Source organism: Mya arenaria, chromosome 3 (assembly GCF_026914265.1).
Source record: "Mya arenaria isolate MELC-2E11 chromosome 3, ASM2691426v1".
Taxonomy (NCBI): Eukaryota; Metazoa; Mollusca; class Bivalvia; order Myida; family Myidae; genus Mya; species Mya arenaria.
The window spans coordinates 57,490,094-57,634,272 of NC_069124.1; the positions used below are offsets into that span (position 1 = coordinate 57,490,094).

General features: G+C 37.0%; 8 protein-coding genes and 1 pseudogene across 11 annotated transcripts; 5 read left to right on the forward strand and 4 right to left on the reverse strand.

Annotated features, from left to right (window-relative positions):
* Positions 1-1,055: 1,055 nt before the first annotated feature.
* Positions 1,056-23,667, forward strand: LOC128228910 (uncharacterized). 3 transcript variants are annotated; one of them, XM_052940454.1, is made up of 9 exons: positions 1,056-1,156; positions 2,608-2,698; positions 3,122-3,207; positions 11,555-11,679; positions 12,157-12,306; positions 13,660-13,789; positions 16,493-16,614; positions 16,976-17,935; positions 18,155-23,667. In XM_052940454.1, exons 2-9 carry the CDS (start codon positions 2,633-2,635, stop codon positions 18,349-18,351), a joined length of 1,836 nt encoding a protein of 611 aa, XP_052796414.1. In that variant the 5' UTR covers positions 1,056-1,156; positions 2,608-2,632; the 3' UTR covers positions 18,352-23,667. The 3 variants fall into 3 exon arrangements, with proteins under 3 accessions (XP_052796414.1, XP_052796416.1, XP_052796415.1); XM_052940456.1 differs by lacking the exon at positions 1,056-1,156 and adding an exon at positions 1,990-2,020; XM_052940455.1 differs by lacking the exon at positions 1,056-1,156 and having other exon boundaries at positions 2,375-2,698.
* Positions 23,668-27,168: 3,501 nt separating this feature from the next.
* LOC128228658 (mitochondrial ornithine transporter 1-like) lies at positions 27,169-31,973 on the reverse strand. Of its 2 annotated transcripts, none has more exons than XM_052940095.1 (6): positions 31,747-31,973; positions 30,751-30,906; positions 30,052-30,463; positions 29,530-29,702; positions 28,454-28,615; positions 27,169-28,066 (listed from the first exon to the last, which is right to left on the reverse strand). In XM_052940095.1, the coding sequence occupies exons 2-6, from the start codon at positions 30,890-30,892 to the stop codon at positions 27,939-27,941; spliced, it is 1,017 nt and encodes a 338-aa protein (XP_052796055.1). In that variant the 5' UTR covers positions 30,893-30,906; positions 31,747-31,973; the 3' UTR covers positions 27,169-27,938. The 2 variants fall into 2 exon arrangements, with proteins under 2 accessions (XP_052796055.1, XP_052796056.1); XM_052940096.1 differs by having other exon boundaries at positions 31,914-31,932.
* A 155-nt stretch (positions 31,974-32,128) lies between these two features.
* On the forward strand, positions 32,129-38,814 carry LOC128228659 (60S ribosomal protein L9-like). The gene is made up of 5 exons (XM_052940097.1): positions 32,129-32,233; positions 32,431-32,481; positions 36,083-36,288; positions 37,018-37,231; positions 38,667-38,814. The coding sequence occupies exons 2-5, from the start codon at positions 32,436-32,438 to the stop codon at positions 38,768-38,770; spliced, it is 570 nt and encodes a 189-aa protein (XP_052796057.1). The 5' UTR covers positions 32,129-32,233; positions 32,431-32,435; the 3' UTR covers positions 38,771-38,814.
* LOC128228660 (uncharacterized) lies at positions 32,489-35,164 on the reverse strand. The gene is made up of 3 exons (XM_052940098.1): positions 35,124-35,164; positions 34,041-34,113; positions 32,489-33,949 (listed from the first exon to the last, which is right to left on the reverse strand). Exons 1-3 carry the CDS (start codon positions 35,160-35,162, stop codon positions 33,738-33,740), a joined length of 324 nt encoding a protein of 107 aa, XP_052796058.1. The 5' UTR covers positions 35,163-35,164; the 3' UTR covers positions 32,489-33,737.
* Positions 38,815-44,664: 5,850 nt separating the features above from the next.
* LOC128228294 (protein YIPF6-like) lies at positions 44,665-49,073 on the reverse strand. The gene is made up of 7 exons (XM_052939522.1): positions 48,982-49,073; positions 47,758-47,859; positions 47,340-47,418; positions 46,983-47,025; positions 46,567-46,698; positions 46,101-46,261; positions 44,665-45,433 (listed from the first exon to the last, which is right to left on the reverse strand). Exons 1-7 carry the CDS (start codon positions 49,009-49,011, stop codon positions 45,315-45,317), a joined length of 666 nt encoding a protein of 221 aa, XP_052795482.1. The 5' UTR covers positions 49,012-49,073; the 3' UTR covers positions 44,665-45,314.
* Positions 49,074-49,107: 34 nt separating this feature from the next.
* LOC128226832 (coiled-coil domain-containing protein 134-like) lies at positions 49,108-56,000 on the forward strand. The gene is made up of 7 exons (XM_052936903.1): positions 49,108-49,199; positions 50,160-50,326; positions 51,598-51,722; positions 52,068-52,152; positions 52,690-52,868; positions 53,854-53,928; positions 54,606-56,000. Exons 2-7 carry the CDS (start codon positions 50,161-50,163, stop codon positions 54,747-54,749), a joined length of 774 nt encoding a protein of 257 aa, XP_052792863.1. The 5' UTR covers positions 49,108-49,199; position 50,160; the 3' UTR covers positions 54,750-56,000.
* Positions 56,001-59,014: 3,014 nt separating this feature from the next.
* On the reverse strand, positions 59,015-80,560 carry LOC128226146 (proton channel OtopLc-like; annotated as a pseudogene).
* A 12,177-nt stretch (positions 80,561-92,737) lies between these two features.
* On the forward strand, positions 92,738-96,686 carry LOC128225636 (tripartite motif-containing protein 2-like). Its single transcript, XM_052935536.1, has 2 exons — positions 92,738-93,341; positions 93,797-96,686. The coding sequence occupies exons 1-2, from the start codon at positions 93,156-93,158 to the stop codon at positions 94,871-94,873; spliced, it is 1,263 nt and encodes a 420-aa protein (XP_052791496.1). The 5' UTR covers positions 92,738-93,155; the 3' UTR covers positions 94,874-96,686.
* Positions 96,687-101,568: 4,882 nt separating this feature from the next.
* LOC128229018 (uncharacterized) lies at positions 101,569-102,811 on the forward strand. Its single transcript, XM_052940646.1, has 2 exons — positions 101,569-101,967; positions 102,204-102,811. Exons 1-2 carry the CDS (start codon positions 101,577-101,579, stop codon positions 102,605-102,607), a joined length of 795 nt encoding a protein of 264 aa, XP_052796606.1. The 5' UTR covers positions 101,569-101,576; the 3' UTR covers positions 102,608-102,811.
* The last annotated feature ends 41,368 nt before the right edge of the window (positions 102,812-144,179 follow it).

The window sequence follows — 144,179 nt, forward strand, 5'->3', positions numbered from 1 at the left end:
TAATTAAAGCTGCTCTCTCACAGATTTACCGTTTTGACAACTTTTTTATTCTTTGTCTTGTAATGAGGCAATTATTGCGTAAATATCTGCAAACCAGTGATTAAAGATTACTGACAAAAGATCAGATCGCAAATTTTCATATTTCCGTTCGAAAATTAATGTTTAATGGCTAAAACCATTACTAACGGGCTAAGAAAAATGCATAAAATCTGGATCATAGTGCAGCTTTAAACTGCGCATAAATGGACATGCTTGGTGAACTCAGTAAAACGTATTGAATCTATCAAACCTTGCCCTCGTATCATATATTTCACTAATATTAATTCGAATGATGCGGTAATTCCATCACAAAAAAAGGCATATCTGATATTCCTTCGGTTATGATGGTTACCGAAACATTCCAGTTGACTGGACATTCGAAAACTAAATTTGGCTAAATAAAATGTAACGTTAGCCCTATACAAAGTATGCGGGTTGATGTTGTCAAATCGACAGCATATATATATAATTATGCATTTTATAACAATTGATTAAATGTCACAAAGTGGTAAATAGTGTTATATATATATATATATATATATGCTTGGCAATCCTGTTATATAGATGGATAAGTATTTTTCGAATTTTTTTGTGCATATTATACAGTATAAAATATATAATATTCTAAGGACTTGTGATGCAGAATAATATAAATGATCGTGTTTACAATAACATATGACCGTCAAATAAGAACACACCAAATGCAATATGAAATAGATTTTCAAAGTGTTAAATAATATATTGCATCATACAAGTCATATATGGGAGTAGGATTTCTTATTGGTCCCATATTATATATAAAATACATTATCTAGTCAAACATGATTAATGGCTTCATTGCCTTATTTTTGACGCGAATATCAACTCTTTTAGAAATTGGAAGGGAAACTGCTGTCAACAAAGACTAGACTGGTACCCTATGTTACTTTTTGGTAAAGAGGAAAGAAAAATTAGGGTACCACTCTTACAAAATTAGTGTACTATACGGTAGTGTTTTTTTCTTATCTTGCAGTAAACAAGCTTCTCGTCAAAAATGTCTTTGCACATGTAAATTTAATAGCTGATTCTGCGTGAGGTTTAATTTTCCTTATCATTTGATTCTTGTCAGACGCTTTAGGTGAGCATATATTTTCTTTTTTTATATGAGATTTGTTTGCAATTTCTCTTCCAGCTGAAACTTCACTAAGTATTCTACACAAGTTTTATGCAGATGTAGTCAGGGTTGAACAGACGCTCACTAATTAAATCACGGTGGATTGAGGTCGGAGACTAATATAAACAATTCATATGAATTCAATGTACAATTGACGAATTTGCACGCGAAACCACACACTGATTTCTAGGGCTTCATGTACCCCAACACCAGTCACCATACATAAAAGAAAGTTTCACCTGTGTACTAATCATTAGCACGGACACCATACCTGCATAGAAGAAAGTTTCACCTGTGTACTAAACATTAGCATGGACACCATACATAGCACGGATGCCATACATAAAAGAAAGTTTCACCTGTGTACTAAACATTAGCATGGACACCATACATAGAAGAAAGTTTCACCTGTGTACTAAACATTAGCACGGACACCATACATAGAAGAAAGTTTCACCTGTGTACTAAACACTAGCACGGACACCATACATAGAAGAAAGTTTCACCTGTGTACTAAACATTAGCACGGACACCATAATGATGTTTAATGATGTTTAGTTTAGACTAAACATCATTTAAAAAAAGCCTGGAGTTTAGACTAAACATCATTTAAAAAAAAGCCCGGAGTTTGGACTAAACATCATTTAAAAAAAAGCCTGGAGTTTAGACTAAACATCATTTAAAAAAAAGCCTGGAGTTTGGACTAAACATCATTAAAAAAAAAAGCCTGGACGGCATTTTAGAATGACTACCTGTTATAATGACCTTCATTCTTTTGATGCATGCATCAGTGGTCGAAATTAGCGCCAGCCTGCAAGCCTTGCACTGGTAAACCGTCTTTTGGGCTTGCTGAAATTCAGAATTTTATATAACGGGTCTAGTTCAAAAATTTGATACCAAGCAGTAGTATAAGAATTCAGGCTTGTTCTACATAAGTCTAATTTCGATGACAACATTTTTTTGTTGCAGTAAATCTAACTTCACCATCTTGCAATTTAACTTTGTACACATCTGTTATGTCTTGAATGTTAGAAGTGCTTTCTTTGAATGTTTGGGTTCAGAACAGAAATTTATATTGTTATAAGTGTGTGCTAGGGCTGAGGGGGGTGGGGGGTTAGGGGTAAGATTGAAAAATATTTTACGCTAATAATGATTTTATCAATAAAGCATCAAAAACAATTATAGAGCTGAAGTATAGGTAAGTTTATGACACAATCTTAAAGTCAGATGTTTTGCAATAAGTACACAATAATGCATGTAGAACATGACTGTATTTCAATTTGGAAGAAAATATTAAACAGAACCCGAAATCATTGTGTATATTGATATATTAAAACTAGACATGCTTGTATAAATTGACAATACCAACCAAAGCAATTTAAAAATGGAATTTGAGTTTTACCATATATTTTCAGAAAAGGTTACTGGTAGAAACCAATCATGGCTGTGCGCATGTTTAACACGTATTCCGTATTTGTCGGTCACATTCATCCGGACACTAAAAGGGTATGTTGAACTTCATTAGACATTACAAATTGTTAACACATGTATTGCTACTTTCTCTAAGCAACCGTTTCTATGTTTTACCAAATTGTTTAGAAACTTTTCAGTTAGAATATTTGCCATAGTTTGACACACTATCAAAATGTCACTCTGTCTCTGGTGTTTTGGGGAAGGTTGCCTAAAACAAGTACTATATTAGGGGTCTAAAAAAATCCTTAAAATTGCACTTAAATGAAGACTGCCTACATTGTTAAAATATTTGTAAAATTTAATTCTTATGTTTTTAACACTCAAAGACATTCATTTATACCAGTTCAGCATCTATTAATAATAAGTTGGTCTTTCAGTGATATCGAATGTTGTTGAGTTCCCTTCCATTTCAGTTGAATTCATGTCTAATAATATGAATGTTTGTTTTTTCAACAGCAACAACTTAAAGAACTTTTTGACGCCTGCGGCGAAATTATTGACATAGTGATCCTTAGTAAACCAGAGACACTATACAACTATGGGTATGTAAGAGAGAGGTACTATACAACTATGGGTATGTAAGAGGGAGGCACTATACAACTATGGGTATGTAAGCCAGAGACACTATACAACTATGGGTATGTAAGAGAGAGGTACTATACAACTATGGGTATGTAAGAGAGAGGCACTATACAACTATGGGTATGTAAGAGAGAGGTACTATACAACTATGGGTATGTAAGAGGGAGGCACTATACAACTATGGGTATGTAAGAGGGAGGCACTATACAACTATGGATATGTAAGCCAGAGACACTATACAACTATGGGTATGTAAGAGAGAGGTACTATACAACTATGGGTATGTAAGAGAGAGGCACTATACAACTATGGGTATGTAAGAGAGAGGTACTATACAACTATGGGTATGTAAGAGGGAGGCACTATACAACTATGGGTATGTAAGCCAGAGACACTATACAACTATGGGTATGTAAGCCAGAGACACTATACAACTATGGGTATGTAAGCTAGAGACACTATACAACTATGGGTATGTAAGAGAGAGGCACTATACAACTATGGGTATGTAAGAGAGAGGCACTATACAACTATGGGTATGTAAGAGAGAGGCACTATACAACTATGGGTATGTAAGAGAGAGGCACTATACAACTATGGGTATGTAAGCCAGAGACACTATACAACTATTGGTATGTAAGCTAGAGACACTATACAACTATGGGTATGTAAGAGAGAGGCACTATACAACTATGGGTATGTAAGAGAGAGGCACTATACAACTATGGGTATGTAAGAGAGAGGCACTATACAACTATGGGTATGTAAGCCAGGGGCACTATACAACTATGGGTATGTAAGCCAGGGACACTATACAACTATGGGTATGTAAGCCAGGGACACTATACAACTATGGGTATGTAAGAGAGAGGTACTATACAACTATGGGTATGTAAGCCAGGGACACTATACAACTATGGGTATGTAAGCCAGGGACACTATACAACTATGGGTATGTAAGCCAGGGACACTATACAGCTATGGGTATGTAAGCCAGGGACACTATACAACTATGGGTATGTAAGCCAGGGACACTATATGACTGTGGGTATGTAAGCCAGGGACACTATATGACTGTGGGTATGTAAGCCAGGGACACTATACAGCTATGGGTATGTAAGCCAGGGACACTATACAACTATGGGTATGTAAGCTAGAGACACTATATGACTGTGGGTATGTAAGCCAGAGACACTATACAACTATGGGTATGTAAGCCAGGGACACTATACAACTATGGGTATGTAAGAGAGAGGTACTATACAACTATGGGTATGTAAGCCAGGGACACTATACAACTATGGGTATGTAAGCCAGGGACACTATACAACTATGGGTATGTAAGCCAGGGACACTATACAACTATGGGTATGTAAGCCAGAGACACTATACAACTATGGGTATGTAAGCCAGAGACACTATACAACTATGGGTATGTAAGCCAGGGACACTATACAACTATGGGTATGTAAGCCAGGGACACTATACAACTATGGGTATGTAAGCCAGAGACACTATACAACTATGGGTATGTAAGCCAGAGACACTATACAACTATGGGTATGTAAGCCAGGGACACTATACAACTATGGGTATGTAAGCCAGGGACACTATACAACTATGGGTATGTAAGAGAGAGGTACTATACAACTATGGGTATGTAAGCCAGGGACACTATACAACTATGGGTATGTAAGCTAGAGACACTATACAACTATGGGTATGTAAGCCAGAGACACTATACAACTATGGGTATGTAAGCCAGGGACACTATACAACTATGGGTATGTAAGCCAGGGACACTATACAACTATGGGTATGTAAGCCAGAGACACTATACAACTATGGGTATGTAAGCCAGAGACACTATACAACTATGGGTATGTAAGAGAGAGACACTATACAACTATGGGTATGTAAGCCAGGGACACTATACAACTATGGGTATGTAAGAGAGAGACACTATACAACTATGGGTATGTAAGCCAGAGACACTATACAACTATGGGTATGTAAGCCAGAGACACTATACAACTATGGGTATGTAAGAGAGAGGCACTATACAACTATGGGTATGTAAGCCAGAGACACTATACAACTATGGGTATGTAAGCCAGAGACACTATACAACTGTGGGTATGTAAGCCAGAGACACTATACAACTATGGGTATGTAAGAGAGAGGCACTATACAACTGTGGGTATGTAAGCCAGGGACACTATACAACTATGGGTATGTAAGCCAGGGACACTATACAACTATGGGTATGTAAGCCAGGGGCACTATACAACTATGGGTATGTAAGCCAGGGACACTATACAACTATGGGTATGTAAGCTAGAGGTACTATACAACTATGGGTATGTAAGCTAGAGACACTATACAACTATGGGTATGTAAGCCAGGGACACTATACAACTATGGGTATGTAAGCCAGGGACACTATACAACTATGGGTATGTAAGCCAGGGACACTATACAACTATGGGTATGTAAGAGAGAGGTACTATACAACTATGGGTATGTAAGCTAGAGACACTATACAACTATGGGTATGTAAGAGAGAGGCACTATACAACTATGGGTATGTAAGCCAGGGGCACTATACAACTATGGGTATGTAAGAGAGAGGCACTATACAACTATGGGTATGTAAGAGAGAGGCACTATACAACTGTGGGTATGTAAGCTAGAGGCACTATACAACTATGGGTATGTAAGCCAGAGGCACTATACAACTATGGGTATGTAAGCCAGGGACACTATACAACTATGGGTATGTAAGCCAGGGACACTATACAACTATGGGTATGTAAGCCAGGGGCACTATACAACTATGGGTATGTAAGCCAGGGACACTATACAACTATGGGTATGTAAGCCAGGGACACTATACAACTATGGGTATGTAAGCCAGGGACACTATACAACTATGGGTATGTAAGCCAGAGGCACTATACAACTATGGGTATGTAAGCCAGGGACACTATACAACTATGGGTATGTAAGCCAGGGACACTATACAACTATGGGTATGTAAGCCAGGGACACTATACAACTATGGGTATGTAAGCCAGAGGCACTATACAACTATGGGTATGTAAGCCAGGGACACTATACAACTATGGGTATGTAAGCTAGAGACACTATACAACTATGGGTATGTAAGAGAGAGGCACTATACAACTATGGGTATGTAAGCCAGGGACACTATACAACTGTGGGTATGTAAGCCAGGGACACTATACAACTATGGGTATGTAAGCCAGGGACACTATACAGCTATGGGTATGTAAGCCAGGGACACTATACAACTATGGGTATGTAAGCCAGGGACACTATACAACTATGAGTATGTAAGCTAGAGACACTATACAACTATGGGTATGTAAGCCAGGGACACTATACAACTATGGGTATGTAAGCTAGAGACACTATACAACTATGGGTATGTAAGCCAGAGACACTATACAACTATGGGTATGTAAGCTAGAGACACTATACAACTATGGGTATGTAAGCCAGGGACACTATACAACTATGGGTATGTAAGCCAGGGACACTATACAACTATGGGTATGTAAGCCAGGGACACTATACAACTATGGGTATGTAAGCTAGAGACACTATACAACTATGGGTATGTAAGCCAGGGACACTATACAACTATGGGTATGTAAGCCAGGGACACTATACAACTATGGGTATGTAAGCCAGGGACACTATACAACTATGGGTATGTAAGCCAGGGACACTATACAACTATGGGTATGTAAGCCAGAGACACTATACAACTATGGGTATGTAAGCCAGGGACACTATACAACTATGGGTATGTAAGCTAGAGACACTATACAACTATGGGTATGTAAGCCAGGGACACTATACAACTATGGGTATGTAAGCTAGAGGCACTATACAACTATGGGTATGTAAGCCAGGGACACTATACAACTATGGGTATGTAAGCCAGGGACACTATACAACTATGGGTATGTAAGCCAGGGACACTATACAACTGTGGGTATGTAAGCCAGGGACACTATACAACTATGGGTATGTAAGCCAGGGACACTATACAGCTATGGGTATGTAAGCCAGGGACACTATACAACTATGGGTATGTAAGCCAGGGACACTATACAACTATGGGTATGTAAGCCAGGGACACTATACAACTATGGGTATGTAAGCCAGGGACACTATACAACTATGGGTATGTAAGCCAGGGGCACTATACAACTATGGGTATGTAAGCTAGAGGCACTATACAACTATGGGTATGTAAGCTAGAGGCACTATACAACTATGGGTATGTAAGCTAGAGGCACTATACAACTATGGGTATGTAAGCTAGAGGCACCATACAACTATGGGTATGTAAGAGAGGGACACTATACAACTATGGGTATGTAAGCCAGGGGCACTATACAACTATGGGTATGTAAGCTAGAGGCACTATACAACTATGGGTATGTAAGCTAGAGGCACTATACAACTATGGGTATGTAAGCTAGAGGCACTATACAACTATGGGTATGTAAGCCAGGGACACTATACAACTATGGGTATGTAAGCTAGAGGTACTATACAACTATGGGTATGTAAGCTAGAGGCACTATACAACTATGGGTATGTAAGCCAGGGACACTATACAACTATGGGTATGTAAGCCAGGGACACTATACAACTATGGGTATGTAAGCTAGAGGTACTATACAACTATGGGTATGTAAGAGAGAGACACTATACAACTATGGGTATGTAAGCCAGGGACACTATACAACTATGGGTATGTAAGCCAGGGACACTATACAACTATGGGTATGTAAGCCAGGGGCACTATACAACTATGGGTATGTAAGAGAGAGGTACTATACAACTATGGGTATGTAAGCCAGGGACACTATACAACTATGGGTATGTAAGCCAGGGGCACTATACAACTATGGGTATGTAAGAGAGAGGTACTATACAACTATGGGTATGTAAGCCAGGGGCACTATACAACTATGGGTATGTAAGCTAGAGGCACTATACAACTGTGGGTATGTAAGCCAGAGACACTATACAACTATGGGTATGTAAGAGAGAGGCACTATACAACTATGGGTATGTAAGAGAGAGGCACTATACAACTATGGGTATGTAAGCCAGGGGCACTATACAACTATGGGTATGTAAGCCAGGGACACTATACAACTATGGGTATGTAAGCCAGGGACACTATACAACTATGGGTATGTAAGCCAGGGACACTATACAACTATGGGTATGTAAGCCAGGGACACTTAATGACTATGGGTATGTAAGCCAGAGGCACTATACAACTATGGGTATGTAAGCCAGGGACACTATACAACTATGGGTATGTAAGAGAGAGGCACTATACAACTATGGGTATGTAAGAGAGAGGCACTATACAACTATGGGTATGTAAGCCAGGGGCACTATACAACTATGGGTATGTAAGCCAGGGACACTATACAACTATGGGTATGTAAGCCAGAGACACTATACAACTATGGGTATGTAAGCCAGGGACACTATACAACTATGGGTATGTAAGCCAGGGACACTATACAACTATGGGTATGTAAGCCAGGGACACTATACAACTATGGGTATGTAAGCTAGAGACACTATACAACTGTGGGTATGTAAGCCAGGGACACTATACAACTATGGGTATGTAAGCTAGAGACACTATACAACTATGGGTATGTAAGCCAGGGACACTTAATGACTATGGGTATGTAAGCCAGGGGCACTATACAACTATGGGTATGTAAGCCAGGGACACTATACAACTATGGGTATGTAAGCCAGGGACACTATACAACTATGGGTATGTAAGCCAGGGGCACTATACAACTATGGGTATGTAAGCCAGGGACACTATACAACTGTGGGTATGTAAGCCAGAGACACTATACAACTATGGGTATGTAAGCCAGGGACACTTAATGACTATGGGTATGTAAGCCAGAGGCACTATACAACTGTTGGACTGTAAGCCAGGGACACTATATAACTATGGGCCTGTTAGCCAGAGACACTATACAACTGTTGGCCTGTAAGCCAGAGGCACTATACAACTGTTGGCCTGTAAGCCATAGACAATATACAACTGTTGGCCTGTAAGCCAGAGACACTATACAACTGTTGGCCTGTAAGCCAGAGGCACTAAACAACTGTTGGCCTTTAAGCCAGAGACACTATACAACTGTTGGCCTGTAAGCCAGAGACACTATACAACTATTGGCCTGTAAGCCAGAGACGCTATACAACTGTTGGCCTGTAAACCAGAGGCACTATATGACTATGGGTATGTAAGCCAAAGGCACTATACAACTGTTGGCCTGTAAGCCAGAGACACGATATAACTGTGGGCCTGTAAGCAGGAGACACTGTATAACTCTGGAAGCCGAGACACTATATAACTATGGGCCTGTAAGCCAGAGGCACTATATAACTATGGGCCTGTAAGCCAGAGGCACTATACAACTATGGGCCTGTAAGCCAGGGACACTATATAACTATGGGCCTGTAAGCCAGGGACACTATATAACTATGGGTAAGTAAGCCAGAGACACTGTATAACTCTGGAAGCCAGAGACACTATACAAATGTTGGCCTGTAAGCCAGAGGCACTATATGACTATGGGTATGTAAGCCAGAGGCACTATACAACTGTTGGCCTGTAAGCCAGAGGCACTATATGACTGTGGGTATGTAAGCTAGAGACACTATATAACTATGGGCCTGTAAGCCAGAGACACTAACAACTGTTGGCCTGTAAGCCAGAGGCACTATATGACTGTGGGTATGTAAGCTAGAGACACTATTTGACTATGGTTATGTAAGCTAGAGACGCTATATGACTATGGGTATGTAAGCCAGATGCACTATACAACTGTTGGCCTGTAAGCCAGAGACACTATACAACTGTGGGTATGTAAGCCAGAGACACTATATAACTATTGGTATGTAAGCTAGGGACACTATATGACTATGAGTGTGTAAGCCAGAGACACTATACAACTATGATTGTGTAAGCCAGAGAGTGATCAATTTAAATTGCAAAATCTTGTTTCACAATCGTTGTAAAATTTACTAAATACAGTTGAACACGGCTATTCCGAAACCGTTTATCCCAAATTATCGCTATTTCGAAATTATTTTTCGGTCCAGATTTTACTCCTTCTTTGTTTAACTAAATTTTTGGTCTTTAATCCGAAATGGCTATTCCAAAAAAATCGCTATTCCAAATTAAAAGCTATGGTCCCGATTTGGTATTTCAACTATTTATCAATTCTTATGTTGAACTCGATCATGTCATAGTTTTTCACACCATACTGCGAATGCACTCGGGCATCGGCTTGAGGTGACAATGGAGCACAATTAGCGCCTGTTAAAGAATGACATTGAGCATGCGTATGTTACAAACATCGATGTCAGAAAATGAGCGATCCATTTGGGTGGTGTAGTGTGTATATAATTGCTGGTTAATAAAATCTGAATATTATTCTAAAACGTCTATCTCATCAGATTCTATCGCAGCATTGCTCTCGACCCACTACCGAACAATCGGGAGAAGGGCCCTATTACCAACCCGGTAGGATATCTGAATCGGTTATAAAAGGGAAGGGTGCTAAATGGCGCACAATTCGAAAAGCAACCAGGAGAAGTATGAAGCAATAAAAGAAGTTGAGGGTGGAATGAAATCGAAATAAAAAAAAATCCGAAGCATATGGCATACCGATGAGCACCCTTTCCACCTGGCTCAAACAAAAGGAGCACATAAAGTCCCTTTATCTCTCCGGTGGTATTGAACCTGTATGCAAAAACTCAAACCGAGTGTATCGCCTAGATAACGTGTAACCGACATTGGAGTTTTCACGACTTAGTATTATACGACATCTATAATTCGCGAACGCTGTCATTTGCGGAAAATTGTTAATCCGAAACATCTCTATTCTGAAGTAATCTGTTGGGTCCCTACGATTTCGGATTAACGGTGTTCAACTGTAAGTGGGATTTACTTGCACAGATTTTTCTTACAAATTGTTGAAATGATGGAATTTCTGTTGAACAAGTTATTGCAAATTACTATTTATTTTAATTTGCAATAACTTGTTCAACAGAAATTCCATCATTACAAAAAAACTGCAAGAAAAATGTATGGCCAATTTTTGATGCGTTAACTTGTGTTGTCATTAAAGTCAACCAATTTCAAGCTGTGACTGATAAAGGCAAGTTCATAACAATTATAACAGGAACATGTATAAATCTTTTTTTTCCAAGGTTTGTGCGGTACTCCACTCCTGAAGCAGTATTGCGTGCCGTTGGCGAGCTCAGTGGCTGGGTACTTAATAGTATTCCACTTGTCGTTGACATTTCCAAGGATACTGCAGATCGAATCTCCAGAGGTATATATGTGGAAATATTTATACATGCTTTATTCCTGGTTTACTCTTTGATGTTTGATAATGAAGCCGAAATTTACATACTTCAGGTATGTGATATGTCAGCAGATTAGCAGATTTTTCGAGTATCCAATAACTCCAAGGAGCAACAATAATAAATGGAAACAACAATTTTCTTCATTTGTTTTAAGTAATGACACTTGAATTTGCTTCCACATCAGGGTTTTTTTTAGCCTGATTCACCCACATTGCCACAATGGTTTCAGCCCTCCATCTGCCAAGTCAATCACATCCCTGAAAATGTATGGCCTTTAGGTGCAACTGCAGCAAGTGAAATAGTTTGCAGCCTGCATGTGAATTCATTCTGTGAACTCTTGGAAATAAAGTGTTATCATTGTGATTGTTGTCCTATGATATAGCATCTTTAGCTCTTTGTTTCAATTTATTTCCACTTGACTGATTGTGTCAGTGTATTTGCAGAGAAGTCTGGCATAGTTAGACCTAAAGAAAGAAGGCTGGGTAAGACAGAGCCCCCGAGGCAGTCGCAGGGCAGGTTGTTTGTGGAAGATACCATGTACCTGACCCGACTTCAAGAAGCATGCATCGCTCAGAATCTGGAGCATAACAACAGTAAGGACAATCAAGTTGACAGAGCCCTTGTTCTACTTTTGGGGAAAAGGGCTCTTTTAAGGAGTTTGGTAAAGTCAGGGAAATTAAGAACGAAAGTATCATTGTATGCATTTATAGGTTGACAAAAATATATACATGCATCGTTGTTGTTTTTCTCAACCTCTAAGACATACACTTTTTTCTGAACCATTCCCAATGCTAAGACATATATTTGTTTTCTGACCCCTTCCTAATGCTAAGACATATATACTTGTTTTCTGAGCCCTTCCTAATGCTAAGACATGTACTTGTTTTCTGACCCCTTACAAATGAGTTTTATGATTACCGGTATGCTAAGACATTTTTTTCTGACCCATTTAGATGATTCCCAATGCTAGGACATATACTTTTTTGTCTTTATTTTGTTTTAAGCATTCCTGTTCATTTCTAGACAAAATTTGAAGTCTCAATTTTAGTCATAATGAGGCATTCTCCCAATCAGAAAGGATACATTTAACATTGGGAAGGGGGCCAAATCTCAATCCAAAATTAGTCAGAAAAAAAATAATACTGTAACTACATGCATAGTACATAGAGATACATTCTGGATGCTTGTGACAATTTTCAGAATTAAGTGGCTGTTCAAAAAAGCTATTTCTGAGGTTAGTTTAGATCCAGTATGGTTTTGCTTGCAGTTTCTATATACTGCTAGTATTTTGTTGTCCATAATGACTGCGTACTTCAGATTAATAAAATAAGAAAACAACCAAGATTCAGTAAAAAAAATCACTTCTACTGCAACAGCAGCAGAGAAGTAAAAAAGGTAACAAAACTTGCATCAAAACAGAATTGATATTATATATATATATATATATATATATACACACACAAAAGAGTGGTTTTATTATTCAAATACAGTCATGTAGATTACTGTCGAGATTATTAATAGCTTGTTTTTTGACTCACTGTGACGGAGGTGTTTACACTAAAATGCAACTTGAACTGTATAGCAGCAGTCATCAAAATTAGACTTTTGTATCAACAAGCCCGAATTATTATACTATTGCTTGGCATCAAATTTTTTAACAAGCCCTGCTATATAAAATTCAGAATTTGAGCAAGCCTGAAAGACATTTTACCAGTGCAGGGCTTGCGGGCTTGTGCTAATTTCGACCACTGTAGCAGTAATCCATATAAAAATTAACGTACATCATTCATCTTTGCCGTAATCCTCCCAATTATCTTTGCTTAAAACCTTTTATCTATTGCTTTTATTGTTTTACAACAAACTTCTATTATTCTATAATTGACTTTTACCTATATACATTTTTATTGATATTGATTTACATGACCTGTTATATTTTCTTGTGCTAGCCGGCCAGATACAAACAGGGCGCTTCCTTGAATCCATAGAACGTCACCGTGCAGAGAGATTTCCTACAGTCTGGGGCACGATAGCTGATAACTCCGGCTTCAAAGACATTTCTCGTAGAATATTTGAGAAGTAAACTTTCTGGATTTTAGTCCATGAAAATGGTTACAGCCTTATCAGCCCATTGCAAAGTTGTATGATCAAAATGCAGACTGTTGTTTAAAGATTGAACTAATATAGCCTAATGCATGATTACTTTGATATCATGCAATAAACTTATGAAGTGAAAATCTGATTTGGAATTAAGTTCATTATATAATCACATTTATTTATCAGTGGTAAGAGATCAAATGATATTAACAAAATGCTATTTGGTTTTAAAATAAAAAACATTTTGTAATATATAGCATAAATTTTTTTTAACAGGCACATCTTGGCTTATGGAAAACAGCCAAAAAATAATCTAATCCTGAATAAGATTGTGTTCTTAAAATTCTAACCTTTTGTTGTTGTTGTTTTTGTTTTTTTTTGGGGGGGGGGGGGGGGTAAATATGTACTATGTACATGTACTTATATCAGCATGTGCATGAAGGAACAGGCCCAGGTTGTCACAGTCTGCATTTACTTCGTAACAGTTTTGCAATTTGACTGTTTTTTCGATATTTTTCAAATATTTAAATCGTTTCATTGTTTTGGACAGCTATGCCATCTAACTTTATCCGTGTTCTGAGAGAGCTTTTAGAAGAATGTAGAAAGATTAAAGTGGATGATGGCTTCCCTTCATTTTCCAAGAGATTGTCTAAGTATAATATTGGAAATGATATCAAATGTCATACAGCCCACCTTAATAATTAATATTAATAATAAATATGGAGAGAAAAAAATGAAAATGAAAATATAACATATAAAAGTTTGCAAGAATATTCACAAATGCATCAAAATTGTCCACACTCTAAAACTTTACCTTTGACAAAAATAAGCCTGCAATATCACTTGTGTACCTGCAAACTGCAGGTTGGATACTGTTATAACTTTATAACACATGTCAATGGTAGGCAAGTCCTGGATTTTAAAAATTAAGTTTTGCCAAGTTTAAACAGCTGCTTGACATTATGATTTCTTTACAGCCTCAGAATAGGCCTATTTTTATGACTCTCTTACAATTCTGTAGTTGTGTGTAATCAGCTACTGAATTCAAATTGCCAATATTTCTAAGGCTGTAATTACTTCCCTGTTTCTGTTCGCTTCTCTAACAGTCAGCCTACATCCTTACTTTGTCAGCTTTGCTCACAATAAATCTGCTTTGCATCTTTAAACTCTAGATATGCTTTTTATGCCCCCCGAAGGTGGGCATATTAAAATCGCACCGTCCGTCTGTCTGTCCGTCCGTCCGTCCGGCTCTATAACTTTCCCTTGTATGGACAGATTTTAAAATAACTTGCCACATGTGTTCCACATACCAAGACGACGTGTCACGTGCAAGACTCGTGTCCCTACCTCAAAGATCAAGGTCACACTTAGTGTTTATTCACAATGGAGTGCTGCATATAAGGACATAGAGTATAGGTTGTCGTGTCCGGGCTGTAACTTTCCCTTGTATGGACAGATTTTTAAATAACTTGCCATATGTGTTCCACATACCAAGACGACGTGTTGCGTGCAAGACCCGTGTCCCTACCTCAAAGGTCAAGGTCACACTTAGTGTTTATTCACAATGGAGTGCTGCATATAAGGACATAGAGTTTAGGTTGTCGTGTCAGGGCTGTTACTTTCCCTTGTATGGACAGATTTTAAAATCACTTGCTACATGTGTTCCACATAATTATGAAGACGACATGTCGTGTGCAAGACCCACGTCCCTACCTCTAAGGTGAAAGATACACTAAGTGTTTATTCACAAGGGAATTCTGAATATAAGGACATAACAGTGTAGGTTGTCAAGTATGGGTGGTATTTTTTATGTTCAGAGGCAATTTAAAATAACTTGCCATATGTATTTGACACATAAAGGCAAGATCAACTTTTCATGTACTGACCTTGTTCGTAGGTCAATGTCACATTCGGGGGCATTCGTCACATACTGTGACAGCTCTTGTTAACAAGAAGCTTTGACAGTGTATGACTTCTCCTTTATTTGTTAGACATTTTACTGGTATATTGAAAACTAATTTGTTTGTATTAATGTATGTGATTGTTACATACAAATGGTATTTGCATCATTAAACTCTAGATATGCTTTTTAACAAGAAGCTTTGACAGTGTATGACATATTCTTTATATGTTTCTGAATACATTTACCGGTATATTGAAAAATGATTTGATTTATCAATTCACATCATTGTTACATACAAATGGTATTTAGTGTCACACCATGTAAGTTAAATGTGATGAAATATATTTTAAAGATACTAACCTAGACATTGCAGTTTTGAAATTTTGTGAATGATTTTATAATTGAGTCAAGTCAATAGACAATACACAGTAATCAGTAATCTATAACAGTCATTAATATTAAGCTATTGACAAAGAAATGTCATCAAAATGTTAAAACAATGAATTGCTTGAATTAAATATACTGCTTAAATTCTTGAAGTGTTACTAATTTGTCTTCAATAGTATTGGTGTGTTCTGAAATGTATCAGAGCATACCAGGGTAGTTAAGAAAGAGTAACTAATAATCAAAAAAGTAAACCTTAAGCCCAGGCACCATCAGATTTCATTGTTCATTCCCATATTCAAGTTTGTTTATTTCCTGATATATATATATATATATATATATGCATAACTCTCTAGCCTTACAGCCAATTTGATTTAGGTAATGTTGTTATTTTGCAGGTGTATATCTGCTGGGGGAGTGGGCGGGGCTAGCTATGGGGAAGAGAGACAGGCGGAGTACATGTCCGCCCTTCAGACAATCATGGCGGAGATCAACTCTGTACTACAGCAATCAAATCCAGGTACAATAATACTTAAATAAGAAAAAAATGTTCTTTAACAAAAAATTATACAGTTACATAAATGATGTGTTTATAGTTATCACTGCCTTCAGTAAATGTTATTTAAAACTTATGATCGACTGTTAGCATTGACAAGGATAAATGACTGTTAAATTACTGGCAACACCCAAAAGTACCTCATAATACATGTTACAGTAATTTGTTCACATAATGTGAACAGATGTGGAAAAAGGAACTAGTATGATATCTCGATTCAATTCTGCAGCATAATATTGGCTTTTACAATACAAATAAAGAAAGCAAAAACCTTTTTAATACAGGCACAAATATACTTTGTATTTTTAATTTAATAATATTGCAGTTAAAACAGTGGGTGACAGTGATAACAGCAATCAGGCGAAGGACCACAATGATCAAATACCCAATCAGTGTGATAAAAACATAAAGACAGCCAATAATTCTCAAGAACCTGTAAAATGCATTGATGTGATTAGAGATGGTTTGGCAAAGTCTCAGTCTCCGGGAAGCGTCCAAGATCAAACAGTACCAAGGACAAAGAGTGCTTCTGAAATGGTTGGTGGAAGTGGAACTGTGTTTAAACCTGATGAAATAGGCCAAAGCAGACAGATTTCTGCCACTGGTTGCTCAGATTTGGAGAACAGTTATGCTAGGCAGAAGCTAAGAAGTGAAGAGGTTAAATCAGCATCTTTCTCTAGTGGAACCAGCAGTAATAGCCTCAGAATGACAAAGGAAACGCCTCACAAACATGTGGAAAATCAAGCTGTTATGACAAACATGGTATCCGAGGCTCTGGATGTAAGTGATCCTGCTATTGTGGACTTCCATGTGTCTCCTGTAAGAATCGACTCAGAAAGGGCAGATATTAGAGCCAGAGAAAAAGATCATCTCGAAAATCTGTTTGCGAAACTCAGTCCTAAGCAGCCATTAGATAAAACTAAGTGTACTTCATATGATAGTAATGTGCCTGTAAAAACAGAGTCAGGGTATTATGTTGGTATTCAGAATGGACAAACTGAGAGGTCTGATTCCCGCGGATCAACCACTTCAGAGGATTCTACAGAGGGTAACATTATTGCCGATTCAGGTGTGGAGTCTGACTTCTTGAGTAATAGAAGCAATCTAGGTGCTCGAAGCAAAGTTCCGGATGATTGTATCATGGCGTCCAGAGCATTTCAGGAGGAGCGTGTAGCTGGTGGAATGAGCCACGGTAGGCGGCGCTTTATGCCAGGGGGTGAATCTCAACAGTTACGGCCTGTTCCGCTGGAGATCAACATGAAGGGTGTAGAGTTGCCTATTCAATGTAAGTATATTTGTAGCTCACTTCTCCGTAGATCTTTAATTTTAAATTGTACTGAAAAACTAAGGCAGGATTTTTTATCACTGTTTTACTTCATTTATTCATAGAAAAAGATTATAGAATCTATTTTTCTCCTTTTATCGATAAACAACATAATGCAAGTACATGTAATTGACCAAAAGAAAAGCTGCAGCAACAGTTTAATATTGTCATAAATTGCAGTGTTGGGTAGAGGTCGAAGTGTTAACAGTGTAGCAGAAAAGACCTTCTCTCCGATTGTTGGATCTCAGGCAAAGAAAAATGACAGGGTGACAAGTGCTGGGCGAGGTTGGAACAACGCTGGGGCATCCAGTGGCCTGGGCTACCAGTGGGAGCTGACTAAGGGGACCACAGGGGTTGGAAGGGGAAACTTTGGGTGATAACAGCTGATTATTGATTAACATCAGTATCCTACATATACAAACAGAATCTCTGTACACTTTCACTACAGTGTTATTTGAACTTTGAGAAACCTTGCTGTTACAGAAATGCATGGTTGACTCACATGTCCGTCAATTTATAAAAAAAAAGAAAAATTGTTGACCGATTATCGATATGTTATAACACTGTAAGTTTTGTGTCAATTCCATGATCTCATGTTTTTTCTCTTTTTATACATGAACACGAAGTGACTTAGACATGTGTTAGTAATTTGCAAGTAAATGTTGTCTATTTTTATATACAATTAATATATGTAGAAATACAAAAGGGGTAAAAATACAGTATTGGTAGAAGCGTTGAACAAAGATGCAGAACAGCATACAATTACATGTGTACTTAATTGGTCAGGTATCTAGCCTTTAAATAGTGGATTAACTTTTATGGTGCTAAAGATAATTGCGCAATATGTTAAAGGTGCTCATTTTACAATTTTGCTTTCTAATAACTGTTACTTGTTAAAAATGTTGTGGTCCAAATATTATTATGGCATTATTGAAAATTTCTTTTTCTAAACTATTTTATAGAATTTAAAGTAAATATGTTGATTTTTTGTTACTCCAACAGATATTAAAGAAAAGAAAAAGCTTGAAGGAGCTTAACATGTTTTGTGAACATGGTGCATTGCCTCAAAATATGAATCTTTATGATCTTTTGTAAATAATTGATTTTTTTCTCTTCATTTTGTTTTTACTTTAAACTTTTCGTTGTTTAAATATTTTTTTATGTCTCGAAACGAAGGCTTATAAGAATAACAATGTGTGACTGTTTGTGGTCGAGTAAGTGGGCAATGATAGGCATTATGTGTAGGTTGACTTTTAGTTGCAACATAAGTGATTTACAGAACGTAATCATTTAATAATCATTGAAAAAATAAATCATGGACATTTGCCATATTCCTCTGGCACCTGTTACTATTGTATGTAATAAATTGTTGGCATTTGCCATATTTTTGCACTACCTGTTACTGTTGAATGTAATAAATTGTTGGCGTTTGCCATATTCCTCTGGCACCTGTTGAATGTAATAAATTGTTGGCATTTGCCATATTTTTGCACTACCTGTTACTGTTGTATGTAATAAATTGTTGGCATTTGCCATATTCCTCTGGCTCCTGTTACTGTTGTATGTAATAAATTGTTGGCGTTTGCCATATTCCTCTGGCTCCTGTTACTGTTGTATGTAATAAATTGTTGGCATTTGCCATATTCCTCTGGCTCCTGTTACTGTTGTATGTAATAAATTGTTGGCATTTGCCATATTCCTCTGGCACCTGTTGTATGTAATAAATTGTTGGCATTTGCCATATTCCTCTGGCACCTGTTAGTGTTGTATCTAATAAATTTACGGCATTTGCCATATTTTTGCAGTTCTTGCACCGTGTTAGTGTACCATAGTTTGGGTTTTTTTATTTTAATTTTTTAACTCTTTTTCTGTTTGTGTTCTTTTTCGATACTTTATCTTGTTTGTTTATAATTTTTAATTCGTTGATAAAATATTTGCTAAATATTTTTGACTTCCATATTTTTTGATAAATCAGTTGATAAACAGCCTTAACAAATAAGTGTGTCTCATAATTTAACACATAGATCTGTAAAGTGAAGTTCAATATTTCAATACTCTACCTAATTTCTTTTTTTGTCATTTTGAATTGTTACTATTTTCATGAAAGATTTAAAGGCCGATTGCAGCCTTGCAAAGAAGTAAAGGAAGTTGAATGTTTAAATGGGCCCCATATTGCTCTATTTACCACTAGTATCTTGGTTTTTATGTCATTGCCAGGTTTGTATGTAGTTTCGTTGCGCTCTGAAGTAGAGTTTGGACGGCTGATAAATTTTGTAATGAGATACTTTTTACTCAAATTTTTTTAATGGGGCAGCGGAAAAAAGAGGGGGCTGCCGTAACTTATATAACAGCCCAAACTTTAAATTGTTGTTAATAAATGTATATCGTGAATGATTTGCCCAGTAAGCTTATAGAGATAACGGCTCATGAATCAGTTCCTCCTGTAATTACTCGAGTATTTACAGCATCTGAAACAATTAAAAATCTATATATATATACATACTTTGTACAATTTGTTACAACTTATATGATACCGGTACTCCTTATATTCTTAAATGTACACATGTATATACCACTGTTGACTTCATGTATGTTAAAGTCAAAGACAAACTAATTTGTCAAGTATAGATTTCTTTTTTTGTCCTCTATAATTCTTGAAGGAATGCTCAATATTTTTGGCCTCCATATATTTTTAAAAGAGCCCTTTTAAATGATGTCACATTGATGTTACTATTCCTGTATATACTGGCATTTAATCGACCATACATGTTTAATTGCTTAGTTTAATTGCTACACATCAAACACAGCTTGCTAAAAATCAGTTAATAAACATCCTTAACAAATAAGTGTGTCTCACAATATACACATCTGGAAAGTGAAGTTCAATATTTCAATACTATACCTAATTTCCTTTTTGTCTTTTTGAAATTTTACTATTTTTCATGAAATATTTAAAGGTTGATAGTTTTTTTAGACAGAATTGCAAAGAAGTAAAGGAAGTTGGATGTTTAAATGGGCCCCATATTGCTCTATTTACCACCAGTATCTTGGTTTTTATGTCATTGCCAAGTTTGTAGGTAGTTTTGTTGCGGTCTGAAGCAGAGTTTGGGTGGCTGATGAATATTGTTAGTTGTTCTGAATAGTCTGTTTGGGGTCTTGTGCAGATTTTGATGGGGTAAAATATGTTATATTGTTTCTTAAACTTGTCTTTGCACATACTTTGTAAGAATCTTCTAAGGGTTATTCAATGACAATATAACCTAAAATACAATTGTTGCTGAGGCCAATGTAAATTAATTGCTAGATTTTCATCCAAAAATAGTTTTAAATGGGGGGAATGATATATATATTTTTTGTTTTCTTAAATGACTGTTGACTATGTGGTCATTCTCTTTCTTACTGCATAAGGGACTATATAGATATGTTTTAGACAAACCATGAACACGATTTGAACACATTGACACCATAGGTATGATTGAAACCTGTTCATGAACAGAACTGGACCGATACACAGATATAGACCCTAGTTTAACATTTTTATTTGAGTCAATAAAATTTAAGGGTCAGTGGAAAAAAGAAGGGGGCCAGCGGGGATGAATATCTAGCAATTAGTTTATAGTTGCCTTAGAGTTATACTAAAGTGTTCAGTGTGTCTGCCAATACATAATTATTAAATTCTATGAAAAAATAATGCATAACATAATGTCATGATTTTTTTCAAAAAAAAAATTGACATCTGTGAATTTACTGGTTTATGTGGAAATGTGAAAAAACCTTGTTGTTGTGTTTTGGGTTAATGCCAGAAAGCACCAAGGTAATTTCTTTCGTACACTTCTGTTGATGGGTTCCTTGAATGGTCTGACTCCACACATGACATTTGTTGGTCTTGAATGTACAGTTGTACATATTTTTGTAAGCAAACATTTCAAGTAGAACAGAACATAATTTTTTTTATATTGTTTCTTCTTTCTACAAATGTATTAAGAGTTATTCCAGCAAATTCGTAAATAAACAAAGTCCTCAAAAGCCATGTGGCTTTGTCATGTCCTTTTTGAAGCCAGATTGTTTCTGCTTTACATTTGTTTAGTTGATTTAGTATGCCATAGACTCATTTATATAAATATATGCATGTTCCCTGATTTGAATTCATATCAAAATATACATGTACTCATACATGAAGATTTAAAAAAAGAGTTCTACACCTGGACAGGTAACTCCTGAGTCATGATACATATAACTTGTATAGCAGCCCAAACTATAAATTGTTGTTAATAAACGTAAATCATAAATGATTTGCCCAGTAAGCTAATAGAGCTGTCTGATTATCATATCCTCTTGTAAATACTTGAGTATTTACAGTATCTGAAACAATCAAAATTTTATATATATACATACTTTGTACACTATGTTACGTTACTTACATTATTCTTGTTACATTCTTAAATGTATACATGTTTTGTTTATATCCACTGCAACGTATTATTGTTTGTGGGATTTAGAACTGTGTGTTCAAGTATGGCAGCAATTATGTTTATAATAATTATGTAAACTGGTGTGTATCATGTATCATAGCCATAGGTCTGTTTTTTTATGATGTCTAAGCTCTAGTGAGTCGGTTAGTGTCACAGAAAGTATGTCTAAAGATGCAGCTTTACAAAGCAGAATGTTCCCAAATTTATTGGGGCAATCGTTAATAGGTTATTGACCATTCAGAAATTTAAAGCAGGTTTATTGATCAGATGTTTTGTTGTGTTATGGGCTCCAATTGAAAGAGAAAATGTTTCCTTTTCATGTGCATTCATGGCTGATATGTCAATAAGTTGTTTAATAGTGGTGAAAGTTTCTTATAAGAAAGGTCACACATAACATACATTTAAATTGTTTTTAACAGTTTGAAAGCTTGCCAGTCTTTCAAAGATTAATCTTTAATTATCGTCATAGCCATGTTGTCGTAAAGGTTATGTCATGCAAGACTTAAATCTTGACCTTGACATGAAACTTTGTGCATGTGTGATGTTTGGAATATGGGAGAATGTAGCAAGTCCCCTTATTGGCAGAAATGATAAATTTCCTCTTTTCAGCTGATTTCCTCATATTTGGTCACAAAACATTGAATTTAAAGTTCTTGCATTTAATGTGATCAGTGTACAAACAGTAATTTCTTACAAAGGGATAGGGTTATTCCTTTGTTATTTTACTGGTTTCCTCTCTTAACAATTTAATTTTGTGTCGGCACCCCTGCCCAGGTTACAATATATCTCGAGTTATGCCCTTGACATGGACGAGCGTTAGTATCCCCTTGTTGTGCTTTTGTTTCCATCAGTACTGGTACTCGGCTCTTCCCTCAGTAACGGTACTCGGCTCTTCCCTCAGTAACGGTACTCGGCTCTTCCCTCAGTACTGATACTCTGCTCTTCCCTCAGTACCAGTACTTTGCTCTTCCCTCAGTACCGGTACACGGCTCTTCCCACAGTACCGGTCTCTCCATTGTAAGTACATGTAGTTCTTTCTCTTCAGTCTTGTACATGAACATGTTCCAGTATGATCAAAATGTATATTTTATGTCACTGCCACCATTGTGTTCTTATTGATAACCAAAATTCCTCACGGCAATGTTTTAAGAAAAAAACATGTACAAAATATACATTGAATTAGATTTAGCAGCAATTTTGCAAAATGTACCATATTGTTTAAAAAATAAATGTTATTCAGTTGAAACTTGTTGTTATGCATTTTGCCAATGACCGTGTGTTCAGTTGCTGAACTATTTGTGAATAATCTTTGCTTCAGAAAATATTTAAGGTATACAAATAGATCTCATAAAGGAGAAGTGCAGTACTCAAAAACCACAACTCTGGGTGTAGTTTTCTTTTAGTTATTGTCCTTTGTTAATTTTCATACTTACAGTGTGAAGGTATTGACTAAACTTCACATACAGATCAATCTCTTTGAGAAGTGTAGTGCACAGGAACCATAACTCTGGTTGCAGTATTTGTTTAGTTATTGCCCTTTGTTAATTTTCATTGCTGTACTTTGTCGTAACGTGAAGGCAGGGAATAGGACAGTCTGTTACTGCTCTTGTTTAACATTCTGATGTAGAGATTGCCCTCAAATCATGTGACAACTTTCAATTATTATTATCAACGAACATGACACAAACTATTGTATTAGCAAGGATTATGTCTCCCCCCATCAACTGGAAGACATCTTGTTTTTAGATTGACTATTCGAAGAATATGGAGAGCTATACTACTCACCCAAGCGTCGGCCTTGGCCTCACCCCATGGTTAAGGTTTTGCATGCAAGCACACATAGGTTAATATCTCAGCAACTACTTGAGGTATTGCATTGAGACTTTATACAATGGTACCCAACCATCCAACCTACTTAATTAACCAAGTTAGAAAACTCTAGTTTGCATTTAATGCAAAAAATAGGCCTTTATTCTTCGACTTAGAAATTCTGGTTAAGGTTTTGCGTGCAAGCACACATAGGTTAATATCTCAGCAACAACTTGAGGTATTGCATTGAGACTTGATACAATGGTACTCAACCATCCAACCTACTTAATTAACCAAGTTAGAAAACTCTAGTTTGCATTTTATTCCAATCATTGCCCTTTATTATTCAACTTAGAAATTCTGGTTAAGGTTTTGCGTGCAAGCACACATAGGTTAATATCTAAGCAACTACTTGAGGTATTGCATTGAAACTTTATACAATGGTACTCAACCATCCAACCTACTTAATTAACCAAGTTAGATAAGTCTAGTTAGCATTTAATTCAAATAATTGCCCTTTATTATTTAACTTACAAATTCTGGTTAAGGTTTTGCATGCAAGCACACATAGGTTAATATCTCAGCAACTACTAGAGGTATTGTATTGAGACTTTATACAATGGTACTCAACCATCCAACCTACTTAATAAATCAAGTAAGATAACTCTAGTTTGCATTTAATGCAAATAATAGGCCTTTATTATTCCCTTTTAAATTCTGGTTAAGGTTTTGCGTGTAAGCACACATAGGTTAATATCTCAGCAACTACTTGAGGTATTGCATTGAGACTTTATACAATGGTACTCAACCATTCAACCTACTTAATTAACCAAGTTAGATAACTCTAATTTGCATTAAATTCAAATAATGGCCCCTTTTTTTGACATAGAAATTCTGGTTAAGGTTTTGCATGTAACCACTTTTAAGTCAATACCTCAGCGAATACATCATGTATTGCATTGAAACTTTAAAACAGGCTCCCAACCATTTAACCTTCTTCTTTAATCAAGTAAGATAACTCTATATTTCATATTATATAATTTTTGCCCCTTTATTATGAGACTTAGACATTCTGGTTAAAGTCTTGCATGTTAGCACACATAGGATAATATCTCAGCAACTACTCGATTTATTTTGTCGAGACTTTATACTATGGTATTCAACCACCCAATGTAATTGAATAACCAAGTTAGATAACTGTATTTTGCAATTAATAGACCTTAATTATTACACTTAAAAATTCTGGTTAAAATTTTGCATGTAACCACACTTAATGTTAATATCTCAGCACATCATGTATTGCATTAAAATCTAATCTAACAGTGATCCATGCATGTTTCGCCAAAACTTTTCAATCTTTACACTGAAAAGCGGCGGAATAGTCAAGCACGCTGTCTCTGTGTCAGCTCTTGTTGCTTGAGTTGTCTGTATGTCTGTTTGTCACCAAATGTGTCTTTTCCATATCTCTTGAACCACTGGAAATATTTTGAAATAACCTGCCAAATATATTTACTATAATGAGATGATGTGTTGAGCGAAATAACAACCAGCTCGATTCAAGGTCATGGTCACACCTAGGTCAAAGGTCATATGACATTTCAAGTTGGCTCCATATCTCATTAACTGCTTGATAGATTTTGACCACATTGAGACGATGTGCACAGGACATGTTCCAACCAGCATGGTTTAAAGTCAAGGTCACACTTAAAGGTAGTATGACTATATTCCGTGTATTCATATCTCTTGAACTGCTTGAAAAATTTTGAAATAACTATATAACAAAATGAAAAATCCTGCTTATCAGTCAGTCTGATTTCAAGCTCAGCTTTCCATATACATGTAACATAAGGTGCATCACTTAAACAAGACAACCATGACATGAAGATACAGTCTACCAAGTCTCAATCATATTATTCAGACAGTTTCAGCAGCAGTGGGCTCTTTATGTGTATGTGCACAGTGGCTTGATGACAAAGGCTCATTAAAGTCACAATAAAAAAATTCAACTAGCCAAAATTATATTTTATACATACTTGAACATGTATATCATCAATATAATACATTGCCATAAACATAAAATGAGATTTGAAAAAAAAAAATACCCTACAGTATAGGGTATTTTTTTTTTTTCAAATCTCTGTATGTCCAGCTGTTTCTGTTTCAAGCGTTTTATTTTTTTCCAAACAGTGATTTAAACCTCCAAATCCACAAGACACATCACTAAATGGTATATAGTTAACCCTTTAATCACTGATAATACAGGATAGCAGATGACCTATATTTAGGTCAGTAGGTCAAAGTCAAGGTGACCTAGAACAGAAAACCTATTTCGTTTATATATAGCCACGAAACTTAATCATAAGGTCCCCAAACTCAGCAAGGTTGTTATCATGGCTAATAGATGACCTCTACTTATTTTTATGTCAATTGTTCTAATTCAAAATCCAAACACGCTTTTCTGCATAATATATCCCAAAACCTCCAGTCCACAAAGTAATGACTAATAAAAGTTATGTTACTTGGCAAAAGGCCAAAGTCGTAGTGACCTTAACTTGAAGTTTCAGGTCATTATGTTAAGAATGATTGATCCTACGGTCCTCAAACTTAAAAGGAATATTGATGGTGAATAGCTGATGACCCATATTTTTTACATGGATGATTAAGTTGAGAATCAATCCTGAAATCTGGATTGAGAGAACTTGATGGCTTCGAAAGACCTCAACAGGGGTCTAAGGCGCTTACCTAATTCCTTCATACTCAAACTAAATGTTAAGGAAAGGGATATTTGTTCACTTATCATTCCTGTGATTTTCAGGTCAGTAGGTCAAGGTCATAGTAAACCTCTTTCAAATTAAAACTGGTTAGTGGTATGTAATCCGGTATGAAAATCTCCTTGTAAATTGCAACAAAAAGTCTGATTTCAGTTTTATTTAGTTTTCCTGCCAATTAATAACTGAGAGAATGGAAGAAATCATCTAACAACACACCATGATAATTATGTATAAAGTAAGAAAAAAACAACATCAATGTCATGTAAAACTTTCTCAAAATTGAGATTCAATCAAAATGTAAACTGGTTATTACAAACTGTTATGTATATTGTTTATTCTAGCATCATAATTTTGACTAGGAATAAAATATTCATCCTTAAAAAAAAAGCATCAGACTTCCTAAAATTTGATTTAAAAAAAAAAGTTTGCTAAATAGCTTTACCTGAAACGTCAATATTAAAGCTTCAGCAACAAACAAACATTTCAATGAGTGTTTTGTTGCAACTTAACTTTTGTCAGGGGAAAGCCAACAGTGTTGAGTCAGTGCTGGTCAAAAATAATGCATTAAATGATACATGTAATTAAAAATCTTGTGATATATTTTTTTAAATCCATTAAGTTACAGGCATGGCAGGCTAAGTAATTCTGACCATTTTAACAATAAACACTGCACGACTAAAAATTTAATAATGATTCAACAGTTGTGTGAAGTATTTCGCTGATCCTGATCATACAGTGACTGGCACTGCATTCACACACTTTTCTTGATTCTACACTTCATACTGAAAACAACATGGACACAAATCATCACCTTAGTATCTCAATGCAAAACCCTTAACCTTCACATCAACATTAGCACTATTTCTAAGACAACACTCAGTCAGATCTGATAGTTATTCTGGAGCCCTATTTTTATGTGTATGTATCAGCAGCGTAACCCAGCCATTTTTTCGTGGTTTCGTATGCCAGGAAGAGAGCGCCGGTAGCTGGGAATGTTCTCAATACTGTTGGCCCAAGGCCCTTGTATAAAGCCTGTATACCTGAAACAGAAAAATCCTCAGTAAAGCTTATTATCATAAAATGTGTACAAACATCATTCTTAAATTTACTTTTAGGTAATAGTACGTTGTTAAACTTATGAAGTATTTAAATACATGTTACATATATGTATGTATTTTAATACTTTATAAGTTTAGTTTAAATACAATTACCTTTATCTCATCGTTATATTTAAAAAAAATCTTATATAAGAGGACCCATCGTAAGCTTCCCACGGGTGACCCATTAGGTAGATATAAGTGAAAACTATTGGCCGTGGGTTTCCGGCAATGAACAGAAACATGTGTAGGCTAAAAGTGTAGAAATAAAATAAATCATATAGTTTCGTTTCTTGTGTTTTAAAAATAAATTCTTTATCACGATCATACCTTCTTCCTTGTAGATCTGTTTTATGACACTTCTGAATGTGGGCTCCAGCATACCAGCAGTAGAGGCCACTTGTACGCGAGACTTGACCACGTCTGCGGGGAATATGGTCACCCACAGGCACACCCCACCCACACCGCCTGAAAGCACTGTACGGAATGCTCCTAAAACGGCAAAAGATAATGAATGATACTGTTGAATAAATTAATATAAATTGGTCAAGCTCCAGTACAATATGTTTATATAATTTTATCATATTTTCTTGCATAAAAATACATTTACAGTCCATATATGATGAAGAAAACAAAAGGGAAACAAAAACAGTGCAAAGTAACATTCTTTATGTAAATATATATATAATAAAGGAGATGCAAATGTATTGGGCCATAAGTTTATACAACATCAGCTACTTCTCTTTCCCAAACAGGGAAACAATATGTTAATGCCTTTATCAAAAGTTAAACAATTAAGAAGCATGTCCTATGTATTTCCATTAAATACATTTAATTGATGAAAGTTGCACAAAATGCAATCTGTGACTTTCTTTAAAGTTTGTTTGGTACTTCATAATTTAATTTCATGTAGTAAGAATTTTATCTACATCTAACTTTATCTTAAATGACATATAGTTTTAAATAAAAGATAAATAATCAAAGCACTGTAACAGAGTGAGAGTGGTCAAGTGGTATTGTTGTCCACCTCTCACATATGAGGATGTGGGTTTTAGTACTGCAAGGGTCAGAGTTGTCTAGCAGTATAGGGGTCCACCTCTCACCTAAAAGGTTATGGGTTTGAGCCCCACATAGGTCATAGTGGTCTAGTGGTACAGTTGACCACCACTCACCCAAGAAGTTTTGAGTTTAAGTCCCGGTTGTGGGTTTGATCTCCACAAGGAACAGAGTGGTATAGGTGTTCACCTATCATCCAGGTTGAGGGTTTCATTCTCTTCTCAGGAAACAGACTAGCATAATTCTATAGGCTATTTGTCACAACCTAGGGAAAACAAATAAGTATAAACTAAACTAAAAGACTATATATTATATGTTTAAAATCATATCTAAAGTTGATGTCCATTTACCTATTTCATCTTTGGTTTTGCCTGCTGGTGTGAGAAGATGTCGAGTGGCCTCGTATCCACCAAAGAAAAACACGTAGCCAGGGATCTCTCTCATAAATGTTGCCGTCAGTCCTTTAAACAGGCCCCGGATGCCCTCTTGTTGTAAGATTTCTTTTGTTAAACCGAACGGTCCTCTAAAAAATGTCATCTACTTTGTTTATCCATCATTGTTACAGTTTTCTTTTTTAAACAAGAAGGATTTGGCAGCAACAAATGATAATGTTCAATAAAACATTAATAACTAAATGCATTATGCCAAAACTAAGATTTTGAAAGTCATTTAAATTTATCACCATTGTACATACATGTACTTCCTTTGACATTATAATATGCAATAAAAATATGGGACCTGTTACAAAATGAGTCATGCAACAACTCCTGCATATGAAATCTACACTTGTATTTTCAACAAAAAATAATGATAAAATGCATTTATTATAAATTAATCTAATGATTTTTTCCCCCAGAAACCCATCTGCTCACATTTTCAGCCTTTCTAGTCCTCCCTCCAGCTTTCCCAGACTAGCCATCTCGCGCATTGCCTGTAGACGGCACTTAACCAGCTCCGTTGGGCACAGCGTGAATGAAGAGAAGAACGCTGCTGTACCTCCAGATAGGGCATTTTCAAGTGGATTTAAATGAGTCACGTGTTCCTTTCCTACAACCTTTGTCATAATCTTTTGGCATAATCCATAAAACATGAATAACACCGAGTTTTCTGATATATTTGCTGCTAATGCTGGCACAGTGCCAGCATACAAGCCTCGAGCAATACCATCCTGACGGTAAGTTTTCGCAAAACAGTCAAGAGCATTTTTGTATAAGGTAGGAAAGGTTTGCATTTTCACTTTGACAGTGTCCAGAGATTGTCCAACATAGACAGAGGCAGTGGCGCCTGAAATAATGTCAAGGATTATAAATTACAAAATGTATTATTCAATAATGAAAACTTCTGACTATTACAAGAGCTAGTCACTAATATTAACATGTACATATTGCAATTTCACATTGGATGAACACTAAGGCATATTTGCCTCTATATTTTTCTAAATACAATGTTAACTCTATTTAATCTAAAAGTACAACGATGTACTATAAATGTAACTGTAAAGCATTGGATAATAGTCTTTATTGAATATGGATAATTTCAATGATTATTGCAAGACTAGTATGCATTCATACCCGTTGTTCCACCAATGAAGTCGATTACACCATCAAGGGCCGGATTCCTATTAGTGACTGTGCGTTCTGACATTGGCAGGGCCTCCCCAAGGGGCACTGTTTCAACGACAAGCACCGGGGTGGTACCGGATGTTCTCGACATTTTAGGCCCTTGACCTATTATGTGTAGCAAATTAAAAACATCAATTAATCAATGTGTTTTCTCAATTAATCAATGTGTTTTCAATCATTTGAAGGGACTCGCTCATGAATGGATTGTTAAATGCGCTTTCTACGAAAAAATAATTTGATTATGAAATAAAGTATGGCAATTCATAAGGACTGTCAAAACGAAGACACTGACAGCTGGGATTCAACAAATCTTGATAAATCTCTAAAATATTGTCTTTGAAGACCACAATTTTTAATACCTTTAGTAACGCAATTCAGCAAATAATAGTAGCATGATTAGTTGATTAATATTATCATGTGATGTTACCAATGTATTTGATAAAGGTTGAAATATACATCATCTATTGAATGAGTCCATATTGCCGAGTGGTGAATGGGTCAGTTTTCAAAATAAAACTTCACCGTTCCACAGCTCCCCACTAAAACCAAAATATTTTTTTATACTTTAAATTTAACTGTATTTTTTTTCAGTATCAAAGAGTAAAATAATAATAAAACAAGTGTTTTCAGATGTCTTATCAGGAAAAATGATTTTGGTAAAAAAAACTGTCATTATCAAAATAAATAATTCATCATGATCATACTTCTATGAAATGTTATGATAAATCAATTTTTATAATATCAAATAATTATCACTGTTAACTAAAATATCAAATATTGGCAGTACTGTACCAGTATTCTGACAATACCAGATTTGTACTACAACATATTTTGTTTTATTGATGTTCCTATATTTGATACTTAAGTTAACAGTGATAATTATTTGATATTATAAAAATTGAGTTATCATTACAATTAAAAAAAATGTTAAGTAAAAATTCTTACAGTTCTGGAGTTCCTTGCCTCCAGTTACACAGTAAATTATTTCAAAGACAAAAACACACACACTATCTCATGAGATTCTAAACACTTGTACAGTAGACAGATAAATGAAACCACAGCTATTAATGTAGGTCCGTTTTAATATGCAATGAACTAAGTTCAGTAAAAACCAGTTCGTTGCAGCTCTGGATCCAAACACTGCTGGGCCTCTGTGCAAAGTGATATTAGATAATGAAAGCTGGGAACCAAAACTGAACCTTTGAGGTAAAGGTCACTGAACTTAAGCCAAAGTCTTTATAATTTAAAGAAGAGAAAATAATAAAAATAAGTTTTAATGATAATTGTTTTGTTCACAAATTTTATCAAAAGTTGCAAAAATAATTATATAAGTACAAGAAATTAAAAAACCCGGTTTATCATTTCAGATTAAAGGTTAATCGAGTAGTCAAAGTGAACTTCCTTTTCCGGTATAGCTTTGGCTGAAAAACAAGTGAGCAATGTTTACGTCTAACTGAATCACCTCTCATCATAATCCAAAAACATAGTTTAAATATAATATTGTTATTAAAAATTGACCTGAGCTTTTCCCGATTGGATCACAACGTATATTTGTCTTAATAGTTGTCTTAAACGACGTTTTTCACAGAGTTTGCTCGCTGTCACCAATGTTATTTTCTTGATTTTCAGGAGCCATGAAGACTCTGCTTACGACGCAGACTATTGATGTCCCTGAAGGCAGTGAGTAATTATGCGTTGCTACGTATTGTGCATGTTACCCTTGTAGGAGTACCGGTAGTGGTTCCGTGAATGTCTTGAACACTGAACAACTGTCATTATCAAAATAACTTTCCACCGATTTGCAGTTCGTAATTACTGAAATACCCAATAAATACTATTTTTATTTTAAAGATGTTATACGACAGTTACCATCATATATAATACACATTAGACAACGTCAAATACAATGTTCATGTTACACAATTATTTTTATGCAAAAGAGTTTCATTAATTTGTAGAAATTGTCTCAAATTTTGTATTCTTTTTTACGGCTACCAGACAAATCGGCCCCTTACCAAATCGGCCCCTAGCTCAAACGGTTACCTTTTCGGCCCCTTACCAAATCGGCCCCAGCACGTAGACGTTTCGGCCCCTGATTACCGAGACGTTTCGGCCCTTAATTTAATTTTATTTTTTTATTTCTAAATATAAGTAAAAAAACATGTTATTTTTATTTTAATTGACTAAATATAATGTATACATGCATACAAAGGTATAGATAAAAATAGATTTAAAGAAAATATCTGTACACTTGAAAACATGTAAAGATTTATTCACGAGATATTTTTATAAAACGAAATAGAATTGAAGAAGGAATGTTTAAACCTTTTTTTAAAAATATTCTTTAAATATTATACACAACTATGTTGCTAATAATATGACATGTCCATTGTCTAACATCAGTCTTGACACCTATCGGCCGCCGTAGATGGCACCAACATTTTTGAGGAACTCTTCGCAGGTGACCTCATGGGAATCGTATGAGTCCCACTCATCCATGATCCTGGCGTCGATGTCTTTGTAGCGCTCTCGACGCTGACGGCCAAGGGCTGCCTCCGACACCAGTTGCTGTGTTACATTCACCATTTTGGATTCCTCAGCAGCATAATCAGCAAAACGTAAAACTGCAGGGTTGACCGACCGGCAGAAAAGTTCAACCGGCGATGCCATCCTGAAATTACAGTCATAACACAATTAAAATTAAAACATACATGATTTTCTATTTTTAGTGAATGCTATTACCGGAAATGATACGGGGAATATAATAAATAAATATTTACAACAGTTTTGAATTTACCTTCGGTGTCATTGTTGGTTCGTATCGTCTGTCGGTACACAGACCACTCAGTGGTGCTCCAGAGGGAGCTCTCCATCCACTGATCTTCAACGTACGTGAAGAGTTCCTTCATCTGGTCCGAACTCCCCTCTGCCCGGTCTTAAAGCTTGATGAAGGCGCGCTCTATGTGTTGTCCCGGAAGAAATGGAAGGGCTAACAGCTTCCTGATAAGCTGGTGGGCTCCCTCTCTCCGCTCATAAGTTGCCTTTAGCCCCAGGTGCTGGACGTGGCGCAGAACAGCCTGGCACCAATGAAATGCGCATCCCTTCAGCTGGGTACCCGGGAAAACGGAGCGGAGGGCCTGCCATAGACCTGAAAGGAAACATTGTATGATATATATATAATGTGATATTCAATTTTACCATGATGAATTGTTATTTTTTTCATTTTGCTATATCCTTACCTGCTTCAAAATCCATCACAAAACCTTCGACTTTCGGCGCCTCTTCCATTATTTCTATCAGTTTCTGCAACACCTGCAGTTATCAAACATCATTATTAAATTGTATTATTGAAATGTACGTCAAAAATGTAACGTAAAATTTTATAAGAACTAGTATACAATACATCTTCTTATAACTACAATTTAATAATAAATAAACAGACACGTGGAAAGAAAGTTACATTTTATTTTTTATGAAATTCAGTAATTTATATTCAAATTAGGTAGAATGAAAAAAACTATTATTAATCTTATACTGAATACGTATGCAAAACCATACTGGCTTAATAGGTGTTTTTAGACAGACGGTATTATGGCGAATTGTCACATTCCACAGAGGTATCAGGCGTTGGAATTGTGACACTTTGTGTTTACAAGCTTATAAATATGTCTACAAGGTTTGTTCCGACTTTCCCAACCGCTAATTCTCACACTTACCGAATAATACCGATTATCTCTTCGCACCTCAAACAGAATATTATTTCACTATAATATTACAGATATATTGTTTTACTCTTTTTAAAATGCATATTTGTTGTAGAATATATGTAGAACTATCAAGTTGTCGAACAGAATATTATTTCACTCTTATTACGGATATATTGTTTTACTCTTTTTAAAATGCATATTTGTTGTAGAATATATGTAGAACTATCAAGTTGTCACTTGTTTGCAATTCATATTCATAAAACAAACATTATTCAGGTATAATATGAAAAGGTAGTGATATCAGTGTTATATACCGCAAGGTTCATGCTGTGTGGTACATACAATACAAAAGGAACAAGAGTATGTACATCGCGTATGTCCTATGGATATACAGAATTATGTTTAAACACTACCGTTTATGATACAATAAACAAAAAAAAGAAACATAGCAAAACTTTTATACTAGGGAATCACAAGTCAGACCAGTGTCAATGACAACAGCTTTGATATACCTTTGGCGGTACGTGCATTTTAATCTAAATTACATGAGTTATGGGAAAGTGTTATACATTTCTATACATTTTTGTGTCTTTAAAACATATTACTTGCACCTACCTGTATCGCAGACTCGATGCTGCCAACGGTCACATACATCGCAGGTGATGGCATGTTGCAGTGGCCTCACAACCTTATCACACTCAATACACAAATCAGAATCAGACATTATAATTTTCAATAAAAATCCATTTCATTACACAATAAAATAAAAGTAGCACAACAACGCGTTTATAATATCCAATGCACGAAAATTTAACAGTAACACAGCAACTCGTTTAAAACAAATGGTACCCACTTTTAGAAACAATTTAATATATATACTTACGTTGTTTATATTACTCAAATCTTCTTTAATCAACTGTAAATAACATTAACAAATTAAAGACAATTATTCATTCACACGTTTTTGAATGTCATTTTCACACCCACAACACTTACAGTTTGCCTTGCAAAGAACGCATGGTTCAAAGACAATTTTTCTTTGATGTCTTTAATGATCAATTAATAATTAACAATTATAACAAATAAACTTCCTTAGATTTTCTATAATTTTATATTAAAAATCATTAAAAATCGTTATTTAGTTTTTAATTATATTTTTTATATCAGTCATATCATTGTTTTTCATGCATATTTGTCTATTTGTAAATTTAAATATGTTATTTACAACTTATTTACAGATCTCATTTACATTTCTAAGACGACCTACAATGTTTTTCTTTATACTCAAGATAAAAAATAAAATGAAATTAAGGGGCCGAAATGTCTCTGTTAAAAATCACTAAGGGGCCGAAACGTCTCGAGTCATTTTAATTAAGGGGACGAAATGGCAGGGCCGAAACGTCTTAGGGGCCGATTTGGTAGTAGGCCGATTTGGTAAGGGGCCGATTTGTCTTGATCCCTTTTTTACAGGTTCGGACATTGAATGCTTATTTAGTCCATGATTTATTTTAGCAAAATGTCATTCAATGAAAAGTCCCATGTGAAATGTAAAACACAATCCTGTTTTACTTCAGTTGATGTCAAGGTTCGTGCCCGCAAGGTGATGGTCAAAGGACCTAGGGGCTCACTGTCCCGCACATTTAAACACCTGGCTGTTGACATCGAGATGGACGGCAAGCGAAAGATCAAGGTGGTCAAGTGGTTCGGTAAACGCAAGGAACTCGCCGCTGTCAACACTGTTTGCAGTCACATCATGAACATGTTCAAAGGTGTAACAAAGGTGAAAAACGTTATTCAATGTTGCTGTATTCTTAATTTTTAGTGTTTTGTTTATCTAAGCCTGTGATTATAATTTCCACAAGCCCATGAGTTCTGCACCAGTAACATGTTTCCCAGGGTTTGCTCAAATTCTGCTATTCATATTTCAGGCCAGGGCTTGTTAAAATATTTTATGCCAAGCATATGACTTTCTTTTAGGTAATGCTTGTATGACTGTTGGCATGCATTGAATAGTCAAGACATTCTGTCCATTCTGGGGGGAAAGACCTTAGACAAAATGGGGAAATCTGCATTGTAAAATTTGCTAAGTTGGAGAGATTTCAGGCCTTTCTTGTCAATTTTGCAAGAAAGTAATTCCAAAAATTAGGATTTTTAGTCATGTAATTGTAGAAATAAAAATTATCACTTTGGGCTACATTTCTCTGTGAAATTAGTGTATTTCACAATGTAAGTCACCGAAAAGTGCTGAAAGATACATAACATTTATATTTTTAAATAAATGTGCCAAATGAATTGTTCCCACTCCAAAACTCGACAACCAGCATGAGATTTATTTCTTGAAATATGGAAATAAAAACAGTGGCATTGGGAATGGAATGTCTGAGCCGTGAGATGGGCAGATAAAGGCCTGACAGTACAATAATTCAGAAAATTAGGTGATAAAAAGTTTTTTTGATTTTGTTTCTTTTCTGTCTTTTTAAAAGATAATAATGTTTCCATGTCTTTTCAGGGATTCCTGTACAAGATGCGATCTGTTTATGCCCATTTTCCCATCAATGTTCAAATTGGCGATGACAAAAAAACCATGGCCATTCGTAATTTCCTTGGCGAAAAGTATACCCGTCACGTCAGCATGTTGAGCGGAGTCACCGTTGACTTGGCCCCAGGCTTGAAGGACGAGTTCTACCTGCAGGGAAATGATATTGAACTTGTGTCCAGATCAGGTACATGTAACAGAATTATATTAGATGCAGTGATGGAAATTAAGATTCTTTCATACAAGCCCGAAGGTAAACATAACAAATCCAAGAAAACTTGGCCTGCTTTGATCTTACAGGCTTATGATAGTATTGATCTGTGTTGTTTACGGTGAAAAGAAATGCATTAAAACAAGTTTCATGCTTAAATGTTAGTGTAAAGCAATAGCCAATGCCTGGGGCCGTATTCATGAAACTTAAGTTTCTCTTTAAGAAATCTGTCTCAACTTAAGGAATTGCATTTATATTAAGTTCTTTTCATAAACATTGTTAAGAAGTAGTTGGTGAATTGTCGTTGTCTTAACTTTTTGCCCAATTTATGAAAGACTGACATTGGAAATTCTTAAGATATGGAGTTTTATGAATAGTACTTAGGAAAAAGGTGTGAAACTTATGAAAAAATGCCACGCTTAAGACCAATTCTTATCTTAAGAAGTTTTATGAATACTGCCCCTGATTCTTAAAGCCAAAAATCATTTTAAGCTCATCTACTGGTTTATGGAGGAACTTGTCAGAGCCTTGTTGATGTCCTTAATCTCGTATGCTTAGGTATTCAATATTTCACCCGTGGTTTAGCATCTATAGGCATCAGCTTTTGTCTCTTAAGGAGGAACCTTGCCATGCATTGTAGTTCTTGGTTTTGCATTTATTTTCATGACAGAATTTATCAGCTGTTTTTACAGCATCGGGGAAACCTGGATGCTGCAATATTTTTAGTAACCAGGGCAACAAGACTAGTAGAAGACTATTCAGTATTGTATTGCTATAAACATGGAGTGACTTGTTTGCATTACTTTTTTACAAAGATGACAGGAATTGGTCGTTTTCCTATACAAAGAGAAGCTCTGCATGATAAAGGAGTTCTTATTTGACCAAGTGATTAGGCCTAAAAAAAAATAATTGTTTGGTTAGGGTTACATCCTTTTCAAAAATAGGTAGGGTAGGTAGGCTTTTTTTTATTTTTTTTTTATTAGGCTTTATATAAGAATATCATTTTCATCATTGGAGAATAGTGTTAAAGCTATCTTCTGTATAAGCATTTAAGGTTTAAACTACATATTGAAAAGCAATAAAAAAAAAAACGAATTTTTTTTTTTTAGTTTTTTTTTTTTTAGTTTTTCATTTTTTCATTTTTTTTTTCACTCTGACTATAAAAACAGTAGGGTCGGCGCCTATTCCGTAGGTAGGGTCGGGTAACCCGAACCAAATGTATTTTTTTTTTAGGCCTTAGGCTATTTATCGAAGTAGTGCATTAAGTATTTCCAATGACATACAGTAACCTGTTAGTATTTGTAAACATACACAACTTCATTTTTGTCGGGTAGGAAGATTGTGGCATTTTTTCAAAGAGCTAAATGAAGAACAAAAAAAAGATTTTTATTTTCATCTTCTGTACTTTCAGCTGCTCTAATTCAGCAGTCGACCACAGTGAAGAGGAAGGATATCCGTAAGTTCCTGGACGGTATCTACGTCTCCGAGAAGACCACTGTGGTTGTGGATGAATAGACAATTGTTTGTGCAGTAAATTAATAAAGAAAAAAAACTCACAACTGTTGTTGTTCATGAAACAGGGTTCTCAATAAGTTTGAATTAAACTATCTGAAATAGTAAAGTAGCCGACAAGTGTCTTCTGGTACATGTACTTGAAATTCTCTCATTTTTCGAAATTTGAACCGACAATTTGGCCGACAGCCGGTTTATTTTGGGAACACTGGAGGGCATGTGGTCTAATTTAAAGTATGTGCTATAGCATGAGTGAATGTTGATGTCCACAGTATTGAATGGATTTCATTTTGTAAGGAAGTTCATTTTTAGCTGAGTTATTTGAGCCATTGTGTCAACTTGCTTTTAATGACTTGTTGTCTGTCAAATTCTTCCGAAACGGCTGGTTGTTTCCTTGCACAGATTTCTCCTAATGGTTAGTTCAGTGAACAGAATAAAGATTGCTACCATAGCTGAAAGTATTTGGATGCAGATGTTGGAGAAGATACACCCAGCCCCTATATCGCGACATGCACACTCCAAATCGATTGAATTGTAAAGCAGTATATTAATAGAAAATTAAGAGTATCCGGAACGTCAAATAGTATTAATGCACAAAATAATGCGCTTTTTAGAGTAGAACAAACATTTTTAATAATACTATGCTGTTTTGTGAATAAAGTGCAGTTTGAGATGAAGAAATGAAAAGAACGTGTGATTCTCCAAATTACATGTACATAATCATTTGACAATTGGTCGATGACCACCAGATTTGGCGTTGGTAGGTTCATGGTCATGGTTGATCAGTAGCCTTGTTGTTATCATTGTCATGGTCATTGTCAACAATCGTTGGAATTCTTTGCCCACACAATAACTTAATGACGTCCTAGATGTTGGTTAGTGTAGATCGATCTACTGTATGTCGAACATGATCTGCGCTGTGTATACCTGAAATATGTAATTTTGTAATAGTACAGTAATTCAGTGTTCACAAGGGATGTCCTAACTGTATCTATGCAGCATATGCGTTTTACGGAAAGGCAGCCAGGAGATGACATATTGGTCGTCCTATGGGTAGGATTTTAATCCGATTGGATATTTGGTATGCAGCAAAAGATAGATGTCCTCTTGTTAGTTAGTTCAAATTATGAATTATGGCACTGGGCTTGAAGGCGTTTTGTCGAGTAGTCGTGACATGGCACTGAGCTTTAAGGCGTTTTGTCGAGTAGTCGTGACATGGCACTGGGCTTGAAGGCGTTTTGTCGAGTAGCCGTGACATGGCACTGGGCTTGAAGGCGTTTTGTCGAGTAGTCGTGACATGGCACTGGGCTTGAAGGCATTTTATCGAGTTGCCGCGACATGGCACAAGAGGACTATTCATGCCTGTGTTCAATTCAGGTAACGGGATCATGTTGTGGCATGATTCTCGGGTAACATTGTACATAAGTTATAAAACGTTGGTGTTCTTGTTATGTTCAAGGGGTGACGTCGAGCTTCTGTCACGTTACAAAATGAACAATTTTTACCTGCGTTACCCCTAATATAGATCAAGGGTAAGAGCGTCTCTTACTGGTGCGGGAGGCATTCTGTTCAATTTCGAACTAGACTGGAAAGCCATCGAGTCGCGGGCCACTGCGTAACATGTTTTCCAAGAAATGGAACGGGTCTCCGGCAACTAAGGGACCGTTTCACTCGCCGCCATCTAAAGACTAGCAAACGTTACAGTAGGAGTTGGCTGTTCCAGTTCGCCATTTCAATTCTGCATTGTGCGATCATACATTTGCTCTGCGTTGTCTCAATTTAGTAAGCACAGATGTGCCTCATTTTTAAAATTCTGTGAGCTGTGTGGCTGGAAGTTCTGGAACGGACAAGCTTTTGCCTGTCGTATTTTTGAATTTATGCATATTAGTATTTTACAAATGCATCATAATATTTTTGGAGCACCTCGTATATCAGATGGCGAATCCCACAAATACACAAACACTATTCTGGGCCTAAAAAGATTGACCACTGAATGTTTGCAAACATAATGAACACCTTTTTTTCTCTCCTTATTTGGCTCGACTCTTCTACATGAACCAGTTATTGTAGGAAGTCACAGATAACTTTAATACAATAATACACCTTTTACTTGTATAAATGCAAAGAAAACATAAATGCAGTATATAGTATGCATTAAATTCATCTTCACAATTTGAAAATCATATAACCAGCAACCAGTCGAACAAGTCCAGAAATGCTTAACATCAGGACAGCAGATCCATCATCTAAGGTTGAGCCACATGTCCATATTCTTTGACCTCTGTTCCTCTCGCCATACACGTAAGTACAATCCCCAATGGTTGTCGAATGACAGGGTTCTTCTAAGACAATGGAGTGAGGACCGTGGAGCGGTTCTGCTTACTGTGTCGAGAAAGAAAGCCTTCACATCTATCTAGGTGCCCTCGCCTTTATTGCATAAAAGGAGGGATTGTCCAAAATATGTAAGCTATAGCGACGGACATTTATTTTGTCCTCGGCATACGTCCCATACTTAATTTCGTACCAAACATTATGTCATACAATTTTCTGACTGGACTGCATTCAGATGTTCGTTTCTTGTAAGCATGAACAATAATTGTCATCGTATTCACAGCGTGCTTTCTTTTTTTTTGTAATTGAATTGCTATCCATTTATAAAATCGAAAACAACAAATAACCTCATTAAAATCAATAGCTTTGTATCATGTTATGTTTATATATATGCATAATGATGTTAATTGGGTAATTTTTGTAAACCGGTTATTGCATTTTTGAAAATATTTTTAAATTTTGAACGATATTCAACAGATTTTCTGTTTCAAAGTTTATGCTAAAATTTGAGTAAGGTCGCAATTTGAGGATTCTCTTCCATCAGAAGATTGACAATGAAAAATCGTACGCACAGCATCATCCCTCTAGTGTACGAAAATGCAACTTTAGTCGCGTTAATTGGAAAATCGTGTGAGAAACACACATCGGCGTCATTTTAGTGACGTTGTTTTAAATGTTTTTAACCCGGAACGCTAAGTTATTTTTTATTAAGCAACGCAGAACCCAAAACGTATAAGAACAGTTCAATTAACATGATATTCCAGCGAAAAGCATAACCTGCAGTAAATGTATTTCAATCATTTTGATATTGTTTTTGTTTTCAAGGCGGGAATCCAAACTATCTGTGTAATGCTTTTATCACTGGTTCCCTAAGCCGTTTTAAAAGTGATCATTTCTCTTTCATTTACGCACACTTTTTAACCGTCCCGGGCGCTCTACCTAATTTCATTGCTTTTGCAGTTCCGACGCTCTTATTTGACTTGGCAGGTAAGGGAGCAAAAAAAATAACTGGACCACAAATTAGAACGACCACGGTGAAACTGACACAAGAAAACGCATGATGTGTCCTCGAATTTAAACACCTAGCCCACTTTACGCCACATGATTTCGTCTTCCATGTGTTAAATTGGCAATCATTCTTGATGCTGTCATTTTTGAGAAAGTCACAAAACAAATGTGGCGCACGGTGGGGTATTTTTTTTTTTAATTCGATTACCGTTTAAAAAGTGTATATGGAAGATGCATAGAAAAGTGAAATAAAAAATATGTTCACACATGTATACACCGTACATGTAGTACTAGTATGTAATAAATGATCAACCCGACTAGATCGCAGCTACATCCAAATCACCGTTATTGGTGAAAACAAATGTCGATAGGCGTTAATATAATGTTGGGTTCTAAACTTCTAACAGTATGTGTTGTTGTTTTGGCAGGGGCTTCCTTCATGCGGAACTGTGGTTGCCATGTCAACAGATACCCACATCCGGTACTGTGGTTGCCATGTCAGTGGATACCCTCATGCGGTACTGTGGTTGCCCTGGCAGGCGATACCCTCATGCTGAACTGTGGTTGCCATGACAACGGATACCCTAATGCGGAACTGTTGTTGACATGGCAGTGGATACCCTCATGCGGAACTGTGGTTGCCATGGCTGGGGCTTCCCTCATGCGGAACTGTGGTTGCTTTGGCAGGGGATACCCTCATGCTGAACTGTGGTTGCCTTGGCATGAGATACCCTCATGCTGAACTGTGGTTGCCATGACAACGGATACCTTCACGCGGAACTGTGGTTTCCATGGCAGTGGATACAGTTATGCTGAACTGTGGTTACCATAACAGGGGATACCCTCATGCTGAACTGTGGTAGCTTTGGCAGGGGATACCGTCATGCTGAAATGTGTTTGTCATAACAGGGGATATTATCATACTGAACTGTGGTAACCTTGAGAGGGGATACTCTCATGCTGAACTGTGGTTACCTTGAGAGGGGATACCCTCATGCTGAACTGTGGTTGCCATGGCAAGGGATATCCTCATGCGGAACTGTGGTTGCCATGTCAGTGGATACCCTCATGCGGACTGTGGTTGCCCTGGCAGGCGATACCCTCATGCTGAACTGTGGTTGCCATGACAACGGATATCATCATGCGGAACTGTGGTTGCCATGGCAGTGGATACCATCATGCGGAACTGTGGTTGCCATGGCTGGGGCTTCCCTCATGCGGAACTGTGGTTGCTTTGGCAGGGGATACCGTCATGCTGAACTGTGGTTGCCTTGGCAGGGGATACCCTCATGCGAAATTGTGGTTGCCTTTGCAGGGGATACCCTTATGCAGTACTTTGGTTGCCTTGGCAGGGGATACCCTTATGCTGAACTGTGGTTACCTTGAACCTTGAGGGGATATCCTTATGCGGATCTGTGGTTGCCTTGGCAGGGCATTACCTTATGCTGAACAGTGGTTGCCTTGGCAGGGGATACCCTCATACTGATCTGTGGTTGCCTTGGCAAGAGATACCCTTATGCGGAACTGTAGTTGCCATGGCAGGGGATACCGTCATGCGAAACTGTGGTTGCCTTGGCAGGGGATACCCTCATGCAGAGCTGTGGTTGCCTAGGCATGGGATACTCTCATGCGAAACTGTGGTTGCCTTGGCAGGGGATACCCTCAAGCAGAGCTGTGGTTGCCTAGGCAGGGGATACTCTCATGCCGAACTGTGGTTTACATGGCAGGAGATACCCTCATGCGTAACTGTTGTTGCCTTGGCAGGGGATACCCTCAGGCAGAGCTGTGGTTGCCTAGGCAGGGGATACTCACATGCGGAACTGTGGTTGCCTTGGCAGGAGACACCCTCATGCGTTACTGAGGTTGCCGTGGCAGGAGATACCCTCATGAGGAACTGTTGTTGCCTTGGCATGAGATACCCTCATGCTGCACTGTGTTTGCCTTGGCAGGAGATACCCTCATGCGTAACTGTGATTGCCTTGACAGGAGATACCCTCATGCATTACTGTGGTTGCCTTGACAGGAGATACCCTCATGTGGAACTGTGGTTGCCTTTGATGGGGATACCATTATGCTGAACTGTGGTTGCTTTGACAGGGGATACCCTCATGCGTAAATGTGGTTGCCTTGACAGGAGATACCCTCATGCGGAACTGTGGTTGCCTTTGAAGGGGATACCCTCATGCTAAACTGTGATTGCTTCGGCAGGGGATACCCTCATGTGGAACTTTGGTTGCCTTGACAGGAGATACCCTCATGCGGAACTGTGGTTGCCATGATTAAAATCGTTTTGTTAAAAGCTAATGGGCCATCTTTGAAACAGATGATTATAAGACAATGTAAGCGTTGCTAATAGTACTTAATGCTGGTAGGTAAAGGGGCATGATGTAGAAAATTTTAGCCTGAATTATAGAACTCGCCAGTCTAATGCTCATCAATTCAAACAATTTTAATGCTAAGTTTTGAATTTTGACGCCAACACAGAGGTTGTGGCAATATCCAAGTGCCTGGTTACCTTTTTTTCTTGAGATACAGCTCAAAAATGATGAACATTTATTTCTTTTTTTGTTTATTTCCCATTATGTTACAATAAAACAAATACTTAAATGACAGGTGACATGGAATACATGTATCCCAAAAAGCAAGCTCTACCTTAAGCCCAGAGTTCATATTTTTATAACAAATTATTTAAAAAAAACACCTTTATTATTTAAATAATTTATATAATTTTTTCCCCATATACGTACCTAGTATACTTCGCTATTTTTAGGTTTCTGTTTTGCAAATTACAAACGAATACAGTTTATTTAGTGCTACTTTACAATTATAGCCATATATTAGCTTATAAAGTTAGACATTCATTTTAATGCAGTTAATCTCATGTATACATGTACACCAGAGAGACTTTAAATCAATACATGTATTAAAGAACAAGTAATAACTACATAAATTGTTATTACCAAATCGGCATGCAGGTATATCACAGTGTGAACACAAAAGCTAACGATAATAATGTACTCATACTTTTATACGTCATTGAAATTCAGCAGGTTGGACTTAAAAAACAATAGCAATAGTGTAAGACATTTTCTGAGTTCAAATAAAAACAAATAAATAGCGCAAAGTATTTACAAATTATTGTTCATGAATTATGTACATGGATTTTACTACATTTATGACAAATGCATGGAAGACAGGGATGCAATTACTACGAATGAGTATGTGAAATAATTAACCAACTAATGACAAAATAGAAGAAAAATATAGGGTACATAGCCAGGGCTTTTCTATTTGGTGGTTGGCTTTCAGCTAAAAACGCTGTGGATGCTGAAAAAAGAAGAAGAGTAAAATAAAGTAATCTATAATACATTTTAACATGTGACAAAAGTTTTATAATAAACTACATTTTGGTTTGACATCAGACACCGTGTGCAGATAACCATGTCTGCTGATCAAACTATACTGCATTTACTCAAATAGAATTCTGGTCATTAGATGTGTAGCACATCAGGGCGGTCAATATGTTTCTATAAGGGTCACCATGACCTTGACCTTTGATCCTACAAAAGAAATTATCAAATGACAATAACAAATGCCCATACCAAGAATGTTGACTTAACACCGCGTGATTGAAAAGTTACCAATTGGAAATGAAAGTGTGACACAGAATATGATGTAGCTGACAAGTATGGACAAAGTAATCTCTAAGTGTCAGCCATACTTCGCAGGCATCACAATAAATCAAGTGGAACAGAATGGATCAGAAGTATGGATCTACGACAATAATCAAGGCACATACTCAATGATGAGTAATATGCTCTCTAAATATTCAACCCGAAAGTTTTTCAGTACATAATTTATATTCTAGTTGTAATCTACATTATTCAAATATTTTGATCCAATAAAGGCAGTCATAACAATTCTCACAGATAATCATTGTGTTTGAATAAAAACTCACATTAATAAAATAACACTTGCATACAAATTCAATTACCAAAAGTAGACCAGGCAAATCCAACAACAACAGCCACAAATCTGACGATGAAAAGGGGCGTTGTTTGTTCATCTATGATGAGAATACATCGGCACACGACAAGGGCAATGGCTAGCGGGCACACACAGTAACCTAATACACACACGCTCTGGAAAAATGAGCTGAAAAACAAAAAAACATCCGCATTTAAATTCAATACTAATACAACATTAAAGCAAGAACTATTACACTAACATAATACAAATTGACTGTTTTGGATTTATTCAAATCTAAGTGGATACATATAATTGACTTTTACCAGTAAAGGGCTTTTGTCTAGTTTTTTCATAATAAGAGTAAAATTTCTACTTGTTTTGAATAAAGACACATGAAGAGATTATTAAGCATTACTGTTTCCTTTTATTCTTAACTGCACTATCAAAGAAAAAGTGAGTATTTTTTATCACTGATGATACAATAAACATACATGTTTCCTCCTAGAAGTTTTGTGTTAAATGTGACGACAACAGCACCGACCCAGTAGATGAAGAACACCTCGGCAAACTGTGGTCCCCCTTCTCCAGGCTTGTCCAGGTCATCAGACCCGCTCTGTAGCATCCTGAGGATAAAGCAGGGTGGATAAAAAATTGGCCTTCTAAGGCATAGTTCATACTTAAAATAATAGTTCTAGAGACAAGTATGTACAATTTATTTGCTCATTAAAAACTTTGCACTTACAAATACTTTTGACATTCTTTTAAAATATATATATCTGAATTAATATACTTTGTAACATGAACAGCATTATTTTTTGCAAAAACTAGTGAAATTGAAAACGTGTTATAATCGCAGGCATTTTTTTTCTTATTACTAGAAAACAAAGAGAAAATCATCCAAACATACATTGCCATGAAGACACACAGAATCAAGGGTCCCCACAGGTCCCCTGTAATACACAATATATACTATTGACTTTAAATACATGCAAAGTATAATATTGTTATACCGGTACTTTTATATAATGTGAAAATAAATTGAAAGTAAAATTAATATTCATTTATCAACCGGTAAAACTGACTAACACAAACACTTCAACTTCTTTGTACAAGTGGTATTTCTCAGGCTAACGAGTTAAACAAGACTATTTGTAAAAAAGTCAAAACTGTTTCTGGTAGTGTAAACTGTCACCTTCAGAAATTATTGTTTCAACTACAGGTTACTTTGGGAAAATACTTATAAACATGACAGTGTAAATCTTACATTCTCTGAGCAGGGCTGTGCTAGTTTTTGGGTACAGGACATGGGAAAACTTCACTCCCACTGCCTTTAGATCTCGCATCTGAAAAATAACAAGCTGTAGTGATATGGTCTGCCACTGTCAAACAATCAATTATATTATTATTCTTACATATTTTTCAGAACATAATTATAAAAGGTGCTAATATGAAAAAACTATTAGTACCGATTTATTTCAAGTTTGCATCCTTTATTTGCTTTAATATTATTTTCTTTAAAGAAAAAGCCAAAAGCCTTAAATTGCTTTTCAGCAATATTTGAGAAAATATTGTAAACAGTCAAATTTTGATAAAGCATAGTATTTCTCATGCGCCTGACTTGCAGACTTGTGTTAAATTCCACTCCTGGTATTATAAGTGATGTGTATATTATTATAACTTACAATGGTGTCCTTTACGGGCTCATCTAGGGTAGATAACTCATCATCAGTGGTCTGAAGTCCAGGCACAGTAATGTCACCTTCCAGAGAGACCTCATTAAGGTCCTGAAGCAAAAAGGAAGTCACTTTATCTCCAAACTATAAAACATGTTAGACACAGTAATTGGATTTTTTTTTATCATGTTTGCTGGTAACACGAAACAATTGAACACTTAAAGGCTTCTTAAATATATGTTCATATTTTCAAATCTTATTCATATATGTCATTTTATTTTCTGATTGTTTTGCTGAAGAGACATTTATTTAAAGGAAAGGAATGGATGAGTACCCAGCCAAGAAGGCCATATCTATATCAGCATTGTTGACTTGTCTGCTGGCTTATGAAGTGGAAAAAAGTTTTGTTTCTCTCCATGTGCTTCTTCATAAATTACAAGAACAGGGACAGGGGCCAATTTGTTTTTCATATGACAAACCCCCCCAAAAAACAGTTTGTATATATATATGTTCCTATAGGTAATTAACTGTTGTGTACCCAGATCCAGAGTGTCTAGTACTCTACCTGTCCATGCCCTAGTCAAAGGTAATAATGTGTAGCATATATAAATTGAAACTACTGATACTCCGTTGTAAATACCAGGACTGATGTTGCACTTATAATCACTGTGTTTCTTTCACCACTCAATATTTAACATGAAGAATTGACACAATCAGTCTGCTATATCCAATCATAGTACTTTTAGCCGATATTTGGTTTTGTTCCCAATGCCAAAAAGTATAGGAGGTTCCAGATTTTGAAGAAAGTTCAATATATCCAATCATAGTACTTTTAGCCGATATTTGGTTTTGTTCCCAATGCCAAAAAGTATAGGAGGTTCCAGATTTTGAAGAAAGTTCAAAAACAAAAATTCTGAGGAAACGATTCACGTACAATTTCATATGAACAGAAGATGTTCTGTTTCAAAAAAACTGTAGTTATTTGTAAAGGAAGTTATAAATCATCATGCCCATATATAATGTATAATATTATATACCTTATTGTTTAAATCCAAATACATGATAACGACAATTTGGTACGAAATGAGTGGGGTACGAGTCTTTAAGAATAGTATTACAGTGTATTTTTGGAATTCTATGAATAAAACACTTAAATTATTTGAATCTTGAGTAAATTTGGGTTTTAGTGAACAGTTTTCAATACGTTACATATGAATAAAAGTCGTTTCTCACCGTTTCATCGTGAAATTCCACGTCAGACATGTTTTGTTGACATGGGTCTTTTTCACTCAAACGCTTTCATTAATCATTGGGAACTCCTCGGCCATTTTAATCGAAAACAACTAAAAATGGCCAAGGAGTTCCGAATGTTTCATTTATTCGCTTAAGCAAGCGCCTGTCTGTTGTTTACATGATCAACACGTGTCAAATGTCAGCCTGACAGTGTCCAGGTAATTATACGATTATTATAAAATATCAAACATAACAAAAGATAAAAAATGTCGCTTCATTGATTTATAGGAAAGGTGCTTTTTATGCTTTGGAACAAAAACGATGATATTTTTTTTTAAACTTCGTACACTGTACTGTTTGAAAAGTTGATATACATGTAGCTTAGCCTAAAAGGAGTTCTAAATTGCCTACATACATTGCGGAGGATCTAGGACATTCATGGCCTGTTGATTTTATAAAGGCTGTATATAAATGAGCAGTATGATCTCATAATCATATCAACCAAATAAGCTATTTATGCACCTTTGAAACCACGCCTCCCCCCCCCCCCCCAGGTCCGGGGGGTATGCCAGGAATAGCAGGGGAAAGGGGCCATGTTTTAACATTTAAGGTGGTCTCCCAGTGCCGAGTGAATGCGGTGGTTTTGTTTTTGCGCCGAAAATAGTGTGATATGGGCTTTATCTAGGATGTCCCCCGGGTGCGGGGGCATTTGGCTGGGATTTTACCAGCAGTGTGTTCCAATTTTACCTGGGATTAGCTGGACCGAAAGTCAAGTTCCCGCTATTCCCTGGACCTGGGGGGGGGGGGGGTCATGGTTTCAATCGACTGGTACATAAATAATCATGTTCCAATCATTTTTTGTCTTAAAAATGCACTGGTTTCCAAAAATTGGCTCATTTCAAGACAATTTTTTTTTAAATGGTCAGAATATTCAATCTGTGAGAGTGCAGCTTTAAACATTAGATTTAGAAATATAGCTAAAAAGATTTAAAGATTTTAACAAGTAGACAATATGGTGTACAGTAACCCATCATTAAGAAATAGCCTAATTTGAAACATGTATTATAACAGTCCCAGGTTTCAATCAGAAGCTGTACTGTATAATGGTACAGTTTTAGAATTTTGTGTACATGCAATTCAAACATAAAACCTTTTTTGTTATGTTTTCTTTAATAAAGAATGTTACGAACAGTGTGGTTATTGGATTTGGTATGTCTGGTGCTGTTGGTGACATATGGGTTTGCTGAAGGCACAGTGGAAGTAGAAGACCAAACCAACCCATCTTCTGGTGATGATGAAACTGTCACTGGAAAAGTGGACAACAAAATATCAGAATTTCAGAGATGTAAGTAATGGAATTTCTTGTATTGATTTATTGAGATAAGTGTGATACTGTAAACCCATTTGTGCTGAATTGGGTCATATTATGCTGCTTGAAATTTATTTCCAAAAGCATGAATATTGATGACACATAAAAAAAACATATTCATTTATAATCTAAGACTGATTACTATCTGGATCTGTATTCATAAAGCAACTTTCATGTAAGGTGAATTTTCAACTTAGTAGAAAATGTTGTTTTTTTCTTATATGATTTATTAAATTAACCAAACAGGTTTTGTACAACAAAAGTATGTAAGGAAAATATCCATGAAAATAGTCAAAACAATGAACCCGTATGATTAAATTTGATAAAAAGAAGAGGGGATTTAAAATTACCATTTTAAAAAGTGAGGAATTTTTGACTATGTCACTACTTAAAATACTTTATGAATCTGTATCAGTGTATGTCTGCTCCACATTGTTCCTTAATTAAAGGGACTAGACACCAGATTGTTAATGAATCTGCAAATACCGAATTTCCTCAAAACAAGCCTTGAATGGTCAATGCGAGCTAGCAGGATGCCGATAATGCATCATTTTACTTGATTAAAAGAATAAAGGTATCAATCATGTTGCTGTCATATCTGAGTTTCCCCCTTTAAAAATAGCGCATAATGGGTTCCCATTTAATATCATTTCTGTATATGAGCACAGATAATATACCCACCCTATTTTAAAACTTACTGAAATTTATGTGGTAGACAACCCCTGTAAATATCGAATCGGAAATATGTGCAAAAAGCTGCAAAAAATCTATGTGTTGTTAGCAATGTGATATGTAAGATATGACGTGTTGTACACAACAATGTCAATTTTATGTAAGTTTTTAACAAATGTCTTTTTTTCTTGCAATTGCATTATCTGACTGGTGTCTTGTCCCTTTAGATATAATGTGCAAAATGATAATTATAAACATGTGAAATTAACCTTTCTGGTAATCATTTACATTCGATTACAGGCAGTTTTAAATATCTAACATAGCAACATAATGTAGATTGCTGTATATAATTTCAAGTAACAGGACATGAATGAAAGCCTTATTTAATTGTAGGAGGTTGTTTGTATGGAAGTGAAAGTAATCCATTTGATTATACAATCCTATGCTATTATTTATTTACAGAATATAATCCCTTTTTTGTTTGATTGAATGGTTGAATGACTTGTTTATTACTTATTAATGATAATATTCATACTTTCTCTTAACAAGTTTAACAGCAACGTTTATGTTTTCAGATCTTGGTCTGTTTGAGCAGAACAGGGCCATCCAAGTGGATGCAGTGAAATCCATCGTCAAGTCAAACCTGAAATATGAAAATAAGTATAAGTTGACCAAAGCCATGATTGAACAGATTTTCCAGGTAAGACTTATTAACAACAATTGCATGTACCTCATTCTGTTATGAGCCAACCATTTGTCAACCTTAATCAATATATTTACCTGTTTTACAACAACTGCGCCTATTACAGAACCATTTTAACATTTTTTTAACATATTTTAACCTAAGAGTAAAAGTTTGAATTGTTATATTTCTTTAAAAAACTAATTCATTTGTAATAAAGTTAAGTTTACAATTCAAACTAAGATGCTTCTTTACTATGGCCTCTGATCTTATAGCTGTAACCTGTCTAAGTTGATAAAGAGCATTGAAATTGATGCAACTGTTGCATGTTTATTCTTACAAATAATGATTTTTCGACTTCAGGTGATTGGCGAAGCTAAGACCAACCTGACAGAGTGGGGCTTTGTACCTGGGGATGACTGGCCACAGGACAAAACAGTGCAGGAGGGTAGAACGAAGTTATAATTTAAAACTGGACAATGTAGTAACAACTAATATTTTACAGCAGTTTCAACAGTTTGGCAAGTGTTTGCGATTAAAGTTGCTAAATATATATGCTGGACCCAGCTGTTATCCAATGAGTTCAGGCACAATGCTGTCAGTAGGAATGTCAGTGTGTGATGTTCAGGAACCAGTTTGTCTCTAGCTAGACATGAACATATGGAGGGATGATTATGTTTGGCGTTTTCCAGCATAGGTGCTAGTCTGTATTGTAACTCTGGAGGCTCTACATAAGGACCTTGACCCTAGCTCACAGGTCAAGGTCATACTAAGAAATAGATCTCCATGCATTACACATATTTACATATGGTTTTTCTTATTTGAGGCTTTTTAGATAACTTTACAAAAATGATTCATTGAATCTTGCAAATGTAATGATATAATGCATACACCTGCATTTATTCTGGCTGACATATTGAATGTAGATTAACATTGGCTCTAGGAAAACTTTTACTTATATCTCCTAGCACTGTCTTACTTTCAGCTTCTTCAACGGTTCTGGAGAATGTGGCCATGTTTGGTGACTTGGTGTTGCGGCTTCCAGACATCACTCACTCTGTGTACGACAAGAACAAACAGTGGGAATTCCTGATTGGCTGGGCCACATGGTTCTGCCTTGAGTCCAAGGTCTATACAGGTCCACATGGAAAACTGCTCAACCTGGTAAGTACTAGGTACATGTAGTCTGGGGATAGGGATATCACACACTCATTTTGTCATGGTTTTCCTCAGTAAGTTATACTACTCAGGGGGGGGGGATATAGAAGAGTTGCATTTTCCTCTTTCTGTCACATTCTGGCGTGTCACATTGATGCAACAATTTCTATTGCATGTACCTCCAAAAGAATTACACTCATGAAACCTCATTTGAATGTTGGTCAGCACGGGCAGTTGTGCAACTGTTATAATTTATTTGACATTTCACTTGGTCTTGCAAAAGTTATGGCCCTTAGTAAGAGAAATGGTCTGAAAAATCTTATGTCTCATGTACCTCCAAGAGAGCTACACTTAAACTTATGAAACTCATACGAATGTTGGTCAGCACCAGCAGTTTTATTTGTCATTTCACTTGGTCTAATAATAGTTATGTCTCTTGACTTAGTTAAGAAAATGTCTGAAAAATCTGTTGCATGTAGCTCCAAAGTATTGTGCCTATTCACATGAAACTTCATAGGAATGTTGGTCAATATGGGAAATTGTGCACCTGTGATTTGTGTAACATTTCACTTATTCAAACAAATTACAGCCCTTTACTTGTAAGTAATGGTCTGAAAAACATTCAGACTGGCATTTCAATTACAGAATGCTGTTGAGCTTACATGTGTATGTTCATGTTGGTTATTCCGAACATAACATTTAACCAGTCCTGTGCCATGGTGGCATTTGGGGGTATACATCTCTTTTATGAAAGTTCTAGCTGTATTTCAAGTTCTTGTTGCCAAATAAGGAAGATGGGAATTATTTTAAAAGTATGTAATATTCAATTCCTGATACTGCATGCATACGCATAAGAATTGACAACCGTATTAATATTGAGCATTTGAATTTGCATTATTGTAGATTTTAAATCCTGTGAACACAAAGTAAAACTGATTTTTGTGCCATTCTAAGTTCTTAGTTTTACATAATGCATCTCATGTTCTTTCAGATGTCTCAAGAGATAGGGCTGATACCAAAGGAAAAGAACTTCATAAATCCATATAAGGAGGAAGAAGTATTAAGGGTATGCTTAACTAGGGATTCTTAGACTGTCTATTTTCGAATAAATAAGTTAAGGTATTATATTGTCATGACCTTGGTGTCGTTGTTGGCATCATTGTGCAAAACCTAAGCCATCACTAAAAAGCTGTTTGACAAGTGGTGGCATTTGCTTCATGTTGCTTTTGTTATAAGTCTATTTCCACATTACCTATTGCTGTGTCGTTTAGTTTCTAGAGTCGACCCCAGGAGCTGTTTCATCCAGAATCCTCCAAATTCCACAGAACTGCGCTGTTGAACATATTTCCTCTAAGGGCAGAAACCCTTTCTTGTTGAAATGGCCCACAGTACATTTGTTAAATGAAACTGTTCCCCTGGATGGGTTGAACCCATGACCTCTTGGTTGAGAGATGAATACCTAGGTGCAGAAACCTCTTCTAGAAATATTGTTGTAATCGCCCCCAGTATGTGTGTTCAATAGAAAATTCCCCTGGTTGGCTTGAACCCACGACCTCTTGTTTGAGAGGTGGATACCTAGGTGCAGAAACCCCTTCTAGAAATATTGTTGAAATGGCCCCGAGAACATGTGTCCAATGAAAGTGTTCCCCCTGTTTACACTTGAACCCACAGCTTCTTGGTTGAGATACCTACGTGTACATGTCTACCATTAAACTTACTCACCCTCTTGCTCTTTCTATTAAGAATGTGGAAGCAGAAGTCTTGGAGCAGATGATGAAAGAGAAGGAGAAGAAGGAAAAGGCAGACAAAATCAAACAGAAGTCAAAGGAGACCAAAGCCAAGAGAAAAGGGCCTCGGTTATCAGGGGGTGGGAAGACAGAGTTGTGATGTTTGGAATGTTTAGATCTCATAATCATATCAAGTAACAAGCATTACTGTAAGCATAGTATTTTATTTTTATATAATGAATGTGCGTAACATGCATTTTAAGCAATGGAGGTTGTGCTTATTTAAAGCAGACCAATATCATTGCTGTAAATGTAGTCTTAGAATATCAGAGCGTTTTATAAGGAGGTTTTCTTAATGACATTGTTTGGGAAAGAACATTTAAGTAGATGGATAATAAATTAAATAAGGAAAGATGAATGAAAATATCCTGCGCAGCCTGAATATGTTAACGTGTATCAGTGTTTATTACCCCTTTGCGCTTCATGCAAGGTGTAGATTCATGCAATGTGTGTTGTTAAAGAAAATTCTTGTTTAAATCCCTATAGTAGTTTTATTAAGAGGTAAGGCTCTCAACTCAATGTTATTGGCTTTGTAAAATTTAAAAAGTCTTTCTATGTCCTGATGAAATTATATGATGCTTCAGTGAAAGAGTTGCATGTATGTGTTTTTTGATGCATGCATATAATATTTAGTTGCAAATCATTTGGTGCATATATATTTTTCACTCATCATTCCAGGATAAATGTATATCTAGAATTTGTCAATGGCTTATATACATTTTCTGTTTTGTTGTCTGATTTTTTGTTTAAGAGTGTCTGATGAATCATGACAGTGCAGGTTTTAGACATGTTAGGCTATAATGATAATGCATGTTTGCAGAGTGAAAGAGGATCAGGATTGGATCTCACGTGCCTTAACTTGATGTGTTTGCTCAAAATAACTTTTCGATTATCAAATTCAGAAAATCAAATATTCCAAACTTATTTCATGTCAATTTATCAGGATTGACTAGTTTTTGAGTTGGTTTAAGAAACAGAATTTAAAACAAGATTATTAGAGAAATTCAAACACATATTGTTACACAAAAGTGCTGAAATGATTAAGACATGCATGCATTTCATTTGTGGTTTAGCTGAAATCCAATTACAGTTGTAGTCTGTTTCAGGCATGTTTACGACTGCTTTCATATCCTATTGAAAATCTCCTTGTTTATTTTTGAGCAAGTCATTCAATGTAAAAACAGTTGTCGTTTTATAAATTTCAATCATGAAATCATTGTATGCCGTAAAAACTCTCCATCTGAGAAACTTTGGATTCAAACCAATATTGAACCACAAACTTAATGATAACATTGTTATTGTATTTTTTATTTTGTAATACATGTATGTGCAATAAAACATGACAATGATTTATCTGTATATCTTTGGTAGATCCGGGGAGCGTTTGTAATGTTTCCAGGTAGACCATTCTCATTTACTCATTCTGTGAATTTAAAAAGTTGTTATATTGTCATAACCTTAATGTTAATATATGTAAATTGACCCAGGTCATGACAATGTCTCAACTTTTTTGTTGAGTATATATCTACACATGAAATTGTCATGCAAGACTTAAATACGAAACATCTTCAGAGATTTTTTAAAACGTTATACCATTTGAAGTTAAAACCTTTACTGATATTCCAATTACTTATTTGTTAAAAGATGCACCAACAATTGACAAGCTCTTTTGCATTAAAATTTGTTTTAAAGGAAAAAATATTTAAGGAAAACACTTATTAAAACCTAGTTTGACCAGCTGGCTGGTGTGTCTGTAAACAATTGATTGTTAGCATTATATTGTCTTTTGTCTTGTGTCTTGTTTATCTCTGGCGTTTCTTTCGATTTTTTTACCATACATATGTATATAGTATTGCCCATACAGTACTGGATATAGCCCTTTAAATTATCATAATTGTTATTGCTGTCAAGTGTTGAAGTACAGTCTAAGGGAGACCACCTAAATTCCACAAGTGTAGTTTTTCTTTTATTTTTCTCTCCCTTGCCTTTTGTGAAGAGGTGATAGTTACAGTAAAAGAGAGTCAACCTGTACCGACTGTGTGCAGCTGTTTTTATTCTCCTGTGCCATTGTGAACTATCAGTTTGTTGCCTAGTATCCATACAAACATGCTCTGAAATGAAAATGACCAAAAGGGCCATACCATTAGAGCATAGGTCCTCATGGGCCTCTTATTTATTTTTATGCCCCCTTTTGAAAAAAGTGGGGTATATTGTTTTGCACATGTCGGTCGGTCGGTCGGTCGGTCGGTCGGTCGGTCGGTCTGTCTGTCTGTCGGTCGGTCGGAATACCAAATGGTTTCCGATCAATAACTTGAGAACGCTTTGACCGAGGGACCTCATACTTGGTATGTGTATTGGTCATCACCAGCAGATGAACCCTATTGATTTTGAGGTCAGTGGGTCAAAGGTCAAGGTCAGTGTGACCTTTACATGAAAAACGGTTTCCGATCAATAACTTGAGAACGCTTTGACCCAGGAACCTCATACTTGGTAGGTGTATTGGTCATGACCAGCAGATGAACCCTATTGATTTTGAGGTCAGTGGGTCAAAGGTCAAGGTCAGTGTGACCTTAACATGAAAAACGGTTTCCGATCAATAACTTGAGAACGCTTTGACCCAGGGACCTCATACTAGGTAGGCTTATTGGTCATGACCAGCAGATGAACCCTATTGATTTTGAGGTCAGTGGGTCAAAGGTCAAGGTCAGTGTGACTGTAAGCTGAAAAAAGGTTTTCTGATTGTCCATATTTTATTTAAGTGTCCAAATCCTACTAACAATTTGGCTCCCAAGGGGGCATAAATGTTTCACTAACATCTCTTGTTTTATTTTATTTGAATTGAGTTGTTTTATTTATTTTCATGAACAGACATCAAACACCCACTGCCAGATATTCATTTGAACATTTTTTTTTTAAACCTAATAACATTCTACTCCGCATTATAAGTAGTTTTCGGCCAGATGAAGCATTTCCTGGCAGATTTTCAAATATAAATGAAGCACAGGTCTCTGATTTAAACTTCTAGGCCCGCTTCAATAAAGACTAAGGCTTAAATCGGAAATTTCGACTCCGTTTTTTACGTTAACTGCGTTTCAATATAAATACCGTTAGAACATTACACGTGTAGATTCTTTTCGGTCGTCCATTAGCACCATAAAAATGAGCTTTCTCGGTAATGCATCTGAAAACACTTTTTTATCCCCCGCCTTAAAAAGGCGAGGGGATATAGTAATGTTTGGCGCGATTCCGTGCGTCTGTGCGTGCGTGGGTGCTTGCGTCCGTGCGTCCGTCCGTCCCACATTCATTTCTTTGCATCTCCTCGTACATTTCTCATGCGATTTCTACCAAACTTTCACAGATTGATGATCATAAAGTGAAGCAGCGCATATTGTCGGGCTTTCCCGATTCGACCATTTTTGAAAGAGTTATTGCCCTTTGCTTATTTTACATTTAAAATTGGTTTCTTCGCAACTCCTTACGTTTTTCATGCGACTTCTACCAAACTTTCACAGATTGATGATCATAAAGTGAAGCAACGCATATAGTCTGGCTTTTGCGATTTGACCATTTTTGAAAGAGTTATTGTCCTTTGCTTATTTTACATTTAAAATTGTCTACGGGCTTTCATGAAGGCATTATTTAAGGAAGAGTTTATTACCCTTTCTTAATTTTACGCAATTCTTATGTTCCTGAGAGACCACCCTTACCATTGATTGGCTTTCAATACAAAAAATGCCCCAATGAGGCGGGGGATGAAGCTGTCCGTGACCGCTCTTGTTTATTTTTTTACTCTATGGTACCGATATTGCAAAAAACAATACTATGGAAGTATTAAGAATATTTTGGTTTTAGAGGGGTGCGAAACCACGCCTGTAAAGTCAATAAAAATGTTCACCGACGCCTTAGCCAGTAGGCCGCAAGGACTTGTACAAAATCCATTTTTACCATTTAAGAATATATTGATAACATCACGTGACAATGTCAATCGACCAATCACGCTACAACGAATCGATAAATTATGTTAGTAACGGTATTCAAAATTATGGCCTTCAACGACAATATTTGAGAATATTTTAACATTTGTGAAAGGGTTTTTAAACGTCAGTACCTTAGTCGTAAAAATTTAAATGATTTGCCGCACTTATTTCGTCATAAATAGTGCATTTTACAAAACACGAGCCTTTCATCAGTATTCTACTGAGATATCATAGCGGTTTACCCTAGCCTATTTGGGGTTTTCACATTACACTGGGATCAATATCTTTCTTTCTTTGGCCTTTTATTGACATAAGAGTGTCCCTTTAAGGTATCTTAGAATATCTTAATATTCATATGTGGATGGGTGTCTGTATTGTTAAAACACTCGGAACAAAATATTTTCCAAATCAGTTTATTTAATTTTACATGACACGGTACAAAACATCTCTACTACACATACAGACAATAAATGGCTAAAAGATACTCCTATGAATACGTAAACTACTTACATAACGTATATATCCAATATATATATATATATATACATGTATATCAAATCCTAAAATACAGAAATGGGAACTGTATTCCGAAAGATATATGTTTGATGTCATTGAATGTTCTGGCAGATGCTAACATATTTTCAAAATTTTGCCCGGAATACAACAGTTTAACCATATTCAGTACTGTATTCATACGCAATACATGTATATTGTTAAATAAAGCTTTAAAGATCTTGATATTGGGTCTACTTTACAATTGGACGGATAAAAGGGACCTGATTTTTAATTAAGGCACTGAATTAACATAACATCCCATGTAAAAAAGATAGTTCTCATTCATACAGATAATAATAACGATATTGAAAATAAATATACACATATAACATACAATTACTCTGGCATATATCTGTTTATGCATTGATAATGTTTTATATGATAAATTAATGAACATAAATACATATATTATTGCATATAAACTGATAATACAAAAAGACAAAGGCCTCAACAGTCTGATAGTGTTCAGTCACACTTATAATAAATCAGGCTTCTTCAAAGTCACAACTAACCCTTACTATTCTGACAATAGGCATATGCTCATCCCCTCTACAATCAACTTTATTATAATTGTCCACGACCTTACGCTTGTTTATTCTTCATTCAGTAAACACCTGTTCACCAGCCCTATTTGTACCTTGAACATCATTTACAACATCCAGTATAAAGGCAACTGTTGAATGTTATGGAGTCACCGAGTCGTCAACATTCAAAATGGTATACAAATGTTGATTATACGATTTCGTATATGTTTCTTTTTCTTTAAAATAAAAACCCGTTTTCTTTAAACTTACAAAATATTCAATCTTATTGTTTTTCCTGAGACGTCCGATAAGCCCTTATGTCGTCACAAATGCAATATGAAACTGGCCAATCCCGAAAGCCGTGCTGCCATTATCTTACTATCTCACTAACATTCAAGTCTTCATTTCATTCAGTCACTCAAGTCAGTTTTTCTTTCTGGTAAGCGTTGTACCAAATCTTGGACAGACAAATGGCGCTGTGAAACCGGAAGAGGATCAGCAGCGGTACGCAGAGGTGCGTGACTATGTTCCACGCGAGGATCCCATAGAACGACTCGTGCATGACAACCACCTGTGTTTTCTTGATCTCAAACATGCTGACGACCCAGAGCGCGAGATTACAGACGAGAAGAAACGTGACCACGGAGCGGCCGGGCTTCTCGCTCATTTGAATCTCACTCTCCGCACACCTGCAGAGGCCGTCCAGGATAAAGACAATCTGCAGCGTGATCTGAATGAGCGCCAGGATGATTGTGACCACGGACAAGATGCCAATGCAGCTGCCCAGTTCTCCGCTCGAGAGGACGGAGATGAGGATGAAGACGAGATATATGTATGAGCCAGCGAGCGCCACAATCAGGAGCACGGAGTCTACTGTGAAGAACATGGCCGGTAGGAACTTGAGCGTCGACAGTCGTGAGTACCCCATGAAAATCCCGATCCCGGTTACGATCATCAGCGCGATCTCGGTCACGTAGAAGACTTGCACGGCGGTTGACGAGTCGGATATCCGGTTCTCGAACACGAAGAAGGTTGCTATGGAGATGAGGGTGAGCACGGCGACCAGAAGACCCATGAACAAGCCCTTGTTGGCCTTGTCACAGTCGATACCAGTGGCACCTGAAACATATGTTCAAAGAATGTACATGAATTAAAATCATTACGTTTTATATGATCATACAAGGGAACATTTTCGGTACCTAGTCTATTCCCACTTTTTGATTCCTTTGAGTTTTAAAATACTAGTAAGCGGAATGATCACATCGGTTCAAGCAATAACTATTGAATAGAAATAAAACATTCGTTCAATGATAGCGGTTTGATGGTGGGAGAATCTCAATCAAACTTCACCTTACAGGTAAGTCTCGTTTAATTGATCAATTAATAATGAAGAACATGCAATGATTGCAAACTTTGTATGTCTTCATGTCTTACAAACCGACTTTAGTGGTCTACATACTATTTTGCCCAACGCAAGGCAGTATTTCTCAAGTTTTTAGGTGAAGCGGTAGATATAAACAATGGCTGGCCGAGTTTACATAATATGTAGACAACTATAAAAGTTAAAGATTGTTAGTATTAGCTTACAAAATAATGAATGGTTCTGCGACTGCCGGGTCGCACCAAACCTTTTGATTTTGTAAATACATACTAACAAACTTTAACCATCGCAAACAGACGGCACAAAAAGACACCGTTGAAGTCATACTAAAGTAAAGACGGGGGTGTCACGTAGACCAAGGAATTTTTTATTTGTATAAGAACTGTAATAGCTGGATCATGACTTCTTTATTTACAAAAAAAGTCTTTTTATTGTCTGCCTTCAACATAAACTCAAATGTAATGGCATTTCGTTACCGGATTAAACAAATAGTTCTGTGATTATATACAAAGTATTTACAGAAAGCCAGGAGCTATTTGAGACGATTACAGGAAATTCAGATAGTTTTCAAAGATATCCAGGTAAAACTATCAGCCTACTAAAATTTTCCTCTTGAGATATGGCATAACCGATATGATACAATCCAGATAACCTCACACCAGGAAACCAGTGATAGGAAGCAGTAATCGCTATTTGACTTAATTTTCTGGAGTTACTCATCAATTTTATTATAACCGTTTTAGTTAATTTGGAAAATTATTATTTTAGTTATTAAGATAACATTAGATTAACGGTCTGGTAAAAGCCGCGGTACATCGATAATATAACTGCATACAACAAAATGTATAGAGTTTTAATCATTGGTTATCTTATGTAGATTAAGCAGGTACTAAATACACTTTATGACATCCTTTTTGTATAAACTATAAATCTTATCAAACGTATGAAACTGTTTATTTATGAATGATCTCAATTTTTATATAATATATAAATAAAGGAAATAGCCAATTAATTCTTAACGGTATTGAATGAAGCATTTATATCATATACGATAGGAGCCAAAATATAATATGTCACTAAATTTTAAATAAATACTACATTTATTTTCATTCGCGATTTATTCGGGGTACCTGACGTCACATGCATTGCCGGAAATGACGCCATAAACACTGACCGAAAAGGAAGTTGTACTGACCCTGGGGTACGGAGCTTGTGAGGGAGGTGTGGGAGGGCCACCGCTGGCGGACCTTGACGCCCACGTACTGGTAGAGGCGATAGACAATACCGGCGGCAATGATGGAGTAGATCACTGTGCACGGGAACAAGTACGGCGACGCCCCCCGTGCCAAAGTAACGTCCTCGTAGCATGACTTTACCACCAGGCTCGCTGGAAAAGGAAGAGAAGAAGAATTATATCAAATAGTAATCATTCCTCAGATATACAAAACAGGAATGTTTGTCAAATGCTCCGTGAAGTCTAAACGAAACAAAAGAGTAATGAAAGGTGTCGATCTACTGACGAACAGAAATATTTACATTATCGAGGCTTAACTTTCATCGCCAAAGAATATTGTAAGGTATGCATCAGCAGATTGATATAACATACATAACTATTCAACATCAGAACTCGAAAATCAAAAACATATTCAGATACGAATATAAGGTTGAGAAACTCCCCAAAATCCCTAAACGGATGTTAATGTTGTCCTGGCTTGTCCTCATCTTGGAAATCAATACAATGTATATCAAAACTGATTTAAATAAGGACCTACTAGCGTTTGTGGAGCGGAAGTCCTGTTGTCGGAAGTCCTCTGCTGTCTCAGAGATGGCGGTGACGAGCAGCACACACAAGTTTGTGGCCATGATGTGCATAAACCCGAACCGTACCAGCGCCTTCTGCTTATCGATTACAAGCTGGATGAGGAAGGTAGTATTATTTTGTTAAGAATGAAGTTTGGAATTTGTTTTAATTGTAAGAGAATAATTAGTTAACATGGATATAACAGAGTTCGACATAACAGATTTCGACCGTAGAACCATAGATTGTTTCGGCGGAAGCTTACAATTTACTGAAGAGTTCTTGAAAAGCAAATTTATTAATAAATATGCTTTGATATAAGTTAGCAATATATGCATATCCTGCGGCTTTAGTTTCATCCCGGTTAAAACCATATCTTCCCGCTTGGAACAGATAGTGTCCTTATACATGTATGTATAATGATACAGTAATGCATTATAACCTTGTGGTTCTTGAAGAGGAAGAACGTCTGTACGAAGGTGAAGAGGAGATGCATGACGTAGACGAGGATGAAGATCTCGCTGTCACACGTCTTCAGCTCCGGGCTCTCGAAGTACGAGGCAATGTGCAGACCGTCCAGCGTAACGCTCCCAAACGCAAACGCTGAAATATCAAACCATGTTTTATAAATCGTCAATGCAAAAGCCAAATGCCAACCCAACAGTGCCATGTTCCCGCTACAAAGCAATGAATATGGGGGAAAGTGACAAATAACTAATTTAGTCTGAAGGCATTGCAACAGCACTGACAATGAATGGATGAAAATATAATTAAAGAATAAAATAAAGATGACCACATTGTCATTTGCAATCCAAGTACTTTCACGTATTTTCTCTGGTGTTTCGTTGATGTGAATTTAAACACACAGGTCCAAACTACCGGTTCAATGTTTCCGTTCAATAAAGCCACCGTTATTCTTACCAAGAGCTCCCAGGCGAAGGTAGAAGTTGATTCCTTCGCCGACATGTGCCACCCCACCGTCCGCCGGAAGTACCAGCTGTGAGTGACGGCTGGCCAGCGAGATCTCCTCAAGACCACGCCCATTCTCTAGAGTCATGTCGTCTGCCAACACCTCGTGCGCCCTGGATTACAAAACAGTGTCTTTTGAGCAAAAAATCTTGGAATTTAATTATTCGGTGGCATTTTTGTGATGTCCTATTGGTAATACTATAGAAGTTTGACAGCCTAAATTTAAAGAAAATACGTAGGGTTTTTATTGCCAAAACCTTTATAGTCCCCTAAAAGGTGCAGCACAACTTCATATTGCTAAAAAAGCTATGTAGCGGATAACAACATTTCGAATAGAGTATTTAACGACTGTCCTTACTTTCTTTTCTTGTTTTTTTTTTCCTTTTTGGCTCATCATCGGAACACTGATGTATGAATTGCAACGTGTTTTTTTTTTTTATAGAAAAACAGCAGAAATCACCTACTTCAACATTAAAACATTTACTCTTATAACGTTTTGGCCATTATAACTGTCATCAGGTTTATGCAATACAGGAAATTTTGTCATGAACAAATGTTTTTTTTTATAACATTTACGTATGTATCAACTAGTCTTCAACATAAACATATCTTATCTGAAATATCTCTGTAAAACTTCTTTTCTGCTTTCTCAAATTTCACTTTTTTGCAACAAAATTGCAGTAAAGATAAACACCTATCAGATAAACAGAGCTTTCTTTTTCCAAGATAATTGGGTAAATATTCCCCGTGCATTCAATAAACATACACCTATCACTAGTACCAGGCTTCGTGCAATTACATGTCAGAGCTCGGTGATGACATCTTGTTTTTTTTTCCAAACATTGCCTGCTATATGCGCAGTAGTGGGCATGTTTCCAAAGAAATGAAAGTTTTGATCTCCGATTGATACAACTCAACCATTTGATGGCAAAGCAAACCTGATAAACACAATGTATCGAACTATTGTAGAGTGATGTATTATGCAAATATTTTTATGATAGTCGCGCTACATATTTAATTTTGAAAGGCAATGAAAGAAGGTGTTCTGTCCTAAATCCCCAAATAATATAAACAAATGTACAATTCTGTTGCAACAAAATTGCTTAGCCAAACACGGCCACCTGAAGACGAGCTAATAGGCTCACGTTTGGCCCGGCGCCAGTCTGGGATCATCGCTAACACAAGTACGGTTTTTCAAAGGCTTTGAACCGTAAAATATTGGATGTGAAAACTGGCAACAAGCTTCGGAGGTACGTTTTAATCGTTTTTCCATACACAAATCAGGGATTTTTTTTGTTGCAATATTTCAAAATCTTATTTTTTGAGAAGCTCAAGGTAACGTTATAACGAGATATCAGAGTATCGCAGGAAAAGTAAAGATATATATCAGTCTCCCTGGCATACTCACATCATTTGGAATATTTCTTCTAGATACAAACAGTTAGTAAAACCTAGTGACGAAAGATGTAGCGACAAAAGGTTTAGCCAAACTTACCAATATCATTAAAGCATCATATTCCCAAACGACGAATAAGAATGACACTCAGTACCGTTCGAGAAAGAGAGCTAAATGTGTTAATTTGAGCCATAATTACATCATAAAATTAAGAATTAGAAAAACACACAGTACCATTCTAGAAAACAAGAGCTTAATGTGTTAACTAGTGCCATAATAGCTGATCGACTTAACTTATAGCGAAGAACACTGCGCATCGATATTACTTCTCATATTCATATACTAATTTTGATTCATTTTTTATTAATCAGGTCTAGGTCTAATATTACTACTCCCCCCTTTCTATCAATAGCAAATTGTCGCATAATTTGCAAACACATTGTACGAATATTGCAACTACTAGTATACTACACGAACAAGCATAGTTGCAAAACGGAGACACTGGTAAGGAGCAACTACAAAGAAAACGCTTACAAACCTGTTAGGAGTGGGCGTGGCGCAGGGAGACTTCTGGATTTTCTTATTTTTTGAGAAGCTCAAGGTAACGTTATAACGAGATATCAGAGTATCGCAGGAAAAGTAAAGATATATATCAGTCTCCCTGGCATACTCACATCATTTGGAATATTTCTTCTAGATACAAACAGTTAGTAAAACCTAGTGACGAAAGATGTAGCGACAAAAGGTTTAGCCAAACTTACCAATATCATTAAAGCATCATATTCCCAAACGACGAATAAGAATGACACTCAGTACCGTTCGAGAAAGAGAGCTAAATGTGTTAATTTGAGCCATAATTACATCATAAAATTAAGAATTAGAAAAACACACAGTACCATTCTAGAAAACAAGAGCTTAATGTGTTAACTAGTGCCATAATAGCTGATCGACTTAACTTATAGCGAAGAACACTGCGCATCGATATTACTTCTCATATTCATATACTAATTTTGATTCATTTTTTATTAATCAGGTCTAGGTCTAATATTACTACTCCCCCCTTTCTATCAATAGCAAATTGTCGCATAATTTGCAAACACATTGTACGAATATTGCAACTACTAGTATACTACACGAACAAGCATAGTTGCAAAACGGAGACACTGGTAAGGAGCAACTACAAAGAAAACGCTTACAAACCTGTTAGGAGTGGGCGTGGCGCAGGGAGACTTCTGGATGCTGCCATCTGGGCGTATGGAGACCTTAATGTTGGTGTCAAAATAACTGTTTTTGACCTTGACCCCTCTCAACAAGGCCAACTGGAAGTACAGCAGGATGAACAGCGAGCCCGTGTACAGGTACACCATGAAAATCTGAAATGTTGGGGAACGTGTTTAGAAACAATTTCAAGCAAATTGTATAGATTTCGATCAAATGTTTGAAAACTTAACGCGACTTGCTGACACGCGACAACAAAATGCCGTCGAATGATTTGAAAATAAAATACCTCGACTAAGTAAGACATGTATTATTTTGTAAATTCAATTGCCGTCGCAAAGCCTTCTTAACAATTGAACGTTACATAGATGGCAAGGCAAAGTATTGCATGACAGAAACGTTATATATCTCCGGTAATAACATACAATGTATTAATACAACGCCCTGGTCCGTCAACATTACCTCCAGGTAGTACTTGTGTTCCCTCTCCACTGATGTAAGAGCTGTGGCACATGCAAACACGATCCCTAGCACGACAATCACCAGCGCGTACAGCCCGCATATCAGCTTCACAAGTGACGACCTGAAACAACCCACTAATACATTACACGATCCCTAACACGACAATCACCAGCGCGTACAGCCCGCATATCAGCTTCACAAGTGACGACCTGAAACAACCCACTAATACATTACACGATCCCTAGCACGACAATCACCAGCGCGTACAGCCCGCATATCAGCTTCACAAGTGACGACCTGAAACAACCCACTAATACATTACACGATCCCTAACACGACAATCACCAGCGCGTACAGCCCGCATATCAGCTTCACAAGTGACGACCTGGAACAACCCACTAATACATTACACGATCCCTAACACGACAATCACCAGCGCGTACAGCCCGCATATCAGCTTCACAAGTGACGACCTGAAACAACCCATTAATACATTACATCGGTTCAAACATTTAAAATCAAACTTTATTACGGAAATGTATACAGTTAATCATTGTATCTAGTGAGCCTTCATCATAGAATGATATTCTGTTGCACTTGTTCCTGACATAGTGTCTCGTGCTTCTATTTAGACGCATTTGACCATTTATTGCGAATTCGTAAGCTAAAGAAACAAGTTAAAATAGGATGCAGAACGAACATGACGAATGCCCAAGTTGAGTCATGCTATCAAACAAAAAGCTTATCTATATGAAAAAAAAATAAAGAAAAAAACTTCATCTATATGAAAACCGTTTATAATTGGGAGTCATAAAGTTTGTTTAATATTATATTATTATTAATTTCTCCGTATCTTTAAAGATAAAACAGATGGCCTCTTCAAGATGGCAGATACATTGCAATTACGATAAGTTGAAGGTAATGATATGCGCACACATTGCGTCGTATTTATTCGGTATGCTATGAACTTCAAATTATACTACATATCAAATTTGAGTGTTATGATCTATGGAATCCTGAGATATCCGAAAAGACGCTGTCATAAAATATTATCATTTTTTTTTGGCCTTATATCAACCCACAAGGAACGCGCCAGTCATGTTGCCAACACAAAAAAATGACTTGCTTTATGAAACGGCTGATAAAGTTTATGAATAACTCAAATAGATGGTAGTATTAAAATTTAAATAAGACATTCTCTTCAAGAACTGTTCACTGTTCTCCTCGATGGCAGATACATTTTAAGTAGAAGGATATATGATGTGAGTACTGATAACGCGTTGGATTCATCAGGGGGTGCGGATGCTAGGACAAATTTTAATAAAATCATAAATGAATGAAGAAATATAAAAGATATCTATGAAGCATAGTGCGGTGGTTGTATTATGTACAATTCTAACTCTTGAATGAGTGTATTTAAAATAGCGCTCTAAATGAGATAGGTAACCAAATCAACAAAAGAATAAAAAAAAGGTATGGGCAATTAAGAGTCATGAAACTGTATGCATGTTTTTTTACAGGATAACATCTTGAAGTTTAGAACAGATAGCCCCTTCAAGATCTGTACTCCTCGATGGCAGATGCATGACATGATAAGGTGAAGGTTATGGCATGCGCACTCAGAATCCTTTTATTTATATCTAGGCAAACCTCTTTCAGATTTATCACCCAAGAGTTCATCATTCAACTGACTGTTTTTAAAAGTATATCTTTCTTCAATTCGTTTAACCTTCAACATATATTTAAGCAGTTTCATAGTTGACACTGGTTAAGTGTAGATAACCCCTTAATTCCATACACCATTCCTATTGTTTACCAGTATAAATAATTAGAGTGATTTGCCGCGTTTGTTTACACATTTTTATTGACCAAATGTCAAGGGCCTTGCTCTGGTCAGACCCATTTAGATTCCAGGTAGCATTCCGGAGTTATAAGGTGGGGGAAATCTGCTTACATGTTTCCTGTGCGTTCGTTCTGCCACCAGATGTACCAACAGGAATTCACTAATCCACTCTCAATTACACACTTATTTGCTTAGTCAACTGGCGTCTTATTTTTTCCAAGTCAATGCAACGCTGTATTCATATCATATCCGAGTAATATTATTCTGATTTATACATAATGATTTTATATAATGTTCAACTCCTTTTAAAGTAATGTCTTTCTTTAATCAATATCTTTCTTTCTTCAATATCACGTGTTCAGCATATAAAACCGACTTCTAAACATTGTCGCTGACAAAAAGAAGTAAAAAAAGTATTTTAACAAACGAAAATTTCGTCATGAAAACACGCACTCCGATCTGTGTGAAACAGCTAACAACACATAGGAACATCTACCAACACAATTTCGTTGCTTTATTATGTACCTACATAGTTGCTATGATTTATTACTACAGCTCATCAACCCAACGAAACAACGTTCTCACAAAACATGGAGTCAAATCTAGAAAAGCACTAATATCTCCAGCGGTTTCCGCGACCCGGCGTGATCACCTGGAATCATCTACCATGCTCTGCTGGTTATTCGGTAATTTAGATGTGGTGTCTGATTCGCGTGGAGCGAAGGCTTTTGAAGAAAATTGGCATCATTATCGCATATTATAGTCCGTCCGTTTGATGATTCAATGTAATAAATTTTGAAAATAAACATTGGGTACATGGATGTGAGCTAGATTTATGGTCGAATTACTAAAACTCCTAAAGTTCATTTTTATGTAAATTGCAATCGAAATAGCGATATATATTTTCTTTATTTTAAAGAATGTTATTTCATATTGTTAATATTGCGATGAGCCGTAAACATGCTTTAATACAGCAAAGAGATGTGATGTGAGCTAGATTTACGGTTAAATTACTAAAATCCTTAAGTTTATTTTTATCTATCTTGCAATAGAAATAGTGAAATATTTGATAACATATTCTTTCGTATTGTTAATCATTGCGATGGGCCACAAATGATGCCATACAGTGAAGAGGTATGCTGTCATCTCAGCTAGATAAATCATCCCGACAAATCCACATTGTCTCATACCGTGAGCTGACAGGAATTACATTCCTTGGGTACAAAACTAATAGCACACAGATTTTCAGACTCATGTGCATATAGGACATATCTTGAAACATATAAAACAGTTGCGCTTTCGATCGATTGCTATTTTTTAGCGTTAAACCTACATGTCGTTTGTCTCCATAGTCGAGTGGTGTACGAAGCTGTTATAAAATTTGAAGTGATCTGGCGGACCGGGTTCAATTTCAGCTTTCGCCAGAATATATTTACAGTGTCTGCGCACTTTCAACATTGATTTTTTACGGACCAAATGAAACTACCTCACTATTAATCATTATTACGAGATTTTCTGAACCAAATCGCCCATGGTACACAATACAGTAAAGAATGGGGGGTATCCGACGACGAACCGATCTATTCGATGGTCAAACAATGGCAAATTAGCGTTTGATATATAAATGGTACTTTTATAAGTGTTTAAATGCACGTCGGTTTCCCCTGATACAAGACATTACAGAATTAGGAATCCATACGATACCTTTGCCAAATGTTGTATTTTTACTACAATACGCCATAACGTACTTCACTAAAACAGCCAGAATCAAGGTTCTTACATGGTACTTATTATTGTAATCTGCTCGTAAAATGTGCCGGTGAGTTGATTTAGGGTCGGATGTTGCAATAAAAGATAAGTAAATGCTGGTATGTATATATATACATAAGATATGCCAATTTTATAACCGGATGTCATGAACTGTAATCATTGAATATTTTGTAAGGCGATAAAATTAGAAACAAACTAGATGTCATATGATTTTGATTCGAGAATCAACTTTATTCTTCTTAACAAATTATATCATTAATATGTATAGCAGCATTTCTCACTGTGAATTTATGGCAGTCTCATTGGTGAGTATAACCAATGACAGTGGCATTAGCAGATTCCAGGCTACTTAGGTTTATACAACATGTTTAATATGCACGAATACCTCTTTAGATATTCTGCAACTGGAAAAATCCCTCAATGCAGAATACTTTTCGTTTTCATAATTTCTCTTTCAAGATATTTTGTTCAAACTATGCGACGTTATCTTACATTACAGAATCTGTCATAACGGTTCGCTGCATTCAGATGTTCAGGGGATAAGTATGTCTTCTTGTTACTGATTTGTGATAACTTGTATTTATTGAGTACATTCCAAAACTTGAAAAAATATGTTTCCATGGAAACGGACAAGAAAAATGTATTTACTCATTACAAAGTAGCACTTGAACCACTGATCCCGGCTCTACATCACTCATGGAGGCTCTGAACGTGGCTTCAGAGATGATTAATTGGATTTTTGCTGAATATTCTTCTGTTTAATGTTGCCTTTTGACTTTTGAGCTCCAACGATTCAAGATTATGTGGAGAGAATATCTGCGGGATGGACTGATACTTTATTACAGCAAGACCATTTGACTATATCTTTCCTGCGACCTTGAGTAACGCTAACCCAAGGAATCTTTGACCATTCTTTAATAAAAGGCGGTTTCTATCAAAACAGTATGGACATTCATAAGCATTTTACTGTGAACCCAATACCATCATTCTTGCGTAAATTAAATGTTGAATTATGTTTTCATTGTTTATAAACTACTGCCAACATCTATAGATTCTAAATGAGATCATATTAAACAAAATACTATAGTTTTAAGCATTATTTTACTCCTAGCAAAGGTGGTAAATTAATATACTCTGAATGAAATGATTTTTTATTAATTTGGGTTGGGTACCTTAAACCATTGCAAAAATTATAGCAAATTATTACTTCATACAATATCTGACAAACTCCTTGTTCTTGCCAATTTCTTATCAAAGACTGCACGCCTCCGTCTGATATACGTCAGATAAGCACATCGTCTTCACAGATAATTATCTTCATAACAGTAAGGCCGACATATACAAATTACAAGAGAAAACAAACAGCAATTGTTTTGAGTGATGCCTTAGGAGCAATGCGTTGGACTCATTTTGATCGCACACGAAGTATATACATATGTTCATGCTTAAGGTGTCACCAAATGTACACTATTAAGGGTCATGGCAGCCATCTTGGATTTTGGCAGTCATCTTGAACGAAATTTAGATGGGTCCTGAGCTTTTTTAAACCTAATCATACGTGTGTACCTTAAGGCAAAGCTTAATAATTAAAAGCCAAAATGAACAATTTGGTGCAATTTTGTCTTGATTTGACTGGACCTGCTACACAGTGGTAACAAATACGTCTTCAATAAATAATACTAGACGTGTCGTTTCCAGACACGTCGTTTGAATGATGTACTTAAATCATAGCAACAATCTACATAAATCATAGCAACACTCTATGTGTTTTGTCAGAAGATATGAATCTGGATATTTAGAGTCGGTGCTGATGGTTTTGACGAGTGGAGAAGATTTTAGATAACGGTCTAATGTCTCTCTTACAGTGAATATTGTGGTGTCCACACATACTGTATGTCTCTATCACATCTGTTTTATCAGCAATAAAGTTTATGTATTGTATTTAGGTTTTAGTGAAATGGAATTTGACGCTTCTATATACTCTGGTATTGTCTGTCAATGATTATTGCATCGCTTTCAAATTAATATAAAACCTATACTGTGTACATGCACATTAAGATGTGAGTTGTTATCACAACTGAATATATTTCAAAGAAGTTCAATTTGCTTCAAGTTGGACAGCTTATGTTCGGCTTGACCGACCGATCTTGATCAAGTTGGACAGCACATGTGTGGCTGGACTGACCGATCTTGATCAAGTTGGACAGCACATGTCTGGCTGGACTGACCGATCTTGATCAAGTTGGACAGCACATGTCTGGCTGGACTGACCGATCTTGATCAAGTTGGACAGCACATGTGTGGCTGGACTGACCGATCTTGATCAAGTTGGACAGCACATGTGTGGCTAAACTGTCTTGATCAAGTTGAACAGCGCATGTCTGACTAGACTGACCGGTCTTGATCAAATTGGACAGCACATGCCTGACTGGACAGTCTTGATCAAGGTGGTTAGCACATGTCTGACTGGACTGTCTTGATCAAGTTGGACAGCACATGCCTGGCTGGACAGTTTTGATCAAGTTGGACAGCGCATGTCTGACTAGACAGTCTTGATCAAGGTGGACAGCACATGTCTGACTGGACTGTCTTGATCAAGTTGGACAGCACATGCCTGGCTGGACAGTCTTGATCAAGTTGGACAGCGCATGTCTGACTAGACTGACCGGTCTTGATTAAGTTGGACAGCACATGCCTGACTGGACAGCCTTTGACAAGGTGGACAGCACATGTGTGGCTGGACTGTCTTGATCAAGTTGGACAGCACATGCCTGGCTGGACAGTCTTGATCAAGTTGGACAGCACATATCTGACTGTATTGTCTTGATCAAGTTGGACAGCACATATCTGACTGTACTGTCTTGATCAAGTTGGACAGCACATGCCTGGCTGGACTGTCTTGATCAAGTTGGACAGCGCATGTCTGACTGGACTGTCTTGATCAAGTTGGACAGCACATGCCTGGCTGGACAGTCTTGATCAAGTTGGACAGCGCATGTCTGACTAGACTGACCGGTCTTGATTAAGTTGGACAGCACATGCCTGACTGGACAGCCTTTGACAAGGTGGACAGCACATGTGTGGCTGGACTGTCTTGATTAAGTTGGACAGCACATGCCTGGCTGGACAGTCTTGATCAAGTTGGACAGCACATATCTGACTGTACTGTCTTGATCAAGTTGGACAGCACATATCTGACTGTACTGTCTTGATCAAGTTGGACAGCACATGCCTGGCTGGACTGTCTTGATCAAGTTGGACAGCACATGCCTGGCTGGACTGTCTTGATCAAGTTGGACAGCACATGCCTGACTGGACTGTCTTGATCAAGTTGGACAGCACATATCTGACTGTACTGTCTTGATCAAGTTGGACAGCACATGCCTGGCTGGACTGTCTTGATCAAGTTGGGCAGCACATGTCTGACTGGACTGACCGGTCTTGATCAAGTTGGACAGCACATGCCTGGCTGGACTGTCTTGATCAAGGTGGACAGCGCATATCTGACTAGACTGTCTTGATCAAGTTGGATAGCACATGCCTTGCTGGATGGTCTTGATCAAGGTGGACAGCACATGTGTGACTGGACTGTCTTGATGAAGTTGGACAGCACATGCATGGCTGGCCAGTCTTGATCAAGTTGGGCAGCACATGTCTGACTGGACTGACCGGTCTTGATGCTACACTGTACAAGAAATTGCACGTGTTCTTATATCACATCTTGAACAAGACTATCATACATACGATTAAAACTCGAATACATAAATCATTATTCAGAGTCTCTCAGAGAAGAATCAGACTTTTTATGATGAATTTAAAAATATATATCAAATGCAATCTTATCAAGTAATCACTTAGCTCTATCTTCGTCGGTAAATCTTTAAAAATAAGTGGGTTTATCTTGGGACAGACCTCTCATTTCAAACATTAAAGCTTAATACTGGTTTTAGATGTGAACACATAACTACAATGTAATGCAATGTTTTTGTATATTAGTGTTTTTAAACTTAAAATAACCAACGGTTTATTGTTATAACCAATTAACATGTTTCATTAACATGAACTGTTGATAAATATGTACAGAAACTCAAGAAAGAATCACTACAAGTCGGACGGGTAACACTAGAACTTACTTGTACACGGACGGAATCGTCCAGTTGAGCGTCAGGCGTCTACCATGGCTCGGTCCTTCGGACAACCTAGGCTCCTTGGGCTTTTTTGGTTCCTTTGGCGATTTCGGTTCCTTTGGCGGTTTCGGTTCCTTAGGAGGTTTCGGTTCTTTTGGTGGCTTTTCTTTCTTAGGTTTCTTTTCTTTAGGTTTCTTATCCTTCTTTTTCTTGGGAGTTGATTCGTCAAGTGGTTTGATTTCAGACTCAATGAACACTATGTCTTCTTTTTCAAGTGTAGGAAAGTCATTTGTCATTTCTCTTGGCTCATTATCGTCATTCATGAGGATCCTAGTGTCATCCTCATAATCAGTCTTTTCATTTATTGGCGAGGGTGGTGGAACATGTAGCCCACTGTCCCTTTCTGGTTTTGCAAGAGGAGCATCACCGTCAACGTCACCGTCTTGTACATTTGGAACATCTTCCTCTTGTTCTTGCTGCTCCTGCGGTCCTTCATTTAAATCAACAAGTACTTCTTCATCGCCTTGGTCAGGAAGTTCATCTTGCTCAGGATCAACCGCAGACTCTTGAACATCAACCTCTGTCCCTTCGTCGGTTGGAGCTTCAACATCAATTGGCGTTCCCTCAGCTGGATCATACGGTCTATCCACTACAACCTCACCTTCTTTTGCTTCCATATTGTCTAGAATCAAATCACTTGGTTCGTCAAAGAAAGAACTGAACTCCGCGTTTTCGCCCTCGGGCTCGTTCACAACGTAAACGCCTGAGCGTAGCACAGACGGACAACTAACCTTGGACCCAATTGTTGCTTCTGAAATACAGAAACACGTGAAAGAGAAATCAACAACTTGTTGATATTTTGCTGATCATTACCGCTACGTGCTGAGTATTAGTATCCGATATTTTAGAACATTTTTTCCAATTTTACAGGTATTTTTGAACATTTGATGGTTTTAACGTTAAGCGTTTTACCACGAACATCTGCTATTAATCCAGAATAAACAAAGATTGTGGGAGTACGTTAGAAATTTGGTTGCAGTTCCAACCTGTGGAAGCTCATTAGAACCTACAAATGGGCCAAACCACTTGGGTTGTTGAAATAAAGCTGATCACACATCATGCACCTATGCTGGGTGTCTAACGGCATCGATAGTACCAAGGTTAATGCTATTTATTTTTTTCGATGCGAAATCGATTAGATGGACATTGATGAAAAAAAAGAGTCAAATGGCCATGATATGGCAGAGTATCGTATTGTTAAAAGTTATGAAATTAATTTGGTACATATAAATGTAGTCATACAACATAACATAGGTCAATGATTTTGAGCACTCATTAAAGCAAGTGTTTACCAATGCAATTTTAACATGCTTACAAAACACAACTGCCTTACAGAAGAAGGCAAGGTTAGGATGTCTATAATTCTAATGTATAAATCATATCGCAAAATCTCAAAGGGCTGTTTTAAATAGCCAGTGTTTAGAGTGCCCATCGAGGGGTGTTTATATCTCCGTTATTAATGATAAATTGTCGACGGGATAGGTCTTACCTGGCCAAAACTTCCTAGAAAAAATAATTCCAACAATACCACGGTATCCAGCTACGTATATTTATTCGCAGTTTTCAAGATAGCATTTAAACTGATAAAAGTTCCTCCACGTACGAAATAAAGAAATAAAAATCCAGTTGTTTTTTCTTGTACAAGAGGGTGTAATACATTAAATTCTTTTAAATTTCTGCATGAAAAAGGTTCTGAGAAATTTGTTCTGGCATGCAGTGTTCATTTTTGATGAAATGCCCGATTTGCGAATCTGTTTTGAACGGAAATATACTTTGGGTAGATAAGATACTGATACTACTTTAGCCAGATGATAAAGCTAAATTAGATTTTACGATAAGGCTCGGGATACGCCGGGTCTCGACGCTCATAAACCCGGGGAGCTAACACGGGGAAGGGCCTCAGGGGTGAACTAAACTTGCGCCTTTCCCATGGTCATAATTAAAACGTCAGAATAAAAAGCGCTGTAGGTTAAACACACTAGCGGCTCAATGGGTGGGGCGGCCCTCCCCACCCCCTTTTAAAAACGTGCAAGTAAACTTTTCAAGTCAGTATATTAAAAAAGTTACGCATAAATTGCATTAAAATGCACCATTTTAGACATTTTACACATTAGTCAAATTCCCATTCAAGGTGCATACCTAAAGAACGAACCCCCTCGATGGAAACTACAGGGTCAAATCCAGTAGCCAACATATTTAAAATCTCCATGTAAAGCGACACACAGTTCAGACGTTAAATGCATCTGATACTTAATTAATTACTTTCATAGTTTAATATACTTTAAGTAATGCGCATTTATAGCTCGTTATAGGAAAGTCGAAAACTGGCATGTTAGTTTAGACAATTTGTTTCGTTGTATATGAAGCAATACAAGATATCAATTTGGGACTTTTAACTTCGAATTGAAAAAGGTTACCAAGGTAACGTCCCCTATCAGCAACAGATGTACATGTAGGTACGCATGAGTAAGCCGGGGTATTTTCTAATTACTAATCACCGTTTGATAAACATCTTTATTATTATGATTTCTTGATTATCTTATTTCTTTGTTTATAAACATACAATTATGTCGATGATGTGTTATTTGTCAAAAATTAGTACTGTTGTAGAAGAACTGTTGCCAAAAGACCTTAAAATCTAGCGTATCCACTTTTAAATCGTCGAAATACAGGATTATCTAACGGTTGCATAGTCTATGTGTGTGTTCTTTAGACTTACCATAATATTGTAAAAGATCAACCTGGTGCAAACCTGAAACAAAGGTCACACTAAATACAGAGATGTTCACAGTATAGGGAGCAGTATGAGTCAGAGATGTTCACAGTATAGGGAGCAGCATGAGTCAGAGATGTTCACAGTATAGGGAGCAGCATGAGTCAGAGATGTTCACAGTATAGGGAGCAGTATGAGTCAGAGATGTTCACAGTATAGGGAGCAGCATGAGTCAGAGATGTTCACAGCATAGGGAGCAGCATGAGTCAGAGATGTTCACAGTATAGGGAGCAGCATGAGTCAGAGATGTTCACAGTATAGGGAGCAGTATGAGTCAGAGATGTTCACAGTATAGGGAGCAGCATGAGTCAGATATGTTCACAGTATAGGGAGCAGTATGAGTCAGAGATGTTCACAGCATAGGGAGAAGTATCAGTCAGAGGTGTTCATAGCATTGGGAGAAGTATCAGTCAGAGATGTTCATAGCATTGGGAGAAGTATCAGTCAGAGGTGTTCACAGCATAGGGAACAGTAGCAGACAGAGATGTTCACAGAATAGGAAACAGTTACAATCAGAGATGTTCACAGAATAGGGAGCAGTAACAGTCAGAGATGTTCACAGCATAGGGAGCAGTAACAGTAAGAGATGTTCACAGCATAGGAAGCAGTAACAGTAAGAGATGTTCACAGCATAGGGAGCAGTAACAGTAAGAGATGTTCACAGAATAGGGAGCAGTAACAGTAAGAGATGTTCACAGCATAGGAAGCAGTAACAGTAAGAGATGTTCACAGAATAGGGAGCAGTAACAGTAAGAGATGTTCACAGCATAGGAAGCAGTAACAGTAAGAGATGTTCACAGCATAGGAAGCAGTAACAGTAAGAGATGTTCACAGCATAGGAAGCAGTAACAGTAAGAGATGTTCACAGAATAGGGAGCAGTAACAGTCAGAGATGTTCACAGAATAGGGAGCAGTAACAGTAAGAGATGTTCACAGAATAGGGAGCAGTAACAGTAAGAGATGTTCACAGCATAGGAAGCAGTAACAGTAAGAGATGTTCACAGCATAGGAAGCAGTAACAGTAAGAGATGTTCACAGCATAGGAAGCAGTAACAGTAAGAGATGTTCACAGCATAGGGAGCAGTAACAGTAAGAGATGTTCACAGAATAGGGAGCAGTAACAGTAAGAGATGTTCACAGCATAGGGAGCAGTAACAGTAAGAGATGTTCACAGAATAGGGAGCAGTAACAGTCAGAGATGTTCACAGAATAGGGAGCAGTAACAGTAAGAGATGTTCACAGAATAGGGAGCAGTAACAGTAAGAGATGTTCACAGCATAGGAAGCAGTAACAGTAAGAGATGTTCACAGCATAGGAAGCAGTAACAGTAAGAGATGTTCACAGCATAGGAAGCAGTAACAGTTAGAGATGTTCACAGCATAGGAAGCAGTAACAGTAAGAGATGTTCACAGCATAGGAAGCAGTAACAGTAAGAGATGTTCACAGCATAGGAAGCAGTAACAGTAAGAGATGTTCACAGAATAGGGAGCAGTAACAGTAAGAGATGTTCACAGAATAGGGAGCAGTAACAGTCAGAGATGTTCACAGAATAGGGAGCAGTAACAGTCAGAGATGTTCACAGAATAGGGAGCAGTAACAGTCAGAATATTGTAATATTGTTACAGTAAAAGAATATTGGGGCGCTTTCATCAACGATTTATCGTAAGGTAACCTTTTCGAATCAGAATCCCTGAGATGTAATAAAAGCAGATTTCGAAACACATTCCAATAATGAAGTGGAAGGACATTTTTTTTTTAATTTGCAAATAAAACTTCAATACCGTTTACAATAGACCATTGTATCAATTCTCGAACATACGATATTTAACCGTACATTCGTTGATTCCATGGCCCCATTGTGTATATGATTAAACAAACAGGCTTTATCACCATCGCTGACTGATACTGCTGCTCCAAGCTGATATAATCTTAAACATGTTTAATATAGACCTCAAAAGACTTATTTGAAATAGCAAAGTAGCATCCAGTACCTAGCACTCATTACTAGCCCCCTGTGATTTTTTGACATGCACAGCGTGGTTACGGGTGCCTTGGTAATTAACCAATTCGGCAGGTGCGCCACATCTGTTCCTGGCGCATATGCAACATCTCATTGAAATAATACTCATTGATTCAACCTTACAGATACCCCAGTTCAAACACATAGAAAATGAATAAAACAGATATCCCTAATGTAACACCCGGTTGCTTTGAGCTCAGCATATATTATTTTGTGAAAAAGTAGCAAAATGGCATTTTCCGAAGGCCGCGTTGGGCCATTGTTTTGCTTAATCAGTAAGATTATACTATTTGTAGATAAAACACCGTTTATTACCGGCATTGTGATCTTATTAAAACACTAAACAATATAGGCTTTGCTAAAATTATATATTTCAGAATATATAAATGTGTAATAATGAGTACCAAAAAGATCGTGCACACATACCTGATATCACTTGTATCCACCCTCGCACTGATAAGCAAACTGGCTGGGAGAGAAGTCACGAACAAAGATCGAGCTACCGCTGACAACTGACGCTATAAATCGAGAGGCACGCCAGGTCAAATTGCATTTGGTGCCGAGAATTTTTAGTTCAGTCGGAATATAGTTAAGAAAGATATAATATTTTGAACAAGTGGGTTCTTTATTGTTTTCATTATTATTAAGAAACTGGCCACAATTTCTCGAAAAGAAATAGAGTAGCACTTAGTACAGAAATATTGAGTAGGCATTCAAATATTCTAATATTTTTTAGAGAACCGGTATCCTGTTTTAAACCTACCTATATCAGGGTATATCACTGTTTTAGAAAACTTAAAATACAAAATGATCAAATTTTCACATGCCCTCTAAAATAAACTCGTTTATTTAGGAAATTGATAAAAAACAGTGTATGGTCGGGAGAAAAACATAGGGTCTTTTTCGGAAAGATGAAGTACTTTCTGTCATATTTCCAAATATTTAAAAAAAAAATCTCGACTTCCTACCCTTATATTTAGCAGTTAACAAGTGGGTTTCCTCCAGGTACTCCAGTTCCCCAACAAAGCACGACCACATTCTCGCATGAACATTGTGCCAACGAGAGTGATTAACATAATGTTGTAATAACTTGTTTCTCAATTGTAAAAAGAATAAGTTTAAACTTATAACAAGCACTATACAACGTAAGGGTGTCTCTTAAATATAAGGCCAAGTGACCTTAAACAAATAATTGTTTGTTTCCACCAACCCCATCGGCGCTATTTTTGCCTTCCAACAATATACTTTGTTCTGCTGTAGTGTGGATTTTTTTTCGTAATTACCAAAAAAGTTCATTTATAAGTAAACATTTAAAAATTTGATCATTTTATATCTAAAATATTCTTCAAAAGCGATAAATGTCGGGTGTCCCCCCCCCCCCCCCACAAAAAAATAAAAAAAATAAATAAAAAAAAAAAAAAAATAAAAAAAATAAAAAATAATAATAATTAAAAAAAATAGAAAAAAAAGTTATGCCTATCTGTAAAGTTTGTGTTATGAGATGTTAGTGGAAGAAAAGAACATTCTGTTTGGCATGTTGAAGGTTGTGCATGACGTGACGTGCTCCTTAGTAGTTTCATTGTCGCATGTATAATCATAACCATATGTGAACGATGCCATTTTGTGAGGGCAAATAACATCTACTTTAAACACAACTCACATTGTGCATTCTTCTTCGTCAGAGGTTTGATAATGATATATCTGTGGTACTCAGAGCATCATCACTCTGGTGTACGAGAATGACATTGTGATAACTATTATATACATGCATCATTGAAAATTAGAATCTTACTGAATTATGCTAATAAAAAGACTTTGAAGCAAACGTTTGCCTTGAAGTACAACTTGATATCCAGCGCTTATCATATTTGAAAATATACACTTTTCAACAACATACATGTACATATATTATGCATGCTAAAAATATGATTGCACAATGTATACATTATCCTGACTAACTGATAAATTATGAAAGATTAAAAATATACAGTATACATACAATAAGCAATTAATAAGCTATTTCAAGAACTTCGACGTGAGTTTTTGAAAGGCACATGACACTCAAACGCGTATATAAAACAAACCAATATGATTTGATTATGTAAACCAGAGATCAAGAGAGACAGAGCACCACAAACGCTTTCCAATGTTCGCCAGCGTATCACCGTTGATCAAGTGAGACAGAGCACCACAAACGGTTTCCAACGTTTACCAGCGAATCTCCGTTGATCAAGAGAGACAGAGCACCACAAACGGTTTCCAATGTTCGCCAGCGAATCTCCGTTGATCAAGAGAGACAGAGCACCACAAACGGTTTCCAATGTTCGCCAGCGTATCTCCGTTGATCAAGAGAGACAGAGCACCACAAACGGTTTCCAATGTTCGCCAGCGTACGTATCTCCGTTGATCAAGTGAGACAGAGCACCACAAACGGTTTCCAACGTTTACCAGCGAATCTCCGTTGATCAAGAGAGACAGAGCACCACAAACGGTGTCCAATGTTCGCCAGCGTATCTCCGTTGATCAAGAGAGACAGAGCACCACAAACGGTGTCCAATGTTCGCCAGCGTATATCCGTTGATCAAGAGAGACAGAGCACCACAAACGGTTTCCAATGTTCGCCAGCGTATCTCCGTTGATCAAGAGAGACAGAGCACCACAAACGGTTTCCAATGTTCGCCAGCGTATCTCCGTTGATCAAGAGAGACAGAGCACCACAAACGGTTTCCAATGTTCGCCAGCGTATCTCCGTTGATCAAGAGAGACAGAGCACCACAAACGGTTTCCAATGTTCGCCAGCGTATCTCCGTTGATCAAGAGAGACAGAGCACCACAAACGGTTTCCAATGTTCGCCAGCGTATCTCCGTTGATCAAGAGAGACAGAGCACCACAAACGGTTTCCAATGTTCGCCAGCGTATCTCCGTTGATCAAGAGAGACAGAGCACCACAAACGGTGTCCAATGTTCGCCAGCGTATCTCCGTTGATCAAGAGAGACAGAGCACCACAAACGGTGTCCAAAGTTCGCCAGCGAATCTCCGTTGATCAAGAGAGACAGAGCACCACAAACGGTTTCCAACGTTTACCAGCGTATCTCCGTTGAGCAAGAGAGACAGAGCACCACAAACGGTTTCCAACGTTCGCCTGCGTATCTCCGTTGATCAAGAGAGACAGAGCACCACAAACGGTTTCCAATGTTCGCCAGCGTATCTCCGTTGATCAAGAGAGACATAGCACCACAAACGGTTTCCAACGTTCACCAGCGTATTTCCGTTGATCAAGAGAGACAGAGCACCACAAACGGTTTCCAACGTTCGCCAGCGTATCTCCGTTGATCAAGAGAGACAGAGCACCACAAACGGTTTCCATCGTTCACCAGCGTATCTCCGTTGATCAAGAGAGACAAAGCACCACAAACGGTTTCCAATGTTCGCCAGCGTATCTCCGTTGATCAAGAGAGACAGAGCACCACAAACGGTTTCCAACGTTCGCCAGCGTATCTCCGTTGATCAAGAGAGACAGAGCACCATAAACGGTTTCCAACGTTCGCCAGCGTATCTCCGTTGATCAAGAGAGACAGAGCACCACAAACGGTTTCCAATGTTCGCCAGCGTATCTCCGTTGATCAAGAGAGACAGAGCACCACAAACGGTTTCCAACGTTCGCCAGCGTATCTCCGTTGATCAAGAGAGACAGAGCACCACAAACGGTTTCCAACGTTCGCCAGCGTATCTCCGTTGATCAAGAGAGACAGAGCACCACAAACGGTTTCCAATGTTCGCCAGCGTATCTCCGTTGATCAAGAGAGACAGAGCACCACAAACGGTTTTCAATGTTCGCCAGCGTATCTCCGTTGATCAAGAGAGACAGAGCACCACAAACGGTTTCCAACGTTCGCCAGCGTATCTCCGTTGATCAAGAGAGACAGAGCACCACAAACGGTTTCCAATGTTCGCCAGCGTATCACCGTTGATCAAGAGAGACAGAGCACCACAAACGGTTTCCAACGTTCGCCAGCGTATCTCCGTTGATCAAGAGAGACAGAGCACCATAAACGGTTTCCAATGTTCGCCAGTGTGTCTCCGTTGATCAAGAGAGACAGAGCACCATAAACGGTTTCCAATGTTCGCCAGCGTGTCTCCGTTGATCAAGAGAGACATAGCACCAGAAACGGTTTCCAACGTTCGCCAGCGTATCTCCGTTGATCAAGAGAGACAGAGCACCAGAAACGGTTTCCAACGTTCGCCAGCGTATCTCCGTTGATCAAGAGAGACAGAGCACCACAAACGGTTTCCAATGTTCGCCAGCGTATCTCCGTTGATCAAGAGAGACAGGGCACCACAAACGGTTTCCAACGTTCGCCAGCGTATCACCGTTGATCAAGAGAGACAGAGCACCACAAACGGTTTCCAATGTTTACCAGCGTATCTCCGTTGATCAAGAGAGACAGAGCACCACAAACGGTTTCCAACGTTCGCCAGCGTATCTCCGTTGATCAAGAGAGACAGAGCACCACAAACGGTTTCCAACGTTCGCCAGCGTATCTCCGTTGATCAAGAGAGACAGAGCACCACAAACGGTTTCCATCGTTCACCAGCGTATCTCCGTTGATCAAGAGAGACAAAGCACCAGAAACGGTTTCCAATGTTCGCCAGCGTATCTCCGTTGATCAAGAGAGACAGAGCACCACAAACGGTTTCCAACGTTCGCCAGCGTATCTCCGTTGATCAAGAGAGACAGAGCACCATAAACGGTTTCCAACGTTCGCCAGCGTATCTCCGTTGATCAAGAGAGACAGAGCACCACAAACGGTTTCCAATGTTCGCCAGCGTATCTCCGTTGATCAAGAGAGACAGAGCACCACAAACGGTTTCCAACGTTCGCCAGCGTATCTCCGTTGATCAAGAGAGACAGAGCACCACAAACGGTTTCCAACGTTCGCCAGCGTATCTCCGTTGATCAAGAGAGACAGAGCACCACAAACGGTTTCCAATGTTCGCCAGCGTATCTCCGTTGATCAAGAGAGACAGAGCACCACAAACGGTTTTCAATGTTCGCCAGCGTATCTCCGTTGATCAAGAGAGACAGAGCACCACAAACGGTTTCCAACGTTCGCCAGCGTATCTCCGTTGATCAAGAGAGACAGAGCACCACAAACGGTTTCCAATGTTCGCCAGCGTATCACCGTTGATCAAGAGAGACAGAGCACCACAAACGGTTTCCAACGTTCGCCAGCGTATCTCCGTTGATCAAGAGAGACAGAGCACCATAAACGGTTTCCAATGTTCGCCAGTGTGTCTCCGTTGATCAAGAGAGACAGAGCACCATAAACGGTTTCCAATGTTCGCCAGCGTGTCTCCGTTGATCAAGAGAGACATAGCACCAGAAACGGTTTCCAACGTTCGCCAGCGTATCTCCGTTGATCAAGAGAGACAGAGCACCAGAAACGGTTTCCAACGTTCGCCAGCGTATCTCCGTTGATCAAGAGAGACAGAGCACCACAAACGGTTTCCAATGTTCGCCAGCGTATCTCCGTTGATCAAGAGAGACAGGGCACCACAAACGGTTTCCAACGTTCGCCAGCGTATCACCGTTGATCAAGAGAGACAGAGCACCACAAACGGTTTCCAATGTTTACCAGCGTATCTCCGTTGATCAAGAGAGACAGAGCACCACAAACGGTTTCCAACGTTCGCCAGCGTATCTCCGTTGATCAAGAGAGACAGAGCACCACAAACGGTTTCCAATGTTCGCCAGCGTATCTCCGTTGATCAAGAGAGACAGAGCACCACAAACGGTTTCCAACGTTCGCCAGCGTATCACCGTTGATCAAGAGAGACAGAGCACCACAAACGGTTTCCAACGTTCGCCAGCGTATCTCCGTTGATCAAGAGAGACAGAGCACCACAAACGGTTTCCAATGTTCGCCAGCGTATCTCCGTTGATCAAGAGCGACAGAGCACCACAAACGGTTTCCAATGTTCGCCAGCGTATCTCCGTTGATCAAGAGAGACAGAGCACCACAAACGGTTTCCAACGTTCGCCAGCGTATCTCCGTTGATCAAGAGAGACAGAGCACCACAAACGGTTTCCAATGTTCGCCAGCGTATCACCGTTGATCAAGAGAGACAGAGCACCACAAACGGTTTCCAACGTTCGCCAGCGTATCTCCGTTGATCAAGAGAGACAGAGCACCACAAACGGTTTCCAACGTTCACCAGCGTATCTCCGTTGATCAAGAGAGACAGAGCACCACAAACGGTTTCCAATGTTCGCCAGCGTATCTCCGTTGATCAAGAGAGACAGAGCACCACAAACGGTTTCCAACGTTCACCAGCGTATCTCCGTTGATCAAGAGAGACAGAGCACCACAAACGGTTTCCAATGTTCACCAGCGTATCTCCGTTGATCAAGAGAGACAGAGCACCACAAACGGTGTCCAATGTTCGCCAGCGTATCTCCGTTGATCAAGAGAGACAGAGCACCACATACGGTTTCCAATGTTCGCCAGCGTATCTCCGTTGATCAAGAGAGACAGAGCACCACAAACGGTTTCCAACATTCGCCAGCGTATCTCCGTTGATCAAGAGAGACAGAGCACCACAAACGGTTTCCAATGTTCGCCAGCGTATCACCGTTGATCAAGAGAGACAGAGCACCACAAACGGTTTCCAATGTTCGCCAGCGTATCTCCGTTGATCAAGAGAGACAGAGCACCACAAACGGTTTCCAATGTTCGCCAGCGTATCACCGTTGATCAAAAGAGACAGAGCACCACAAACGGTTTCCAATGTTCGCCAGCGTATCTCCGTTGATCAAGTGAGACAGAGCACCACAAACGGTTTCCAATGTTCGCCAGCGTATCTCCGTTGATCAAGAGAGACAGAGCACCACAAACGGTGTCCAATGTTCGCCAGCGTATCTCCGTTGATCAAGAGAGACAGAGCACCACACACGGTTTCCAATGTTCGCCAGCGTATCTCCGTTGATCAAGAGAGACAGAGCACCACAAACGGTTTCCAACGTTCGCCAGCGTATCACCGTTGATCAAGAGAGACTGAGCACCATAAACGGTTTCCAACGTTCGCCAGCGTATCTCCGTTGATCAAGAGAGACAGAGCACCACAAACGGTTTCCAACGTTCGCCAGCGTATCTCCGTTGATCAAGAGAGACAGAGCACCACAAACGGTTTCCAATGTTCGCCAGCGTATCTCCGTTGATCAAGAGAGACAGAGCACCACAAACGGTTTCCAATGTTCGCCAGCGTATCTCCGTTGATCAAGAGAGACAGAGCACCACAAACGGTTTCCAATGTTCGCCAGCGTATCTCCGTTGATCAAGAGAGACAGAGCACCACAAACGGTTTCCAACGTTCGCCAGCGTATCTCCGTTGATCAAGAGAGACAGAGCACCACAAACGGTTTCCAACGTTTGCCAGCGTATCTCCGTTGATCAAGAGAGACAGAGCACCACAAACGGTTTCCAATGTTCGCCAGCGTATCTCCGTTGATCAAGAGAGACAGAGCACCACACACGGTTTCCAATGTTCGCCAGCGTATCTCCGTTGATCAAGAGAGACAGAGCACCACACACGGTTTCCAATGTTCGCCAGCGTATCTCCGTTGATCAAGAGAGACAGAGCACCACAAACGGTTTCCAATGTTCGCCAGCGTATCTCCGTTGATCAAGAGAGACAGAGCACCACAAACGGTTTCCAATGTTCGCCAGCGTATCTCCGTTGATCAAGAGAGACAGAGCACCACAAACGGTTTCCAACGTTCGCCAGCGTATCTCCGTTGATCAAGAGAGACAGAGCACCACAAACGGTTTCCAATGTTCGCCAGCGTATCACCGTTGATCAAGAGAGACAGAGCACCACAAACGGTTTCCAATGTTCGCCAGCGTATCTCCGTTGATCAAGAGAGACAGAGCACCACAAACGGTTTCCAATGTTCGCCAGCGTATCTCCGTTGATCAAGAGAGACAGAGCACCACAAACGGTTTCCAACGTTCGCCAGCGTATCTCCGTTGATCAAGAGAGACAGAGCACCATAAACGGTTTCCAACGTTCGCCAGCGTATCTCCGTTGATCAAGAGAGACAGAGCACCACAAACGGTTTCCAATGTTCGCCAGCGTATCTCCGTTGATCAAGAGAGACAGAGCACCACACAAGGTTTCCAATGTTCGCCAGCGTATCTCCGTTGATCAAGAGAGACAGAGCACCACAAACGGTTTCCAACGTTTACCAGCGTATCTCCGTTGATCAAGAGAGACAGAGCACCACAAACGGTTTCCAATGTTCGCCAGCGTATCTCCGTTGATCAAGAGAGACAGAGCACCACAAACGGTTTCCAATGTTCGCCAGCGTGTCTCCGTTGATCAAGAGAGACAGAGCACCACAAACGGTTTCCAATGTTCGCCAGCGTGTCTCCGTTGATCAAGAGAGACAGAGCACCACAAACGGTTTCCAATGTTCGCCAGCGTATCACCGTTGATCAAGAGAGACAGAGCACCACAAACGGTTTCCAATGTTCGCCAGCGTATCTCCGTTGATCAAGAGAGACAGAGCACCACAAACGGTGTCCAATGTTCGCCAGCGTATCTCCGTTGATCAAGAGAGACAGAGCACCATAAACGGTGTCCAATGTTCGCCAGCGTATCTCCGTTGATCAAGAGAGACAACTCGACAATTTTAAGCACATTAATACACTTTTTTGTTATGGTCAAAGGTTAAACTATTTTATAGATTTATTATCATGTGTGATTAAAAATAGAAATAATGTAAGTCGTTTATGATAAAGACCATATACGACCAATTATAATGTCATAAATGATATAAGCCTCTTAAATCCCTAATATTCTGTTATCTTAGGATAAATATGCTGCCTTTTAACAATTGACAAGTAAGCCTTAGTGAAAAAATAGACTGATGCTTTATTCGTCAGAATCGATATAATAATACTTAAAATTAATGAATAGAACATTTAAATTTGTTATTGGCCCACACAAAAATGCTAGTATAACATCACAACATCGTACATAATAGTACATCGCCACCATGTGAAATAAAAATAACGTCCACTACAATTTAGTGTTGAGGGTCATGCCTCCGCCAATGTGATTGCAGGACAGATTCACATGTAATATTTGAGAGGAGCTTTGACAACCAAATATATATCCATTTAGAATCGAGAACAAATTCCATTTAGTCATTTAGTCATTTTATCAACAGTTCAACATGAAGGAATTCGATGACCATTTCGCTGCTGCGCCTTGCCTACCGACTTAATCGTTTGGGAGACCAAAAATAAGCACCAGCTATTACTAAGACGACAATACTCATGTTTTATGTCATGCAATTTTTAAAGCTACACTCTCACAGATATACCATTTTTACAACTTTTTTATTTTTTGACTTAGAAAGAGCACAATTTTGCGTAAATATCTGCAAAACAATGATAAAAGACTGCTGACAAAAGATCAGATCGCAGATTTTCATATTTCCGTTTGAAAATGAATGTTTTATGGCTTAAACCTTTACTAACGGTTTAGGAAAAATGCATAAAACATTTTTTTTTTATCATAAATATAAAAATCTGCGATCTGATTTTTTGTCAGCTGTCTTATATCACTAGTTTCCATGGATTTTCGCAAAAATTGCCTCGTTTCAAGACAAAATATAAAAAAGTTGTCGAAACGTTCAATCTGTTCGAGTGTAGCTTTAAAATGTTTTATTAAAATAGTTAAAATCTTTTTTTTGTTAACGCGCTATATCACTCCGTCGATATGTAGACAAGATGCATATATGGTGAAGACTGCCACGTGAAGGTACCAACCACGACACACCCATCTCCCCCTCCAGGAAACAGAACGTTTATTTTAACTTAGACTTCACACTCTCTCGTCACATTAAATTAAAGGTTTACATGAAATACATTGATAAACACTATAATTCAAAAGACATTTTAGCAAACAAAACAATTCCAGGGTAATAATAAATATTTCAATATTACTGTTTTTATAATTTAGGTATCATGTTATCATATATGTTATCATACTTAGCCTAACTTAATCTAATTTTCATCATGAACATTTTTCTGTATGATCACATTTTTTGACGTATGGTAATGCAACAGACAAACAGACAAAATAAAGATAGATACGAGTGAACATCGGAACAGTACTTCGCTATTTCTCCACACATTTTAAGTATGAACCACAGAAAACACATATATGACAACTTTTGAAACATTTGCTTGAGTATGCGACCACAAGATTTGACCGTAAACACTACGTGATAACATATCTCATAAATGTGTGACGATTGTGATTTATGAACTTAGTGGTTCAACAATGCCCACTTAAACAATTGCAATTGATTAGGTTATCTTTAATTGATTTAGAATTTCAATTTATTTTTAAGTAACTGTGTTTGAAAATTAAATAATGCGGGAAACTGGATTCATATATGCTCTCTTATTTAGCCTGCCGATGATAAACATCATTTAACGGCACAAAATCTTATTAAGGACATTGACGATTAATCAATCAGCATACAGCATCTGATATTAATTTGATAAATAAAACAAGGAATAGTGTAATGTAAAGCTAAATCAGGAATACAAATAATCACTTATTAAATGAAAAGAAGTGAAAAAAATCGGTCAATCACTAAAAATAAAAAAAATAAAAATAAAACTAGACTAAGTCCCCCCAGCCACTTACAAATTGGGAATGGCGGTAAACTGCGTCATTGATATGCTTGCGGACATGGCCGAGTTGTTACACTTTTCGTTGCCCTTTTAAGCAAGTATTATTGGGTTGGGTGGGTGGGTGCGTCGATTCGCAGAAATAAAAAGGGAGGCGAGGGGGTTACACCTTCACCTGTTTTTGGAATAAATGATGTACAACGTACCCGTCGAGAGGGAATGGGGCTACACTCCCATTTGTAGATGGGGTAACTGGAAGTGTATGCCGTACCCGCCGAGGGGTTGGAGGTTGGGGGGGGGGGGTAAATCTTCACCAGTCTAAATGGAAGATGACATTGAACAGGTGAACGCCGTTTCTGCCGAGGGAGATGGGAGTGGGTAACACTTACACCTTCGTTTGTACATGGGATAAATGGTAGATGACAGTTAGCAAATGTACGTCATACCCGCCGAGGGGGGGGGGGGGGGGCTAGGGGGTGGCGAGGGGGTTATATCTTCATCTGTACATGGAATAAATGGTAGATTACTGTTAACAAATGTACATCGTACCCGCCGAGGGGAAGGAGGGGTTACACCTTCATCTGTACATCAGATAAATGGTAGATTACAGTTAACAGATGAAGGCCGTACCCGCCGAGGAAGATGGGAAGGGGTTACACCGTCATCTGTACATGGGAGGTGAACGCCAAACCCGCCGACGGGGAGGGGGTTACACCTTCATCTGTACATGGGAGGTGAACGCCAAACCCGCCGAAGGGGAGGGGGTTACACCTTCATCTGTACATGGGTTAAATGGTAGATGACAGTTAACAAATGTACGCCATACCCACCGACAGGGAGATGGGGCAACACCTTCATCTGTACATGGGAATATTGTTAGATGGAAGTTAACAAGTGAACGCCGTACCCGCCGAGGGGAATGCGAAGAGAATTACACCTTCATCTGTACATGTAAATCTGTAAATATGGTAGATGACAGTAAACAAATGCACGCCGTTCCCGCCGAGGGGGGGGGGATTACACCTTCGTTTGTACATGGGATAAATGGTAGATGACAGTCAACAAATGTAGTCGTTCCCGCCGAGGGGGGAGGGGGTTACACCTTCTTCGATACATGGGATAAATGGTATATAACAGGTAACAATGTTCACCGTACCCGCCGACGGGGAGAGGGGGTTACATCTGCATCGTTACTGTAGATGGCAGTTAACAAATGTACGCCGTACCCGCCAACGGTGAGGAGAGGGGAGAGGGGGTTACACCTTTGTCTGTACATTGGATAAATGGTAGATGGCAGTTAATAAATGTTCGCCGTACCCACCGACGGTGAGGAGAGGGGAGAGGGGAGAGGGGGTTACACCTTTGTCTGAACATTGGATAAATGGTAGATGGCAGTTAATAAATGTACACCGTACCCGCCGACGGGGAGAGGTTAGATGTCAGTTAACAGGTGAACGCCGTACCTGCCGAGGGGGAGGGAAAGGGGGTTACACCTTCATCTGTACATTGGATAAATGGTAGATGGCAGTTAATAAATGTACGCCGTACCCGCCGACGGGGAGGGGTTACACCTTCATCTTTACATGGGATAAATGTTAGATGGCAGTTAACAGGTTTACGCCGTACCCGCCGAGGGGTTACACCTCCGTCTGAACGTGTAGATATTTTTTAACAAAACTTGTTCAACAATAAGGAGGATAAAGTAACGTTTTGTGGGTTACCTACGTACGTACAGGCTGTTGACTTGAATCCATGCAAACACATTATATACAGAATTGTGCTATTGTTATTGATTACTAAGGCAGTTTCGCTTAAACCTCCTTCAATAATATGCATTATATCATTGGATAAGAGCCAGAAAATAAAAAGGCTACATTAAATAAAGAATGAGTTGGTACCGTCTGGCATTATCCACAAGCTGTTATCTGACATTCGTATGTCACCTTCCTTTCCAACGGTCAGTTACGAAGAGAACACATTGCTTTTTTTGTAAGGGTGAAAGGCCGAAAATAGTCCATTATGTCAGAGAAAGAACAGTCCGAGACACGCAATATTAAAATATTGGACAGTCAGTTTTTTAAAAATTGGACAGTAATTTAGTAGAATTAAAGTCGCAGTCCAATAACCCATACTTATACATTGTACAGTACAAACAGTACAAAAAGAACAATGGTTGACGTTACAAACATTTTTTAAACAAACAAGATAATCCAGTAAAAACACATTCAAGCACAGATTTTGCATAAAATATACAATTGTTTTACACTGTAAGCATTATTTATAAACGAAGGCTTTAAGGAGATGACTAGGAAAGTTACATAAACTTCAAAATCTGATTGTTTAATGGATAAATATACATTATAATTGTAAACATAAATGATTATGAGCAACACAATACATCCGTAACAGCGGGAAACCTACATATAAATTCATATGTTATATGTATACATGTATGTCTATATATAGCCACAATGACTTCATCATCAACCGATAAACAGAGTCATATGAGCTTTGCTAACAAGGAACTTAACAAACTTAAGCTGGTTCATACGAGCACAGAAGTACATCCTTCGATCAACTACGTGAATTATGATAGTTCCTAGTCGTTAAGAATTTGGTGTAAAGTCGTAAACATCGAATAATCATCACGAATTAATAAATGGTTTAAAATACATTTATACGCATTAGGGAATTAACAATATAATAATAATACTCGATGCATCAACACAGGATGCTGCTTGTATAAGTGAATCAACGGAGCGGAAATTAAATGGAAAAATAAAACAACGTTATAGATTTTAATCGTAAATACATAGAATATAAACATAACAAGTGCAGTACCAGGATACGAATTGTATGGCAACATAGGACATTATCGATCAGAAAAACCATCATCAACGACAGAAAAAGACATAACCGGAAATGGCGAGTGGTGACATCGTTGAGCGTCTTCATGACTCGTTTCTCAGCTGCCCCATCTGTTTCCAGCCGTACAACCGTCCTAAAGCGTTAACTTGCTTGCACACGTTCTGTGAGGGCTGTATCCGGGATTACGTCACGTCACGTTTCGATGGACATGGTCAGTTTCCGTGCCCGCTCTGCAGACAGGTCCGTTTATTTTCTTGAAGGAGTAGAATTGCATTAACTGTATAATCATCAGTTTCGTTTTTTTTAAATAAAAAATAAATAAATTCGTTATTCTCTATTTTAACGTATTTTTAAGATCAGTGTGTATCATAATATGTTTTCTTAATGTGTACTGTAATGTCTCCATTTTCGAACGATCTGTGTACATAAATATAAGCTATGAGCTATCATCGAATGTCAAAAGTCACTAGCTGTAATACTTAATATTGTATTCGACGAATAATACTGAATTTGTATGCATAGTTGTAGGCTAAGATTCTAGGTTACCATAACATAACACAACACAACACAACACAACACAACACAACGTAACATAAGTTCATAACATACCATATCGTAACGTAACGTGACGTAAGGAAACGTAACATAACATAATATAACATTACATAACATAACGTTATTTTATTTTATTTCAGACCATATACATTCCTGTCGGCGGGGTTTCCAGTTTCCCAAACAACCACTTCATCGTCGGCCTCGGCGACACCGTCCAGGGATACGAGCACCAGTCTCGTGATACTTGTTTATCGTTGAACGTCCAGCACGAGCGCTCGCCGCTATTGCCGGGCGCATCCACGGAACATTTCTCACCTGAAAAACCGAACAAACTTATTCGCAGATTTGGGGAATACGGCACGCAGCCTCATCAGTTCATACAGGCGACTGGGATGGCGGTTTCACTTTTTACTGACGATGTATTTGTGTCTGACTGCACGTTAAATACAATTGCTGTATTTAGCAGCACGGGTCAGTTGCGCCACAGTTTCTCATGTGACTGCTCAGTTCGTGACGTCGCCGTCACCAGAGGAGGCACACTGCTTGTTACTGTAAGTAAGGCAGGCAACTCGCTGTTACGCGAGTACACTGTGGAAGGACGAATTATCGCAAATTACGGAACTTTCTACAGCCAAGAAAATCCGTTTGGGATAGCGATTTCAAGACAAGGAAATCCTGTTGTGACGGGCATCAGACAAAATTGTGTTCACGTATTGACCTCTCAGTATAAGCCGTCGATAAGATTTGGATCGAAGGGTCGGGGTGCAAGTCATTTTACATCGCCGTTCTTTGTTACACTTTCAAGTCAAGACGAAGTGATAGTTTCTGACTGTGGCAATCATAGAATCAAGGTTCATAAATTAGACGGTACGTTTGTTCGGGCGTTTGGAAAGCAGGGTACAAAGCCTGGGCAATTATTTTATCCAATGGGCGTCTGTGTTGACAAATACGACAATATTTACGTGGCCGATGCTAACAACTTCCGGGTGCAAGTGTTTTCTCGTGACGGAGAGCCGCTTGCAGTGCCCGTTAAAAATACGTACGAGTACGGAATAGACGTCAAACCCGTTAACGTTGTTTTCTGCAAGGAAAACGTCTTACTTGTGTTGCTGAGGGGATCTAAGTTTTGTGAAATACAATCGTATCTTTGTGATGTTGAGAAATTGAAACCTCTACAAAAACACAGTTGGACTGATCTACTCTGTTGCAAGGTGTAAACTTTCATTAGCTTTCATTATTTAAAGTGACACTTTAGTTCAAAATCAATGCATACGCATTTTTACAAACAAACATTTTGAGCAATAAACCTTTAACTACTTACTAAATAATGCATTTATGGAAGATATTGATTACTACTAACAAGGTTGTAACCGTGTATTTAATAGCTGGAATCGCAAAAACATTAAATGATTGGTGAATGCTAAAATATTTACTGTTATCTACTATCGTGTCATAAGGTAGAATTACCGTGTTTTCTACACATTTCTTTCAGATTAAACTCGATATCCTTCATAAGAACCATTGCTTTCAACATTTACTCACCCTTTTTAGTATATTAAAAAAATTGAATTAATTGTGGTATATCTTTGGGAGTAAGAGTGCATCTTTAACAAGTCACATTTGATCAAATTTCGTACTTTTTTGCAAAAGTGGAATCAATCGGTATAACATAATCGTTCTTTTATTTTCATACGGCATAAACAGATAATGTTGTTTCGGTTTCCCGACCTTCCCTATTTTGTCCCCTACCCTAAATCTGTTTATTGCCTTGAATCATTTGTTTATTTTTTTTATTTTATTTTTATCAAGTTAAAAATGAAGTGTTTTTGTCTAATAAACAGAACAAGTGAATCAAATACTGCTTTTAAATATATTCATATCATTTATAGTTTATAGTTTTGGGTGACAAGGGGCAAATTGCCTAATAGTGAAATAAAAATTTGGCTTACCTATCCTATTTCCTTTGGCCATGAAACCGGAAACAAACGTATGTTTTACGCCTAACACCTACGTGAAAAACTACAAAAACTAAAGCTCAGTAGCCAAAATTTTAAACATAAACCCCGTTTAATGGCACTGGATAAACGCCAAAGACACAGAAAACAAAAAACAAAAAATCACAAACAAGAAACAACAGCATAAAATTCCTGTTTAATTCTGTTTATTTCTCGATATCTTGTGCATACATAATGTATGTATTCTTTCAATGTAATTTTCGTTAAATGCTAAAGAAATGAAATATAATAAAATCAAATAAAAGCGTGGTTCTACTAACCTTTAATATGTTAGAAGACTGTGTATGCTTATATTGTACAACTGTCAGACAAAAACAAACATGATGAAAGTCAAATCCATTGACTTTACGTATGAAGCTGAATAACGCTCTTACTAGTTTAAAAGGTGTCAAAAATTGATGAGTCAATAACCAAGCATGTGAAGAAATTGTTAAATCCGTTATTGATTGTACATTTTTTCTCTTTTTTCAAAATTAAGTTGCATTCATATACAGTCGAATCCCGTTCGCTCGAACTCTCTTGGCTCGAATTGCTCGTTGGCTCGAACTTGATATAAAAAATCGATTTCTTTATTCTTAAGGTAAAACATCCCGCTTGGCTCGACGTTTTCGAGGCTCGAGGTATTTTCGCTGGTCCTTGAAAGTTCGAGCCAACGGGGTCCGACTGTATATAATGTTTTGCGAACAATTCGATACAGCAATTCATAGAATACAATAATAAAAGAAACAATCGTTCGTATGATGTTTACACGATCGATGTCCCCCTATACTAAATATCAATCGTATACACATCATACGAACGTGTTGGTATTAATGTGTATGAGTACATGTATTTATACACACGCGCTTGTGTTTGTGATTTCTGTTTGTTTGTTTTATGAATGCGCTTGGGTGTGCAAATGTATTCATGAGTGTATGCGTGAGCATTATTGTGTGTTTTTGTGTACAGGTGTAACCTATCAAAAATGCATAGAATTGTTGTGAAGGTTAAAAATTTAAACTGTGTACTAATATATACTCCATTTGAAAAAAAAATGTGAAAAAAAATACAATTGTTTTGTATTTTAACCAAAATCTTACATATATTTAAGCATTTCGACGAATGTTTACTTCATATATCTACCAAAAAATGTAATACCATGGCGGGCAAAGCAGTTGTTGCTTGTATATGCTCACATTTACCTCCGGACAAATTTACCCAAACTAAATTCATGGGGCTAATTTGAAAATAAATTGACCTCACTGGGTATTTGTGTTCGTGGGCGTTTTTGCTCCGGAACAAATCTAGTCATATACGCGCAGCGTATTGTTGTTAATATACCGACAAAGGAATTTTGTTAAGATTATAATTTAAAATCTCGAAATGACCAGTATATCAATCATCAACTCGTATCAGCATCAGGTGCTCGTTTTTAGCGAATTAATTTTGGAAAAACACACACAATTACATGACCAGGATTAGGGACAACGGGATCTTAGACAACGCATAACTGGAATGTTTAACATCAGTGCAAAAGCACCGGAAATTGGATTTTTTTATTGGATCGAATCCTTATATTATCCCCAAATATCTTTGCCATTCAAAACACTTGCGAAATTGATTTGCCAAAAATAAAATAAAATTGATAAATGTTCTTCTTAATGAATCAGTTTTTGTGGGGAGCTGCGTCATTCCTTCTTAAGGCTGGCGTATATACAACAGGAAAGTGTTTCTCAAGAGAGCAGAGGAACATATTTATTCCGCAAAACCCCAAGTAAAGAAAATGGACAGAGCAAAGGTAGCAGTGTTATTGTGCTTTTTAATTCTACATCCTGCAAGTTCATTGCAAGATGAGCCAATGTTTTCCACAAAGTTTCAATATGACGAACAGTTGCTTGAAAAGGTGATTCGAGCTAAAGTTTGAAAAATATGAGAAGAAATTGGATAACGCTATTGAACTGTTGAACAAATCTATATTGGATGTTGACAAGTCGATTGTTGATGGAAAAAATGAACTGAAAGCGCAGGAATCGCGGATTGAACGGAAACATCAGCAGATAGAAACAACATTGAACGGGAAGTTACAAGAGATTGGTCGCCTTGCAGGTACTATGTTTATTGACTTCCAATAACCGCGGCGTATTCTTAATATGACTACCATGGAGACCCTTTTATTAAGTCAAAGAAAATTGAATAAAAACATAAGCAACCAGTATATAGCGAGAACGTTAATTCATGAAATAGGGCGTATTGCAACACAAAATTGTCGAATGATAGTAAAGACTTAAATTTAAGCGCGCAAACGACTGACAACCTGTACCCGATGTTATTTGTTTTCAGACGAGTTGAGGATCCCGAACGTTCTTTTCCGCGCTACATATCCTACTCACTTCAACAATCCCAACCCGATAGTGTTCACAAAGACGATGTATGATTTTGGGAAAGGGTATAACAACGTTACCGGCGTGAACACAGTTCCCGTCGACGGGACCTACCTATTTACTATCCATCTGTGCTCTAGTGGAGAAAAATATATCCATTATCGATTGATCATTGACGATGAAGTCTATATCGGAGGGATGCATTTCAATGACGACTCGAGCGTTTGCACCTCCGCAGATGTCATTGCGCCCTTGAGGACCAACAGCAAGGTGTTTTTGAAATCAGCGTCTTCCGGAGATGTTCTGTACGAGAACGGGCCCAGTAGAACAAATATATTCTCGGGTGTTCTACTTCACAAATGAAAACTTTCGAGATACATTTATATCGATGCAATTTGAAAAATAAGTTCGTTACGGCGCCTGCAAAAAAGCGGCTCAAAACTTATAAAACAGACTACTTATATCGGCATAATTAGTTGTTTACACATATTTAATGTCATAGATTTACTGTGTATTGTAGTTTATTTTTATTTCACGGTCGAACAAAATCGTCGGACGTCTAATGTAACACAGAAACTGTATTCGTTTATAATAAAGACGTTTTATGAATAATTTTTAAGTATTGCCTATTTAGGGCATGTTTATTTTGTTATTGTCTGTGTTATGAAAGCAGGCCTAAAAATCTCAAATCAACATGTTGAAGAGGTGTTAATTTAAGATTTTTTCACATACGTTGTTGTCATTACTGTTTCAATTTAGCGTTAAAAATCAACAATGAAGTGAATTATGTTTTACCGCGTTGTGGTGACGTCATATGATAAATGTTTTCCTATTCCAGTCAGGTCGTTCTATTTATAGAATTGATGTGAAAGTATAACTGAAATACAATAAAATAAAATAAAGAATTTTTTAACAGTTCTGGAAATAAATAATAAACTATTGGTGTAAATATAAGTAAAAAATGCATGATTTATGTCATTATCGGGGATATTAAAGTATTTTTGGGTTGGTTAAGTTCGCATCGAATCACACACTTTAACCAGCCCAACTGCGTTCATACCCCGATAATGACATCAATTATGCATCCGGTCTCCACACACTTTAACCCCGCCCAACTGCGTTCATATCCCGAAAATGTTTTTTGTACAAGTTTGCTTCACGAACTTCCTACATAATATTAAAGGTACTGTGCCACTCATTAGATACTCGCATGTCTAACATATTGCTGAAATTTAAATGGTTGGTAAATTGCAGTATAACTATTTTGCCTATTTAGTAGTTGTAACATGCTCACGAAAAGTGAATGTTCTATATACTCATCATACTAAGAACTTGTTTTTATATATAATTGACTTGCATCGGCCCATACACGTTTCCATAACTGAACACTTTGATATCAACTGATATTTCAGTCAGTGCATACTCTGTTCTATCATCGTCAATAACAAGCACGGCGACAATGACGACGAGTCATATGATTTATAACAGAATTCGTGTTGATTTTAGGTACCTGTCTTTAGAACATGATGATACATCTTGTGAAACTAACGTAATATCGTTCGTGAGATCTTGCATAGCTTTCATGTTTCGTAAGAGAGTGCTTTCTTATAACTCGGGAGTGAATGAATGCCTCGATAACAGAGTAATTGGTATCGACGTATGCAATATTCTTGATAAACCAACGTACATTTTTGGTGTTTATCTACCGGCTGATAACGACAGAACCGTTTATTGTGATGTACTTCACGTTCTAGAAGCGGTTATCTCTTTCTACTGCACCCAGGGCCATGTGATAGTTGGTGGTGATGTTGATGCAAAGGCAAACGACTATAGCCAAAAGTCTGATCCATTATCAAGAATCGTAGAAACCCTTTACCTGTTATACCTCTGTCGGCAGATGCTAAAAGTCGAAATGTTGTTAACGATATAAATAATAAGCGAACTCATGTCGCTTGGGACGGCACGATAGAAAGCCCGGATAGCTATTTTCCCCAAAGGTCGTCTGTGCTTACAAATACAACATATTTACGTGGCCGATGCTAACAAATTCCGGGTGCAAGTGTTTCCTCGTGACGGAGAGCCGCTTGCAGTGCCCGTTAAAAATACGTATGAGTACGGGTTATACGTCAAACCCGTTAACGTTGTTTTCTGCAAGGAAAACGTCTTACTTGTGTTGCTGAGGGGATCTAAGTTTTGTGAAATACAGACGTATCTTTGTGATGTTGAGAAATTGAAACTTTTCAGATACTCAGTTGGCCTGATCTACTCTGTTGCAAGGTGTTAGCTTTCATAAGCTTTCATTATTTAGTAAGCCGTTTCAATTTAGACCATGGTCGATTTAAGCCGTAAAATGAAATATTCTTAGTGCCATAGCTTCATTATTATGCTATACATTCAGTGAATTGAACTTTAGCCAGTCTTAAACAATGAACATAGATTAGGAAAGTAAAACAATCGAAACATTGCCATTTGGGACATATACAAGTTATGACTAAACTCCTGTGTTGAAACGTGCACCAGGACTGTATGACACGATCATATTCATTATTTCATAAACGCTGGCTATTTGTCGAAATCTTGTTTGTAATTTCGTGATAGAACACGATATTTCTCGCTCGATATTTTGTTAGAACATACATAAACATAAGCATTGTTTCAGTGTCATATGCGTAAAATATTATTCAAACGGAAACAAATAAAGAAATGAATCATTATTGAAAATATGATAATTTATTGAAGCTGCACTCTCACAGACTGTCAGTTTTGTCACTTTTTAAAACAATTATGTCAGAATCGGTTGATTTTGGCATCAATGCCTTCAATTCACTCATATGAGACAATTCACAAAGCAACAAATCTCAATAGTTTGGTAAACTTTTTTTATCTTTTAAAGCGTCGGTAACACTTTTAGCTATAAAACATTACTTTTAGAACGTAAATTTAATAAACTGCCATATGATCTTATGTCAGCAGTCATCACTATCATCAGACATTTACGCAAAAATGACCCATTCAAAGACAAAAAATAAAAGAAGTTGTCAAAACGATCAATCTGTAATAGTGCATCTTTAACATGACTCAGAAGTTCATCCCTGTGAGCAGTCCCAATCTATCTGAAGTTGACATTTTACGTTTTAAATGCATATAGTTTGTGTGGAAAAATATACGAACTGGATTATAAGATTTCAACAGCTAGATACATGTATGGCATTGTTCATGTTCATATTGTTCAACTGTAATAAAAGCAACAAAACACCAACTTTTTTTTACGAGTTAAGCTTCTTTCTTTGAAAAATACGCCCAATAATATGGGTAGGAAAAGGGATACCGAATGAATTCATTGTAGAACCTAAGTGTAAACCCACCAGATATATGATGTTTCTTTTGGATCAAGTCCTAACATTGAATTGTTCAATTATCTTTGTCTTTTAACTTGCCAAAATGATTTGCCAAAAATAAATTGGATGATTGTTTTAATTACTGATTCAATATAAATTCTAAGAACTGCGTAATTCATTCTTAAGTCTAATACTAGTATATACAATATGAAACGGATTCTCAAGGAAACAGAGGGTCAGTTTTATTCAACAAAAAAAACAGTAAAAATTATGGACAGAGCGAAGGTAGCAGTGTTATTGTGCTTTTTAATTCTGCATCCTGCAAGTTCATTGCAAGATGAACCAATGTTTCCCACCAAATTCCAATATGACGAACAGTTGCTTGAAAAGGTGATTCGTATGGAGCTTAAGTTTGAAGAATATGAGAAGAAATTGGATAACGCTATTGAACTGTTGAACAAATCTATATTGGATGTTAACAAGTCGATTGTTGATGGAACAGATGAACTGAAAGAGCTGGAATCGCAGATTGAACGAAAACATGAGCAGATAGAATCAACAGTGAACGGGAAGCTACAAGAGTTCGATCACCTTGCAGGTATTATGTTAAATCATTTTCAATAAACGCGGCGCATTCTCAATATGACTACCATGGACATTACATAATATGAATTCAAGGAAAACTGAATGAAAACATAAGCAACCAGCATACAATCAGTTCGTTAATTCATGAGATAGGGCGTACTGCAACACAAAATTGTCGACTAATAGCAAAGACTTTAAACTTAAGCGTGCAAACGACTGAAAACATGTACCCATATTGTTCTTTTTCAGACGAGCTGAGGATCCCGAACGTATTTTTCCGCGCTGAATATCCTACCGACCTCAGCAACCCAAACCCGATAGTGTTCACAAAGACGGTGTATGATTTTGGGAACGGATATGACAACGTCACCGGCGTGTTCACAGTTCCCGTCGACGGGACGTACCTATTTACTATGCATCTTTGTTCTCATGCAGGAAAAGATATCCATTATCGATTGACCATTGACGACGAAGACCATCTCGGAGGGAGGAATTTCAATACCGGCTCACACGTTTGCACCTCTGCAGATGTCATTGCGCCCTTGAAGACCAACAGCAAGGTGTTTGTGAAATCATCGCAATCTAGCGATGTTCTGTACGAGGATGGGTCTTATAGAAGAAATATCTTCTCGGGGGTTCTACTTCACAAATGAAAACTTTCTAGAATACTTGTATCGAAACTACTTGAGAAATAAAGTTCTTTACGGCGGCTGCAAAAATACTTATTCAATATCGCCGACTAACTCTATAATATAGTTTTTTATTTCATTTTTATGTCACGGTTGAAACATTCGTCGGACGTCTAATGTAACACAGAAACTGCATTTGTTTTGAATAAAGGCGTTCTATTGTGTTAAAACAAATAGTTTGTCAGTCCTTAAAATGGTTAGAAAATTGCAGTATAGCAAATTTGCCACTCGTAGTTCTAAACATGCCCACGAAAGCTGAATGTTCTATAAAATACTAAGAACTTGTTTTTATATATAATTGACCTGCATCGGCCCATAAACGATTCCGTAATTGTTCCAATGATACACCGAATGTATTGATATTAACGGATATTTTAGTCAATGCCTTATCTGTAATTTCACTGTCGGTAACAATGACGACAAGGTAAACGATGAATTGTTAACGGAAGATGAATATGATGATGATGATGATGATGATGATGAAAATGATGGTGACGAAGACGACGACGATAACACAGCCGACGATGACGATGTAAATGACACTGATGATACTGATGATGGTGGTGGTGGTGGTGGTGGTGGTGATGATGATGATGATGATGATGATGATGATGATGATGATGATGATGGTGATGATGATGATGATGATGATGATGATGATGATGATGATGGTGGTGGTGGTGGTGGTGGCGGTGACGACGACGACGACGACGACGACGATGATGACGACGACGACGACGACGATGATGATGATGATGATGTCGGTTTATAGAATTTTGTTTTCAAATTCAATATGCTTCAAATAACTTCAGAGAATACCCTTGATCTGTACACAGTATGCAAAAACGGTCTAATATTGACGCTCTAGGGCAGGTATTCTTACACAAACACTTGTATGTCACCATGCTTATAATTACGTAATGATGTAGGTTATTTTGAGATTTTTGTCATTTACAGCTTGTAAAAAATAGTATTTCCAGGACGAAAAGTACTGGTTATTACCATTGTATATACTAGGCCAACCCTGCCTGATGAACTGTCGAGATTAGGGATCGGGGCGACGGAAAATTATGTATGGCAGCATAAGAATTGCGAATGTTATAACGTTGTACAATTCATATTACACTGTTGTACAATTCATATTACACTATTGCACCCAAATACGAACTGATAAATACAATCCAAGTTGTTAAACATGCTTTGTTCCATTTCGGTATGCATACCTGGCATATATATTCAACTCGTAACATATTTTTCCATCTACGAACGAAAAAAGGTGTTCCGGATAAAGGTAGTTCAGCCACTGCAAGGGCGGATTCAGCATTCGACAGTAGAGGGGGCGTAATTTAGGTGCGTAACCTTTTGCCTCCCCCCCCCCCCTGTCTCTGAACCGAAATTTATTTGTTTTGAAGTGTTGGCAAGGGGTTTAGAAATTTTAACAATTTCTAGTCCGACATGGTACATTTTAGGATATTTTTATTACTTTATCTCCTATATTAAAATATAGGGTAGGGAGGGGGCGCCGGATGTGCTCTCTTCTTGATCCGCTAGTGAAATAGACCTCAAATAGGTTTATAAGCAGGTAACCTGACAGTGAGGAAACGACAAGAATCCTTAACATGTATACTTTTTAAATCAATCGCTCCAAACAGATTATTCTATTACATGTACAACGTGCACTGTATTTCCTTCATTGTACGTGTACGTGACAGAAGCGATCTACATATTTGTCCCTCACCTCACACCAAACAGTCTACTGACCGGTGTTTCAGCAATCTGGGAATATCTAGCGTAAACGTGACTGAGGTTATCTATATATTTGGCCGTCACGTCACACTAAATGATCTACTGACCGATGGTTTAGCAATCTGGGAATATCTAGCGTAAACGTGACTGAGGCGATCTATATATTTGGCAGTCACGTCACACATAATGGTCTACTTACCCGTGTTCCAGCGATCCGGGGATATCTGCCGTGTACGTGACTGAGGTGATCTATATATTTGGCAGTCACGCCACACTTAATGGTCTACTTACCCGTGTTCAAGCGATTAGGGGATATCTACTGTGTACGTGCCTGAGGTGATCTATATATAATTATATTTGGCAGTCACGCCACACTTAATGGTCTACTTACCCGTGTTCCAGCGATTAGGGGATATCTACTGTGTACGTGACTGAGGTGATCTATATATTTGGCCAGCACGCCACACTCAATGGTCTACTTACCCGTGTTCCAGCGATTAGGGGATATCTACCGTGTACGTGACTGAGGTGATCTATATATTTGGCCAGCACGCCACAATTAATAGTCTACTGATTTGGGGATATCTACCGTGTACGTGACTGAGGCGATGCATATGTTTGGCCGTCACTTAATGGTCTACTTAGGCCACACCAAATTAAAGTTTAATTCCTCGGATTTTTGCCAAAAAAAATTGGAGCGAGCGAGCGAAAAAAATAAATAAATAAAATTTTGTCAGTTTTCATAAAAACCGAAGCAAGCGAAGAGCGAAAAATATATGTTCCCTCATATTCAATATAAATAAGAAAGATTGTTCAAAATAATTGCCCTTAAACCCATTTTAATGCCATCTTGAACTGAACCTCTAATGGACATTGGGAAAATGTCGGAATACATACTATTTATTCATCCGTGTTTAGCACAGATAAATCTAATTTCTTATATCATTAAAACGTACTTTAATATGACGATCATTCATAATAATAAATAACCCTGCTTTTAGTAAAAAGTTTGAAACGACTTATATAAATCTACCTATTTAGACGTAACTTAGGATTGATTTTGGATTTGTAAAAATAATCACTTACACTGGCATCATCAAACATCAGACTCCATATAACATAGACTAAATTTTGTTTTTATTATCACAGGAAATGCAATGACATGTGCTTATTAAAACAAAAAGAACAAGGGTATTTTTCAGAGTACTGTTTTTGGTTATTTAGATGTTTTTATGCACCAGCCAATTGTATATGCCCCCCCCCCCCTAAGCCCGGAATAGTTGGGACCTTAACTTCCGGTCTCTTAAAACCCAGGTAAAATACCCGACCTGCAGGGACACACTGCTGGTAAAATCCCTGCCAAATGGCCCCACAACCCCGAATACCTATGTGAGGCCCATTCCCGACTATTTTCAATATGAAGACAAAACCACATTCACTAGGCACTGCGGGGCCACCTGAAAGGTAAAAACACAGCCCATTGCCTCTGCTGTCCCCGGTATACCCCTGGAACAAGGGCGAGGGGTGGGCGGGGCAGTGGTTACAATTGACAAGTGCATTACAATCCCGGATAATGCTGCACATAAAAACAAAATATAAGGTGATAAACTTAGGCTTACTTATGTTGAGGTATATCCAGACCAGTGTTTATATCGCTATTTGTGAAAAGATATTTGTTCAAAACTGTTGTTTTGTCAGAATTTGATCAAAAATGAGCTTGATACATCAATTTGGACCAAACAATGACTCGTGTTCCAGTGATGTTGACCTGTCATCTTCAGCATTGCGTTACGAGATAAAATTTTGGTCCCTTGTATTATGACTTGAATAAAATAGTACTAAGTTGATCATTCCAATTTCCATTCAAAACGAGTTACTAATTACACAATATAATCGCTACCAGTCTCAGATACACATGCTTTATTGCTTAATGGTTGCTTTAAATGATGATCCTTTAGTGCATGAGACGATCAACAATGACTTCAAGCATGCTCAAAACATATTTATTGTCAAAAATAAGATTTAATTTCCAAACTTCGAGCCACAGTGTTTATACCGGAAGCCGCCATTTGATTGAATTTATTGAAACCCATGCTAAACCGATCGATATACAGTATAAAAACACTACGCATCGGTAACATCCCTTTACAAAAACACGAAAACTAGCGTAGAAAAATTATACTAGATTATTTTTAGCCTTTTAATAAATTATTACCTGAAAAAAATCTGCTTGGCGATCAAAATGGAGGTGCGGGCGCACAAAAAAAAATATATATATATTTTTTTTTTACATTTTCAAAAAAATAGGAGCGGTAAATCCGCGGAACGAAATATCAATTTGGTGTGGACTTACCGGTGTCCCATCCATCTTGGTATAGCTACCGCTACCGCTGATAGTGGAATCTCATTGGCGATATGTTTCTGGGAGTATTGATGGTCATCGATCACCGAACATAGGTGTATAATAATATATGCATGTCATAATAACGATTTGGTGATGTAATATATTACGATTTGAAATAAATTATCTATAATAAATACGTAGTACAATTTGTCACTCTTTATGGATATTTAAACACTGTATCATCGTTATCACTGAACTGTAGTTAATTTTCTATAAAATAATGTATTACATTTTTTACATTACTCAATATACAAAGTGTTATGATATGTTGTACGGAAAATTGTATTAAATATATATACCTAAAATAATCCTTCTAAAATCTGCATTTTTAACTGAAAAATACAAATGATCGGACAAAAAAATCCCATTTTACACACTGTGCTTCTCTGTTTCCGTATCACACACTAGACCGGGACTACTTTTTTAATCGTACATGTTCGGTAATTTCCGCCACTCCGATTCTATTTTAAGATTGACCGGGTTTACTTATAATACAAACAAATCGTTGAAATAGTATTATTGTTCATATGTATATAATAGCAATTCTATAAAAAATCTTAGTAAAGAAATGTTTAGCAATAAAACGTTCGCAGTGTAACCGGCTCGATCGGATGACACCTCCACCCAAATGCAATCTAGTATCGCAAACCACATGTCCGAAGAAATTTCTACAAACACTTCAAAATGCTCGGCTACTCAACTGTTAAATTACTTTCAACCACTACGATAGATCGCCACAGAAAAACAAACGTAGACGGATTCGTGTAATCGATAGTGACACTGATTGAGTACCCGTTAAGTTTTTAGTTCCATGAATAAAACTCACAATAACCAGTTCAATAGTTCGGCCCGACAACCGTTTACTTTTAAAAATGGCGGACGTTTACTTTCGATTTAGTCAATTCATAAGTCATTCGGAACTCCTCGGCCATTTTTATCTAAAACAACCTCGGATGTATGCCGGTACATCAGTTGAAGTAGTTCGTAAACTTTTAAATTATATCATTTATGAAATGAAGTGTTTTAGAATTGTATTTATTGATCTAAGTTTAAATTGATTGTCAGTGAAGTATATTATTGCAAACATAATTAAGATTTCCAAGAGTAAAGTCATAAAGTTTAACTGCTAAATAAAATTACTACGCGATCTACTTGCAGCGGACTTAAACGTACCTCTTTTTGAGTATGTAAACCGTCCAAATACATCCGAGGTTGTTTTCGAAAAAAATGGCCGAGGAGTTCCGAATGTTCATAAATGACTCGTTGCTTGTGGAACTATCCCCAAGCAGCTCGAAGTAATACAACACCACGGATCAACAGACTAACTTAATATTCCCTATTTATTATGAATTATGTATATTTTGTATTGACGATGGACTATTAAAAATCGGAAAAAATACTTCTTTCTTCCGCCTGATTAACTATAAGCCTAATATTACATTTCTGACAAAATTTAAGTATTAGTAATAAAAAATTGTAATTTTCTCTCGCGAATAACTTTTGTTCTAGGTTGTTCGTAACATGAACACTTTATTATCAAATACAGTTCCTAAAGTGGCGATTATTGACTAATATTTAAGAGGTCGATAAATATATTTCCTCCTTCATATTATCATCGAGACCGATAAAAGCTCAACATCTGCTTTGTTCCCGTAATCGAGTGTGTATTTAGACAATTTGTTTCATGTTTGCTTATGTAATGTGGGCAATAGTGTGTCTAAAGTGCTTCCATTCTTCACAGTGGTTTTTTTTCCATAATTACACGTAGTTATTCTAGACATGAGTCTTGAAATTCACCGTTGCATTAATGCTTAATAGAAGTATATGTTCAGGGTTAAGAGAGTTTACGCTAGTTTGGATCTTCTCTCGTATATTGTATATATGAACATATTTTTGTATTTCATATCCAGTTGTGGATTTATTTTGCTCTTCATAATTGGAGTGAATACAATCTATCTTACTATAAAAAACGATGCAATCTTAATCAGTGTAGAAGCCAACATTATGATTTTTGTCAAGAGATGTAAATAAGCTAAGCATACTTATTACAGTTTTGATTTTATATATGATTAGTGCGATGAATCAAAAGTAAGTTTCCAGTCAAGATACCATATACCGCTTCGATTGAGATTTCGCTCATTTGCAATATTGTACTCGATCTTTTCAAAATCATCGCGTGATAATACTATAAAATACTATTTGAAATACATTTGAAGTATACTTGTTTTGTTTTTCTCTTTTTTCAGACTAGGTGTACAAGTTTTGGCACGGTTATAACAACGCAACCGATGTGTTCACAGTCCAAGTCGACGGAGCATATTTATTCATAATGCGTCTGTGTTTAAGAATGCAGAAATTCATCAACTGCCATCTGCTTGTTAGCGGTCAGAGATGCACGACACCATCCGCTACCCTCTGCATGTTTGCAGTCAGAAATGCACGACACCATCCGCTACCATTGGCTTGTTAACGGTCAGAGATGCACGACAACATCCACTACCATTGGCTTGTTGACGGTCAGAGATGCACGACACCATCCGCTACCCTCTGCATGTTTGCGGTCAGAAATGCACGACACCATCAACTACCATTGGCTTGTTAACGGTCAGAGATGCACAACAACATCCACTACCACTGGCTTGTTAACGGTCAGAGATGCACGACAACATCCACTACCATTGGCTTGTTGACGGTCAGAGATGCACGACACCATCCGCTACCCTCTGCATGTTTGCGGTCAGAAATGCACGACACCATCCACTACCATTGGCTTGTTAACGGTCAGAGATGCACGACAACATCCACTACCATTGGCTTGTTGACGGTCAGAGATGCACGACAACATCCACTACCATTGGCTTGTTGACGGTCAGAGATGCACGACAACATCCACTACCATTGGCTTGTTGACGACCAGAGATGCACAACAACATCCACTACCATTGGCTTGTTTTGGCTTGTTGTCGACCAGAGATGCACGACAACATCCACTATCATTGGCTTGTTGACGGTCAGGGATGTACGACGACAACATCCACTACCATTGGCTTGTTGACGGTCAGAGATGTACGACACCATCCACTACCATTGGCTTGTTGACGGCCAGAGATGCACGACAACATCCACTACCATTGGCTTCTTGACGACCAGAGATGCACGACAGCATCCACTACCATTGGCTTGTTGACGACCAGAGATGCACAACAACATCCACTACCATTGGCTTGTTTTGGCTTGTTGACGACCAGAGATGCACGACAAAATCCGCTACCCTCTGCATGTTTGCGGTCAGAAATGCACGACACCATCCACTACCATTGGCTTGTTAACGGTCAGAGATGCACGACAACATCCACTACCATTGGCTTGTTGACGGTCAGAGATGCACGACAACATCCACTACCATTGGCTTGTTGACGGTCAGAGATGCACGACAACATCCACTACCATTGGCTTGTTGACGACCAGAGATGCACAACAACATCCACTACCATTGGCTTGTTTTGGCTTGTTGTCGACCAGAGATGCACGACAACATCCACTATCATTAGCTTGTTGACGGTCAGGGATGTACGACGACAACATCCACTACCATTGGCTTGTTGACGGTCAGAGATGTACGACACCATCCACTACCATTGGCTTGTTGACGGCCAGAGATGCACGACAACATCCACTACCATTGGCTTCTTGACGACCAGAGATGCACGACAGCATCCACTACCATTGGCTTGTTGACGACCAGAGATGCACAACAACATCCACTACCATTGGCTTGTTTTGGCTTGTTGACGACCAGAGATGCACGACAAAATCCACTACCATTGGCTTGTTGACGGTCAGAGATGCACGACAACATCCACTACCATTGGCTTGTTGACAACCAGAGATGCACGACAACATCCACTACCATTGGCTTGTTGACGGTCAGAGATGCACGACAACATCCACTAACATTGGCTTGTTGACGGTCAGGGATGCACGACAACATCCACTACAATTGGCTTGTTGACGGTCAGAGATGCACGACAATATCCACTACCATTAGCTTGTTGACGACCAGAGATGCACGACAACATCCACTACCATTGGCTTGTTGACGACCAGAGATGCACGACAACATCCACTACCATTGGCTTGTTGACGGTCAGAGATGCACGACAACATCCACTACCATTGGCTTGTTGACGGTCAGGGATGCACGACACCTTCCACTACCATTGGCTTGTTGACAGTCAGAAATGCACGACACCATCCACTATCATTGGCTTGTTGAAGGTCAGAGATGCACGACAACATCCACTACCATTGATTTGTTGACGGTCAGAGATGCACGACAACATACACTACCATTGGCTTGTTGGCGGTCAGGGATGCTCGACAACATCCACTACCATTGGCGACAACGTCCACTACCATTGGCTTGTTGACGGTCAGAGATGTACGACAACATCCACTACCATTGACTTGTTGACGATCAGAGATGCACGACACCATCCACTACAATTGGCTTGTTGACGGTCATGGATGCACGACAACATCCACTACCATTGACTTGTTGACGGTCAGAGATACACGACAAAGTCCACTACCATTGGCTTGTTGACGACCAGAGATGCACGACAACATCCACTACCATTGGCTTGTTGACGGTCAGGGATGCACAACAACATCCACTACCATTGGCTTGTTGACGGTCAGAAATGCACGACACCATCCACTACCATTGGCTTGTTGACGGTCAGAGATGCACGACAACATTCACTACCATTGACTTGTTGACGGTCAGAGATACACGACAAAGTCCACTTCCATTGGCTTGTTGACGGTCATATATGCACGACACCATCCACTACCATTGGCTTGTTGACGGTCAGGGATGTACGACGACAACATCCACTACCATTGGCTTGTTGACGGTCAGGGATGTACGAGGACAACATCCACTACCATTGGCCTGTTTTGGCTTGTTGTCGACCAGAGGTGCACGACAACATCCACTACCATTGGCTTGTTGACGGTCAGGGATGCACGACACCATCCACTACCATTGGCTTGTTGACTATCAGAGATGCACGACAACATCCACTACTATTGGCTTGTTGACGATCAGAGATGCACGACAACATCCACTACCATTGGCTTGTTGACGGTCAGAGATGCACGACAACATCCACTACCATTGGCTTGTTGACTGTCAGAGATGCACGACAAAATCCACTACCATTGGCTTTTTGACGGTCAGAAATGCAGGAAAACATCCACTACCATTGGCTTGTTGACGGTCAGAGATGCACGACAACATCCACTACCATTGGCTTGTTGACGGTCAGAGATGCACGACAACATCCACTACCATTGGCTTGTTGACGGTCAGGGATGCACGACAACATCCACTACCATTGGCTTGTTGACGGTCAAAGATGCACGACAACATCCACTACCATTGGCTTGTTGACGGTCAGAGATGCACGACAACATCCACTACCATTGGCTTGTTGACGGTCAGAGATGCACGACAACATCCACTACCATTGGCTTGTTGACGGTCAGGGATGTACGACGACAACATCCACTACCATTGGCTTGTTGACGGTCAGGGATGTACGAGGACAACATCCACTACCATTGGCCTGTTTTGGCTTGTTGTCGACCAGAGATGCACGACACCATCCACTACCATTGGCTTGTTGACGGCCAGAGATGCACGACAACATCCACTACCATTGGCTTGTTGACGGTCAGGGATGCACGACAACATCCACTACCATTGGCTTGTTGACGGTCAGAGATGTACGACAACATCCACTACCATTGGCTTGTTGACGGTCAGGGATGCACGACAACATCCACTACAATTGGCTTGTTGACGGTCAGAGATGCACGACAACATCCACTACCATTGGCTTGTTGACGGTCAGAGATGCACGACAACATCCACTACCATTGGCTTGTTGACGGTCAGAGATGCACGACAACATCCACTACCATCGGCTTGTTGACGACCAGAGATGCACAACAACATCCACTAGATGCACAACAACATCCACTACCATTGGCTTGTTGACGGTCAGAAATGCACGACACCATCCACTACCATTGGCTTGTTGACCGTCAGAGATGCACAACAACATCCACTACCATTGGCCTGTTGACCGTCAGAGATGCACAACAACATCCACTACCATTGGCCTGTTGACCGTCAGAGATGCACAACAACATCCACTACCATTGGCTTGTTGACCGTCAGAGATGCACAACAACATCCACTACCATTGGCTTGTTGACCGTCAGAGATGCACAACAACATCCACTACCATTGGCTTGTTGACGGTCAGGGATGCACGACAACATCCACTACCATTGGCTTGTTGACGGTCAGGGATGCACGACAACATCCACTACCATTGGCTTGTTGACGGTCAGAGATGCACAACAACATCCACTACCATTGGCTTGTTGACGGTCAGAGATGCACAACAACATCCACTACCATTGGCTTGTTGACGGTCAGGGATGCACAACAACATCCACTACCATTGGCCTGTTGACGGTCAGAGATGCACAACAACATCCACTACCATTGGCCTGTTGACGGTCAGAGATGCACAACAACATCCACTACCATTGGCCTGTTGACGGTCAGGGATGCACAACAACATCCACTACCATTGGCCTGTTGACGGTCAGAGATGCACAACAACATCCACTACCATTGGCTTGTTGACGGTCAGAGATGTAAGACATCATCCACTACCATTGGCTTGTTGACGGTCAGACATACACGACAACATCCACTACCATTGGCTTGTTGACGGTCAGACATACACGACAACATCCACTACCATTGGCCTGTTGACGGTCAGAGATGCACAACAACATCCACTACCATTGGCTTGTTGACGGTCAGGGATGCACAACAACATCCACTACCATTGGCTTGTTGACGGTCAGAGATGCACAACAACATCCACTACCATTGGCCTGTTGACGGTCAGAGATGCACAACAACATCCACTACCATTGGCTTGTTGACGGTCAGAGATGCACAACAACATCCACTACCATTGGCCTGTTGACGGTCAGAGATGCACAACAACATCCACTACCATTGGCCTGTTGACGACCAGAGATGCACAACAACATCCACTACCATTGGCTTGTTGACCGTCAGAGATGCACAACAACATCCACTACCATTGGCCTGTTGACGGTCAGAGATGCACAACAACATCCACTACCATTGGCCTGTTGACGGTCAGAGATGCACAACAACATCCACTACCATTGGCCTGTTGACCGTCAGAGATGCACGACAACATCCACTACCATTGGCCTGTTGACCGTCAGAGATGCACGACAACATCCACTACCATTGGCCTGTTGACCGTCAGAGATGCACGACAACATCCACTACCATTGGCCTGTTGACCGTCAGAGATGCACAACAACATCCACTACCATTGGCTTGTTGACCGTCAGAGATGCACGACAACATCCACTACCATTGGCTTGTTGACGGTCAGAGATGTAAGACATCATCCACTACCATTGGCTTGTTGATGGTCAGACATACACGACAACGTCCACTACCATCTGCTTATTGACGAGAACAAACACTGTTTGCCCCTGAAAATTGACAGCATGGTGTTCGGGAAGTCGTCGTTTGCACGAGACATTTTGTACGAGAACTGATCTAAAATTAAAAAAAACTCATTCTCGGGTATTCTGCTTCCAAAGTAAAAACAAGTAAAATATAGTGAAAGTTCCCCCGTGTGAAACAAATCGTAAACATACGGTGTGTACACAAGAAAAAAAAACCTGCTATACTTAATACTAATATCAGTATATCTGTATAATGTATCATATATGTGTTTGCGAGCCTTTAAGTAAACGTTTAAGCATATTGTCCACAGATTTAAGATTTAAGATACATTTTAATGAAACGGGGGCCAGACTCTTTTATCAATGGAATGTATGGTATGGTCGGTGTAAAATGTGGAACAATTATATCATATGTATTTGCTAAAAAAGATAACCCTATCAATAATTCATCAACTGGACCTAAATCATTTTCGTATTAAAGCAATTTGAATGGCAATGATGTTTTACATGAGTTTACTGGCAGCATGTACGAAACGACTTCAAATTATAGAAGGCTTGAAATCTTCTAGCATTTACCCCACGGTTAATACGATTAATGTCCTTGTATAAATACATACCATTAAAAAAGAAAATTGCGTCTGATCAAAGCGTTAGTTCAGAACATATACGTATTTAGTACCTTAAAAATCTCTGTCTTTTATATCACCTTTCCATTGTTAATAAGTATGGGCAATATTTCATCAATAACAGTTCCAATGTTGGCAGAATGTGTGCATACCAGACAAGTAATTGAGAGGTCGATGAGTTTATTTCCTCCTTCAACCGATATAAGCTTAACACCTGCTTTAGTCCCGTGTTCGATAGTTTTCATGATAGCTAAATAATAGTTTTTCATAGGAAGATTTCGTTTCTTTATTGCTGTCATTTTTCAGTGTGACCCTTCTTCCCATAACCACACGCAAGATTTAGTCTGGCACATATTTGGTAACTGAATCCAGTCGGTCCTATGATCGATCATCGTTTTAGTTTTACCCTGTAGTTTCCGTTATATTGTTGAAAGAATATTTCTCCAACCATTAACTCCAAAACTGGGCTTTGCGAAATCACTCCTTATTTGTTCCTCGACCTTCAGACTTTATTATTCCGTTTCTTGAAATCAACCAAAATTGCGAAGACGTCAACTGTTTAATTTCGCTCGCAGCTGGATGCAGTCACTTCATTTACAATTCTAATTAGGCAATATATTGACATTCAATTTTCTTTAGCGGTATTTCAGAACGCTTTAAGAGGCAAGAGGTCTTAAACCAGTGTTATTGCTAGCGACAGTCCTTCTAAATAAGAGAAGGTAGAACTGTACATGTATTAAATTATTTTCAAGAAACCCCACACTGTCCGCGAATATACATACATATATAAGGCGGTCTCGTTATTGTCAGTAACACGGTCAATGCCCCTACGCACCGACTTCAGTGGGGGGGGGGGGGTTAAGGGTCATAACGATGCACTCACTTCCAAATGTTGAAGCTACAAAATCCCATGTTTTCAGTAGCAACGTTTTAAATATTGAATCTTGGTAATTTGATCACACTTGTTTTTTTACAAAATGCTTCTCTGTGAGATGCCAAATCATTGCTCGACATTGTGATCACATGATACAACACCATTTTCTTATTGGACTATTTACTCGGCATTTTGCAGTAAGATGCGGCTCGCCTTTATGTTTCTGATGATGTAAAATTTATAAAACAGAAAAAATGCAGCTTTGGCATTTTGCAGTGAGGCCATCGACACGCTACTACGCTGGGAACGAAGTACGAGAAAGAAAGTCCAGTGTTGGACTTTCCTGTCAATGCTCAAATGGGCCAGCAAATCAATTATCAAACAAACATTCCACCCAAAAGTGTAAAGCCTTTAGCACGCGGTCTCGCATCAGAGATTATTCTGTTTGTAGTCAAAGATACTTAGATTTTTCTTTCGGTTCTTAAATGCCTGAAGATAATTAACATGTCGCGATTCCTATCTGACAGGTATCTGGGATTTTTTTAATGATCATTTTTACTGAATAATTTATCACAAAATGCCTGTATTTCTGGCAGGAGACAGCAATAACAGTGTAGTGGATCCTGAGTGGATGTCAAAGGCAACGTATATGTATACGTGTTTAAAATTAGTTAACCATTTCTGTCACATTGTTATTAAAATCTTAACGTTAGAATACATATGTCATAGGTTATATAAGTTCATTGGCCCTTGAAATACCAACAAACAACAACAACAACAATATTATAACGCCATTCCCCCAGACTGATATTCGGACTGTCAATATTTCTTGTTGTTTTCTAGACATATATATGCAAAGAAAAATGTATTAAGCATAAGTAATGGATATCAATTTAAGATAATATTTGCATTCAAGACATTGTAGATTTTAAACTGTTGTTACTTGTTATTTTGATGGCAGAATTATCGAAATACCATTCTAGGACCACATTCTAGGACCACATTCTAGGATCAGAACCGATGAACACATTCTATGACACCACTATAGGAACACATTCTAGGACCACATCCTAAGACCAAAATCTAGGACCACATTCTAGGACCACATTCTAGGACCACATCCTAGGATCAAAATCTAGAACCACATTCTAGGACCACATTCTAGGACCATATCCTAGGACCAAAATCTAGGACCAGATTCTAGGACCAGATTCTAGGACCACATCCTAGGACCAAAATCTAGGACCACATCCTTGGACCAAAATCTAGGACCACATTCTAGGACCAAAATCTATGACTACATTCTAGGACCAGATTCTAGGACCACATCTTAGGACCAAAATCTAGGACCATATCCTAAGACCAAAATCTATGACCACATTCTAGGACCACATTCTAGGACCAGATTCTAGGACCAGATCCTAGGACCAAAATCTAGTACCACATTCTAGGACCACATTCTAGGACCACTCTTCCTTCCACAAACAACAATAAGTTTGTCAAAATACTAAAAAAAACTGTATAAGAGCAAGCCTTGTCGGATTGTAATAGCGGTAAAAGAAACTCAGCTTCAAATGTAAATATTTATTTAGATAGCCATGGTTTCGCGTATATCTTTGATAATGTTGCAAGTTTTGATTGTATAGCATTTTAAATATTTGATACTTTTAAGCCGAATTGGCTCGGTACGCTTAATAACAGTTCAGTTTTAACTGTATATAAAGAAGTTGAAACTTCACTAGAATATGAGAATACCACTGCGAAACGAACATTTGCATGAACACAAATCCGTGAAAAGTTCTTAGATATATATCATAAACTTGCATGGTTCATAAACATTTTCATGAACTAAAGAATCAATATGAATTCATGAACAAATCACGAAAGACTGGCATTTATAAGTTCATGAATTGTTCATGATGTTTTTTTTTTTCAATTCATGAATAATTTCCCCTGCAAATACTTTTCATCATGTGCAATTTATTTTCGTGGAGTCGCACAATCAAAAAATTGTCAAAAGACTCTGAAGATTATGAAATCGAAATTGTCACATATTTTCGCGACTTAAGTAATTCGTCTTTTTACGAAGAAATTAATCTTTGGCACACTGAAAACAAATAATAATTGACTTTGCAATATTTTAATCAGCGCTATTTTAGTACATTAAAACTGACGAATGACATGCACTTTCAAAATACCAGCATACACAGATGGGCATTTAATCGAATACAATTAATCCTTTACTACTGAGTCAAAATCAAATTAGTTCAACAATATCTCCAACTCACAAAATTGTGATCGTGTTCAAATGACCTGCAAAATGAACAATACCGCCATTATCGGCTGCAGACTGTAGTTTCCAGAATCCTTTGCAGCGATAATGAGTTCCGGTTAACCTCCGGATTCATTTTCCTTGTTAGTGTCACTATTGAAAGGAGATACACTTTAAACAAATGTTGATTGTTTTGAATTATGTTTTAGATTATCGTTGATGTTAAAAGTATTTGTTTAATTTCCGAGATATCCATTCTGGACGTGTAGTTCCTCATATTAGTTTCCAGTTGATACAAATGATCTGCATTATCAGTGCTTGTCCAAGATATTTAAAACAAACAAACATGTGAAACTGTCAGTGTCTTCCTATTGTTTAACACAAGAGACAGACTCGACTCAAGAACAAACATAAAATAACTGAAGTGTTTCTCAATGTGTTTGGAAAGTACACATATGGATTAAAAACCAGACATCGTGACAAACTAGGCATTAAGACACACGATGTGAAACGAAATTTAAATGCTCAATACAATTTTTCACATGCGCATGAATCACATGTCTTTTAAGCCTTGCTGAATGGATTTAAGCGGATATTGTACTTTTACTGAAGTATAACCTTTTATGTTATTATTAAATTGTAGAAATTAATTATTAGTATTTATGTTAATGATTCTTTAATTCTAACGTTTGTTTAGCTCTTGTGTGGATTTTGAAGACAAACAAAAAATCAGATAGTGTCTAGTTGTAAGAACTTACCGCCTATTAACGCAGTTGGTAGGAGCGCCGTGCTAGTGTACCGAGGGTCCTGGGGTTAATGCCTTACGACGTTTTTCAAAAAATAAATAAATTATAATAATAATAATATTGTGATTTCATCACATAATGTATTGGGTACGAATACATGCCTATACCTGAAGCAAAATGTTACAGTCTGAGTCACCTGAAATCATTGGTTTGCAATAACAATGAATCCCTACCTTTCCTACCTATAAGTATTTTAAATACTTGGGGTGTTGTCCATAACACACCATTATGTTTGGAGGTATTACATGTATACACACAAACATAAGGTAACGGTATGTGCTGTAAAACCAAGTCTGTACATAATCTTAGTATTTGTTGCAAATCGTTGTATAATCCGTTCTTGTATATGTAACAAATCTTGATGAATTATGTTTTTGTGAAATATTTATAATCAAGTTAATACCAAAATAAGAACTTTATTTCACAGAGTTTAAAGTGCTTTACTGATAAGATTCAGAGTTTATTGGCGAATCGGCATGTTTGCCTTTGGCCACTTTTATCTACTTATGGCCAAGACACAAAAGTATGATGATAAAGAAATTATGCAATTGATAAATCATATCTATTTATCAAAGCAATATCCTATTAATATATCAGAAAATATAACCAATAGAAGCAGCTAAACTTCTAGCTTTTCTGTATCAATTTAATAGCATTATATATATACTTAGCTAAAAATAAATCCCTCTTTACTGACATTAAATATTTAAATTTAGCCATATTTGGACAATTAATTTTAATACGATATTTATTGCTAAGTTCTCAATAGGCTGTGCAACAAAGTAAATCAAAGCGCGAGGCGCTGAAAGACTATCTGCGGGTAATATGTGAGAGTTGCAAATTTTATTTGAACTATGGGAATGGGTGAAGAGCACATAAATAAAAGTGAAAAATGTGCCGACAGCGCTTGTGCCCACACTGGGCGAAGAAACAAACATATCTATATCTTTATGGCGTCTTGTGTCATTTTGTTTTTGTAAATGTCACTTCAATCGTCGTAATCCCCCATCCCCATGTATTTAGTGTTACAATGCATGCCCCATTTCAATCGTTTCTAAAGGTTTTTCGTTGCTTTGATTAGATATCATACGATAGGAAAATACAATACATCATATATATACATTTTCCTTTTATTAACATACACGTTTTGTTTAGGGAAAATCATTTTTTTACAAACAACTTCAGCAATAATTCCGTTCAAAATGTACAGCTTTATATCAATTCAGTCGACGTATCCCCATGTATTTGAAGTTACAGTAAATGCTCTTTTCAATCGCGTCTAAAGGTTTTTCGGTGCTTTGATTAGATAGCATACGTTAGACAAATTTTATGAACTTACACGTTTTAATTCTTTAAGGAAAATTTATTTTTACGAGCAACTTTAGCAATAATACCTTTTAAAATGCAGAGCTGATCAGATGGTCGTATCCCGCGGTGAGGACAAACATGTGGTCAGTTACTGTATGTAGAAATTATGTTTAGAATATAGGTCAGTTAAAGAAGTTGAAACTATTTTTAGATTATCGGAACTAGTCTGTTTTTATGAATGGGAATAGGATTGTGCTTTTTAAAGTTTATTGATAAATTTAATGTTATTTATGTTTAATGTAAGTACCTGTGTAGAAACGGTACTAGTGCTGTTATGAATGCTTCGTACTCTTTGGATGTTAAACTGGTTTAATCCGAACTACTTTGCTTCACCAAACGTATGCATGACTCACTGTCGTATCAGGGCATGTGTGCTTATATAAATTGAAAGCCTAATGTCGAAAACTATGCCAAGAACACACCGGAACGAAGCTTTTATGCAAAAATGAAAACATCTCATTAGAAATATAAACGCCTAAAATCATAGAATGAATAGTATCTTGTTATTGTGTTGCAGGTAAATTACAATGTATAGTATTTGAAGCATTAGCAATGCGAAACCTGAGATACAACTATTTTAACACTAAGACAATAATTATATTTGTTTCTTATCTCATAAAAGTCAAATAAAAAATCACCATTACAAATAAGCGTGCTTCAGGGTCACGTCAGGTTTAAATAACAAATCCTGCAGGCGATGGGACACTTGCGGTCGGTAATAATTTCTGAAACATCATGGGCTAAACTAGAATGAATATCAATACTGTATGTTATCTTCCTACCAGAGCCTCCATTATCTTGACCCTCATTAATCTGATAAATATAACGATCTAAAAATAGTTATATTCTTCTAAAAATGAAACGCCAGGATACATAATTACAGCGCGGAAATAGCCGAACAAGCAAAAACTCATACTCGGACTGCAACACGACCAATCCATTTGTATGGTTTCGACGTCATTCTGCTAAACATAGAGCACATTGTGACAAAAAATAGGTTAAAACGACATGAATAGAAGTAGTTCTTTGGAGTTTGTGGTCTTAAGACTACCTGCGCGCATGCGCAGATAGTCTAAAAATGATATTCAGACTCCACAGTATTTTGGGAACATACTTTACATTTTCTGTTTTCTCTAATATTAATATATCGACCAGTCTATATTTCCAGTGAAGGAGATTAAAGTCTAAATCTGATAATTCTTAACAGTGGTTGTCATTTTTGACACATGTTTTTTAATATTTCTTTAAATAAAAATTCTGGTTTGAAACTACAATAGTATTTCATTTTGAGCTGATATGTTAAGTTATCAGACCACGTTTGAACATATTGGTCTCTTACTCTTTGGATTAACATAGGAACATAATTATAATCAAAATTAAAATCAACAAATTACCTTAACCCATTCTGCTTAACAAATCAGACATAGCGGAGTACCATGCACTTTCTTCTGGAATGCCCTATGTTATTATTAAGATGGATGTTGTATTGTTTTTTAAACACACAGTGCATTTATGAATTTGGACTCTTATTGATTTTATCCAATGTTTAGTGCTGATAATTACTGACAAAGGGAACCGTCCTAGCTCGACTAAAACGGCGGCACTTTATGTCTGTTGTTTAACACAAAGACTATGTTTGCAGAATTTTAAATGTGGAGTTTATCCAGCTAACTATGAGCATATGCTCCCCAAATCTCCCATCCATATACAATAATTGGTACAAATAGAGCATCAAACCATGATAATTTAGTTTTAATATCTAGTGTTAATCTTATAAATACAGATAGTAGATTGTTGTTTGCCTTTAAAGCTTGTTCATTCAGCATTTTTTCAGCATTATTCATATTTTCAGTATAAGAAAAGTTAATACCTAAATAACAAAAGTCATTAATTGTCCATCTAAAATTGCAATTGTTTTCCCTGCTTTCAAACACACATATTATTTTTTATGTTAGTTTTCAAATTCGCGTTGCATGAATACATGCACACAGAATATAGTTGATGTTGTAAACATACAGTGGTAAACAATGCGATATCATCAGCCAAACAATAGCATAAAAAACGATAGTGTATCAATGTCTAACTCAGTTAAATTGTGAAAGTCAATAGAGTCTTTAACATCATTGATAAACAAAATGAATAAAAAGGGGGTAATGGCTATATCAAACATATTAGAGTTAGACATATTATTAGCATCCTTTATACAAGCCTTAACACTTCTATATTTTTTAGATTTATCATCTTGGAGCTAACACTAGATTCCATTTAGTTCATCCACAATGCATCATGGATAGCAGTATCGAATGCTTTTTCGTAATCAACAAATGCACAATATAGTTTATGTTTGCTCAGAAAAGTATTCTGAATTAATGCATGTAGGATAAAAATACAATCAAATGTACTATCACTATTTCTAAATCCAAGCAGTGATTCATTACATACACCATTATTTCCGCACCATTTATCAAGTCTGTTTCTAAGGACCAATGAAAATATCTTGGCAGTTATATTAACCAAAGTTATTCTTCTATATTTTGCCGGATTTGAACGATCTCCTTTTTTGAAAACTGGGACAATATCCCCTTTTCTCTATGCCTCAGGATTAACAGACTCAGGATAATCGTTAACATCGACATTGCTTGGATGGGGTGTATTTGACATGTGTTTCAAATGGTGAACACATTCATCAATACTTATTTCATTAGAATTTGTATTTTTTACCTTTAATCTTATTGATAAATTTTCAAAATGATCTAGCATTTGTCTTGCTTAGTGTAACTTTTGTCCATTTTCAATAGAAAAAAAACTTCCTTTATTCTATTATCATGTGATTTTCATGATACAGCCTTTTACAATTGTTAAATTCTTTTTACGTTGCTTACATTTGTTGTTAAGCCAAGGCGACTGTTATAAATTAGTATTTAGCCAATCACATTCTATTTAAATAATATTCAAGAACACAATTGGAACAGTTCATTGAAAATTCTGCAATTAGTCTTGAACCACGAATATTATTTTTAAGTAATAGATTCAAGAAAACAATAAGACTTTGACAGTTTATTAAGCATTCTCGAACTAGTCTCGAACCACTCACATTAATTCAACAATACAATTCAAATTGGACAGTTCATTTAACATTCTTGAACTACTCTTCACAAAAGTTCATGAACTTATTAAGAATTTGCAATGCTCTTATTATTTTTTTTTTGAACTGTTCATCAGTGGCTAGAAAAGTTCATGACTTCAAGAACAATTTTTCACATGGCATGGGTATCTAAATGTACTACTAATTGTATGCTTCCCCAGACTAAGATCTGTATTTCCACTAAATTCAGACTGGTAGGTATGCCAGAAACCGAACACCTAGAGAGGAACAATATTGTTTGATTTGTAAAATAGATGATATAGGAGATGAATCTCATTATATTTGTGTATTTCTACAATTACTTTATTGAGTATTGACAGATAAACGTTAAGTTCAGCCTCCAATTATTGTTACACTTAGTATGTTGTTTTAGAATTATGTGAACACTTCTGACTTATAATAACATCATATACAATCTATTATTTATTATAACATGTTGTAAATACACATTGAAATGATATATGAAACAAATGTATGTATATGTAGATATTGTACGAGTCTGAATATAATGTCTGTTCTGTTCTGTTCTGTTCTTTTAAAACACAACTTCAAAACCAAATTCTTTTTTTTCAACTTAAGATTTTGATGTTCACGCTAGTATACGTTTAAAATGATAGTTTTCTTTGCAGATGTTATGAAAATCGACAAGATACTTTGAGAAAGTATTTGAATGTTTTGCTTCTTTTAACATTTCGCGAGTAAACATACAGATATTTATATACGGGAGAAATGAAGTGAAGATTTACAAAAAAATACAAGATCCGCGTCGATTTGAATACTGTCACGTGTCTGCATTGACTTAATCGGCGAGGGTTCGCACCCAACTAAATCCAAAACATTTTTTATACTTCAAATGTATTCTTTCGGTATCATAGTGTAAAAAAATGATCAAATAAGTGATTTATGATGCATTACCAAATATTGGTTCAAAACATGAGCGAGTACAGTTACTTTTCTTTAAAACCTGTACGATAGGAATGACGATTTGTAAATTGTGTCCAGGCCTTGAAGCCCAGACATAAAAATATATGTGTCTTAGACTTAAACGGAGTATTGCATAGTGCCTGATGCGTGATCACTCCGCAGAGGTGGTTAACTATTCACACGTCCGACTTGATTATTGCTTTACTGGCCCTTTGAGCATTGCCAGAATATTCCAACATTGGTCATCTACGTCGTACGTCTTTTACAGTGTAATGATTCATTTGTTTTTGCTGCGGAATCTATCAATGAATGAAGCGTTTCTTTCTTATTAAATAGAAACTCGCGAGTCTTGAGTGTTGAGTGTGTTATTTTCTTCATAACTGTCAATAAACACTACAACTGCGACTGATATATGTATATTTTGGATATATGAGGTGTTTTACCCGAAATGAATTAATAAGCTATCTTACATGTCGTCGGGAAAATTGAATGACAATAAATTACTGCATACAGCTGCAGACGAAATAAATGTTTCAATTAAGTCTATTTAATTTTGGCGAATTTTAAGAATCGTTATAACACAGCAGCCTGATAATAAGTGATTGCGTTAAGGTCAATGACCATTGTTTGATTGTATGAGTTAAGCTAATTTTATTTCAATATCGTGCATTCATCAAAAGTACATTTTATACGGCAAACTTCAAAGCGCTACCAGTCGCTAGGTTTTACGCGTAAAACTCGTGACGCAGATAGAGAGTGCATGCCAATATAAAATATGATATGATCTTTTAGCGAACACGAAGCAAATTATCTAAAAACACAATCGAATACGGGAACGAAACAGATGTAGAGTAACTATCGGTCAAGATAACAGTTTGAATATCGAAAGTCACTGACACTTTTTCTGCAAGTATTCTAACTGTAAGATGTTGGATATCACTTGCAAATTACGAAACAAATATCAACCATCACGATGAGCCGAAAACATAAATGTACTGAATAAGTATATTTCTGAATTAACTGATTTGACCACACCATATAAGAAAATACCTCAGCACTGTATATACCATTGAATGACAATGTTGAAAGTACTTGCAATTGCTTGCGTTCAATGGCTATGAAAGCGGGATCCTTGACCAGTAATGATGGCAGCAGGCAACAGTTATATTGTTATTGTCTCGAATGGGTAATTAAAACTTATGTCTGGTAAAGACCGGAGGACATAATCTCCCTCTATTGATGTTAAAATGCTATGTTTTTCAGTCGAAGACCCTACTGTCTGCTATATTTACATTGTGGGATGCTTGTTTTCAAACCTGTGTTTGACAAGCCTACGTATTCGATTCTGCGACTCCGCTGAAAACTTTTTGCATCTTTCCTGATGGATAAAAAAAATGAATCATTGAACCAATTTGTCGATGGATAACCAACCGTATGGACCACTCTTTTTGAATTGTTAGTGTTGTCAGTGGCCTCAAACACAATCCAGGCAAGTGTTTGTTGAACACATTCGCAAATAATTTGGTTCACTTGATTTTTCAAATGCAATTGTTCACCCTTAATTATATTTGTTTCTCTTTATCACAACCCCTATACATGATATACAATGCATTTATTTTTATTTTATGTATATCCAAGGCGTTTTTAAATTTAAATAGGTTTCTTTTTCTATTTCATGTTGATATCAACTCCAACTGGCACTTCTTGTCGAGGATCACACGCCGCCCATTGGCGAAACGGAAAGACGTGATGCCAACTGAATTGTAGTGTGATTGAGTATGCCCCTTTATATCACATGAACAGTATTTGTTTCTGTAGTTTTTCACATAAGTATTGATACGCAACTAAAACATAGTAAAATGTATTCAGTTTTGTAAAACGCACCAATTATCTGCTTGTTAAATTAGACTTATTTTTATTCAACTTGACACAATCCACTTTTGATTAACAGCAACCCAGTGTCATGTCTTTATAAATGTGCAATATGTAAGGGGCAGTCTGGCAATCATTTACGTAACATCTGAGTATTGTCTGGAAAGTTCAAGCACGAGTATTATGTTTACTTTTCTGTTTTTTTTTCATTCTAATTATTTATACTGTCGTAAGGAACAATATAGTTTAACTACTTCATTTGAAAATTTGTCGAGATGACATTGACACATAATAAATGCAACATAATAAACGACACCAATAAACCACTGTTCGAAACACTGTGATTTCAATTTTTCAAAATCATGTCATGTCAATTTGCATTGAATGTTCTACCATTGCTTCCCCTTTGTTTTTGTTAGACATGTTAACTTTGGGTTGTAAGAAATTAATAAAAATAAATTAAATCAACGAGCATTTGATTTATTTGAAAATGGATAAATCCTCTTTAACTTTTCTCGGAATTGCATGATAACTCATGATCACGAATTCATCGTAAAACATGCAGTTATGCATCTTTATTCCACCCCCAAGATATAAGTGTAAGACAGATAATTCGTTGTTCAAAAGGAATAAAATGGATAATGTGTTGAAGACTTTTGATCGTATATTTGGAGTATTCCGCTGTAAATGATGTTAAAGAATAAAATAAAACAGCCCATTATGACGTCAATTTAATCCGTTGACGTCTTGGACATCGTTTTCTGAAGATCAGATCCTACAAGCATTCTTAATGTAACACTTAAAATGGGACCTCATGCCCGCCAGATTACATTATTTGTTCATTGAACTTGATAATACTATTGCAAATAGCAGAGAAATACTTCACAATTTGGTTCAATATAATTTGACGAAATACAATGTACTCCAACATTAAAATTCATCCGATTGTAATATTAATAAAACAATTGTTTGGTAACCAAAAGAAGAAAGTGACAACCAATGAAAATTTTCTATTAAAAATATATGATTTTAGTTTTTAACATTGTGCAAGACAACTACCCTACTACTGAACGTTAAATGCCAGATATCAATAATGAATATTCATGAGTAGAGGATTTATTACCATGACAACCATAGAGACAGGATTGAATATATATACAGATGAATGTAGAAAATATGCATGTTTATTAATTTACACGGGGGATTTGATGGATTGTCGTGATATTGGACTCTACGGCGACGGGAAACAGTTTCTTTATTAGAGTAAAAGAAGAGGCTGCGTTATAGTGATCGGGTCAAGCAAAGTCGATGCATTCGATCGTGTTCAGATGAAGATGAATGTAAATTTTTCTTGGCTTTAAAATAAATGTTATATTAAAAACAATACTTCTACTGACAATTTGGGTTACTGGCAATCTGTCATGGTTATTGACCATTGTATAAGCGAGTCCCTTTAACCTACATTCAAATGTCACAACGTTTAGCAGGTCAAAGTAAACTTTTATCAATGGTATGCATACTATGGGTAATATAAAATGTGGAAAACATACAAAATAAAAATAGGTGATAACTGTTCTTAGCCTTTTAATGATAAAATGGAGGTTATCCTTTTACAATTCATTTAGCAAAATCAATTACTTTGGAAAGAACGACAAGAAAGTGATACGCGTATAAATGCCTTTGTATTAGTAAATACAATAGCTAAACTTCGTATCATTTGGTCAAGACAGTCGGTCCAGAACTTAAACACATTTAACACTTTAACAAGCTATGTCTTTTTTCTTTTTATTGCTGATAAGAATTTGCCAGTGATGGGCCAGATTTTATTAATTACAGTTTAAATAAAGGCATAATTAATGTATACAATAATGACTCGTAAATATTTTATATGTTTTATTTCCTCATTCAAACTGTCAAAACCAATACAAGCCCTGCATCCTTCTTTTCTCCTGTATTAAATTATGTATTAAAGGTATTTGTTTCATGTTGGCTAAATGACATTATTTCATATGAGCGTGCAGTGTTTTTATTGCTATTATGTTCATGGTTGCAATAAACACGCATCGGTTGAAGCGGAGTATTCATTCATGACATTTACCACGGCACATACTTGCCAACAGAATCCAGTGCGTACCCTCTTGGGTATATGGCTGTTGTCGAGTGTTGGTGTTTTAGCGTTAATAAAAGTGCATTTATACACGATCATTGTTGAAATTTAAATCTGTGGTTTTCATTATATTATCTAAGGAATATTTCACAAATCATCAAATGTAACATTGGTCTTTATGGAATCACTTCTCCGTTTATCTGTACATGTGTATGCCGAATTGTAAACTTCATTATTCCGCTTCTTCAAAACACCAATATTGTACAGGCGCCATTAAAACTGTTTAATTTCGCTCGCAGCTGGATGCAGCTACTTCATCTAAAATTTAAATTAGGCAATGTATTGCCATTCCATTTCCCCCGGCGATATTTCAGATCTCTTTAAGAGACAAGATGTCTTAAACCAGGTTATGGCTAGGATAATATTTCCATGAAGGAGTAAGTAGAATTGAACATATATATTCATTTATAAATAGCTGTCTCGATGATGTTATTGTCAGAAAAACGGACAACGCTCATAAGCATATATTTCCTTTTACGGGTCAAAAGCTATATTCTTTATCCCGAATGACATAATAGAAATAACTACACTGCGACGTGGAATGGATCCTACGAGGATGTTTAAATTAATGCACATAGGAATTGTTTATACCATGTCTGTCACATTCAAATTAATGTCTTAACGTAAAATTGGATATGTCTATCAGTATGTTTCAAAGTACATTTAAGTTCTTTAGATCGCTAACCCGTAAAATGTAAAAAAAAAAAAAACACAACTAGTTTTATATCATTACTCCCCCAATTAATCTCACGGCCACTTTGTCTATTTTAATATATGCATAGAACCATAATATCAGTCTTTAGTTTTGGTTTCATTTCAAAGGAATATTTGCCTACAAGACTTTATATATGTTAAAGTTAATTGTTATTACTTGATTTTACTTGCTCTAAGATCGAAAAGTCATGCTCAAATAAATCTTTCTAATGTGATATTTATTAACAAAACAACTTCAGAACTAAAATATATCATACCAATAAACGTTAATTGCACTTTTGATCTGTTGTCATATGTTAAAGTGTTAAAATGATCCGTATTCGACTTTCAAGGACCCACCAATATACCTTTAAAATAATGACCATAATTGCAGATGTTGTAATTAGCGATAAGAAAATATTGTCACTTGCTTTCGGCATTTTGAGGGTAAGCTATCCAACAATTGTTTTTGAAATATACACATATATTAAGATATGACGGAAATGACATAAAGATTAGTATTGTAGGGATCCACGTTGAAATTGAGTAAAGCATACAGTGATATTACGTCATTAATTATTCAGTAAATATAAATCATTTCAAGATACTCCATTCCTTGAATATCTGAATGATAGAAGTCACGATCTGTAAATTGTGTCTAGCCTCTTTGGCACTGAAGACCCGCCATAAGAAATCTCAGTATCATGGACTTTAATGAAAAAGTGCATGCTATTTTATGCGTGACCGCTCCTTGAGGTGGTAAAACATCTATACGTCGGAGTTGATTATTACTTGCCATTTTCAGGCTAGGCTTTGTCAGAACAGTAAAACATCTGTCTTCTACGTCGTACCTCTTTAACAGTGTTATGATTCATATTTTGTCCTTCGAAATTAGTGAATGTAGCTTTTCTTTCTTAAGCAATAGAACTGCGCTTAAGTCAGTACAGCGTTTAGTGTTTTACACTTAATATTATAACACTCAATCAAAGGGAGGCATAATTTTGTATCTTTCGCATGCATTAGGAGTTTAACCGAACTTATTTGATAAGGTATTACCAACACTTTGGTTCATCCGGAACACGTATTTTATATATTTATTTATTCAATCGTGGTCACAGCTTAGTGATGGGTGGTCACAACTTAGTAACTCGTGGCCACGATTTGTTTCAGTGTCGTGTCTTCGTACGTAGTCGTGAAATGTGCAGTATATGTATTTGGGGCAGTCTCGCAATCATTAGCATAAAAACTCTGTTGTCTGGAAAGCTCATGCACGCATGTTATGTTTCTTATCATTCTATTTTAATTGTTTATACTGTTGTAAGGAGTATTATCGTTTAAATACCTGTCGAGATTACATTGACACTTAATAAAATGCAACATAATAAACTACCAATAAACCACTGTTCGAAGCACTCTGATTTTAATTTTGATATCATATCATGTGAATTTGCATTTAATGTTCTAGCATTCCTCCCTTTTTGCTACCATTTTTGTCAGACATGTTAACTTTGCGTTGTAAGAAATAAATGAAAAGAATTTAAATAACCGAGCATTAGATTTATTTTAAAACTTGTCTCAGAATGGCAGAAGTACTTATGATCACGAATTAATTTCAATATATGCAGTTCTGCAATATTGCTTCACTATCAAGGTAAAAGTGTAACTAAGATGGTTCGTTGATACAAAGCAAAAAAAAGAGAATGTGTTTAAGACTTATAATCATATGTGTTTTGAATATTCCGCTGTAAATGATGTTAAAAAGAATAAAATTAAACAGCCCATTATGACGTCAATCTGATCCGTATGACGTCTTGGACATCCTTTTCTGAAGAACACATCCTACAGGCATTCTTTATCTAAACAAAAAAATGGACCTCTTGCCCGGCAGATTACATTTTTTGTTCACTGAACATAAGAAAACTATTGCAAATAGCAAAGAAAATGCTTCACATTTTATTTAAAAATAATCAGACGAAATTCAGTGGTAAGGTCTTGAAGCAACTGCAGCATTAAAATCCATCAGAATGTAAATTGAGAATAATTGTTTTGTAACAACAATATTTATGCAAAAAGCTACAGAAAAAAGCTCAGTAGCAAACAGTTTAAACATAATTCCAGTTAAGTGGCACTGGGCAAACGTCAAAGACATAGAACACAAAACCACAAACAAGAGACATAGAAGAACAGCACAAAACTCCACAAACAGCACAGTGCATACATACTATATATATATATATAAAAATAAGTATGTTTATCAAGAATTGTTAGGTACCGCCTTGGAACGGTCAGTAAAATGTAAATTTACTGGGAGTTTAAACCAGTTTATGTGCACAAACCTCATTCTTAATGTGACCACCAATCCAAATTTCCTATACAACAGGTACGATTTCATTTTGTTTTTAAACATTGTGCAATAACCTTCCAGACAACTCCTGTCTTTCGTAACGTAAACTGTCAGATATCAATTCTTAATATTCATTAGTACAGGATTTATCACCATAACAACCATGAAGACAGGATTGGATACACAAACCGATGGATGTAGAAAATATGCATGTTTATTAACTAACACTTAGGATTTGATAAGGAATTGATGAATTGTCGTAATATTGGACTCTAGGGCGACGGGAACAGTTCCTTTATGACAGTAAAAGAAGAGGCAGCTTATGGCTATCAGCTCATGCAAAGTCGATGCATTCAATTGTTTTCAGATGAAGATGAATATAAATTACTCTAGGCTTTGAAATGGAATTTACATTAAAATCAATACTTCTACTGACATTTTGATTCACTTGCAATCTACCATTGACTTCTTTCCGAAAATGGTTATTTAGCATTGTATAAGCGAATCCCTTAAACTTACATTAAATGTCACTTCGTTTAGCAGGTCAAAGTCTAAAGTAGAAAAGATTCTTTGACATTTCAAAATGATGGTTAAATCTGAAACGATTTTACTTAGTACCTTTTTCTTCTCAAAGCTGAAAAACATTCAATGATACGAATTTTCAAACAAATCAATGCCCCATGTTTAATCGCCCAATCGCTTTTATGAATGGTATGCATTAAATGAGTAATGTAAAATGTGGAACACATAAACAATGAATAACTTATTATAATCATACTTGACATTTTACTGATGAAATGGAGGTTTTCCTTTTACAAGTGAATTAGCAACTGAGCCAAAATTAATTACTTTGTAAGAACGACAAGAAAGTAGTGATACGAATATAAATGTATAAGTAAAAACAAAAAACTTGGTCAAGACAGTCGGTTTAGAACTTAAAAATATTTTGCACTTTTACAAGCTATGTCGTTTGTTCTTTCATTATTGTTGATATTTATTGTTTTGCCATTGATATGCAATATTTTATCAATAACAGTTCAAATATAAGCAGAATTTAAGAAAAAAATATGACTAGTAAATATTTGATATGTTTTATTTCCTCATTCAAACCTACAGCAATACAAGTGCTGCATCTGTTTTTGTTCCTGTATTTAATTGTTTATTAAAGCCATTTGCTTCATGTTAGCTAAATGATATTATTTCATATGGACATGCCGTGTTAAATTGCTATATTGTTCGTGGTGGCAATAACCACGCGTCGGTTGAAGCGGAGTATTCATTCATGACATTTACCACGGCACATGCTTGCCAACAGAATCCAGTACTACTACCCTCTTCGATATATCTCTAGTGTCGTGTGTCGTTGTTGTGTCTCGGTCAGTGTATGTTGGTCTTTAAGCATTTTGCTAAAAGTACATTTAAACAGGGTCATTGTTGAAATTTAAATCTGTGGTTTTCATTGTATTATTTAAGGAATATTTCACAAATCATCAAATGTAACACTGGTCTTCATGGAAACACTTCTCCATTTTTCTGTACATGTGTATGACGAATTGTATACTTTATTATTCCGCTTCTTACAAAACACCAATATTGTACAGGCGCCATTGAAACTGTTTAATTTCGCTCGCAGCTGGATGCAGCTACTTCGTCTAAAATTTAAATTAGGCAATGTATTGCCATTCCATTTCCCCCGGCGTTATTTCAGATCGCTTTAAGAGACAAGATGTCTTAAACTAGGTTATGGCTAGGATAGAATTTTCATGTATGAGTAAGTAGAACTGAACATATATATTAATTTTTAAATAGCTGTCTTGGTTTGGTAGAGCTTTTATTGTGAGGAACTCTGACAACGCCCAAAATCATAGATTTCTTTTTATAGGTCAAAAGCCACATTCTTTATTCCGAATGACAAAACAGAAATAACTACACTGCGAACAAAGTACGCTTGTTTTGTCAATGCTCAATGGGGCCAGTAAAGCAATTATCAACCAAGCATTCCACTTTGAAGTGTTAAGATTTTACCACCTCAGAGAAGCGGTCACGCATCAGGCATTATGGAAAATCCTTTTTAAGTCCTAGATGCTTCCTAGATTGTTCTGGCGGGTCTTGAGTGCCTGGCCATAATCAACAGATCGTGATTCCTATCCGACAGGCATGTTATGTTTTATAATGGTTATTTGTTCTGAATAATTTATCACGTAATCCCTGTATGCTAGGCAGGTGACCCAAACCAATTTCGACGTGGAGTGGATCCTGCTTGGATTGCAAAGACAACGATTATTGTATGCACACTGAAACTGTACATACAATTTCTGTCACATTAAAATTAGTGTCTTAACGTAAAATAGTCAGGATATGTCTATCGCTATATTTTATAATTTGTTCTTATAATCGCTTAGCATTAAAATGCAAAAAAAACAACAACTCACTTTTATATCATTATTTCCACAATTAATCTTAAGACGGATACAACTTTCTTTTTGTTTTGTCAATATACAGCAGTTGGTATCATTTCAAATGAAAAAAAATCCTACAATACTTTATATATGTTTAAGATTATTGTTTTTGCTTGTATTTTTGCTCGCTCTAAGATCGAACATCATACCAATCCAATCTTTCTCATGTGAATACATTTATAAACAAAAACAACCTCAGAGCTATAAAACTTGATACATACGTAAATTGCTCTCTAGATCTGTTGCCATGGCCTCTTTAAGTGATAAACTAATCAGTATGAAATTCGACTTTCAAGTACAAACCAATATACTGACCATAATTGCAGATGTTTTAAACAACGATTAGAAAAATTTGTCACTCGCAAGATTGATTTGAGGAAATATTGATCAATTGTTTTGCTGCTTTTGGCATTTTGAGAGTAGCTTTCCAATGATCTTCTTCTGAAATAGACACCTATATTTAATTATGACGGAAATGACAAAAATATTAATATCGTTCGGGTTCACGTGATATTATTACGTAATAACTGATTCAGAAAAGTAAATCATTCTAAAACACTCAATTCCATAAATATCTGAAAGATAGAAGTCACGGTCTTTAAATTGTGTCTAGACATTGAAGACCCGGCAAAAAAAAGTCTTAGTCTCTTGGACTTCAAAGGAATATTGCATGATATTTGTTGCGTGACCGCTCCTTGTTTCTTTCAATCTACGATTTACGTTTCCAGTGTTTTGCTCCGCAACCAACTTTTCAACATCAAATATCTATTTGTTTAACATTTAAATAATGTTCATCAATTTCTTTTTATGTTTTCTAACCTTATCCCCATACGAATCAATTTTCAAGCAACAACTCGTCAAATCGAAACTTAAGTTTGCAGTCTGGTTTTGTTACGAAATGAATATGCAGAATAGTGCCTCGGGTTACATCAGAAAAATATTAATATACACTCTTTGTTTGATGCAAATGTTCTAACCGTTTCAAGATTTCTTAGGGATTCATGAATCAAATTTGGATGATGTTCTTTGCATCACCAATTTAATGAATTACCTTTTATTCACTTTTAAGGATTTTAGTACATAACTAACCTTTTAAGGGTATACTGGTAGAGTATGCTATGACTGCAAACAAATACGTACATCATGTTGTTGAAGTATTAAATTTGTTAACTTAGTTTCAAATACATTTACAAGAATATTGTGTTATGTAATCACGGCGACGAAAATTTGCACTGAAAAAAAAACTGTATGACAATAATAATCTGGCCAATGCACACTTACGTGCTTAAATAATGGATATAAATGAGATAGATGACAAAAAATTTAATTTATATATATATCGCAAGATTGATTTGAAGAAATATATATATATATATATATATCAGTAAATTATCATATACATATACTTGGATGATGAAGAGTAACGGCTGTCTATGTCATTTAACGTCATCTAATATCTGCTGTTTTAACCTCATTGTCATAAATGACGAATTATATCACTCCATTGTTAATAAAATGTGAGAAAAGCATACAAAATACCGTGTGTGTAACATAGTTGAACGCCATAGATGAACAACGTATTGTATTTTGTACTGACATACATAACTATTTTTGCTTTGAAGGTATTTCTTAGATATTAAAAACGAAAACATTTGTAAGATATCTGTCCACCAATACGCATGCACCATTCTGTTGTAATTTTGAGATATTGTATGAATACCATGTACACGTATAGACACACAGCTCTATGTGTCGAAATCAAACTACAACGGCCTGCGTTTGGTAGGCTATATGTCATGTTTTGTTGGTATCAAAAGCTACATTAAGCTATACCGTATCGCATATATGTGTTTTACATTCGTAATAATCATAATTTGTTAATCAGCAAATGTCCAAGTACTCTATTGAACCGTTTTTTAATTGTGAATTAGAACACCCGAGAAGATTTTTTGTATACCTGACATGTTTTTATAGAAAACATCTCCTGAAAACGATGATTTCAACAGAAACTGCGTTGCTCGATCACATTCCCAAAATATATTAAAGTCACATTCCCAAAATATATTAAAGTATGAGACTGGAATCACAAGATAAGGGTCCTACAGGACCTAACGTCTCCACATCTTCCATGCAAGGAAAATAGGTTTTAAAACCAAATGTCATCTGGCGGTGAGCTATAGATCATCAATCGCTTACAAATGTTTTGCGCAAATGATTTTACAATCGATTTTAATATATCGAGTGCTTTTAATAAATAAACCGAAAGCAAAACTGAATTGAAATACACTTTTAACTATTAACTCAATTTCGGCTGACCGTTCCAAAACGGTGACATCTGGAAACATCTAATGATAAAGGTAACTTAATGCATGTATGTAAATCTGTGTTGTTTGTACGCTGCATGGCGATTAGGCGAGAATGGCACGCAAATCTCCAGTCCATTTCTTTTGATAAAAATATGTTCATAATAAGAATAAGGACTGCATTTTTGTTGCACTGTCTTGAAATGGAAAATCGCATTCTTGCAAGAAATGTTTCAATTTCGTTGCCTCTGCGTGGAAAACAATTCTTGAAATTTTAACGCAGAAAGATTTGGTTGAAATATTTCGAGAAGTTTAGTAGGTGAAGTTGTTGAAACAGCTGTTGACGACGGATAACGGATGCTAATGAGTAAAAGTACAATGAGTCACAATTTCGCAGTTAACATACGATACGTTCTCAAGTTTGTGACAAGAATATTTGAAACAACCACTTCTAGAAGTGACTTACAACAGGAAGTGTGTACACAGAAAAAATGTGACTTTGAGGCTTAAATCACATAAAGGACTAAGCAACGACTTTTCTGCTGTCTGATTTTATTTATCACTGTAACTGTTTAATCAACTTTAGAATTTAGGGCGGGGAAATGTTTTTCGTTTGAGATTTGTCGTGAAACTGGACCAGGTACAACATGTTTTAAGCTTTAGAGAGGCAATATCGAAATTTAATCATACATCAGATGCAGCCAATGCCACATAATGTTTATAATTCAGAACTGCCGTATTTGGCTCCACTATTGTCTAACAACGCAACAACACAGTATTTAATCAACATTGGTTCTCCTCAAGAGAGTACAACCCACCGTTTGATTTGTGAAACCCATTTAACGCACTAACGTCAGAAAATTGAGACTCTAATTGTCATGTTTTCAAACTGAGCTTGCTTATCTTCTGGCACCAGTCAGGTGATCCTTCGATCAATGTTTTCATTATTTGACAAAAAATATTGAACTTCCGTTTGTATTTATAAATATCTTTTCAAACAATATTGATCAAGGGTTATTTGCATTTTCGCTCCACTTTAGCGCATAGTTGTCATATCAGCGACGCTTTTTCCTATCATTTTCGTGTCTTAAACGTATATTGAGCTTTCGCATTGCAAGGTTCACTTCACGTTATGAGAAACATCGTCTTGCAATATGTTGCAAAAAATATGAAACTGAATTGGTTTCAGGTTCAGATTCAGGATAATATGTACCATCTGTATGCGTTAAACACACAATTCGGACAGTTTCACAAGTACATTCTATCAAAGAAAATGTGTTTTTATTTCCGATTCATTGTTGTTGATCTTTTCAAATAATCGACTTCCGTTTCCGGAAATGATTAAGTTTAAATTTGCCGGTTCATTTGAAGATTTACTTCTTGAAAACAAAGCTTGTTTGTTTTCTACATACAGGCATAATTTATGTTGATCAGAAAATTGAAAGCATATGTTAAACATATATTTTGTAAACTTGTCAAAAATTACTACGAAAAAAGTAAGTGTCGGCAAAATCTAGGTGCGGGGGCAAAAAAGAGTACTTTTTTGCATTTCGGAAAAAGGTGTGGTGAATCCGACGAACAACTTATCAATTTGTTGTAGCCTGATGTGATAGTTTGTTTATCTTGGAGGTTGCAAAGCACGTCGTGATAGATCAGTGCTTTTCGAAAACTTGAATGTTATTTGCAGCTTTTTATTACCATTGAGTAAGTTCTAATCATGTTCTTTGCAAACATGTGTTTAATTAATGCATTTCATTATATGCTATGCTTATTATTGCACTGTTTTGTTATTATCGAGCAGTTTAAGTTTAGAATTCCTACGGTCATGTAAATTCAGTTTGTTGTGATAATAACAAATGCTTCAAAGGTTAAATTGAAGTAAGTGTATGTCAACATGGCTACTGTTACTGCCCTCCGTATTCATACTTTTATTCATCCATATGTGTAAGTATAAACCAATGTTTATTTTGGGGAATTATATGTTATTTACTCGATCGAAGTACCGCCTTTTAGTATTGGGAATTCTCATTACCCCTGGCTGAGACATTCCAAAAGCCTATTTGTATTGGTAAGAATTTCCTAAAGCTATATTATTGGTTAATACGCCTTATTTCGAAACTCCTAAAAAACTGTCTTGTATATAAACGCCGCTATTACCGAACCTGCATCACTTTCTATCCCATCCTGAAAGAGACTGAGGGAGCCAGATGTGTTAAAATAAGAAAGAGGCCAACTAAACAAACGAGGTTGTCTAAATTTCTTAAAATAAAAAATAATTTAAGCATACATTATTTTCCTTCTTAGACATTCGAAGTGTTAGGTTATATTATTAGGACATATATATATGAGCGAAATAAATATATAAGTTAGTCGTTGTCTTCGATATCCACGTAAGTTACACGTCCATATTCATAGCTGTTACCTACATTGTACGTATATATATTATTAAGTAGAATAAATCATTCTAAATCATTAAGTTCTTTTGATACAGAAATCTCGATCTGAAAATCGTGTCCAAGCATTTAAGACCAACAAAAGAATCTAAGCATCAAAGACTTTAGGATAAATATTGCATACAATCTATTGCTCTTCTGAGGTGGTTAACCATTTACTCGTCCAAGTGAAATCTTGGTTGATAATTGCTTTTACTAGCCTCCATGAACATTTACACAGTCTAACATCGGTCATCTACTACCTACTCCTATGTTCCTATCTTTTTTCTGGTCCATCATTATCATTTAATTTTATTTTCATTCTTGTATATAACACATTTTGTGGATCTACGGGGCTTTGACAGAATTGTTTTTAATATAACTGTCAAAGAACGTATTACTTCTATAATTTGGATGAACATAGGTAGTCCAAAAATACGTAGACTCGGTGTATAAATAATTAAATTAAGATAATATTCATATTTATGTTACTCAGAGAAATCATCGAAATTACATTGCTTAATGTGCTACAACTCATGTATGTACATTGCTTAAGTTAGACAGAGCAAGACGGAATAAACCAATGGCACCAGTGGCACCAGTGGCACCAGTGGCACCAGTGGCACCAAATGACGTTGAATTCATGAAAACAACACTAAGCTTACTAAGCTTTAGAATCAATATAACTGTCTTATATTTTGAAAAAAAGATTTTGACTACTTATTATTATAAAGTTACCAGGAGTCAAGATATCTGCCTCATAAAGAAATCATAAACGGTACATTTCGAAACACAAAATGTAGCTTAACTTTGTTTGTAATTATTGAAGAAACATCCACCGTGAAAAATGGTAACACCATAGAATATTTACACCTCAACTTCCAATCCTTAAATGAACTGCCTTTCGGCAATTGCGTTCATCAATCGATGAACGCAACATCTTCGGATATGTTCGGATCGTAATTCATTGCATAACAATATACATGAAAGCTATTGATGTTGTTATTGGTTGTATTGTGTCTGCAGGTCCCGTAAAATATAGATCAACATTTTTAAAAGTGTTAGTTTATTATATTTTAAATATAATGGTACCAAAAGTGTTTCAATTTTACGTTTTAAAGTGATTTCAAGTGGTTGATCTTTTCCCGCGTTATTGTGACGTCGTTTGAAAAAAATGTTTCCGGTTATAGTCGGGTCGTTCTATTTACAGAATGGGTAAGAAAGGATTACTTAAAGGTTTTCTTAAATGAAATGAAGAAATTTCTTAACAATTCTTGAATGAAATAATGAACTATTGGTGTAAATATAAGGAATGAATTGCGGGGTTGATGTCATTATCGGAGATATGAACGCAATTGGGTTGGTCAAAGTACGCGTGGAGTCCTTCGGACTCCACACACTTTGACCAGCCCAATTGCGTTCATACCCCGATAATGACATCAACCCCGCAATTCATTCCTTAGCACAAGTATGCCCATGAAGTCATATCATTCAGCAAACATAAAACAAGTTATCTAAATACACAGTCGAAAACGGGAATAGAGCGAATGTTTAGCTTGTATCGGTTTCGATGACTGTTTGAAGGAGAATTTGATTAATCGACATATTAAACCAGTAGTCAATTATTTAATTTGTTTGCGAAGAATGTAACTGCAATTGATGAAATATTGCATACAAATGTCACCCGGGAAAAAAGGAAAATTGTGTAAGACATAAGTTGGAAAGGGACTAAATATGTTTATGTTCTAAACAAACAGTTTTGACTATTAACGTGACCTTGCAGAAGTTGTTCTCCAAATAGTTCGTTTACTGTCATAATATAAATTATTTCCCGTCACCTCACGTCCCAAATCAGGGAAGTTCATACAAGACCCATGGATTCCTTTCCAAATCTTGTGTACTTTAATAAAAATATCTAATACAGCCATCAATCCTTTTACCATAATTGTCATATTGATAAATATCGTGTTCATGAATATTCAGAATTATTACCTGGCATTTCTAACGTGCAGTAATATAAGACAGGTTTTATGTAAATGTTTGAGAGACTGTCCCAGACAGACTGCCCGTTTCAGGACTTTAGAAGGATGATATGACACGTAGCATTGCTCTTTATCAAATGTGATAATATCCGGTTGGATTATACGTTTTACAAACTACATTATTTTCACAATGTGAGGATTTTGCAGCAGAAAAGATAACTGCTGATTATGTGATGACCGTTTAAACTACGAATTATCTTATAGACAATACATAGGCCGTGGACAGTCATATTTCAGTTATAATAGCTATGCAAATTTGCTATAGGTTAACATCTGATTTTCATATAGTCAAGATTTGAATTGTAAGAAATGAATATCTGTAAATGGATATCCGTTTTTCTTCGCAAGGATCCTGCAAAATGTTATGTTATGTTATAAATCACCACAATTGGTACAACAAATATTCAAATACAAAGCCACCAATATTCTGTAGACTTGATTATTTCCTGGCGTCGTCAGAGCTAATGAATATCGCATCGAATGTAAAAAAAAACCTGATTTCAAATCAGATTATTCAAATGCAATATTTATTTCAAATTAAGTCCAAATTGACCGTGGACAGAGCTTTTTCAAAATTAACAAGTGAGTATTAAAAGACGAAAACAATATCAGTAAATTTGGGCAATCGATCACTTAAATTGTAGAGGATAGCAGAAATTCGAACTAAAATACTCTTTCGGTGTCTAATACTCAGCCGTTAAAAAGAAAAAAAAGAGCAAAACAAGAAAACCAAAATATATCAGATATAGAATTCAATTCGAACTTTACATTTCATAAACAAAAATATATCTATAATCAAATAATGAAAGAAAGAGAATCAAAATTAATCTAAGGGGTATTGATTATATCTAAAACTGAATTGAATCGTTGCCTATTTTTGCAAATTCGGAAAAAATAAAAACGATCACGACAACAAATATCCAGGAAAATCTTGAATCAGATGAAGATCACAAAATGTCTCAGGCAAAAGCATTTAATGAATCTCTTTACAATAAGGACAAGAATATTATGAAAATATCAGTTTTATGCAAACTGAAAATAACTGTATTTCAAATAATGAATATCTAACTGAAAATAAGTGTTTGAATTGCGATAAATGAAACAAAAAAGCCTTGGATGGAACGGTCTAGTAGAATATTTTTAAAGCTATATGAAACGAAATAAAACTTTATATGATTCAGTTTTTAGAAATTGGAAGTCTGACAGAAATGCAAAACAAGGATATTATCAACTTTCTACCGGGAAAGTGATTTAACTCAAATAAATAATTAAAAACCTACCGCTCTTCTAAATAAAGATCATAAAATTGTTTCAAAATCAATTGCTAATAGGGTAAAGCCATTCGTAAAGAATATTATGAGTTCTGACCATACAGGATGTATGCAAAAAGAAATATTTGGGGAACTGTCAGTATACTTCAAGAAGAAATTGATTTCACAAATGAAAACAATAACGAAGGCTGAATAATCTTTTTGGGATTTCAATACAGCGTTTGAAAGCCTAGATACCATTTTTTATTTAATGTCTCAAAAACAAAATTGGAAATAATATTATACAATGGATTCAACTTTTTTTTATCAGATTCCAAACGTTGTGTCATGAATAGGAAATGGGCCAGAGTGCTTAAATGTGCGTTAAGGTTTCAAACAAGGCTGTCCTCTTTCTGTCCTTTTTTATTCAGTCGTTGCATCAAATTACTGTCTATTAATGTAAATACAAATGAAGATATCAGAGGAGTTAAAGTAAACAATATTGATCACTTTTTGCTGACGATGGTTGTGTCATTTTAGATGTATCAAAAACGTCATTCGACGCTCGTATTGAAACTTAAAAAAAGTATGGAAATAATTCAGGTTCAAAAATACAAGAAACACTTTCAAGTAAATTTATAAACGAAATTATACAAAACACGTTAAATATCTTGGGAAATAAATCTAATAAGGTTTCGCGAAATCATATTTTTCAGTATTTTGTAAATGGAGATTCAAAACTGCTAGACATTTTCTTTCGAAAATGCTATAAAATCCAGCTGCTTTATAGGACTCTTGTTTTAGAAAATAATCAAATTTGGCAAACACATATGATTGATAAATTTGGAAAGAACATCACTTTAAATATAACCTAGACACAAATAAAAAGGATAACCTTGAAATTAAGTCGAGACAACACGGCAACAATAAATACGTTTTTTCTTGTATGAACGAATTAATTCGGTCAATTCATCGCAATTGACAATTCTTAAAGCATATTGATGTTTAGATTTATTCAAATTGGTAGCTCGGAAATTTTCAGACATATACACATATATTGATGATAAAGATTAGCGCTTATTATGTCGTTGTTCGTCAAAATAATAATTGCTGTTTGAACAACGTCGTCATCAATGCGTATATAATTTTGTGCACATGTGGAAAAGATATGAGGGAACGCATACGTCATGAATATAGTGTAATATAATGTCACATATGATTATCAACATATATTTTGAATACAGTTTTTTACATCGGAGGTATTTCGTTGGTCATAAAAAATAAAATATCGTAAAATATCTGTCCACTGAAAAGCATTAAATTTTAATTTTAATTTATCAAAATATAATACCATACCAATCACCATTTGTCAAACGGCGACATACATACACTGTACACACATTATTTTCGCAGCTAACGACCTGTGAACCATGTCAGTTTTCCAAAAGGTATGATGATTCCACAAACACCTTGGTGTTGGTCTTCAATGACACAAACACATTTGCACGGGTGCAGGAGTTTTTTACTTGGTTAGTTCCATCGACGGGATCTGTGAACGCATTGATTGCATTAAAATACTCTTTCGAAATAATGTATACCGTCCCCGTGAACAAAATCTGGTCTTGGCTGCGAAGTTTAATATGGAACGAAGCCCGGAAAAACATAATCAGAATAATTACATTGTCTCAAAATAGATACATTAGGTATATTTAGTTGAACTGCTACGTTGCTCAGTTAAAACTATTTTTAAACAAACATCTTGCATCTTGTAAATAAACACAAACTTAAAAAAGAGATGTATATGGAGTTGACTTAATAAGGGTTTTTAACGCTGACAATATTGGATGTACCTATGCATAGTCTCAGTCAAACAGGGACTGCTTCTACTTATACCCCTCATTATAGTGTGTGCATCACAATGATTTAACTTAACAATTCAACCATAATAATTAGTTTCAAGTAGTATCGGTCTCTGTGCTGATATGCTAGTCAAGCTATGTTTAAAGTGTTGGCAGATTCATTTTAATGTTTAACTGGATTACTGTTATTACAATTGCTGATAATATATTATTTTGCAGCCATTTCGAGGATGGGACACGGTTAAAGACCAACAATGAAATAAGCAAATGATCTGTATTATTCGTTGATTCTCGTTGATCAGTTGTACAACGTCACTCCTGTGTCATCTACGCTTGTTTTGTTCA

What these genes read in the sequence shown, in the direction of transcription:
- LOC128228910 (XM_052940454.1), top strand. Translation starts at nt 2,633, where the DNA reads ATGGCTGTGCGCATGTTTAACACGTATTCCGTATTTGTCGGTCACATT. An exon ending in GAGACACTATACAACTATGG is followed by an intron (nt 3,208 to 11,554) that starts GTATGTAAGAGA and finishes TTTTTTTCCAAG; the next exon opens with GTTTGTGCGGTACTCCACTC. An exon ending in TGCAGATCGAATCTCCAGAG is followed by an intron (nt 11,680 to 12,156) that starts GTATATATGTGG and finishes GTGTATTTGCAG; the next exon opens with AGAAGTCTGGCATAGTTAGA.
- LOC128228658 (XM_052940095.1), bottom strand. Translation starts at nt 30,892, where the DNA reads ATGTCGAGAACATCCGGTACCACCCCGGTGCTTGTCGTTGAAACAGTG. An exon ending in CTTCATTGGTGGAACAACGG is followed by an intron (nt 30,464 to 30,750) that starts GTATGAATGCAT and finishes ACATTATTTCAG; the next exon opens with GCGCCACTGCCTCTGTCTAT. An exon ending in CAAAACCAAAGATGAAATAG is followed by an intron (nt 28,616 to 29,529) that starts GTAAATGGACAT and finishes TTGCCGTTTTAG; the next exon opens with GAGCATTCCGTACAGTGCTT.
- LOC128228659 (XM_052940097.1), top strand. Translation starts at nt 32,436, where the DNA reads ATGAAGACTCTGCTTACGACGCAGACTATTGATGTCCCTGAAGGCA. An exon ending in TGTTCAAAGGTGTAACAAAG is followed by an intron (nt 36,289 to 37,017) that starts GTGAAAAACGTT and finishes ATGTCTTTTCAG; the next exon opens with GGATTCCTGTACAAGATGCG. An exon ending in TGAACTTGTGTCCAGATCAG is followed by an intron (nt 37,232 to 38,666) that starts GTACATGTAACA and finishes CTGTACTTTCAG; the next exon opens with CTGCTCTAATTCAGCAGTCG.
- LOC128228660 (XM_052940098.1), bottom strand. Translation starts at nt 35,162, where the DNA reads ATGTATGTGACCGTTGGCAGCATCGAGTCTGCGATACAG. An exon ending in GCATCGAGTCTGCGATACAG is followed by an intron (nt 34,114 to 35,123) that starts GTAGGTGCAAGT and finishes TGATAACTGCAG; the next exon opens with GTGTTGCAGAAACTGATAGA. An exon ending in TGTGATGGATTTTGAAGCAG is followed by an intron (nt 33,950 to 34,040) that starts GTAAGGATATAG and finishes GTTTCCTTTCAG; the next exon opens with GTCTATGGCAGGCCCTCCGC.
- LOC128228294 (XM_052939522.1), bottom strand. Translation starts at nt 49,011, where the DNA reads ATGTCTGACGTGGAATTTCACGATGAAACG. An exon ending in AGCCCGTAAAGGACACCATT is followed by an intron (nt 47,419 to 47,757) that starts GTAAGTTATAAT and finishes GTTATTTTTCAG; the next exon opens with ATGCGAGATCTAAAGGCAGT. An exon ending in CACAGCCCTGCTCAGAGAAT is followed by an intron (nt 47,026 to 47,339) that starts GTAAGATTTACA and finishes TGTGTATTACAG; the next exon opens with GGGACCTGTGGGGACCCTTG.
- LOC128226832 (XM_052936903.1), top strand. Translation starts at nt 50,161, where the DNA reads ATGTTACGAACAGTGTGGTTATTGGATTTGGTATGTCTGGTGCTGTTG. An exon ending in ATGGAAAACTGCTCAACCTG is followed by an intron (nt 52,869 to 53,853) that starts GTAAGTACTAGG and finishes ATGTTCTTTCAG; the next exon opens with ATGTCTCAAGAGATAGGGCT. An exon ending in AGGAGGAAGAAGTATTAAGG is followed by an intron (nt 53,929 to 54,605) that starts GTATGCTTAACT and finishes CTTTCTATTAAG; the next exon opens with AATGTGGAAGCAGAAGTCTT.
- LOC128225636 (XM_052935536.1), top strand. Translation starts at nt 93,156, where the DNA reads ATGGCGAGTGGTGACATCGTTGAGCGTCTTCATGACTCGTTTCTCAGC. An exon ending in CGTGCCCGCTCTGCAGACAG is followed by an intron (nt 93,342 to 93,796) that starts GTCCGTTTATTT and finishes ATTTTATTTCAG; the next exon opens with ACCATATACATTCCTGTCGG.
- LOC128229018 (XM_052940646.1), top strand. Translation starts at nt 101,577, where the DNA reads ATGAAACGGATTCTCAAGGAAACAGAGGGTCAGTTTTATTCAACAAAA. An exon ending in AGAGTTCGATCACCTTGCAG is followed by an intron (nt 101,968 to 102,203) that starts GTATTATGTTAA and finishes GTTCTTTTTCAG; the next exon opens with ACGAGCTGAGGATCCCGAAC.